Here is a 143,704-nt window from a genome sequence, read left to right on the forward strand (position 1 = left end):
TAGGTCCAAAAAGCTCTGATTGACTGATTAGTGGGCCATATGAGGAGAGTGTAAGGAACCTATCAATCTGCATAGTGTTGCTCCTAGTGCTTTGAGTAAACCTTTCCTATTTCTCTATCAGTACGGGAGCCTTGAGAGAAACCATCAACAACTGAATTTCAAATCCATACAAAACAAATCAACTGAGGAGGATTCCTGAATTTGAATAATAAAAAACAACAAAACCCAAGAAGGAGTTGAGACATATATGTACTGCTTTCAATTTGTCTTCTGAGAAATTCTAAATATGTACACATGAGGCAGCTACTGAGAGAGACACAAAAAGAGGATTTGTTTAACGAAATACACAAGAAATAGGGTTTGGTTTTGAGACCCTTTATCATCTTGGTAGCTCTTTATAGATGTCATATAAGGTCTCTTCGTACTCATACATTTTGTGATTCTAGAACTAATAGCAGGAAATGCTAAGCAGGAGCAGGTCCCCTTGTACCTGTGCTTACCCTATTTCTCTATTCCTATCAACCTAGTGAACTTATATTCCTGCAGACAGCACAAGTTGCAGGTCCCAGGATTCTCAGGTTCCAGGAGCTGCATCTGCTCTGCGTGCTTTTTCCTCCTGTTTTGGAGCATGTTCAATGGGTCCAATTTTCTGGCTTATGTGCTATGATGGGTACATATGCTCCCTCCCTGCTCCTTCTCAGAGCTGATTTAGAAAGGCATCATCTATGTTCTCTGCCTGGATAGGCCGCCTGTAAACAACTTAATCTAAATTTACCCTCCAGTTTATGCCAGGGTTTGCACAGCATGTTTACTTGACACAGGTACTTGACCAAGCTCAGTATCTCATACAAGCCCAGTCAATATGTTAATTTATGGCTCAGTGTGTTGGGTGAACCCAAGCATTCAGTATTATCAGTATCCAATGGATAACTGATACATCAACAAAGAAATATACACTTGGAAGGGACTGTAAAGGTCAACTTGGCCCATCTTGGTTCAAGATAGATGTGAAATATTCTTTCTTATTCCTCTTGTCCATCATCCACATATGGTTTGGCTGGTTTTGTAGCACTGAAACAAAATACTATTCAGGAGTGCTGTTGTGAGATTGAGCAAAAATGCCCGAAGAGAAAAAAGACTACATAGCCATCCAGCTTTAAGAAACAGTATAAAATATCACAGAAGTTAAGTAATATCTTAACTATTTTTATCACTTTATAGCTTGAGTTAACACAGAAAGCATTTAGCACAACATATTAAAGCAAAATCTTTTAGTTCTTAGAATACTCATTTATTTATTAATTAAATTTGTATGCCGCCCATCTCCCCCAATGGGTGATTCTGGGCGGCTCACAATTAAAACAAAACCCACAAACAATTAAAAATAAATACCTCATTAATTAATTAAACTTAATCAATTAAAAAGTCAAGCTATAAAGCAAACCCTATACATAAAAACTATCATCTTTATTACGGTCACAGACCAGAATTACAAATAAAAATACATTGAAATACATTGAAATACATTAAAAATACATTAAATGAAGTGAACCGAACATGATAATATATTTACAGATTGGTGGGATCATCAGTGGGCAGTCAAAATCTGCCTAATTTTGCAGACAGTATAACAAAATTTAGCTACATTCAGGGAAACTAAATCATTCTGATCAGATAGTAACAATTGGACGTAAAAAAGATCAGAATTCCCTGGATATTTTATCAGATGAGGAGTTTTTAAATGGGTTCGTGAGTCCTTATAGAAGATACAGTATAACAGGACATGTGCTATAGTTTCAATAGTCCCTTGTCCACAGGGGCACAATCTCAGCTCATATGGGACTTTTTTGTATCAGCCTCCCCCCCTTTTTTTACATAAAAACTAAAAACATTCAAGGTGACAGTGTGGGGGAGCAAAATCGATATGCACGTCAATAGTTCTGGACACTCAATTGCACATTTCATTTGAGTGGAATTTTTCCAGATGTACCAATGGAGATGGTTAGAGAATCTTTAGAAGTACTCAGACACTTTAACTAAATTTTAGAGTAAACAGTCCACAACTGTTTTAAACTTCACTTTTAAGAAACCACAAACTCTGGTGCTCCCCTGTACATGTGCGTGAGAGATAGAGAGAGCAAGGAGGTGAGTATTGGCTGAGTAGGCTTCCTATTCTTCCCACAGTAATATTTATTTATTTGTGGTTATTGACTGATTGTTTTTATACCCTGCCTCAATCCAACGATTTTGGCGACTTTGATGATAATTCTTCAGTGAAGCTTACAAAGGAGACTTTGAAAGGAATTAAACAGGAATATCTGCAGGAGGGATACTCTTACAGCCACAGCGTCTGTAAGATTTCAGAGGGACGAGTGGAGATCACATCTGTAGCGCGGAGAAGTAACTCGTCTGAACGGATTGACTTCCAGCAAGAAGCATTGACGGATTCTTGCTGACGTGGTAGTTACTGATTTTTGCTGACGTAATGCAGACACGTGTTGTTCACTTCGGACGAATGCCAAGTCTCGTTTGTGTGGCGCAGCATGCCTGAAACCCTAAACTGAGCACCGCACACGGGCCCATCCGTCTAGCAGAGTCCTCCTCCCCCGCTTCCAGCTGCAATCCCTTTCCGCTCCAAGCGCGCACTGGGGCAACTGGGGTGTAGGCCCGCTTTGCTTTTGTCAAGAAGGTACAACAGTAGAAGAATGAAGCCGAGGGATTCGTGCTGGTGCAGGGAAAATTCCAGGGGAGGGGCGGGGAGGGGCGGGGTGGGGTGGAGGTTACGGGTGGTGAGGAAAAGTGGGAGGAGGTGGGACCTTGACACTCCGCTCCAATAGAACGAAGGGCGACCCAGTCTTTATCGCGCGCTGTGAAGCGGTTCTCTCCCTCTTTCGCCTGCAAGAGCTCCGAGAAGCAGCTGCAACCCCACCGCGAAGAAGCCAAGAGGCGAAGCTACGATGGTCCCGGCGGCAGCTGCAGGAGTGCCCACCCTGACTAAAGTTTTGATCAGCGATAGCCTGGACCCTTGCTGCAAGCAGATCCTGGAGGCGGCCGGAATCCAAGTCCTAGAGAAAACTAACCTCAGCAAGGAGCAGTTGCAGACCGAGATCAAGGTGAGACCAAAAGAACCTGAGGATAGCTTCGCTTCTCCCCTCCAGGCACCAAGCGACCCCCTAGATAAGTTTCCGCTGCCGGAAGAGGGAGACAAAACGTTCAGCTGGGCAAGGTAGAGTCACCTCCCCCCGCCCCCAATTTCCAGCCGTTTTCACGAATTCATATCTATAAAGAGTGCCGGGACTAAAGAGTCTTTTCTGCATTTAGCTTAAGAGGAAAAGTTGGGGTTGGGGATCAAAAGTTGGGGTTGGGGATAAGGAGTCTGTCCACTTCGCTATTTTAGTCTTCCCAGACTCAGACCCATCCGTCTAAGGCATTCGTGATCCGATGGTCGAGGCAGAAGGGCGTAGCGATGCGAGAGAGAGATTTGTTCGTGCTCAGAGTTCCTAACGCAACCCCTGTCGTGCTTTGCTTTAATGGTTGTTTTTAGTCCGGGCTGCCTTATTTCGTTTTGTTTGTTTTTTACTTGTTTTAATCTACTGTTATATTTTGTAAGCCGGGCAGAGTCCGCTAGAGCGGGCGGCTGTAATGAATTGAATTAAATAAAGAATACGTGTGTTGCAGGATGGAAAGCGGGTGCACAAAGTGCGACCATTCCGCTGGCGTGGTAGTGGAGGAAATAAGAGATTCCATAGTAGAGTCTGGATTGCTCCAGCAGAGATTGCTGAGTTTGCAAATCAAACGTGCTAGAGGCCCAAGTCCAGACCTTTAACTTTTCTTTAAAAGATACTTTGCTTTGGGGATGACGGGAGAACTGAGGAATGAATCTGGAGAATGGAGGTGACTGGCTGATTGGGGAATGAATCCGACCCGATTTCTTGGAGAAACGTTTGTCCTTCAAACTCAGTGGGGGAGGGAGAGCGCCAGTAGCAACTGGAGCCTGCTGTGATTTACATAGCCCCACCTCATTCCTTTGTCCCAGTCATGTTGGAATATAACTAAGAGAGCTAGTGGGGAACTGGGTCAATTCATCCTTGGCTCTGTTTCTGAGAGATCTGTGGGGAAGCAACTGTTGAAATTAGGCTATTCCCAATGGCTTCCAGAACAGTTTGCAAATTAGAAAGAGGAAGTTGGTGGGATTGTGTTGAAATGCTGTCTGTCCTTGTTTCCAACTCCTCCGGTTTGGGGGAATAAAATTTGCTTGGCTTCATTTTAAGCTTGTGGAACAGGAAGGGAACTTGCCTGCACCTGTCTGACTCCCAAAGAAAGCTAAAAGTAGATAATTCAATTAACATTCTGCATGCTTTGCCTAGTAGCACACAAGAGAATAGAAAGATCTGCAGCCTGATGAGTCCTGTGCAGGATGAAACTGGTCACATGCTGCTTCCTAGTGATCTGTGTAAGTAAAAGCACTGCACAGAATATACACTGTGTAAAATCAGAAAAACATCTCTCCCTCCCCCCCTTCTTCTCAGGGGGTGGTGGTAGAAGTTATGTAAAACCTTGCACATGAGAGCATGGCATAATGTAACATCCATATCTCTCTGGTCTGAGAGTTTAAGAAAAGGAAAGTAGACTGTATATGGCGTTGTACAAATAGACTCCTAAAAAATGGAACTCTTGCTGGCTGCAATCTGTGACTTACTTTGAACTTTGTCCAGAAAAAACAGTGAGTTGGGGGCAGTGCGTGGGCCCAGGGAGCATCCTGGGGATAGAGAAAGGGATGGGAGCAGGACCTGTGCTTCATGTGTGTGACCTCGTTTTTTTTCTTTCAGTGCGACGTATCACCATATATGTTAGGGTTATGTGTTCTTTTTGTGCATAGGTGGAATTTTTGCCTTTCCCCCCTTTGCCTTCTGCAAAATGGACTTTGGAATAGAGAATTGATTTTAAAAGAATGGTTTTGTTCCTGGAGCTCAGTGCCCATAGTACTGCCTTGAACTTAGTTTCTTTGGATAATTACTCTTCTTTTAGCCTCAGACATTTGCCTTCTGCAGATGACTACTTTATGCCTGCCCGCGCTCATGAATAGGCAAGTTTTCTCCATTATATAAACATCTTCAGCATCTAAAATACTGTACCAAATATCCCCACTAGCAAGAAACCTAGGAGGGCTTTACTTATATGCTTCTTTTAGAGTGACATAAGCTATCAGTACCATTTTTAATTAGACCACGTTTTTGGATTTATCCACTTTCTCTGCAACCCAGTTGGTTTATTGACCCTGAAGTAGTGTTCTGGGAAACCTGAATGCTTGCTCATCATCATTCTCCCCATTTTAAAAAGTGCGTTGATCTAAAAGTTTTGGAACTTTCCTTATTTATTTATCTGAACCCAGGTTTAATGAATCTTTAACTCTTTAATGAGAATAAATCAGCAATCCTCTAAAATCATTGGCTGAATAACATTTCCAGTGGTCAGAAGGATTGCATTTCAGTAACCCTTAATGTCAGTAACATGATCAGAATGAATTATGCAAGCAGAATTATATAAAGTGTATGGATAATGAGGAATTCAAATTTTGATTGTCTAGGCAAAAAAGTTCACTCTTTTAAGCGATCCTCAGGCTGTGCCGTTTTTCACAGCTTTTGTGACTTTGTGGCAACCCATTTGTTAACTGATAGATCAGCTAACTTTGCTGGCAGAAACAGGGAACCCACAAGCTTTTCCTTTCCAAAGTCAAAGGCACCTCAGAGCAGATTGCTGCTTACAGCACTGAAAATGCAGAAGTATCACCTTCCCCCCTTACTAAGAGGGATAGGGAACTAAGAGCTAGGGATGGCTTGGAGGGGGTGGGTTAGGCATTTTAGCCCTTCCCAGGGCCTGTGTTTAAAATCATTTCTTTTCTGCAGTATTTCTGTGAGAAAGTAAGAAATACAGGCGTGATATGTGAATGGGTGTGTCCACAAGTTTACATGGAGTCCCGTCTCTGTAACTGATGCAGCTGTCAACCCTCCTTAAAATGTTTCTTGATACCTGTCCAGTTGAGAGAGAGAGGAATGGAGGGCACATTTCTAAGCCTTGATTATAGTTCTCTGGACAGCTTTGTGCTTCCTTCCCATCCAATTGCTGATCGGAGTTTGATTTCTTCAGGACTGTGATGGGCTCATTGTACGCTCGGCAACCAAAGTGACTGCAGAGATCATCAATGCAGCGGAGAAGTTGCAGGTCATTGGGAGAGCCGGCACTGGGGTTGACAATGTAGATGTGGAGGCTGCTACAAGGAAAGGAATCCTGGTCATGAAGTAAGTTGCCAAGAGGTTGCCAGAGAGCAGAGGAATCCCCTGCTTTTACGCATCTTCTACATGGAAGAGAACACAGAGATCGCCAGGCACTGAACTCCAGAGCAGTCCTGTCTGGTCTGACCTTCTGCTCCAGGATTTGCTCATAAAGCAGAGGGTTCATGAGTCAGCAGGCTTCTTTCTGAAAGACATTTGCTGTCACTCAGTGAAAGCAATTTTAGTTGGCTGAGTTTTAGGAGATTCTGCCTTTCCTTCTAAGGATGAGCACATACGGTGCTATGCTTCTGTAGCAACAATGCCCATTTCCTTTTCCCAGCTCTGAGTTTGGAGTTGTGGGAAGTCCTTACTGGAGAAGTTAATGCCCAGCTCAACTTGAGGAATGATTGCTACATCTTCTATAATGCAAGAGTGTGGTGATGGGGAGAGTTGGGGTTATTTTAACCCTGAGCCCCTTCAGCTTTAGTTCGGGTTTCTTTTGATGCTGAGGAGGCAAAACTTTCTGTGATCCAGAGCCAAAGCAGCCAGCCTCCAGACCTTTTCTATCCAGTGAAGCATTGTTTGGTATAGTCTTTTTATTATCTTGAATGCCCAGCACTGAAATGGCAGTCTAAAGTGGAGTTGCAACAGATTCTACCTCCTGTTCTAGCTTTGAACCAGAGGCTTTTCTTGTCATTCTCTTTGGAAGAATTGAATCATTTATCTTGGCATGACTGGCAAGCGGGTATATTGAATACCCTTTTTATTTGCCCTCCAGTGTGATTTGCAATAATTTCTTGCCCTGTTTGTAACTCCTGAACCACCTACCAAATATGGACTGGAAAGGGCTCAGGATGGTCCCTATGTTGAAAAATTGATGAAAATTAAGTTTATATGGCTCCAAATAAATACTTTAAGTAGTAACTTAGGATTCTCCCATATGCTTTTTGTCCATGTAAGCCAGTGACAGTGCCCCCCCCCCGCCATTTTAGACAAAGAATTACTACTACCAACCATCTTCTATTTGATCTTTTAAAAACAGAGGTAAGTGGTAGTTTAGTATTGAGCCATGGAATCTCCTGGTCTTAAGATATGTCCAGATGAGGTTTTTTAACTGCACTTACTAATGATTTTTACAAGGGGTCTAGAAGATGTTGTTCTCCACTTGTATCCTTGCATCATCTTAACATGGTTTTCTTTCTTCTAAAATCTGTTAAGGAGGAAAAGACAGAATAACTGCAATAACTTTTGATTAAGTAGTATCAAGAGTCCTCTTCCTGAAAACACTTTTAGTTCTGAAATCTAAGCTCTGAGAGCTTCAGATCTTTGCTTTTGCATATAGAAGCCATTTGCTGGGATATTTAGTTATTAAGATTACACTTCTCTTGCATAGTAGTTGTTGCTGCAAAAGTCAGGATAAGGGGAAGTCAAATTATTTTTCAAACTACAGGCGGGGGGGGGGGCGGGTGTCCTTTCCCTACCTGTCAGTTGAGCATGCTATTTCCTTGCCTGTGATAAACTCTTCTCTTAAGTTCTTTAGCCACTTGTTTCCTCCCTTATTCCTTCATAGGATGAGAATCATTTCCTTTTTCCACTGCAGTGATGTTAGGATCAGGAAAAGAAAAATTGGATAAATGCAATATTCCTTCTCATCCTAGGGACAACTATTAAACTCAATCTATGCATCTCAGCTTGGAAGAAGGAACTAGCAGATAGAGTCAGAAAACATCCCCCCTTATCCTTGCCAAAGCTAGAACTGCTTGAGTGACAGAAATTCCTGTTGGTCTGGGGAAGAAAATCTTCTCATTTTTTCCCTTTGAAAATACTTCAGGTTGTTTTCAAGGTTAAATGTTGTATTTCTGCTTTTACCTGTAAGTGACTGCTGTGCTCTGTCCAGATCCTCCACTCCTGGCTTGCTGTTTTCATAGTTCATTTAAAATACACTCTGACTACTAGAGATACCTTTGAAACTGATCAAATGGATTTTAATCATTTAATTTAATTCAGAGAGGAAATACCTATGGTCTTAGGACCACATGCAGCCTCCCAAGATGTACTACCAAATTAGAGTTTTTAATGTGACAGAACATTAAACATTAACCATGATTCCAATCTGTCACAGCTGACACAGCTGACACTGCAAACCCTGGATTTTCTTAAGTTCACTCCTACAGCTCTAAACTATGGTTTAACTTTACATTTTAATGTGTAGTCCCTAAGTGGTTATTTGGGCAATGCAAATAGTGAAAAAAGTTGTTTGCAGAAACAGATTGTGGTGCCTCAAAGAAAAGGGAAGGTGTGTGGGGAAGAGCAAACCATGATATTTTGCCTGCATTGAATACTGAGGGACTTATGTGTGGTGTTTAGTTTGGGGGATCAGATGAATTACTGGTGGATACTTTTTGAAATCTGCTTAGAAGAGGCCTGGGATGAAAGGTCCTTCTTTTCTTTACATTCCCATTATTCTAGCTACTCACCAGGCAAAGGATTGAAAGTACAATTTCAGTTCAGGGGCCACTATGTTCTCGAACCCCCTGAAGAACATTTGTGTCTTTTTCACTCAATAGCCTGAGCTGTAGTGTCTATTTGTAATGCCTCAATGGGAAAACAATGTATATAAAACAAGAGTGCATAGAAGCATATTTTGATTGATTTTCCCAGTGAATAAGAACTACTAACTCTTTCTCTTTGCTGTGCCCCATAGCACCCCCACTGGCAACAGCCTCAGTGCAGCAGAGCTGACATGTGGAATGATCATGAGTCTGGCCAGGTAAGTAATATCGTTTCTGGGAAAGAATGGAACATCCCAGCAGGAGCACAGGCTACCTTGAACTTCTGTGTCTTGCAAGAAGTCAGAAAATATCAAACAAATGTAGGGAAAAGAGTTCACATCCCATAAGGTATGTGACAGAATGTGCTTATTATGCAGGTAGTCGTAGTTACTGTGTTAGATTGACTGATTGACTTACTACACTTGTACCTTGTATTTCCAAACATTGGGATATAAATGTGGTAAGTAAAATAAGTCTTAATGCAGAGACTCTGGCTACTTGTGTAGAAGGCATATGATTGGTAATAGCAAAATATATAGTTTTAACATCAAAATTCAGCAACTTAGAACTCACCAAATAAAAACAGTAGTAAGAAATAACAGTGTCAACCTGATTAAAAGCCTAGGGCTTTTTTATCAAGAGGTTGTAACAGAGACTGTTATTTCAGGCAAATTCCACAAGCTGCAGCTTCGATGAAGGATGGAAAATGGGACCGTAAAAAGGTAAGAAGCTGATTCTGTGGGGATGTCATGTATCCTATATCTATATCTATAGGAGGAATTTGTTCACACTGATGCACCTTTCTATTGTAGTTTATGGGAATGGAACTTCAGGGGAAGACCTTGGGCATTCTAGGCCTTGGCAGGATTGGACGAGAGGTAGCCATCCGGATGCAGTCGTTTGGCATGAAGGTAAGAGTGGTTGTCTCTCTTGACTGCCTTGGACCTCCTGCTCTCAAAAAGGCTATTGACACCCAGTGCGCCTCTTTCCTAGTTTTCAGCCATTCAGTCAACTTTTTTTCTTCTCCCTATCCATGTAGACCATAGGCTATGACCCCATAATCACTCCTGAGGAGTCGGCTACCTTTGGTGTTGAACAGTTGCCTTTGGAACAGATCTGGCCATTGTGTGACTTCATCACAGTGCACACCCCGCTCCTGCCTTCCACCACAGGTAGAGTGTCAGATTTGAGGTCTCTTGTCATGTTGGAGGGATCCTTGTGTAGTATTGAGTTATGCGTGCTCATCTTTGCTCCTTCTTATTAGCAAATGGAATAGGTATAAAATTCCACAACTTACACAGCCTGAAAGCTGAGTGAGGAAGCGGTGAGTGTAGGAAGTAAGGAAGGTGATTTTGACCAAGATATGCAGGATCCATTGCCTAGGCAAAAGGGGCTGAAGCATTTTTAAGTCCACAATGAGATAACGTCAGGAAGTGGCTGAGGCAGATGCCTCCAAAATTCACTGAACTATAAGGAGGAGGTGGTACAGCACAATCAGACTTGGATGATTCTATTATTATAGCCAATCTCAATAAAAGTATTTTACAGGGCTGTGGAGTCGGCACCTGAAACCTTTGACTCCAACTCCTTTATTCATGGTACCTCTGACTCTGACTCCTTTAATTATATATTGACACAGGAAATAATAAATATACTAATTATATATTTCCTGTATTGACTGCAAGCACACAACATACAAGGCATTTCATCACTGCCAATGTGAATCAGCAGGAAACTTTTTAGAACCCTAACCGGTTAAAGCTTGAGTCTAAAGGCTGGAGCTAAGACAGTCTGGTTTTTTAAAAAAATTATTATTTATTAAAGAAATTACAAACATTCAGTAACCTTATAGTTTAAACAGAGGGTAAAAACAAAAAAAAATAAAAACAATGAGGTTATATTTTTATCAAAATATGTATTTTGAAATTTGCAGAGAACTTAAAATTAAAATATATCCTGAAAAAAACAGGTTAATCAAATTATCTATGAAATAGGAAATTTTAACATACATTATTTATATTATATACAATTTAAATTTATTAGGAGTCGGAGTCGGTACATTTTTACCTACTCCAACTCCAGTAACTCGAGAATTGCTTCCGACTCCACGACTCTGACTCCACAACCCTGGTATTTCAGCTTCTCTGTGGAGTTGATTTCCTGGTCTGTTCTAACTAGTGGGGCTGAGGAAGGAAGGAAAATTGGTATAATTGGCCATGGGCTGAGAAAGATGTGGGGTAAGATGGCAACTGGGTGAGCAAGAAGAATCCTTTGGGGGATGGGAAGTAGAGAAGTCAGACTATGCACATGAGAAAATCCTAACAGTGCAGATAAGGATTACTACATAGTAAAAGGTGTCAGCTAAGAAAGCTGGAGTTCTGGCTAATTTGTGTGGCGGTAGTTGTGTGTCTCTGTATTAAAATTCTGCAGCTGTAACTTGCAGAAACTATGAGAGAAGCAGATACTTTATTATGGTAACTTACTTGAACAATTCTTTCTGAATTAGTTTATTGCTTTGTTCATGGCCTTGAATTTTCTTACAGGAAAAGATGGTATACAAGCTTTTATAATAAATGGAAAGGCAGTCAGCACACTTAGCACGTGGTATAATTGTGGAGTTGCAAATTTCTAACAAGGGTAAACATGACAAGAAAAACATGACTGGACTGTCATTCAAGTTCTCTGCCTTTGTTGCTGCTTTCTTTCTAGGGCTTCTCAATGACACTACATTTGCTCAATGCCGCCACGGGGTCCAGGTGATCAACTGTGCCCGAGGAGGTATTGTGGATGAAGGTGCCCTTTTGCGGGCTCTCCAGTCTGGCCGATGTGGAGGCGCAGCCTTAGATGTTTTTACAGAGGTGAGGCTTTGTGACATCTTGTTTTGCCTTCAGCAGTTCAGTTCAGCTGGTCAAAGTGGGGAGGGGGAGCGCTGTAGTAGTTCTACAGCAGCTTCTTCTGATAGCCAAGCTGGCTAAGGAACACTGGAAGTTGAAGGCCATATTTCTGGTAGTGTACCCCAGTTGGGGAAGTATGCACTTCAGGATGAAAAATACATAGTTGCCTACTAGTGTTCTGAAGCTAAATACGTGGGGTTTCTGTATAGAAAATGCTGTTCTTTATTGTTTCACAGCAAAACTAGTTGGAGTCTTACAGTCTCTGCATTACTGAGTATAGAATTTTCATCCTAACCCAATTAAATCTGGGGTTGAGACAGTGAAATGCTGCAATTTAATCTTGAGAGATGAGGCAGGCTTTCATAACTAGTCAAACTCTTCTTCCCTTCTAGGAGCCACCCAGGGATAAAATTTTGGTCAACCATCCCAATGTAATCAGCTGTCCCCACCTGGGTGCCAGTACCAGAGAAGCTCAGAGCCGCTGTGGAAGGGAGATTGCCATGCAACTAGTAGACTTGGCCCAGGGCAGGGCACTGGTTGGCACTGTGAGTCCTACATTTAATGTTTAGGAAGTCATGATTTACATAATGTTTTTAAAATTCACATAACTAACCTTAACTTTAAACTTAGTTTCTGCATATTCTAGTGCATTAGTTTTTTCAAAAATTATTAAGTTGAATTTGTAAGTAACATCACAGCATCATGCAACACATTTGAGATGGGCTACAATCACAGCTAACTTGAACACGGCTAAAATACAGAGTTAAGCCTGAAGTTCAGCCAAGCTTCAAAGTATTGTGCTTATACTAACAGCCTAGCTTATAAGTGCTAACTTTCATTGTTTGACTGCCAATATTATGTTTAACAAATGATAATAAAAATAGAACTGGCTGACACAGGGGAAAGGAGGATATTCAACTCTAAAATTGAATGCAGGTGTTGGGGTAAATACAGGGGATAGGTTTTCAAAGAAGGCAGTACTTTAGAGCTTGACATGCATGCAGATAGTCCATCCTTAATAAATGTAATTATTAAGTGACCAGACATTGTAAACAGAATAACTGGGGGAAAGGATTGTGGGCCAGAAATCCTCTAGGCAGTCTCACACGCCTGTTCTTCCCTCCCTTAGGTAAATGGGCAGGCTCTCAGCAGCGCATACGCATGCCATACCAAGCCATGGATTGCGCTGGCTAGAGCTTTAGGAACTCTGCTACATGCACTGAGCCACCAGGTGAATGGAGGAGTGCAGCTTGTCACCCAGGGTGAGATGAGAGATCCAGGCATAGCGCTTGGCCTTCAGATATTGGGTTTTTACCAGAAGCTTTTCACTCCTCTGCCTTTGTTCTCTCATCTTCCTACTTTAAAAAAAACAAACCTATGACCAGAAAAAGCTTTATTTTTCAGCCCACATCATTTCTCTTGTGTGAGATTTCACCTTTTTAAAGAGAATGCTTAGTAACTTTTCACCTTCTCTGAGATACCTTCCTTTGTTTCTTTCTTTATTTTGGCTTCTGTTTTCTCTCAAAGTTGTTTTTTTAAGAAAACATCCGTGTTGTAGAAACTGTTTTCTCATTTTGTGTTTTCGAGCGCAGCACATACAGTATCTTCTGCCAAGGCTGTCTTTGTACTGGAGGCTTGTCATTGTCCATTCCCTGTTTGCATATAAAGCCTCATCTGCCCTTGGTGCTAAAGAAGCATAGGCCTCTAGTAAGTAGTACTTTAATCAACAGAACAGAAAACAGCCCTGAATTTAATTCCCTTGTGAAAAGAGACAGATTAGACACAAACAAGATTATTAAAATAAAATAAAATAATAAAATCCTGTACCTTCCCTGGGATTGCTTATTCCCACTGAAACTAATTCTGGGGATTTTTTCCTGCAACAAATGCATGCATAGGACCCATTTTTATACATATTTATGTATATAGATATAGGTGTGTATGCAGTAGCCAGAAGATTTGTATGTGGTAGCCAGGAGGCCATCCTTCCAAAAGGGTCAGGTGAAGACAACCCTCTCAATCTTGAATTAATGACCACTTAATAAAATTAATTCTGTGTAAAATAAGGCATTAGAATTGTACATTATATGGTCCCCCAGATCGATTCCCTGATACACAGACTACATGCACAATTACTTGGGACTGAAGGAATCTGGGCTCAGGTAGCATAACCCTGTGCATGCTGACTTTGTTGTCATTTCCAGTGAGTCCAATGACTCTTCCTTGCAGGCCAGTGTGCATTGGCTGTTTCTGTGCTGGGGATGGATCTCTTTCTTCCAGGTTACTCCATGTAAGCTGCAGCAGAAACTGGAAAGGAGCTCCTTGGGCTGTTGAGCTCAATCCCCTTTCTGTTTGCAATATAAACATGTGCCATAGACACTTTTGTGTGGTGGGCTACAAAGCCACAGAAAGCTATGCAAGCTTACTTTCCCCTAAGTCCCATTGAGTTCAGTGGCTCTTCCAGTTCTGTCTACTCAGTATGCTGATCACGTTCTCCTCTCATGCCCCACCAAGTGTAGTGGATGAAGGTTTGTAATGGAGACCTGCCATCCATCGAGATTCTCCAGTCAGGGATCCTGATTTTCCAGACTCTACAGTAGAGGAGTTTCTCCATTGTGGCTATTCCATGTCATACATAGAGTGTGGCAAGAGGAGACCAACGGTAATGTCCCTCTTGAAGAAAGAGTAACAGCTCCACCTCCTTTCTGGGCTCCATTTCAGCCACTTTCAAAAGCATTTTGCTCTGTTAGCTTTTGCTCTATTGTTTCCTATAGTGTAGTACTCTCAGCAAATATAAGATGGCAGGTTTCTTTGGCAGTGGTGGGGGGAGCCTTTAGCTTGCTTCCTCGTAAATGACTTTTTTCTTTTCTGTGTCAGAACCAATATGTCTATTAAATATATGGATGTCGGATTGCTCTTAAAGGCATAGGAAGGAGATCCCATAAAAGAAAGGGGGCAAAGGAGTACCTTTAGCAGACTGCTCTGGCCTTTCCCTTCTCCAAAGGAGCGAAGCTGGGGAAAGGAAGCGATCCACGTATTGTGGTCTCTAATAAGAGACAAATGGAAACCTGTAATCCTGCTTAGAGAGACTGATTCTGCTTGAAACCCTGGACCAGGCTCCCCAGTTTACACATCTTCTGACTACAGAATGAGAAAAGGTGGGGTAATATTAGGTCCCTTCTGGTGATTTGATCATGCCTGTAATTTTCACTAGGCTCAACCTTGCAGAAGTCTAGCAACTACTTGACTCCTGCAGTGGCAATGGGACTCCTTCAAGAAACTGCACAGAAGGATGTGAACCTTGTGAATGGGCTGCTTCTGGCTCAAGAGGCTGGGCTGAAGGTACATAACCCCCTCCATCCCCAGATCCAAGGGCCAGTTCATTGGAGGCCTTTGAGACAGCTGCAGGATCACCTAAGGAAATGTTTTGTAATGTTATTTTTCTTAAGAAAGGCTGGTTTTTTTTTCCTGTAGACTTGCCCAGTTATAAAACAGGTTGAAATTCAAGGTATGCATCTCCCCCAGCATGGTTATGCTGCACATATTGACTGCCTACCTGTCTGCCATTATAAGTTTTCCTCTTTCAGAGATGTATAATAACCCTATTGTCCTATTTTCATGGTAGACAAGAACATAGCTTTCTGCAGACTATTGGTATGCCGCGCCTGGAAGAAGAAAATTGGAGGCAAAATTCTTTCGGAGAAAGCAATGCACTAATTTCCCTCTTTCTGATTCCCAGATCACTGCCACTCACACTGACAAAGCATTGGGCAATGATGGACAGCTGCAACTAACTGCAAGCAATACCCCTCACCTGCTAGTTGGCTCTGTGCAAGGCACCGTTCCATGCCTGCTAGAACTCAGCGGGGCAGCCTTCAAGCAGCTGGTTCCCCTCAGTGGCCCTCTGCTGTTCTACAAATCCAAGACCTCCAGTGCCAGTCTGCTACCAACAATTACTGGTAAGGAGAGGTATTTCGCATCCCTTGCTTCACCAGCTGACTTTTTAGTACTAGCATCAGCCTAGTCTTTTCCAAACTGGTGCATTGTGAATATGTTGGGATTACAAGTCCCACCAACCTACTGGCACAGTTGTGAGCCAGAAATGGCGGGAGTTTCAGTTCATCACATCTGGACGTCACCAAAGTGGGGAAGTGTAGCAAGGTGGTTAATACTAGAAAAAAATATTTGCTGTGAACCAAAGCTAGAGAAGTTAGCGCTCTCCTGCCTGCAATGCTTCTTTTTGCTAGAAGTGAATTTTCTGAGGCGACTGAGCTTGAAAGACTAAGTTCTTGCAGCTCTGCTGCTGTTGTTCCTGGCACTGAAATTTCCAGCCCATTTGATGCTTTTGCCTAGAATCAAGTTCCCTCCAGTCTGTGTCCCAAAGACTAAAACCAGGCCAGGATGAATCATGAACATAACCTCCTTTGGTGTATCTACCCTTTTGCCCACCTGCACTCTGCTGCCACCACCTACCTTTGCTGCCCCCCACTGCCTCCAGCTGGCATTTGCCATCTTCTTCCTTACACTGCTGATGAGGTGCACCCAGATAAGGCAGCTGTTGGTCCTAACAACCACAGCCAGGATTACCAGAACTGCTGTTGCTAAGTGGTGCAGTCACATGTTTCATGTAATGACTGCTTTGCTTAGTGACAGAAATTCTGGTCCCAGTTAGGGTTGTTAAGTGAGGACTACCTGTATGGAAAGCAGCTCTGTGCTATATGGAAATAAATGACATGGTTAATGAGGAGGAGGTTGAAAAGCTAGGTCTGGAAGTGGCCAGATATGAGGTTAATTACAATTTGTAATGAACTTATAAGACATGCTACATGACAGGCAGTCATTGTGCAGCAGGATGCTGTTGTTTATAACTTCCCAGGGCATAAGAAAGATAGGGGTGTGAGAACAGCATTGTGGGAGTGTCAGAACATTTGGCTTTGTTTTCAGTTTACTGAGGGGGTGTACTGAAGTATTTTAAAAGTAAAATAGAGACCTGTTTGTGCACCTGTTTTATTTTTTCATTTATTTTTAAAAAATCATTGTGTTTTGGCACCAAAATTTAACAGTGCAGGCTTGGAAGGCTACAAGTCTGCAAAAGCATAGTCAGCTGTCTGGACTGGATATTGTTCTGTTTCAGGTCTGCTGGGGAAGGCCAAAATAGAGCTGCTGTCCTACCACCGTTCCAGCACTGTGAGCGGACAGGAGTGGAATGTCCTAAGTCTCTCTTCTCCTCTACAAAACCTGCAGGAACTGAAGCCACATGTGACAGAGGTTGTCCAGGTGACACTTTAAGTTCTGGTGAAGAACTTGACATGGCCCGCAACTTTCTGTAATGTGAATCTTATATATCTAATTAAAAATAATGCAAAAATGATATAGTGCATCCTTGCCTTACGTATTGAGTGGGCTAAACCTGAAAATGCATTTCAGTATGAGAGGTGAAATAGTCTGTTTCTGCATGTTGTATTGGCCAAGGTGACTTCATGGCAACTTATCATTGATATAAAAATTTCAACCTGGCTCCTACTTATGAAGAAAACAGAATGTGCAGCTCTATCATACAGTACAGATATTCATCATACATTTCTCACTTTTGTTTGCAAATAACATACTTATTTTAGTATTATTTCCACATTGGACTTTTCAGAAGTTAGTTTGAAAGGTGGTACTTCACAAAGCACACCCAGCACATTTCACATTCAGGGAAAAATTACCTGCGTTCTTCAGAGGATCTGTGTCCTGGGTGAGAGACCCAGGTCTCCACCTACAACATCTGAAACAAAATTTTCAGGAAGCCAGCATTCTCAACAGACTTGAAGGTGTTATGTGGAGCTTTCATTTTCTTTTTCTTGAGATAATTCTCTTCTTCTCTTCCTTGCTATTTTATTTGTACACAGAAATGTTCAGTCCTGTGATTTTTTTTAATAGCCATGGACCTAAATACTTACAGGAAATAATATATGTTTATTGAATGCTATCAACCAATGTATTCTTTAAGCAGAGTACAGTATTGTATATCCTATCCTGCTCCCTTAAACAGCAATTTTAAGCCTAACTGGAAATATAGAATTTCCTATCCCAGCCCCACTTCATGTCAGGTTTAGCCCAAGGAACTCCAAGAGACAATGCAGAATCAGTTCAGCTATGTTTATTAGCTACAACCTCTAGCAAGAATCTTCCCAGACTGAAACCCCAGCTCCCAAGCCAGCCAGCCACACCACTGTGAATTCCTCAGGGAGGTGCCAGCCTCATCCTCTTGTAGTTCCCACAGTTTTTCAGTGAACTAATAAAACGCTTATCTCCCCAAGCCTGGCCTTCATAATTCCATTCCATCATGCTTCATAACATGCCACTTCCCCAATCCCTTAAGTCCCCCACAGCCCTGCCTCAACTATCTTGTTGAAATGTTAAGCGCTCCCTAACTCCCACATCTTTAAATCAGGGACTAGTTGCTTAAAATGCACTATTCTTCATAAGTTATCAAAAAATGCTTGAACTTCTTATAAAATATGCCTTTTAGAACTGGGTGATCCTTTTGAGAAGATAATGAACAAAGTAACAAAGTTGTAAAAAGCACCAGACATAATACGTAGTTGTTCTAGAAGTTTTATTTAATATAGCATGTCTTTAAAGTAACAATGGCATTCAATAGAGTTGATTGATTTATGTGCCATCGAGCCATTTTTGACCCCTAGCAACCACATAGATAAATTTTCTCCATGACGATCTGTCCTTAACCTGTTCTTTCAGGTCTCCCAACAGTGCATTCATTGCCATTGTAACTGAGTCCATTCACCTTATTTCTGGTGTTCCTCCTCTTTCCTTCCATCTTTCCCAGCACTAGAGCCTTTTCCAGACAGCTAGGTCTTCGCATAATGTGTCCAAAGTAGGGTAATTTGAACCTGGTCATTTGTACCTCAAGTGAGAACTCTGGGTTGATCAACAGAGTTAGTGTATGTGTGTAGAGAGCTGCTCATAAATATGGTAGTTTGAGGTTGATGCTTTTCTTTACAGCATGCTAGTTTTCCAGTGTTTCACAAATTTAAAAGAATAAAACTATAAAAGTTAAGGCATGGAGCCTGATATCAAATTGGTACACTGAAAAGTTACCTGCATTAAACCCAGGTTGCAGGTAATCAAAGTAATGAAAGCAGTTTTTTTAATTACAGGATATCACTTCAGCATACAAAAGTATATCATGTTACCTCTATTTTCATCCCTAACAAAAATACTCCCTTCAAACCTTTCATAAGCCCAGAGGTATCCACGACAAATTGTAGTGATGCCAAAATGATGCATATGCAATGATATGACCAAGCCAATGCTGTCATTACATACTTATGGCCAACAGTCTGATGCAAATATGTAAGACGCAACAAATGCATCATGATGTCATAATACATGTACCATCATTCCTCCCCATCCCATGGAAAAAAAACTAACAAAGAATATAATTGAAGCAGATATTAAGAGAAATTGCAGGTGACAGTGACAACTCAGCAATCACAAAATATAATAATTGGAAATCTGCCCTTCATATACAGTAACCTAAGGATACAAATACAGGGCTAAATTAGAGTCCTGATAGCAAGCATGAATAAGCAATGAGGTTATACAATGGAAATCCAGCAGCCATCTTCAAAAGCTTGGATTACCCTTCTTTCCTCTTGTTAAGCCATTACTTTGGTTCTGTCCATGAGGATGAGAGATTCTAAATGGAAATAAAAGCAAGGTTTCATCTCTTATTGCAACCCTTTCATGTATCCTGAATGCATATTAGTACTGTAAGTGGGAATGTTGAATTTGGCACAAGTATGACTAAGGTTGGTAACCTCATCAACACCTTTTCTATCTTACTAAAAATATATGAAAGCCTGTATTGACCAAGCCATAGACACCAGAGGTGGTCTGTTAAAGACCATGGCATATAGAAGATACTGACTTGAAATGTAAGTGGAGTACAGTAAAACCTTGGATTGCGAGTAACGTGTTCTACGAGTGTTCCGCAAGATGAGCAAACATTTCTAATAAATTTTAATTTGATAAACGAGCGATGTCTTGCAATACAAGTAGTATGTAACGGCAAACATCACATGATCACAACTGAGCCAATGGTGGTTCTCTCTCTCACTGCAGGATTGTGGGTGATCGCTTTGATATACAAATGCTTTGGATTACAAGCATGTTTCCGGAACAAATTATGCTTGCAAACCAAGGTTTTACTGTAAATAGTAAATAGTGTAAACTAATGAATAAAATGAATCATAAATATGCTGTGTGACAGTATGTAATAAACCTGAATGAAGATGGTCTGATTTTTTGAAGTAAAATACATACAGGGAAGTGAAGGTGTACAGTGCATTCGGAAAGTATTCAGACCCCCTTCACTTTTTCCAATTTTATTATGATGCAGCCTGACACTACAATTGTTCAAATTCATTTTTTCTCTCATTAATCTACACTCAGTACCCCATAATGACAAAGTGAAAACAGAATTTTAGAAATGTCTGTAAATTTAGTAAAAAAAACAAAACTGAAATATCACATGTACTTAAGTATTCAGACCCTTTACTCAGTACTTTGTTGAAGTGCCTTAGGCAGCAATTACAGCCTCGAGTCTTTTTCGGTATAACACGACAAGCTTTGCACACCTGGATTGGGGGATTTTCTGCCATTCTTCTTTGCAAATCCTCTCAAGCTCAATCAGGTTGGATGGGGACCGTCGGTGGACAGCCATTTTCAGGTCTTTCCAAAGATGTTCAATAGGGTTCAAGTCAGGGCTCTGGCTGGGCCATTCTAGGACATTCACAGAGTTGTCCCTAAGCCATTCCTGTGCTGTCTTGGCTGTGTCCTTAGGATCATTGTCACGTTGGAAGGTGAACCTTCGGCCTAGTCTGAGGTCCTGAGTGCTGTGGAACAGGTTTTCATTGAGGATATCTCTGTACTTTGCTCCATTCAGCTTTCCCTCAACCCTGACCAGTCTCCCAGTCCCTGCTGCTGAAAAACATCCCCATAGCATGATGCTGCCACCACCATGCTTCACTGTTGGTATGGTATTGGGCAGGTGATGAGCGGTGCTGGTTTCCTCCAGACATAACATTTAGAATTGAGGCCAAACAGTTCAATCTTGGATTCATCAGACCAGAGAATCTTGTTCCTCACAGTCTGAGCGTCCTTCAGGTGGTTTTTTGCAAACTCCAAGTGGGCTTTCCTGTGTTTTGCAACTGAGGAGAGGCTTCCATCTAGCCACTCTGCCATAAAGCCTAGATCGGTGGAGGGCTGCAGCAATGGTTGTCCTTCTGGAACTTTGTCCCATCTCCACACAGGATCTCTGGAGCTCAGTGAGAATGACCATCGGGTTCTTGGTCACCTCTCTTACTATGGCTCTTCTCCCCCAATTGCTCAGTTTGGCCAGGTGACCAGCTCTTGGAAGACTCCTGGTTGTGCCAAACTCCTTCCATTTGAGAATTATGGAAGCCACTGTGCTCTTGGGAACCTTCAGTGCAGCAGAAATTTTTTTGTAGCCTTATAATCCTGTCTCAGCTCTGCAGGCAGTTCCTTTGACCTTATGGCTTTTGCACTGATACAATATGCATTGTCAGTTGTGAGGCCTTCTATAGAGAGGTGTGTGCCTTTCCAAATCATGTCCAATCAATTTAACTTATCACAGGTGGACTTCAATTAAGGTGTAGAAACAGCTCAGCAACAATCAAGAGAAATGGAAGGCACCTGAGCTAAATTTCAAGTGTTGTTGCAAAGAGTCTGAATACTTATGCCAATGTGATAGTTCAGTTTTTTATTTTTAATAAATTTACAGACATTTCTAAAATTCTGTTTTTACTTTGTCATTATGGGGTACTGAGTGTAGATTAATGAGAAAAAACATGAATTTGAATGATTGTAGTATCAGGCTGCAACATAACAAAATTGAAAAAAGTGAAGAGAGTCTGAATACTTTCCAAATGCACTGTAGGTCTAATTATTAATGAATTGATTAAAATGTGTGCCAGAAAATATAAACTGGTGCCATCTAGGTTGTGGATGGTGCATTTGAAAATTGGAATCTAGGTTGATGATAGTTTTGCTCCAGTGAATGGTAAAAATGAAAGAAGCAAAAATGAATTTGGGAAAAATTGCACCTTTCTGAATGACTCTGATCCAAGGGGTGGGGGGGAACCTATTCTGCTATGTAATGTGAAGAATGGATGTGAGCAAGATGAGAGTACAGAAAAAGCAATTGGGCCATTCAGAGATTTGGGAGTGAATGAAAATGGTGAATGGTGATTATCTGCTTATGAAAAGGTCTGTTTGTTCTGAATATGTGACTGAAACAAGTCTATTCATGCATCTGATTGACAAAGAAATTAATCTGATTATTTATGATTCAAGTTTGAGAAAATTAGCCAAGGATACAATAGTGATGAGAAGTTCTAAATATGGGACAAACAATATTTGGTAGTGTCGAGAGTGGATCTTCAGAAAAAAAATCATTACATTGGAGTAATCTATAAAAGTAATAAAAAGCAAACAGCAAGAAAAGAAGAGTGACAGTAGAATGACTGTACAAAAGTAAAGTATACATTATGTATGATAAAGTATTCAACGAAAGATTAATTTCCCAACAGAGTGAATGAAAAGAGGATGGAAAGAAAGGGTGTGGAGGGTGCTTGGGACAAATGAAATATGTTACAAAATGCCACAAAAGTGAGTAGAGTTATGCTGATGGGAAATACAACCTGCAATCATTCACTCCATTTTCCTTATTAAACATGAGTACTCTGGTTATGGATACATTAATTTTCAGATCTATACTTCATGTTGCATCATACAATCTATTTAACTTGCTGCAGTTCATTTGGGGTCTTAGCCAACATTCATCCAACCAGTACACCTCTTATGTTACCACAAACATTCCTTCATAAATCTTTATCTTATTCCATGTTGAACCATTTGCTAAGCATTTCATTTATTCTTTATTACATCATATTTATTATGTATGCTTTGTTTCTGTCATATTCTCCTTTGCATTCAGCAACCAACCTTCGACTCCATATTCACACAAAACATTCTCCATTTCAAGCCTATTTACTTTATTATACATTTTCTTTAAATCAACATGTGTACAATAAATTTTCTACCGGTATGAATAAGATGGAGGACAGAATGAGAAGCAGAGAAGACTGCAGATCAAGTCTATATTAGGGAGTCATTCTGCTGCTCATGGAGTAGCAGTTGCAATGTGTTGTTTTTCTCACTTAATATTTAATTCCCTCTTCCCCTATAATGGCAGTTTTTGTGTACAACCAAGTTACTGGTAGAAGTGCTTTCAAAGATAATTTAACCATTTCAAGATTTTTATTTACCTTTTGCTTTGATATCAGGCAGTGAGAAAGGGATTTAAATACAGGGCATGTGGGCATTTTATTTTCTGATTTGATACAATTCTTTATTGCACATGCCTGTGAATAACTAATCTTTGTTTATCAGCCTGCATTGCTGCCCAACTGAACAACACACACAGCTTGAAACAACAGTGTCAACCTCCTATTCCTCCTCCAGTTACAAAACTCTAATATTTGTAACATGTGCTTTACTTTAAATGATTCTGCACAGCTAAATGGGTAGACAGGCAGTTACCAAACTTAAAACAAATGCTTAAAAGAATTCTCATTTCCATAAGTATTTTCATTTTCCATATCTGTTGTTCTTTTTGCCCTAAATGACAACTGATCCTTCCATCTGCGTATCTCCTTTCTATGAAGTATTCTTAGACCCAGGGTTTTGACTTACCAGGAAAAACCTTATTAATGACAACTCTATACTCCTAAACTGCCTTTCGTGCATATTTCCTGCGGTTTTTTTCATCCACTTGCTCCAAATACCAAGTTCCTGGGAACAGGTCATCCTTGGATCCATGGGGCGTGTGACCAACTATGGAAAGATGGAGCAAGAGGTGCATGAGTAAGGACAATCAATGTGAAGGGTTAGCATTGATACCTACAATTTTTCTCAAAACAATTCTCACTGGTTCTTCCTTCTACTATGTGCATTTACAATGCATTGAAGAGGTAGGAGAGCATAATCAAAATTATGATTCCCATTCAAACATTCCAGAAGAGATTCCCATGTTTTCAGTTCTGGTGCTCAGGGATGTGTAATCTTTTTATTCTGGGCCTACTTAGCAATAGTAACAGATCAGTGGCTAAGAAGCAAGACCTCCTTAGAGTAGAAATACTTGCGCCTCACAGAAAAGGATGTCATGGCATGGGAAATCAACATGGTCAGGGCAACCCCGAAATCACCATGCAAAGTCAAGCTCTGCATAGAGAAGTATAGAGATGTCCTTGAAAAAGGAATTCAGTGACTATTATGTCAGCATCAGCTTAACCTGGACAGACAGGAGAGAGTGAGGAAAAACCCTCAAGATTGCCCCACCTTGATTTTCTTTAGTATATGAGGGGCAGAAAAAATCTCCCTCAGGCTTTCAAGATTCTGTTGAGTTCCAGTAGTTCTTGTGACTCTTTCCTGGCCTGGTTTACCTTGAAAGGCCAACAGTTTAACATTTTCAGACATACCTTCTGAAAGTAGGGAGGTCAAGAACCATTTTTTGGATGGGATTCAAGAATTTTAATGACTGAAATAGTTCCTTAAGCATCTTCAAGGATTAAGGCACCATTTTGTCCCTTCACCCTCCCCAATTTGAAAAATGGTCCCCAAATTTTGGAAGCCAACCATTTGCGGGGGGGGGGGGCGGGATGGAGGCCATTCAAGTGAAGGTGACAGGTTGGAAGAGTCCACCAGATGGTACTTTTTGTATCACTGCTGTAGAGCAAAGGAATCATTCCAGCTCAAGTGTGTGCCTTCAAACAGTTTTTTCACTGTGTTCACCAATCATGAAGTAGAGAGGTAGAATGTGATATTGTGTGTATTTGCTATGAAAAATATTTTCATTAGAAGTACAGAATGTAAGTGGCTTTGCAAGAGACATCCACAAGCAAAAAACTAGATTCCTAGTCTAGGAAATAGGCTTACCAGAAAAAGCCATTAGATGGCCATCTTTTTTCATGGACATTTTGAGAGAAAGTGGACGGATAGCACTGGTGTACACAAGGCAAATCTAAGACTATATCTTCTTGTGCTCACCCGAATTATGAGTATCCTCCCTGAGTTTCATGATCTCAGTAAACTTTTCAGGGGAAACACATTTCCGGGAGTCTAAGCGAGTCTTTAGATCTGAAAGACTGGATACCAGTTTCTCCAGAGGTGAGCCTGGAACAAAAAGTCAGATACTTTTCAGTGAGAAAACTGGTGCTGTCTTGAGACACAACCACTTCATGCTTCAGTAAGACAGTACTAATTTCCCCACCCTTTAACACAGTGTTTTTCAACCTCAGCAACTTTAAGATGGTTGGATTTCAGCTACCAGAATTCCCCAGCCGGAGCTGAAGTCCACCCATTTTAAAGTTGCTAAGGTTGAGAAATGCTGCTCTAACTGTTCTGGGCACAGTGTGAGTTAACAAGCTTGACTTAAGTGTTAATGTGAGGTAACACATTTGATTTAAGAACTAAAATATACCTAAGGAACCATTCCTGGGACTGAGAAACAGATACAAGTACAATGAAAATGGTGGCTGCCTTGATACTTGCAAATTGGACAGAACTCTGGATCCATTACTTAGAGGAAACCTTTTGCCTGCTTGAGCCCCCCACATTTTTGTTCTCATCTATTTTTAGGCTGGCTCTAACATGCTTTCCTTGAGGCCAAGTGTGGGAGAGAAGTGTCTAAGTTGTGGCAGACAAATCTTCCTTACTTTTACTAAACTGTGAGGAGGTGGCTCTAGGGATTGCTGATGCATATTCATCCCTAAAATTCCATCTCCAGGAAATCATTTGCATGGTCCTACTGCTGAATTCACTCTCTAGTTAAGGGGTGCATATGGGGACTGTTGGGAATTGTAGCTGCAGCAAGTACGAAAGATGACCTTGATGGAGATATGCAAGATGGATTACTAGGGTGCAGAGGGGTAAAAAATATTTTAAGTCTGCGACAAACAGATAGCATTCATAAGTGGCTCAGACAGACACCTCCCTAATTCACTGAAGTATAAAAAGGGGGAGGAAGTACAGCACAATCAGACTTGCAAGATTCTGTTACTGTAGCCAATCTCAATAAAAGTAGTTTTAGTTATCCTGCAGAGTTGATTTCTTGGCCTGGTGTACCTAGTGGGACTGACTGTAGCTCAACTGTCCTCCACTTGAAGGACAATTGTTCTCTCCCCCTCCCCTTTGGCTGCCATGTCAAGCAAGTCTCAGTTCTTATTCTGCTGAGTGCAGGATGTACACCCGTTTCTCTAGCACACATATGCCTGGCTCTTTCTCCTCTATGGCATGGCTCACCATCTGCCTCCAAATCCTCATCCATTCCCAGTGCAGACATTCAGTTCAGTTCTAGACTGTGCTACAAATAAAGAAAGTATTCAGAGTACCACTGTGTTGGATTTCCTAGGTTGTCTCCTACTTGCCTTAAGACAGACCCAAAATTCTCTGGCCTTAGGGCAGATCTATGCTTGAGGTCCTTTAATGTATAAGGCACTATGTATGGTGGTAGTTCAGGATTTCTAGTCACATGACAAACACCATCGTGCAATATGTGTTCTGTTTAGAATATGAGGATGAGGCACACAATCATGACTGAGAGAAAAGTAAGAGGGGCTAAAAAAGACATTGTTGTGGGTACCTATTGCATTGCACTGTAGATTTCAATTGTTGCTGGGTTAGTTTTAGTCTTGTTTTCTGTCTGTGAGTCTTATAAGTTCAAACCATTGTTCCTCTCTCCCTGCTCATTTGATGCAGGTTTTTTTTAAAAAAGAAAACAATCATTTTTATCATGAAACAGAATTCACCCTTTCCCTCCCATCATTCTCTTTAGCATTTTGCACATTCCCTAATCAATTTCACAATCACATTTTATTAGAGAACCAGTCTACTCAATTTTATAATCTCTTAGCTGCTTTCACAAGGCAGACTACAAATTCCCCAGTTTATTTAAATAATATGTATCTTCTGCCCTGAGTAGGGAGGGGGTTGGACTAGATGACCTCTACCATCCCTTTGGCAGTGGCCTGCAATTTGTACTCAATTTGTACACATTTGTACACATTGTACTCAGGGATTGCCCAGAAGTTCTCAGGAAAAATGAGGTTTTGAAAAGAAGAGCATCAGGAAAAAAGTTGGTGCATGCATTTTGTAATCCACCAATGGATACCACTGTTGGGATATAAGACCTATACATTTCCCTCCTTGGGTCAGTTCTCTGACTTCATTCAGTAACCCAACATCCAGAGATGACCCTGATACAGTATTTATTCTTTTGTCATGAAAACAAAACAAAATTTAAAAAGGCAATATGTACATAAAATGTTATCCCTGAAACCCAGTCCTTTGGTGGCTTGTTCAGAAGCCAGTTCGAGCAGGCCAAATGTAGGGGAAGAAAGGAAAAAGATGAAAACTTACCTAGAGCAGAGTTCTGGGACGCTTTCAGGGAGAACATGCTGGCCGCCAACCCTGAGCCATAGGAGAAAACCCCAATTCTGGATCCAGCCAGCTGCTTGGCAGAATACCTGCAAAAATTTAGAGTAACTAATTATCAGGGAAGTTCCGGGGGAAAGACCATATTTCTTTGTCCAGCAGCTTCTCTATCTGCATATTGTGCCCCTATAAAATCATTCCTTTATGAAGATGACAATTATGTATTGTGCTAATTCATTCTGGCATGGATGGGGATTTAAAAATGTCTGGAAATCTTGAGTCCATGGGTGGGGTGGGGTGGGGAGGAATAGGGAGAGGAAAAAATATTGTATAAAATTAAATTAGGTACAATTATTCACCTTCTGATTACATCTAAATGTATTGTACTTCTCTAGCAAGAACAAAATAAAGCATAAATATGCATAGAATTTCGGTGTCAGAAGGATAATAACTAACTCTGCTTCAAGCAAAATTTTAAACTACTCAGTTCTAGACAGACAGCTGTGAACTGCTGAATCTAAACATTTGGCATTGCTGTGATTTTTTTGAAAAAATAGGATAAAATAAATGTTGGATATAAAGTATGTAAAATATAAAATGCATTGTTTGGATAAAAACAGTTTCCTACTGTCACAATATTAGGGACCATCAGTATATTTGGATGCTTCAGCCCTAACACTTATTTAGAAGAATTCATTTCTGCGTCCTAGTTAAGAGAGGTTTTAATAAGCAAGAAAGCCATTTAATAATTTGTTACCCAGCATTTATAAAACTTTAATATAACCAAACTACTCTTCTCTTGATATGGCACGTTGGAGAATGGATGGGAATCCTGTTCTCTGCCTGCCTCCTGTGGTGTGAGATCACCCATGCAACTTACTGGGCCAAGAGAGATGCCAGGCAGCCATACACGGATGGGGTGTACATGTTGCCATTGTGGGCAGAAAGGAAGAGAGAGGGCTGCGTTTTCTGCTTGAACAGTTCCTGGCTGGCCTTTTGGAAAGCTTTGTCCACCTCCTTACTGGAATAGGCTTCCTCCAACTTCACATTGCTGAAAGAGAGCAAGGACATCTAATTTTGCCTCAAAGTGATAGTAAGATTCTTTTGAGTGAGTTGGACCATATACGTAGCTGTATGGTGTTTTTAAAAATTATTTTTTAATGTAAGTTACAACAATGAACCAAACCTTTCATTATATCAGATATAGATAACCTTTGCTTTAACAAGGGGAAAAAATTACCCCAATAAAGAATTATGCCCCACAATTTTTTAATTACTATTTTGCCCCATTAAAGAATGTATTAATGCCAAATTGCCTGATCATATCATATCATTTCATTTCAAAGATCAGTTTTCCTGAAACACTGAAACAAAGTGATTCATTCCTTATCATAGTTAGTTACAAGCTGTGCTTTTATCCATTAGCTTTGTTTTCCATATTTTTCTTCTCTTGTAATGGACAAAAACCAGTCAGATTTTAATGATTTTTCTAATAATATACATGCAGTAGTTAAAATTTTTACAGCAGTATTATTTTTGTTACTAACTTATTTCATTATTATTTCTACAAATGTAGCCTTGGGATTTAATTGGATCCCCTAGTCTATGATTTTCTTAATAATTTTTGTCACATCTCTCCAACATTTTTAAATCTGTAGATGATGAAGTGCCAATAGGGCAGCAGATCTGCGTCCCACATATATTCAATGTGTCACAAGAGGATACTGAGGACTTGTAGACTGACATAGCCTACACATTTTTGGATTACTGTCATCAACATTAGATAATATCTCAATGCTTCAGACAATAACCTCCCACCCAAATAAATCTTTCAAAAATATTGTTTTTAATCTATTAATATTTATTCCTTTTATATTATTTGGCTATAGTTTCTAATTTGTAAAACTGGTTACAAACATAAGAATTTTATTAGAGTTAACTTGATCATATGAAGGAGAAAATAATATTTGATGGAATTTTCCTCAATGTATAGGACATCTGTTAAAATTATTCAAAGAGGAATTCTTTCTGTAGAAATGGCAATTACAACTACATTGTCTACTTTGCCAGTACCCAGATGCATTAGTAATTATTGCTGGTAATTCCAACACTCATACTGGAGAATCAGATGCATTTTTACAATTTTAATTGGTCTCCCCCCTCAAATGAAGTAGCCTGCCCTTTACAGGCTCGACAATCTAAAGATAAACACTGTAATAGGGCAGGCTTCCCACCAGTCCAGCTTATAGATAGACTGGACTTGGTCATACTAAATGGCTCTGGTAGAGGAGACTTAAATGGGGAATGAACCTTCTGGGCCTCCAAAGGAACAAGTGTGGTTGATTATTTTATAGTTCCACATACTTATGCTCATCTAATAACCTATTTCTATGTAGGGAATCACCCAGATAGTGACCATTTCCCATTAATCTGCCATCTGAATCCTAAATAAGTTCCTAGCTGTAGTTCACTGTCCATCCGGGGCCACAACAAAAAGACTCATTCAGAATAAATGGTCTTCCAGAGTGGTAAAAAACTCGTCTGCTCTGTTAAATTCAGAACTCCTTCTTCAACTCTACTCCCAAATTTGTTTAGCAGACTCCTCTGAACAGATATTATCACATTACCAGTCAATTATCCATACTCTCCAGGCCCCACTATCTAGACTTTCATCAGTTAGTTCTAGCCCCCTTCATGTGAGATCCAAACCTTGGTTTGACACAGATTGTTATAGGGCCAAAAAAGGCCCTTCTTACTGCAGTATATACCTTTCGATCTGACAACTTACTAGGTTCCTTTCAATCACTCAGAAAGTATAAACAGTTTTATAAAACACTTATAAAATCTAAGAAGGAACAAGCACTGAGGGGAGATTAATTGCAGCAGCTAAGCTTAAGAACCCTGCTTGGTTCTGGCACCTACTTAACTGCTCTCCCATGCACAGTCGCTTAGGTCCCATCTGCCAAATACCTGCAGATATTTGGGAGAGTTACTTTCAATCCAGAACTATTAAATAATCCAGCAGTGATTCCCCACCAAATAGTAACTTCTCCCAAATGGCCTTCTGTGTCTATAGCTGAGGCTAAGGATTTCATTGTACAATTGAAATCTGGGAAAGTTCCTGGAGATGATTTCATCCCTCCAGAGTTGCTAAAAGAAAATAAAGGTTGGTGCAGGCTGCTCTTTTTACTTATATTAATAGCACAGCACATTTTCCATCTGAGTGAAATGAGGCCATAGTTATCCCTCTCTATAAGAATATAGGTAATAAACTTAACCCTGCCAACTATAGACCAATTAGCTTGCTTAATACAATAAGCAAATTACATGCAAAGTATCTTTATTTAAAACTGTCGGATTGGGTCCAAAGTGAAAATATCCTTGTGGAGGAACAGGTGGGATTTAGAGGGGACCGTTCAGACTTAGACCACTGTCTGGTCTTGCAGCATTTAGCTGAAAAATACACTTCACTTACCCAAAGGCACCCTTTTTGAAGCTTTTGATCTGATTCCAAGGGAGAGGCTATAGCAAAAACTTCAGGAATCCTCAGTGGATAAAAGATTGCTCCTTCTTATCCAGATCCTTTATTCTAACACCTCACTGAAAGTCAGATGTTACCCTTGGGGGTACCTTTTTGGAGCTGTTTCCATCAAAAGTGGGGTAAGGCAAGGGTGTATTCTAGGCCCCTTATTTTTTAATTTGCACATCAATTCAATAATTCAGGCTCTCTCATCTTCTAACCATCACTCTCCAATGTTAGCAGATTGTACAATTCCAGCCTTGCTACATGTAGACAGTGCAGTAATTTTGTCTGTCTCCCAGGTGGGAATGAGACGGGCATTGAGGGCACTGGCTTCCTTTTGCTTAAAAGAACAACTTGTAGTAAATTATCAAAAACTAAAATGCTAGTGTTTAAATGACACAACAGTGGGTTATATAAATGGCAAATTAATGGGACCCCAGTAGAGCAGGTACTACTTATAGATATTTTGGGGTGCAATTCCAGGCTTCCTTATCTTGGAGCGCACATTTCTCTTACTGGGCAAGTGTGGCTTGATGTAGTCCACAGCTGTTTTAAGATTCTTCTATTCAAAGGGAGCACCTTTTATTCCTGCTGCTTGCAAGTTTTTACTTGCTAAGGTCATCTCTTAGCTTCTTTACGGTGTTTCAATCTGCATTTTTACAAAGTTTACTATCCTGGAAGCTGTCCAGTCCAAATTTATAAGAGCAATTTCGCAGTTCCGAGATGCATCAAGAGTGCTGTTTTACGATTAGAGACAGGTTTGGTTTCTGTGGGCACCAGAGCCTGGTTCTATCAATTTCTGGTTGAAATTGACCTTTTTTTCCTGTAGGTCTGGCTCCATTGGTTCTTAGAGACCATTTTAAATCAACCAGGCTAACAAAAGCTAATAACAAATTCCAGTCCTTAGGGCTTGAAAATGCCAGGAGCCATCTTAAACAATGTATCTGGGATATTGACTTTCAAACCAGTTTAAGCCTAGTGTCCAGCCCTACAGTTTATGGAGTCTTCTCCAATGGGCACGTGCCATCATCTTATCTCTCTTCAATTCTAATTCTGAAATTTCATCTGGCTTTCACTTTGGCCAGGTTGGATGCACTACCCTCTGCAGTTCTGTAGGTGGCAGTATAGAAAGATCCCTTTTCAGCAGTGCTTGTGTCCACCTGGAGATGGCTCAGTGGAATCCCTAAGCTCCTTTGTTGCTCTCTCTAATAGGGAATCAAGGAAGATACATATTTATCCCATTTTAAAGAACTACCCTGGTAGAGAGCACAATGTCTATCTGTCACTGCTTCTATCTGACCAGGACCCTCATATATTTTTCCAGGTTGCCCGATTTTGTGCTATCATTTGTTGTATCTGTCCTACCAATGGTTGAAGTTTAGCACAAATTTTGGTGATTGCCACTGATATTTGTACTTACAGTTACTATAATAATGTATTTTATTTAATTTTATTGCATTTTTATTTTTTAAAAAATATAAATAATTATAGGACTATGTATTTTATTGTTGTGCTTTTTGGCCCAAAGGGCATAATAAAGGTAAAAAACAAAAAACTAAAACTAAATTTAAACTAGAAATACTCCCTGAAGCATTGTGGTACCAGTTCAAGATGATGCAGCTAGAAGCAGGTTTTTTACTTTGGTATCTCCTCGCTGAAAAGCTAAGGAATCTCTGCTGCATTAATTTTCTAGTTCTTCAATGAATTGCCAGATTTAATTATTCATTTTATTGTTTAAGTATGTTGACCTAGCACTTTGCATATTTTATTTTTATAAACGCTTGGATTTTCTGTATCTATATAACCTTTGGGAAGAAAAAATTATATCTCAACACGTAAGTATTCCCAAAGAATGCACAACTGCCAACTATGGTGGGGGTTGGGGATTATTTCATTGAATTGCATTTGTCACATCAGTGAACATGGCACTTGACAGAGGAGCCAACCCTTTGCCCAGAGAAACATCCAATCTGAATTGAAATAGTGGAAAGGAGGAGACATATCAAAACAATGCCAGGAAACAGGGAGATGTGACTTAAAGAAAATTAATGAACACCATCACTATGATAGGAAAATATTACTGCCCTTGAAGTAGCCCAGGTTAAAATATAATACCTGAAAAGCACTACTGTAATAAAGTACACTTGAACTCTTCTGCTTGCTGCTGGATTTAAAATAAAAAACATATATGATTCCAAAATTTAAAAAAGTATTCAAGCTCTATGTGGATCTAATGCAAAATCCATCAGTGTCTTCCTTCTAAAGCATGGCCTGGCACAAAGAAAAGGTACCTCCCATTGTGAATTCTTTGCTTGCCTTTTCTTTTGTTTACAGAAGTGGAGAAGGGATCCTGGCAGCCTTCACTGACCTGAAATCCTTGAGCCCTTTGTAGATTCCACTGTCTGTGTCTGGTTTGGGGGATGCAAGGAAGTCGTTCAACAGGATCCGTGCCAAGGACTTCTGCACCAGCTTACAGAAGGGTGTGTGGAAGATCATGAACTGGAAATCTTCAAGGGTACAGAGTTTGTTTATCCCAGCTGCTCAGGTAAAAGAATTTAAAGGTTAAGAATAATAGAAATGACTTAGAAACCACACCCAAAGAGAAGGGTATTTTATAAAACAGATATTGTGTAGAGAATCTCTGACAAGCAGTTAAACACAGCCTCCAGAAGGAGGAGGATCCTCCAGCAGGCCTTCAAATGTCTTCTGTAGACTGTGCTCCTCTCTCTCAGAAGCCCTTACTTCTGCAGCTTGGTAAAACCTCTTCCCCTGCTCCATAACTACCAACCTTTCCTGCAATTATGTGGAATACAGGAAAATTAATTTATTTACTATAAATAAATCCTTTGTCCTTCCTCTGGAGCTACTAGTTGAGGAGGGGTGGTGGGGCCTCCAGCCTTGCTTCTCCAAACTGCCTCCTTCTCACTCCTCCTAGAATATTAAAGTTTTCTAAACTAAGGACAATAACATATTCATTATTATATAAATCCAGTCCACTTCATCAGTATTTTGGGTTTTATTTTTGAAAGTTGAAACTTATAAACATACAAGGTATTTAGAGATTGGGGAAGAGAAAGGAAAAGGGGAGTGATAAGAGGAGATGTAAGAAATGAAAGAAAAAAATGCTTTTGAAAGCAAGCATAAGTAAAGTATAAGTTAGGCCAAAGAGTCTTCGTTCTGGAAAGGTCAGCCTATGGGAGCAAAAACAGCTGAGTCACATAGCAATTCAGAAACTCTATTCTGACAAAGACAGTTGTACTTGAGATCTCTTCCAGTTCTATAATTCTGTAATTCTGTGATAGTCCTCACTTCATAAGACAGGTTTAATTTGTCATTTGTACCAGTATTAAAGTAATGTTTCCTCCCTTATTCCTACACCACCATTTTACACACCATCACGGTATGTAAAATCTGTTAGGCTGTATCACTTGTATTAGCATATAGGGAAGTCAGCTAGGAACAGACACAACAGAGGCCAGATAGGGATTGGCAGTGGGGATAGTGAATTTTCATGTAAGTATTGCTTTCTACCAAGTCAAGGATAAGTGGATTCCCTGTAACTTAGTCATGAGGAAAGGCCCTGGAATGAGGAGAAGTATCTTCCTTACTTCAGGATTCCATTGTTGAGCAGAGCTATGTGTTCAGGATTCTTTCTACTCCCTTTCCATTGCCCCAAAAATAAATCTAAAACAGAAATTAGTTAGTTTTAAGACCATGGTCCTTTTCAATAGGGTTGCACAAACCGAGGACTGTTTCTCCTTTATTCCCTCTCTTATTTAATATTCCCTTTCCACGTCTTAAGTACAACTTCCCATGGGTGGAGCTCTATACCAATCCATACTTGCATGAAAACAGAGATCAAGGTTAAAGAGGATGAGAAAAGACAGGGGAAAGCTTGGGTTTCCAGACACACAGACCTTTCTGCCACTGGCTTTCAATTTTCCTTCGATATGTGGCATAGCACCGATCAAGAGCCCGGAAATAGCACTGAATGGAAAGCTGTCCATCTACCATAGGATACTCTGAAGCCAAGTCTGGCTTATAGAAGTCATAGACATGCTCCATGTGGGTTCCTCGGAGACCTGGGGGGAGGAATAAGATGCCATAGACTTTCTAAAGATTATGAACAGAAGCATGATCATCTTTGCACTATGACAATTGAAGTTGTGGCAGAGATTCAGCTATGTGTTTGTTTATTTATTTTTAGATTTATATGGCCATTCATCTCACCAAGCAACTCTCACTGGGAAACATATGGCTCTTCCAAGAAGATTCTGATTTCTCCTGCTGAGAAAATTGGACAGCCCCTCCTGGGTATTAAATGTAAGCAATGTTTATAACAGTTAGTGCAATAAAGAGCCAATACTGAGAGTTGTATATCAATCTCACTTAACTTTCAGATGCCCCCTTCCTTGAGGCGCTGGTGGGGGGTGTACTGTATCATTTCCCATATGCCTCCCGCTCCAAGGTCCAGATTCCCAGGAAGCCTCATCCATTCCCACAAGCTGACACATACCGAGTATCTAATGCTGTCTCCTCCATATGAATCTGTCTTATACTGAATCAGATCATTCCACCATCTGGGATAAATAATGGGTTCAGTGTGGGTGAATTAAAACAACAAAAATTTGCCTCCATGCAGGCAACCCACCTGACAAGAGAGACGGTTGGTAGTCAGGTGGGTTGCCTGCATGGAGAAATAATATTTTATATCTTCTGAAAAGGGCTGTGTTTCCTCTAAAATTCATAACCTGGGGTACTCTCTGGATCTATTATTGTAATTAATTGATGGCCTATATAGCTTCTATAGTGAAGAGTATCTTTTGTCAGCTTAACTGTAGTCAGAAACCAGTTATGGCCTCTCCTGAATAAGCCAGCTTTGCTCTAGAAACATCTATGATCATCTTTTATAATGAGTTACCCATAGGGATGCTATTAAAGATGGGTAAAAACATGAGTTAATTAAAACAAAAACTGAATTCAATTACTGTAAATGAATATAGCATGTTCTGATTATTAGAACATGTCTCACCAGTTCTGAAAATTGGAACAGTTTCTGAGTACAAAAACTGATATTGCTTCCCTTTAAACCTCTACCTGGGCTTAGAAGTCTACCCTAGTAATACTGGTCAACAACAGTTTTTTCACATGGATTGCAAGGGCTGTTCTAAGCAGACCTTTCCTTGCAGAATTCAAAAACAGAATCAATTTTTTTCTATCAGGCTTAGTTTTCTTGGGACTCCATCTTCATTTTACTCTGTTTAACTAGGGACATTTTAGTACTATATTTTAACTACAGTAGCATATTTGTAACAATCATTGAGCAAAATCTAGCTGTTATTATTTTTCTTTAGTATAAATAACCTCAAGACAAAGGTAGTAGGCATGACAGCTAGCACAGAACAACTCACAGTGCAGGTTGAATCATGTTTGGACATGTCTAGACATGAGCCCAATCTCTCTCTAAATAGCAGTTCCTGTCAGAGCTCACAGTATAAACAGTTTAAGTCCATATTCCCTATATTCAAGTTAAATATTAGATTGACTGTTATAGTGTTATGGTTATCTACATAATGGTATCCTGCCACAAAATGGTGTAAATCATCCTGATACTTTCAGCTATGCATGTGGTGAGCTAACATTTAAAACTCAGAAATGAAACTACACCCCACTTGTCAAAAATGCTATGAACTTTATATTGGTTGCAAAGTGTCTGACTAAGATAAGAACTGGGCCCACACATTTGCTGTGTGACATGTATTAGACTTCTAACAGGATGGCTAAAGGGATCATGCTGTATGGTATTTGCCATTCCTATGGTTTGGAGGGAGCCAAAAGACCATTCATTAGATTGTAATTTCTGCTTAACAAGCACAACAGGGATCACTCTAAAAGTAAACACATTATGAAATATTCTGATTTACCATCGGCAATGAGATCAATCCTACATAGTGAGGAGTTGCCTGTACCAAATCTTCCAGAAGTTTAGAGACAATGAATTTACTGGTGATGATGATGATGATGCATATACAGGGGAGATATGGGAAACATTAATTTTAACCCAACATTTCAACTTATTTGTTCTTCAAATGAGCCACATTTGTTGACACAAGGGGATTTAAATGAATGTGTGGAAACTTGTGCAATTTGAACCTCTCTAAGAAGCAGACTTAGGTTCAAGAGTAAATGGCTGGAATCTTCTCTGCTATATGAAAGTTTGTTTGTTTCCAACAAGAAGATGGATTAATGTTTTGTAAAGATGTTTGTTCAGTTATGGAAATTCTTGGCCATTAATGCAATTTAAACGAGTGGCACTTCTTCACTAACTCCACAAAAGTTAGCTGTCCTTCTTCATAATGGAAATAAATTACTGTCTGCACCATTAGCCAATGGTGCTAACCTGAAACAGTTGTATGAGAACATGAAACTACTTTTGGAAAAGATCCAATATGAAACATATAAATTGAATATTGGTGGAGATCTGAAGGTCATTACAGATCTGCAGCTTGAATACACAAAATGATGGGTGTGTGTGTGTGAGTAGGACAATAGAAACAAGAAAAACATTACATTCAGCAAGAATGGCCAAAACGTACCTCACTTGTTCCAGGAATAAAGAATGTAGTAAACAGTCTGCTTGCCGACTGTGAATTTCTTCCACATTAGAAAATATGTGGCCTTTCACACGCCATCTGAAAACTAACCTCAAACTAACACAATTCTGGATTGCACTGGAAATTCCTTGAGTAGAAAAGGCTGTCCATCTTCTAAATTTACCCCATCCCCACCCCATCCCCACAGTAGATAATCATGTAGTGGGAAAATACCTAAAAAGGACTCTTGGTATGACATGTGGTGAAAGTAGATGGTTCCCCTAATCTTCCACAAATGAGGTCTAAGCCAGCATTAGCTTTGTCCAGAAGTTGTTCATATTCCAGATAATGCAAGCAGAGTTCCCTCTCTGTTGGGGTAGAGGTGGAGGGGTGAGGGAGAGGTAGGGTAAGCGTGGTTTGGTCATAAAACACAAGCAGCTACTCTGAGAATACCCTCTTAAGCATACTAATGTCTCAGACATAAAGGGCCCTTTCTTGCAGATGAAAAGCCTATAATGAATGAAAAGAGCAGCTTCCTGCCTGCAGCCTTCCACATTCTGGAAATAGATACATTTTACCATTACTGATTTGCTTTCTCACCAGCAAGCTTCTTTGAATCTCTGGTTCAGCAGACCTCAATGTATTCACTGATGCTTAGTTTATCTGACCGCTGCATAATTAGCAAGGCCTGTGAAGTCTGACAGAATTGCATCTTCGTTCTAGTCATCTTTTTTACTTGCAGCAAAATAAATTCATAACTTTGGACCTGTCCTATCCCACAGGTGTCTGCCCTGCAGTGTGCCTGTCAGGGCAGTGAGACTATGAATGTGGCTGCCATAATGCTAACATGTTGCAACAGGACTCATGTTGATGGAGGATCATCTTCATTATTACCTCCCCCTTTAAAGGAATTGTTTCCATCCATCCATCCATCCATCCATCCATCCATCCATCCATCCATCCATCCATGTCCATCCATCATGTTTTTGTGCAATGAATATCCCCCCCCCAACTGATTTTTAGCTGAAATCCATAATCTAAATACTGTAAATATTTTTACTGACCTCTCTCTAAAGTCAGAGGAGCATTCGGCCCAACCAGCATAGCTACAGCTCCAGCTCCACCTGTTGGTCGTGCATTCCCAGTGGCATACACAGCAATATCACCACAAACCACCAAGGCATGGCGTCCTGACATGACAAGAGCATCACCAAAGTGTCAACACTGATGAAGAGAAAAACAGACAAAGCTCTTCCTGATTTTCTTCATAAAATGGGTCAAAGTTATTTTGTAGCTTCAACTCCTGGTCCAAGGAGATATTGAGTTAGTTACAGGCCAGATGAACTACATGTGGCTGAACTCAGTTTCCATTTGGTGAAAATTAAGATGTAGCGAATGGATACACGGTAGAGATGTTTTAAAGAAAGGACCTAGATCAAAAATGCATGTAACAAATATTTTAGGGTTTTTTTCCCCCTCAGACTTTCTTTCTTCAGCTGGAAGATTTGGCAGTGGAATCTGCAGCCTACTTTGGGAAACCTGGGTGGGAAAGAAAAACCTTTCAACCATTCCCTGTTGGTGAGAAAACAGCCATGGTGGAAATCACAGCAGCAACATCAGTCATAAGACTCATATTGGTCGTAACAAGGTGGAGAGAAAAAAAAATCCCACACAGTTCTTTCAAGGCAGATATAGCTTCCATTTTGTGCTTTAAAAAAGGGGGCAAAAAACAAAACAGCTCAGAATTATAGTGGCACACAATGCCACACTGTGAAGTTGTGGCTCCTTTAGCAAAAACTAGCTATTACCTAATAGCTTTGCTGCCCTCTTTAGACTTCAGCTGCTTTCCAATGGTCCCCTCACAGGACTCTGGGCCAAGTGGAAATGCCTTTGCCTAAGCAATGACAAGATACCAATTTAAAGTGGCTGGGGAGCTAGAGTTACTCTCTGAACTCTACCACAGAACTATTTTTCCCAAGTTGGTGCCAGGAGTTGAAATGGAGAGGTCCTGATTTTCCAAAGGCCACAGAATTAGCCCCTCACAGAGATTAAAGTCCAGGTGGTCAGTCAGACTCTAAGCAGGATGAACTCTAGAACCAAAGGGCAGATCTTATTACAACATGATTCAAAGGTTAATGGAAAACTACTAATATGCATTTTTGAAATCTGGAAATTGCATTGCAATCTATATGGTATTTGAAATAAGAAAGGGGCTTCTGGGCTGATCTCTCCAGATAAGAGTAATGGTACTGCAACTGAGTCAGGCAGGGTCTAAATTATCCATGCATTTCTCTTCCTTTTTTTTAAGGTGGTGGTCAACTGTCTTAAAATCCAATCCATAACGTGTTTACTCAGAAGTCAGACTTGGCAAACTCTATGGGATTTCCTTTTTTGGCCTGTAGACTTACAGCTAAATTAGAGGCAATTCAGGACATATATAGTAGCATCAGGGCAAGGAGAAATGTTAATTGGAGAAAAGCTATCTGGAAGAATACCTTTCTCTCATGTTCTGTGGTACTGACCTAACTGGGGTCAGTATTACAGTTGTTTTTATTGTTTTCTTTACAGGCTTTTCGTCCCATGTGGATGTAAATATAAAAGGGGTTTTGAATAAATCTCAAGCATAAAGACAGCTTGTATCCTAATGCAGCCATCTTAACAGGGGATGAGGGGAATCCCATTTTGTAGTTGTGACCTTTCTATATGGCTCCAAGAATTAACACTTTGGCTACTAGAATGCTTTGTTCTGCTGGAAACAATGTCCTTTATTCTCACATTCCTTGTCTGGTGCCAGAGCTGAAGATTTTGTAGGGCTTTGGTGCAGCATTTGAAGATCACCACTAGTTGTGAGATGTCATCAAGCTGCAGTCTAGATAATGGCCTTTACATACATACATCCCCAAGCTTAGCCAACTCATTGGCCAACTAAAAACTGTTGCTTGGCAGGTACTGCAGTATTACATATGGGAGATGCATTTCACCAACCTCCCAACCTAAATCACCCAGTGGCTGATGTCCAACAACAATAATTTCCCTCAGTGCAGTGATGGATGGGTGGCAGTTCTGTAAGGTAAAACATTCTTCCCAATGAGATGAAATCCTAATTTCAATACTGCTTTCAGCATATTGTTTTCCTGAGGAAAAGCTGCTGCCTAATCAGCTGTCTGTTTTCAATCTAGCTATGTGTTTACCTATACATTTATATCCCATCTTTTGTACAGGGGCTCAGGGCAGCATACACAGTGTTCCTTCCGCCTATTTTTCCCTACAACAACAAACCTGTGAGGTAGGTTTGGCTGAAAGAGAGTGACTGGCCTAAAGTGATATTTTAAGTCTGAGGGTCAGCTAGAACCAGGATCTCCTCACATGGGTGGTCCAGTTAATGGACAGCATTAGTTAAGTAATTAATTAGTTACTTAGTGGACAACATTAGGACTGCTGCCTAATTTACTGATATAATGGCAAAAGGTAGTAACACCAGGAATACCATCTCATACTGTAATCTCATATTTGGGCTCTGCTTCTTTGGGGAAGAGGTTGAGAGGGGGACTTTACGTACTCTCTGCTTTGTTACATCAGTCTTGCTCTTGTGACCCAGTTGATGGTCATCAAATGGTCCAGCATTTGATATATTGGAGGGAATATCTGATGGCTCCCCTGCCTCTTCCTCTTCTTTCTCTACAATGAAAGTGCTATGGCTAACTCTTCCCAACCCCAGGGTCATTTGCTGTCCCTGTCAGTCCCTGATCATTATGTTAATAACAGTGTATGTCAACATATATTAACAAACTACTTGTGCAAAAAAAAAAAAAGCATTGTCTCTGGGTAAAATCAAATCAGTTACTCACAGGCAGCCAATAATTAGGGTCACGTAGAAGATAATTTTATCAGAAAACTGAGGTATGGTATGGTAATATAGCAATATTAGTAATAAATCATATACTTTTTTTTAAAGCATGGCTTAGAGCCAAAATATGTGTCAGGTGAGAAGATACTGCCCATACAGTTAAATGAAAATTAGGATATAAATTTTTATATAAATTAGTACTAATGCAATCTGAGGAAGAACTGAAAAGGTACAGAAAAATAAGGCTGAATGGATTAGTGAATAATGGAAAGAGGAGGACTGACAAAGGAGATAATTCAGAGTAAGAAAAGAACTGGGAAAAAACCTGAATTGTGGAAACTGCATTAAATGGAAAAGGAAAATCAGAAAACTGGAATAAGAAGATTAGAAACATTAAAGCAAAATAGCATTTGTAGCAAGAAAAGTTCAGTCTCCAGCACTACTTTGTTACTGAAACTCCAACACCATGCAATAATGATTTATATGCTGAGAAAATCCTGAGAGCATTCCACTTTCTACCTGCTGCTGAAAGTGTGTATGTTGTGACTCTATTATGCTTTATATATAGTGTTAGTAGCCAACAGCTCAGTAGAATCAAAGGATTAGCTTCCTTTAACCAACTAAGCAATTTGAATGGTTGTTCTTTTTCAGAATGTGCATTTCAGGCACATAGGTTATACAATTGTTTCTCAACCTCAGTAACTTTAAGATAGGTGGACTCCATTTCCTAGAATTCTGGGAGTTAAAAGTCCACCCATCTTAAAGTTGCTGAGGCTGAGAAATGCTGGGCTGAGAGAACTGGACCCAGTCTGCCAACACTTACCATCCCAGGAGCTGGATTCCACCCAATCAGCGGAGTTGAATAGAGAAGCTGTTCCTCCATAGCAAGCATTGGTTGTGTCAATGCCCTCAATGTCTGTGTTCCCTGAATCCTGAAACAGCTGCATCAGAACAGTCTTGACAGCCTTGGATTTGTCAATAATGGTTTCTGTTCCAACTTCCAGACGGCCAATAGAATCCCAGGAGAGATTGTTTCGCTCTACCAGATGCTGTACCACAGTCAGGCACAAGGAATTGATGTCTTCATGTGCAGCACAGAAACCCATCTGCTTCTGGCCTAGGCCTATGGTGTATTTCCCTGATTCTACCTCATCATATTTCTCTAGCTCGGTCTGCTCTACATATTGGAATGGGAAATATACCTCCAGAGCAAGGATACCCACATCCTTAGGCCATGGGGAGATGGTCTGGGATGGTTGTACAGAATCTGTGGAGAAACTGCAAGACAAGTAGAGAGGAAAGCTTTCTCACAATTCACATTTACATACATTCTGGCTTCCAAACTATTAGGAGGACTGAACCCCAATCCCTTACAAAACAGATATGCTTCAGACTGGGGCAGGCAAGGACTCTGCTTGCCTCGTGAATATCCCACATCAAGTAAATAACAAGAACAGCTGTATTTATACTCAGAGATTAAAGAAAAGGAATATTCACATTCTCCAGTTTGGTAGGTAAGTTTACTATAATTTAATCCCACTTTGTAAACAACTGCTGCTCCACACTGTTAAAGCATTATAAACTGAGACATGACTTAGTGCAATGCTCATTTTCTCACCCCAAATATCCTTGTGAAGCAATTAACACTTATGGAAAAGTGAGGTACCTTGCCATTAACAATGACACAAAGGGGCTCATTCATGCAGTGACAGCCTCCAGATAAGTCTACTGCTGTATACAGGGCTGCTTTTGAAATAGACTTGGAAATTCCTGTTACTAGAAAGGGCCCATTCAATAATAGATATATCCCAGGCATCACCAATTCTGTGAGATCTAGTTTGGCTTTGATTTTTATAAACAAACAAATAAAACAAGATCCTACTTATGTTAGGGAGGATCTGCTTCTACACTTGAGTTCCATTCTGCTTAAAATTCCTGTCATTGAAGGCCTTAGATAAGTCTTTGCCCCAAAAATATTCTCTGCAGTATCCTGATATTCAGGTACTGCCTTTTGAGACGGACTCTTGGAACAGCCTACTTTTATTTTCTACAGCTAATATTTTTCTTTCTTTTAAAGAAAGGCTTTGAGAACTGCTGAGAACTAGTTCTGTATCTGAACATGATAATTTACTTTCATGTTGTTTTAGCTGGTGTTCCTGTTTTGTTATATTGTCACTTGTATGAAGAGCAAAATAGAAATATTTATTTTAAATATGGATAAACAAATAGATATATGATTTGAATAGTTTCCAAGTTTCTCTTTGCCATTTAGCATGTTGGGTAAACTGTGGAATTAAGACTTTTACTGTGTTTACTTCTACAGCATCTTAAAAACAGATGAATTCCAATAGTCTAGATGACCAATGCCTCCTTGCTGTCTTATCATTTCACATCCTAACCCTAACATATTGTTATCAAGAGGTTAATGTTTAATACAAAGACCTTTGATTACATTCACACAAGATCAACACTGCTGGACAGCACTAGGGGTCAGGTCCAAAGGGTAAGTATGTGCATGCATTATGTTATTGCCCCTTAAAGACCCCACACAATGAATATTCTAAAAATTCAGTCTCCCTGTTTTTTTTCCCCTCTTCCTATTGGTTATAGAGATGCTACTTTTAATTTGGATTGCTTTTAGTGTATTTTATGAATAAAAATTAGCTCTTTTTTAAAAGAAAGGTGGGATATTAAAATAAATAAAAGTGTTTTCTTATATATAGAGGTAGTTTATCAGGATCACAAAGCTACAAGTTCGGGATTGGAAAACTTTTAAGTGTGGCTGGAATTTTGATTCCCATTTTTGGATCTTGGACTGAGAGTTGACTTTTGGGCTTAATATTTCATTGTGCATTAATGAAAAATATGTCAGACCAGTGGAACTGTCTTCTTGAGATCTGGAATATGGAAAGTGCAACACAGTGAAATTATGTTAAGTAGGAAAAAAATCTGTGTAAAAGTGTACATTTAACAAGCTGGAATAGAAACTGTTCTTGCCATGAAAAGTAGTAAATAGATAACTGTAGTCTTTCTCACAATATTTTTTTTTATAAACTGTAAGACCCCTGAGCTAAGTGTGGCTTTTTATGCCATCAATGTTCAGTTTTGGAGCAAACTGCTTCTGCTGTACCAGATAATTAAAGGGTTTGCTATTCAAACTCTACATAATCTGGAAAAAAGTTTCTCTCACATTTGCATTCTTATGGATCAGACTCTCTGGGTTCCTTTAAATGATTTATTCCATTCTCCTTACAGGGTTCAGGTATGAACATTCACAAATGATATTTCCCAAAGTGAAGAATTTGTAAGAAATAACCAAGGTTATATTGGGATTAAAGGGATGATAGAAAATGAAAGCTGGAAAGAATTGTGCATGATTTTCACAGAGAAAAGGGTTTTAAAAGGCATTGTTTTTCACTTACAGATTTGGGTGACTCTAGAAAATAAAAAAAAAATAAACCTGACTTTTATTAATCTATTATTCTAATATTCATTACAATTAAAGCAGAATTTTCTTATCAAATTTTCCAGGTAGATCATCATTGGAAATGTTTGTGAAAAAGTAAAACTCAGAGCCTGAAGATGTCAACATTTTTAGTGCTATTCTTTCTTTTACTTACCTGTTCTGCTTCACCACTGCTGGAAAAGAAAGGGGCCGAAATGGTTTCTGCAGTGTTCGTTTCACCTGCAAGCAGCACAGCTGCTTAGTGTGGCTGAAAAGCCGGAACATGTTCCTAGTTGGTTAAATAGTCCAACTACGCTTTGGACTAGCTGCCTCCCCAGCTGCGCTGGCTTTTTAAAAGTCACCCCAAGCCTACTGAAGAGCTTGGGTAAGTCCCTCCCTGCTCTTATCATGAGAGCCAATAGTATACCTCAGTACAGGTAACAGTACACAAGCTGATCTAACTAGGCTTTTGCAATTTTTTGTAGCATCAACCTTCAGTCCTGGAGGTTCCTAAGATCCTGGCCACCTTTAATCAAGGTGCCTTCCCACTTCATCCTGACTAGAATTACTCTAAAAATTCCCCATCTTCATGAAGGGCAGTTTTCTTTGGACCCTCTCCTGTTCCATAACTGAGCTCTAACTAGCTGCAAGGTATTAACTTTGTATTTTCAGTATATTTTCTCTGTGAAGCAAAGAGCACCTAGAGGTAGGATTTAGTCTGGAAAAATGGTCACTTCCTCATTCCCACCTACCACCCAAAGGTGCTTTGAACTGAAAAACAAACAAAAAACTTCCCACAAGTTTAGTATTTAAGAGTTAGTATAGCTTTGAATTTCATATATGCATATGTGTACAAATTATAACACTCTTCCTTTTATTTAATGGTGCTAAGTATTTTATTTTTGAAAGTACATGCCATCCTTCAAAATAAAATCTTCCTAGAACAGTTTACAATACATCCAAATTAACTTAATCCCTAGCATTTCCAAGACGAGCATCTCCCAAGAGGAAATGCTTATCATAATATTGTATTTTCTGTTTGTTCTACTACTTTACCTCCCAAAGGGAGATTTGTAAACGACCACCAACTGCAGCAAAAAAAATTATTATTTATGCATACCTTGAAGGAGGCATAAATAATAATCCATAACAGTAATACTGCCATCAGTCTCTCCGCTATGTATTTAGCAAATACCGTCATTACTAAATAAGCAAGCTGCATATTTCTCAATCTCCTGCCTACACCTTTAGTTGCCAATCATTTATTTTGATCAACTGACAGAACAAAGTCCTGGGCACCAAAGTAACATCTAAGGCAGCCACAAAGTGGACTGAAACACTGCCATGTATGCATGCAAATGCATCAAATTATTTCTGTTATTTCTATGAGCAAACATTCATTGTCATTTAAACAGCTTGTATCTCCAGGGAAAGGAAACGCTGATTCAGTACAGCTGTCAGTCAGTGTAGAGAAGCATCTAAAGTCAAACAACAGTTCATTTTATTATTGTAAGTGTATGACATACACTTACAAAACAGCAGTGCAGGAGGGAACAACCGGGGTGAGGAACTGCCTCTCAGAATGTAATGTGCCAGCAGATACTACTTTAAATTCAGGTGAAAGGCTGCAGAGGAAATGCAGGGGAGAGGTCAGAGCAGCAGATAAAATACTGCTGAAGCTGCTGGAGAGACAAGATGGCTCAAGGCATTGGAAATAGGGCTGCACATTACTGAAAAATACAAGTGAGCAGTTCTTTCCACAGATGATGGTGAGCAAAGAGTGTAGGCAATAGTTCAAAATATACCACAAATTGATTAGTTTTGTTATACTATCTCTTACAAGCATGGTTTTTTTTTTTTTTTGCAATCCTTCGGTTTTGAACTCGTTGCTCCTTTGTTCTATCTAACGCTCATAATCATCTCAGTTCTCCAAATGCCTGTCCTAATGTAGCCAAACGTAAACCTCCCCTGGTCACATAAAACATCAGAGGAAAGGACTGAGGGAAAACTTTTTCATGGAATACGAAAACTGTTTAAGAACTTCTCGCATAGATCAAAAATGGAAAACTAATTGTTAGTGGGCTACGTGGGGGACAGATAGCAGTGGCAATAATTCTGGAAGTTGTATCCTAAAACAGCTGAAAGACACTAGTTGTGGGAAACATTAGGGAAATCACACCAGTTATATAACTAATCCATCCTATGGTAAGCATGTATAGGACTCTCCTGCTGTTGTTCCTCAGCAAATGCTATTCAAATTAATGCAGCCCCTGTATTAAGGGTAGCATAAAGCCATTGATAGTCTTATTCTCTTCTGAATATGCAGTCACTGCATTTCTTGAAGAATACATTAACTGAACAGGATTATGATCAGTGTATGTATAGTCAATCCAAAGTAATTTTCTAATTAATGTTTCAAAAAAACAGCTGCTTAGCATGTTTAAGAGGTTAGATGGGCTCAAAATGCCATTTGCACCTTTGCTCTGTATTCTTTAATAGTTTGTTTCTGGGATTTATTCTCAAAAATATCTGCACAGGATTTCAGGATTTAGGGTTGGCTGCCTATTGGATGAAAGATGGCATGCATGTTTAATGCCTAGCTGAGTAGCAGTGTCTACCCAACTTTGGCTGACCTTGGAAAAACTAAGCAGGCTCAGACCTGGTTAGCACTTGCACGAGAGACCATCAGAAAGTCCCAGAGCTATAGGCTTGACTGAAGAGAGAGAGAGAGATTTTAATTCATTCATGGAAGAAGGCAATGGCAAATCACTTCTGTACTACTGCTAAAAATGGTTACCCTAGGAGTCAAACTAAGGGATTTTTTAATCTTAATTTTAAAAATTAAATTCTGCCCAACCAAACAGAAATCAACATATTGATGAAATAACAAAGCAACGCATAATAATAAACAGTAAAATGAGAAATACTGAAACAATACGTTCTGTACTGCCTGATATTGAAATTATAAAAACAAATTAATTTGGACAGATTCATTATATTCTTTAATAGTTAGAACATTACGTAGCATTCTAGGCACTAGTTTTCTTGGAATGAGCTATGTTTGACATTTTGGAACATCAGAATCATTTTTCTAGCCATTTTTAAAGTATCTATGTATTTTTTACAGGACACCCAGTCTTCTGCAGCCTGCTGGCACTTGGCTGCCGTGGTACTCGTTGACCAGATCCTTCTCGATTGCTATGATCTGACACAGCTTGGTTCCCAGCTGCTGTAGAAATGGTTCTGGCTCTCCCTGGAGGAAAAGAAAGGCTAAGTTCAGAGAATTATTATGACCAATCTATCAACTGTTAGGGTTGCTGAAATATTAAAAAAAAATCTGAAATGTATCTAGAAATATACATTTAATAAGTTCTCTGCATGGTCACTAGCTACAAGCTCACAATATTTAAGACTAAAAATATACTAAACCAGATCTAATAGTAGCTGAATTATCCAAATCAATACTTATCAGGTCTGTCTTCCTAAGACCCACTGCTGAAAACAAGGAATATTTAATAGCATAACCAAGCTTACTGACCTGTACCTCACATTATCAATATTCCCTGCAACTGAAGAGCAGCATGAAGATGAACAGAACTTCTTTCAGCCTTTTCCAAACTCTGTTCTTTTCTTATAAGTCTGCAGAATCACAGGGTCAGAAGAGACCATAGAAATCACTACCGTAGTCCAGTCCCCTGCTCAGTGCAGGCTCCACTAAGTATCTCTGACAGAGATGATGATCCACCCTCTCTTTGAAGACCTCTGGTGAATTTCTCCCTACTCACAAAATTTGCTTTTCATTCTTGAAATAAAAATGAATTATGTATTTCAGCAATTAGTGTAATATCACATGACTGCTCCAGAGCCAAACTGTTTTGCTGACAGCAGCATGTAATACAATTATATGATAGAGGTTGTTTTTTAATGTAGGGAAAATTACTTTGTAAAATAATTCTGCTACTCAAATTCCAAAATCCTCTAGTTGATGTAAAGACTTTAACCTTTAATCCATGTAAATTAGCAATATAACCAGAACATCTTTAGTCAAAGATTAAAATGTGCATTTCAATTATTAGTAGGTGCATGTTTTGGTCCCCTTTTGATAAATGTGCCAATTTTTCCTTATGGGTCCAACTTCAATAAATGTTTTTCCATACAAATTGCAAAAACTAATACTTTGTTAAGATAAAATGTTATTCTAATAATAGTTTGGATCTTTCACAATGCTGCAATAGTTCATGGTTTAGATCCCTGATTTCCAAATTAAGAATTAGGAGCAAAAGAAAAAAGATGGTGTTTCTTTCTATCAAGTGATGTTCAAAGCCCTTGGCTTTTATAATATTTAATGAATATGTACTCAAAGCACTCTAACAAAAATGTTATTCTTAAATGGCATCACAGAGCTTGCCATTTATAAATGGCATGCAAAAATATTTTAATTATTCCATTAATTAATTTTAAGCCAGTTTAGTATTGTTCAACGCATCTTTGAAAGTGTCTGTCCTCTAGATGTATGCCTTATGTGGCCATGGTATCTCATGTCAGCATTGGGCACAATAGATAGATCAGTGTGTCTCAACCTTGGTGACTTTAAGAAGTGTGGACTTCAATTCTCAGAATTCCTGAGCCAGCATGATGGCTGAGGAATTCTGGGAATTGAAATCCACTCTTCTTAAAGTTGCCAAGGTTGTAGACTCTCACCAGGAAATGGGAGGAAAGTAGCAGAAAATAGCAGTTTCACAAGCCAATTCTGGATTCCAGCTTTGAAGGTAAGGATATGGGCAGAAATAATACATCTTTTCACACTATTTCCCTAATGAAAGTTAGAACTTTCTGGGTCACTTCTGTCACTTATGACAGGATAATTTCCATTTTCACCAAGAGTTGTAATAGTCTTGGACTTGCTGTTTTTTTCTCCTATTTGAACCCCTTATGTTAAATTTGTTAAAATCCAGTTCTACAAATCTAAATCTCACAGCAAGGATTGATTCTTTCCAAGTATCAACATTTTGAAGAAAATCTTTATACATTTCAGACTTCCTCCAGATATCTCACACTTTTTATATGATCCACCAAATCAGAGAAACTAGTCATTCACTGGATTCAGAACTCTTACCAGCATTCTCTCCTGTACATATACAAAATTGTCAGATACTTTACCAAAATGAATGAAGTGAAAGCTGAAGGAAACTTTTCACCATTCTCAGATGCAAACATAGATTTCCTCAGAAACAATAACCATAGGGCAAGTATTTAAATCAATATGCTCCATGAAGTTTTGGAAAGGTTCGTTCATACTGGTCTGATTCCTCAAAGAACATTTTCTGTCCCAGGTATTTTTCATTTGTAGAAGTTGCTGCATTGTCTTCTGCATGCAGAAGAAACTAGCAGCTCCCACAATTTGCTAACTGTAGTAGTTGGTAGAACAATGGCAGAATGAGATAGGGTACAGAAAGTTTCTCAGAAAAGAACAAGCTAATATTTTGGGAATAAAAAGTCAATACCACATATTTATATTTAAAATAGGATACTCCACAAAATGTATGTTGTAAAATGTGCCCCAACTGATCAAGAACATTCCATTCAGGTGTCACAAAGCCTGCAAGTCAGAATTCTGAAAGCCAAGGATCAAGACAATATCTTGATGCAAAAACCTTATGAAAGCTCAACATGTTGATGGAAGAAAAGGAGACATAGTACAAATATCTCAGAAAAATAACTTAGCCACAAAAACATTATGGTATCTTGCAACCTAATGTACTAGGTGAAACAGATTCTTCAACAAAAAGCTTAATACAGTATGTATTTTAACATTTTCAAATGATTGGAGGGATTACAGTGCCAGATAGACAAAAACATTCTGTATTTGATCTAAATGAGGCAATAGAATCAGCATGATCCAGATTAGCAATGCTAAATCTGCATGGCATTTCCTACTTGGTGCTACAGTTATGTGTGGTTGTAAAACTCCTTTCAGAAAACACAGGGAACTTTTAGTCATAATTCCCAAGGTTGCAGTCCTGCAAAGATGGTATATTTAGAGACATGTACTAGTTGTACATGTACTAGTTGTACATGTACATCCAAAATGTTTTGAGCTAAAAGAACCCCCATTTTGGAGTTGAAACCCTCAACAGCTGTTCCCACCTTCCAGAAGCATTCCAAGACTGCTCCAACCTCACCAGAACTATTCTGAGTTTGTAAATTCAAAATAACCTGCTTTTAAAAAAGCTGTTTCAAATTTGAAACGTTTTGCATATGCAATAATATACACTGATAAAAATATACTGGGTTCCCCAACCTTTTTATGCAACCATAATGTCCAGTGTTGAAAAATTACTAGAATTGGAATGAATATTATTTGCACAGAGTTCAGAATGTGTAAGTTAAAATAATGAGTACATTTACTTGGAAGCAAGTTCTGCTGAAATCAAGAGTTCTTAGTCCAAGTAAGAACTCTTCAAATCTGAAGGCAAGAGAATCACTTTCCTTTCTCAAGACTGCCCTAAAACCCAGTAGATAACTAACACACACAACCTGCAAAAGGAGAGAACAGGCAGCAAGAAAACTGGAAAGAGCCAGGGGGACCTTGAGAGAGAGGCGAGCAAGCTGCAGCAGGACTGTAGACCACAGCCTTAGGGACTCTTATTCGTGGAGGCCGAAGGACAGAGGAAAATGAGAGTGGTGCAGGGATTTTACTGGCCTTGGCAGACACAATTGGGGGCTCTAATTCAAAGAGAGACACAGAAACAAATTAGAAACACCGCATGGCTATAGACACAAACACAAACTTGTGAATCTATATTTACATACTTTAAAAGCTATTACGTCATGACCACTATTGCTTTTTGGTGGTTGTTTGTTTTACATACATGCAGTTCATACAGTGGAAAACTGTAGATCCAGATACAAGAATAAGATGTTCTAATCAACCTGAACTATTTAGGAGAAAATGGGACCAAGATAGCTAGCTGCTCTACCAAGCTTATTTGTTGCATTTTTGAAATAATTTTGGAATGCCACAAATAAGGCACTGCATGATATTAATTTTTGTAAAACATATCTGCAATATATGTATTTCAAAGTCATCCTTAATGGTATATTATACAATAAGAGCATAATCAGTAAAGTGAATGGTAGTTCTCCTACTCTATATGTAATGACGCTAGAATTTAGCTTATAGTTCAGGGCAAAGGAAATGCTCTGACTCCATTGCTGCAATCTTAGCACAGTCTGATACAGTAAAGACTGGGCAATAATCAGAGAGAATGCTTTTGCCAGAAGAACGTCAAAATCCATTCCCACTTAATATAGCCCCAGAACACTTAGCGCTAAATTTTTTAAAAAAATGCAATTACAGGTATAATGCACCCTAAGTATTATAGGAGTTTAAGTTTCTCTACACTTTGTAAACTAATCATACTACTTTGCTTTGATTAAATGCAGTATTGTAAAATAATACCCCCCTCCCCCGCAAAAAATATTTTAATAATTATAACATGAAGGTAAGGACAGCCTTATCCCCAGTTAAAGCTAATGCCTTCAAACTAGCTTTTTCTCTTCATAGACAAATTCACAGTATATGCTATACCAAAAGAAATATAAATGAATTAATTAAATTCCAAAAAGCTTTGGAGCACATAAAGCCTGAATGAAAGTGTTAGTTTTGTGTAACAACAGTTTTAGCCAATTATTTTATTTTACTGGTTATACGCTCTGGTCAGTAGAAAAGATTCTTAAAACTACCTCTTCCATGAACAACCTGAAAACTACTCTTATATATTTGAATACCCAGTTGAAGAGAAGAAAGCAACAGGAAGTGCACTTGAAAAATTATATTTAAGTCCCTCTATGAAGGATGGCAAGCTAAGATGTGGCAGTATACGTCAATGTCAAAAATAATCTCACATTTGTGAACCAAGTCTGATACAGAATTTAATTCAATTTAGAAACCATTTATGATTACAATTCTACATAAAGATTTATACCACCTCTGAAGTTTGGGTTTCTCTAAACACAAGGCTTTACTATAATAGTTTTTGTTTGATATGTTAAATAAGGATAGAATTCTTAGATTACACAAAAACCTTTATTAATTATTTATTCTGACATGGTTCATATTATACTGGCTATTGTTTTTAATTATTGAATATTGACGAGTTTATTTACCATATTTCTACCTTGCCACAATCCATAAACTCTTGGTGGCTTGCATTTTAATATTCTTCTGAAGTCTACAGTACTAAACTAATGTACTTCAAAAATTTTCCTCTATCTTACATTGCTTTTAAATCTTTTTTTCTTTTTGTTTTTCTTTTGTATTTTTCTTCATGATTCTGTTCTTCTTAAATACTTACCTACCTACCTAAATAAATAAATAGGAAATGCACTTGTTCAGTTCTAGATGTAACCCAAAAGGTATTGTGCCATCATTCTGGGAACTGAAGTTCAAAATCTTAAAGTTGCCAAGGTTGAGAAACACTGGAGTATAGTATCAGATAACTGCAATGTTATCCTGAGTTGAAAGTTGAATTTAACTTGAGGCTAGACATATTTTAAGTAGAAAGATCAGATTAAAGTATAAAGTTTACAAAACAGTGACAATTTATATATCTGCTCAGAGTCACTGGTCTGAGATGGGCAGCTATATAAATGGAGTAAATAAATAAATAAATAAATTTTAATTGTGACCATACACAAAGCAATATTGGTTATCAAAACATTCTGGCATTGTAAGCTAATTGTTATATTACATGATTAAAAATCCAAGTAAAGTTATAGGTGGCAGAACTAAACTTCCATCTATAATATAATAAGCTTTCTTACAAAATGTTTTATTCAAAAACAAACAGCTTCAGGACAGTGGCAGGGAGCCCTAGCAGGTTTAAAGGTTCCCCATAGTGGTTGGTTTGTTCTAGAATACCTGTACAGACTTTATATATCAAACATTGGGTCAATGTTATAGTTCATGAAATGCCTAATATAAAATTTTGAATGGAACACATTTGATTGCATCATAAATTATCTATAGTCAGGGGTGAACAGGAAGATAGGTAAATTTGCAAATGACAATCATTCTGAGTGATGTGTACACACTAGAAAGGCAAGATATAAATTTTATATCATCAATCAATATAAAAATAATATTTAATTAATGATTATTAAACACTAGATGAAATACAAGGAGCATCAGAACACCTCTCTAAACTAAATTTATGGGCAACAATAGCAATTGCAATTCAGACCTTATCAGTAAATAGGGAAAATTAATATATAATCTACAGTATTTCATTGCCACAACTGAAATATGTACCACCATATATCCTGGTAACTTTGGATATTTGATTTTTTTTTTAAGTATTTCTATGTAACACACATAACTGATTTATGAAATTTGTTACCATAAGATGTGACAATGCCCACTGGCTTAAATATTTTTCAAATATAATTTTAAAAATCCATAGATGCATTAGCACCTGTTGCTAATTACGGATAGGATTCCAGTTTTCCAGGATTTTCCAAGATTGAATGAAATCTTCTAATGTATTGCCCTCTATCGTATGACAGATATTGAACTACAAGTCTGTAAGTCTCGGACCACAGTTTAGACTGGACAATCAGTTAAGGAAGTACTTACTTATTTTCCTACTCAAGTCTTCAGACACACTTTTGAGGGTCAATATATGAACTATCTTGATTGGGAATTTTTTCAAAAGGTAGTGCCAAACCTCTTTCTATCATACCCAGAAAACTGAATGGATGTGTTTTGTAAGTCACCAGTAAAAACTAAACTGGAAGGTGATTTTCTTTTTATCTTATATATGTGTGTGATGGAGCTGTTTGGGGTGGGGATAAGGGTAGAATGAAGAAGCAGCAAGAAAAGGGTTAAGTGCTTCTCTTACACTTGCTTCTCAAACTCTTCACTCCCCTAAAAACTTTTTTCCTCAGTAAAAATGTTTGCTTTCTTATATGTACTGATGTGCCTTTAATTTAATTCAGAGGTTTCTTACAGCAAGAAGCAACCTAATAGAAGCAGCAGCAATATACTCCACTATCAGAAAGGACACTCTGACTTTGTATATTAGGCTAAGCCATGGTTTGCTTAACCAAGGTTTGTTGAAACACAGCCATTTTTGATGTATGAATCTAGCCTGAGGTTCTATTAGAACACAGTCTAGCTTTTTAGACTTTACTGTGCTTTTTCAACTTGGAAAAAAATGAGGACTGGGTTGAGGGGTGGGGAGGGTTATATAGGAATGGGAAGTAACTGGGCAGTATTACATATGGTCAGAATTCAATTTTAATACAGCAAGTTTCATAGATGTGATGTCAGAGATTTCACAAGTATTAAGAAAAAAAACCTCTCAAAATAAATTCAACAGTGTTTATGTGAGACCTATTAGGAATGATGACACTCAGGGAGATAATCTCTTGCAGCTTATAGCAATAAATGCCAGAAAAATTAAAACACAAAGTCTAATAAAAGAGAATATCTGTAGCTCAGGGTTGAACTGTGGAATTTTTGGTGCTCTCTGAGCCTGGTTGTTTGCTTGCAGACATTTCATTACCCAACTAGTGCTTGCACTGATGTTGTTACCAAGTTGGGTAATGAAACAACTGCAAGCAAACAATCAAGCTCAGAGAGCACCAAGAATTCCAAACAAGGACTAACACAAATGCTCAGAGATGTAACCGAGAAGAGCCACTAAAAGAGAACACAGCATATAGCCTGTTGTTTCATCTACCCCCATTCTTGTAAGCTTGTTCCCTGTTGACCAAATTGGACTTCTACGCTCTTCATACTTTCTGCTGTTCAGTTTTAATGCCTGAACAGTTGACCCTAGTACTGTATAGTTTCTACTGTAGTGTCATGTTTTTGCTGTTTAAAACCTCATGTCAGCAGCATACTCCCATTTGATCAAGTCACCTTACTGCTCTTCTTGCGAATTGACACTAAGCCAGAAACTACAGAAGCATTGGATGATATATGTAGTGCCAAGGAGAATCATTGTTACAAATGCTGTGAAGGAGCCTAGGTTACCAATAAAGGTAACCCTGATATTAATTACTTATTCAAATGTGCTCTTTTCTACCAACACTCATGATAATTAGCAGCTACCATTCTAAAATGAAATAGGCCCAATGTTTGTTGCTGAACACAGAGAGAACTGCAGAGGAACAGTAACAAGAGGATTATGCTGGTCTATGACCATAATAAAGATTTGATTTGAATGACAAGAGGAATAAATATTTGTTTGTTGCAATGATTTAAGTTGTTGTCCTGACTCTCACACACAAAGAACAATCTATAATGCAACAGAAGTCTGTGGCTGCATATTAATGAAATAACCATTATTTAAATTAGACAATTTTACCTCCAGAGAGCTTGGTTAATTTTTAGAGTGAAAGCAACATAAGACTGTAAAATTGCACTACTACTGTTATATTTGATTGAAAACATGCCAGGTCAATGGTAGCTTAGTAATATATACTTTGTTATATAGGAGAATGTATTTCTGGCAACTGCAGATTTGGCTTAGAAAGAATTAGGTCCAAACTCTGGCAGAGTTGAGACAATCAGCAAATATAATACTGAGATGGATAGTTCAATGATCTGATACAACATATGGCAGTTCTATATGCTCCTAGTAAGTTACTTAGAGAAAGAACACTATCTAGAGCTTATAAATGCAAACTCAGAATGCAGTAAACTGAGATCCAGAATTAACTTTTTAAAAAAGCATAAAGTTTGATGTATGATTTTTCAAGAAATGAACGCAAATTATACTGTTGGTAGATACTAGAAGAGACTGAAGAATGAAACAAAACAAAAACAAAAACAAAAGATTTTGTAATTTTAATTCCAACCACATGGACAAAATGGCTTGTTTTAAAAATATAGATATCAACAGCCCAATACTTAGTATTGCTCGAATGCTGTCTCAGGTCAATAATATCAGGACATTAAACATTACTATGACTCTACTGTGACTGCAGAATACTTGCCAAATGGAAAATTATCAAACTATTGTACAGGTAATCTTCCAATCTTCCAAAGATCCAAAGTACTCTTGTCACTGTTGCTGGTTTCCTACCTTAGACAGCCCTGACTCCAAGGCATCTTAATGCATGCCTCTCAACAAATAGGGGCACCACTGACCTCGTGCTGTATCAGGAGTAGCCTCAGTACTAACTAATCTCTGCCCAGCACACATGGAACGCAACATCTGGAAGACAGCCAAAGGTGCCACATTCATGCGTAGAAGGTCCAGCAGGATCCTAAGGAGGGAAAATAGAGTTTACCAATGTAATACTGGCATTTCCATTATTTGCAAACAGGATTTCTTGATTATTTAGAATACATTGTTTCCGGCTTGTTAAGTAAAAATGCCTAAAAGAACTGATGGAGTACTCTAGGATTTGAATATAAATATAATTGGGAACCCCACCCCAAGAATATAGAAATGAAAGTGTTCTTTCCAGCTCAAGTTTTATTTCATGCAATAATGTATTGGGGGATTTTCCCAGGTAGCCAACTCCTCTGAATCCAGTTTAAACTGTATCTGAGATTGACTTATGCAATGTTTTGATTATTTCCATTCCTGTTGGTACATCAGAATACCTTAAGAATGAGTACAGTTTATAGGTTTCAGTTCTTGCAGAGAACCACCAGTCAAGCAGCAACTACCCGCTCTAGAGAACCACCGATTGGTGTTTGCTTGCCAGGAACTGAATGCTTTGTCTCCTACTCAGGGCTACTGAACACACATACATATCCCTTTTTCACAAAAATAAAGGAAAACAAGCTTCCACCATTTTCTTTCTTTCTTTCTTTCTTTCTTTCTTTCTTTCTTTCTTTCTTTCTTTCTTTCTTTCTTTCTTTCTATCTATCTATCTATCTATCTATCTATCTATCTATCTATCTGGCATATACTCTACAGCAATGGTGGTTTCTGTGCTCAACATAGTGGCAAATCTCCATAGCCTTTCAGACTTGTAACACTTGCATGCTGGCAAGTATTTGGGCTCCTTTATGTAATTTATGGCAGCTAAAGCTATGATAGGATCTAGCGTAGTACACCAAAATTCTCTCCAGTGAAAACACAGACCACCTCTTCAGTCACAAGGAGTCCTTGTGAAGTATCATTCACTTCTTTAAAACAGCATTTCTCTAGCTTTGATATAACATCATGGGGGTAGGGATATATATATTGAATTCTTACACAACTGCAAGCCCATGATTACAATATAACCTGATCAATGGGGGCTTGTTTTGCCCCATTACTGGGACTATACCTCTAAGTTTTTAAACTGTTTTGAAAATATGTGTTGCATATACAAGTTTGCGGGGAAAAGTAAAAGACAGATCTATGATTTCACATTTTTAATAAAAAATCCACCTGAAACCACCATTAAATCATACTCACCTGCACAGAATGAGCCAAAACAATCACAGATTGAGAAAATGTGGGTGCTGTTATGGTGCAAAAATGGATCTAAGACAAGGATCTTCATGAATCATCTCAATTTTTTGATATGATTTATCTGAAACCACCATAGAACTACACATCCCATGTGACTGTGGAATGAGCCATACCAAACAAATCTGATTATTCCTGGTGGTTCTGTGGCATATCAAATGGAAGTTTCTAGTGAATGCCATGTAAATATCAAGGGAAACCATTCGAATACATGTTTTGGATCCATGATTTTTCACAATGACGCCACAAAATCACCAAATCCATGATTGCTAAAGCTCAGGTGTGATTTCTAACCTAATTATTATATATAGATTCAATGTAAAAATCACAGTATTCTAGGAAAATCCAATTGACTGTAACCTTCAGTTCACTGATAATATTATCATATTACTAGCCGAACACCATACAAGTTTATCGGTTTTTATTATCCCGACTGTATATTCAATTGTAGTCTGAGAAATAGGAACCTCAAGGCATTATATTATGCAGGCTAGAGTTATAATTGCAGGTAGGACCGAAATGGTCAGAGTGAACGGATGACACAACACCTCTTCAGGCGGGTCCAAAATTTTCTATAGAGAAAAAAGCAATTACAGTCTAGTTGGGCGGTAAGGTCTCCCACCACTATCTTCCATCCATTTCTTGTGGAAGGGAGGGAAAGGGAATGAAATATCATCCCTGCTAGTCCCTAACAAAGCGAAGGCCGCACTTTTCCAAGATCCCAAAGCCACAGCCCCCGCAGCCCACGATCACTCACTTAAACACTTCCGGGTCAATGCCGCTCCCCGCAGCCTGCGCAAGTTCAAATAGTTCCGCCTCTTCCGCCGTAAGAAGCTTCCGCCGAGCTCGCGATCCTACGGCTGCGCCTCCCTTCAGTAGGCCTGCCGCGTCCATCACCGGAGCCGATATTCCAGAGGCGCCTTCGGCTCCACGTTCACTTCCGCGCGCAAGGCATCTCGGGATGGCTTTTGTTGGATGAGGAACGCGGGGACTTGTTTCCCGGAAAGCCCGTAGACCTAAACCGTAGAGTTCTCATTCCGTGGTCTGAAGTTGGACTTTTCTCCTTCGGCATCTCTTTTTCACTCTTAAGTAGAACGCGACCGACGGTAGCAAACGAAAAATGTAGCAACATGGAGCGCTCCACTTTCAGATCACGTCCCTTTCATCTCCTTTTGTATTTTCTCTCTACGGCCCATTCACCTGCCGTGGTGTCTGAGCAGGCTTCGTCCACTTGGGCTCTTCCTAATGGTACCTTTTTGGCCTTTTTTCCTCCGTAGCGAAATTCTCCCGACCTGCTTCATATATCCGTCATGGCGCTGCTAAAATGGCATTTCAAGAACTAAGTTGGCAGTTGGTTTGCTTGGGAAGTCGAAAAACACTTAAAGCAAAGGCAGTAGCAAACACTTCTGTTCTGTACTGTGGCCAAAAGTGCGGTGTGGTTGCGTCTGATAATGAGCAGGAGTCGAGGCTGATGCCAGGGCTTCATTACCTTACTCTACCTTTTATTTAAAGTAAAATGAAATGCTTATTTAAAGTAAATAAAGAAGTTAAAATAAAGGTAAGGAGATACTTGATTTAACTACTAACTAGGCCCAGCCTTGCTTAGCTTCTAAGTTGACAAGTTCCTAGGCTGAGATTTACAGTACTTCCCCTTGAATACCAAAGTCTGTGGCTTTAATATAGCTGTTGAAGTGGGAGACCTGGCGGCGGTGGCAGTGGCTGCTGCTGCTGCTGCATCAAAAGCACATTTGGCTAGACAGAAGCTCAATGAGTTCAGTGGTATTTTGCTTCTAGTTAAAACTGCATCTGTGTTCTCATTGACATTGTATGCTTGGTTGGTCTTTTTTATCCAGTTTATCAGTGCTGATCCAAGACCTTTTGCAGCCTAAGTCAAAGCACTAAATGTTGCTTTTCTCCCTGTTATGTATTGAAACAGATGGGATCAGTAATGGAATTCATTTAAATACTGCAAGTGGGATAGGAAGAAAGCCTGAGGGAAGCAAGCTCTTCTACTCTGTCTTTTTGGAGGGCACATGTAGAATACATAGGGATTTCACAGATAAAAATTTGGAAGTGCCCATGCATCTTCCAATTGTTTCATTGCAAAATTAGTGCACCAGTACTACTTTTTTTTCCAAATATAAATAAACCTTATTTGGCTGCTGCAGCAGCCAGCACTTTTGTACATAATATTGTTCTCTCTAGCCCTGAATTATTGGTTTAAATTTGACTTTATGCGAAGATGATGATGATAACGCAGTAATATCAGATCTAGAAATTGTTGTAATGGTCAGGTTTTGGTTGTGGTAAATAGGGCAGTGTATGCTTCAAAAACAATATTTAAGTGTTTTGAAACATGCATGAGCTCAAGTGCAACCTCTTTAAAGAGTGACATCTTTTTCCAGGCTTTTTTGCAAGTTACCAAAAGATGCAACTGTTTCAAAACTAAGACTCTAAATATAGTAGTTGTGAGGATAGAGATTATAATCCCAATTCAGACACTCATTAAATATTCCATTAATATCTTGCTAGTTTACAGATTACAAATCTTACAACTGTGAAGATTTGATTATTAATGAAGATTTTACATAGTATTATTACATAGGAGTCCCCTATTGGGGAGATGGGCGGGGGAGAAATCCAATAAATAAATAAAATAAATAAAAACATCCCTTCTAACCCCATGTAAACATCAGTTTTGTCTAAAATTACAAGTTTATATAGCTGAATAGGGACTAAATGATATTTGGGGCCTTCTCAACTAAGAATGAAATGCAGTCCACCATATCAAGTAGAATGTATCTATCATAGTCCAAAATGTAAAATCTGCTAATAATTAACAATGAAATGATCAATTTTGTGCAATGCCTCTAACTCAGAGAAAGTGTTCGCCAACAACATATATCAGCAATTTGTGGTCTCCCCTAAATCTCCCATAAGATTTATTTTAATGAATTGAAAATCTTCCTCCCTCTAAATCACAAGGGTTGTGATTAGGACCTTTTGCTCTTAGCTGTAATTTCTTGTTTAATATTTTATCTTTGTTTCAGATTGTTTCCATGTGCAGTTTGGCAGAAGAGAGGCAACCAAATAATTTTATATTGGGGAAAAATGGTGACCAGGGCAAGCAGGTGGCTTTGAAGTCTGTCCTCGCTTGGCTTTCTTTTTAGTATCTTCTTCTCAGTTCTTTACCAAGGTTACTGGAAGATAAATAATGCCATCTGTAAGATTTTCAAACACCAGTGCTGCTGGATATTCCTGCAACAGAGAAGAACTGTAATCTTTTAAATCATTATTCATTAAGAAGGACTGGAGGTATAATGCTTGAATGCTACAGTTGCCCCACTCAGGTGTGCACTGCCCTGCGGAGACAGGTATGCTGGTTTCATAAAAGTCATTTTTTAAAATGTAAGGAGTGTCATGGGTATTTTTATCTGCAAAATACTAAATTAAAAATAGATTGTGGAAACTGGAATAGATGCTAGAGTCTGTAGTGGTCTCTCATGTTGCAAGAGAGAATTGGCGCTATGCTGTGCTCTACATGGATGTGTGCTTGTGTTCTAAAAAGGCAGCTGTAAATTCAACTCACAGATTTCATGTTTTTTGTGAATTCTGTCCTATTGAGACTATAGTTGTAGCTGTTCCATCTTAGTGGCATGCTTATTCAGCAAGTATAAATGTTTACCCTCTCTCAAAGTTAAAGCACTTTAAAAGGAGCTGCAAGTGAGGCAGCTTAAAATATAGGAAGGAGTAAAGTGGTGACTGAAGATACGGTGTTCACTAGGAAAATTTATAAAGATCTTGAGATTATTCCTAATTCAAGACAGTTTTTCAGGAACCCAGAAAAGACAAAGTTACTCAGTATTTGAGCCAGATGAAGAGAAGAAGAGTGAAATTGGGTTATGCAAGCAGGCACCGTTCCTGCATTCTGTGCTGGATTAAACAGTGGACCTTAAAGAGAACTTACAAGAGCCCAGGTCTTTAAAAGACACAACTGGCTTAGTCTCTGAGCTACCCCTAGCCAAAGCTATGCCCTCTACAAAGGGTTTGTATCAGGAACTGTGACAGAGAGACAAGATTGAGTTGATACTGATGATGAAAACTTAACAATATGCAAAGATTGGATTGGATTCTCACTGAAGAATTTCTTTCAGAAAGTAATGGACTATTAGCAACATTTGTAAAGAATTTTGTTATTCATGATAGAGACACTGAAAGGAAAGGATCTGTTAATAACATATCTTGTTCTAAAGGGACTGCTCAGCCTTGCTAAAGATGCTAATGAAGCAGGTCAAAAGTTGCATGCAAAAATCAGGAGAAAAGCAAAAATACAAGAAAGGGGAATAAAAAAGCCCAGTATTGTCAGAAAAAGAGCCTGTTCAAATTACTGCCCAGAAGAACAGTTATAGAGGCTAAGAAGTTAAAATTTAAAGGTTTTAAGAAAAATAAGAAAATGAAATTAAACAAAAGTGTGAATCTGCAGCAAATAAATAAGGAAGAACATACATCAGAGCATAAAGTTGTTAAATTAAAAACCCCAGGTGTAATTGCACTCCTAGTAAATATATCCTTCCAGTAAATTCCCTGTACCATTCTATAGATGTCCAATTCCTCCTGGGGAAATTGCTGGAAGGAGTAAATACAGTTTAACCAGATGCACTAATCATTGTGTTGGAGGACTTTAATGCCAGAATAGGACCATCTTGCTCAAAATTGTTGGAGCCCTGGGGTCTCCAGGAGGAAATTTTTAAAAGTAATATTGGTTCTCCGGTTATAAGAAAGCAAATAGTGTAGGGTATAGTTTACTGGTGATAAAACCCCCAAACAATAGAACATCAACATTGGAAGGAGCATAGATACAGTACTTATGGTACAGGGATATGAAAGAGGACATATCCCTGTACCATATTAACTTAAAACTAGTATAAAATGTTTTATAGATGGTATACAACTCCATTAATAATTGTCAAGATAGACAAATTCACTTTTAAAGAATATATTAAGACAAAGTTTGATACATGTATGCAACCTTGTGAGAAAAATAAGTCCAACAATCTCACTGCTAGCCTCTCCTTTAAATGGAGAGAGAACTATATCATGTTGGAGATAAATATAGTAAGAAATGTGCAATTACATATGCAGATATGATCCATTCAGATCCCATTAATAGACCAAAAATATATCAAAAGCTACTTGATGAAGGCTGGAACATACCATGGTTGATGTACCTACAAATTGCTGGAAGAGTAAAAACTGACGTCAAAAATGAGGGAGGGCTTCTAAGAAAAATGACAGAATTTGAAATGCTCATACAGAACTAAGACCATGTACTAGGATGTACATATAAGCTGTTACTCAGATATGGCAGAGACAGGGCAAATAAAAAATTACATGATAAAATGGATATAAAACCTTAAAGAAATAGTCACAACACAACAAGGGGAAGAATTATGGAACAAATGTATAAAATTTACTCTGCATCTTAACTTAAAAGAAAGCTAGTATTAAATGTTTTATAGATGGTATACAACTCCATTAATAATTGTCAAGATAGACAAATCATATAGTAATAAATGCTGGAAATGCCATGAGGCAAAAGAAGCATTTTACCATATGTAACTGACATGTTAAAAACTTCAAAGTACTGGAAAGAAATGTACAGCACCTTTCAGAACATTTTAGAAATCAAATTTGAAATGAAACCATAATTCTTACGAGACATAATCCAAAACATATTAACAAAAAATCACAATTTACTAAGATACTTGGATAAACTTAGCAAAACATTAGAAAAGAGATGATGATACAAGGCTGGAAACTTTGGAGAATATGCAGTAATGGCAAAATTAACAGCATATATTCACAACAGAAGCCAGTTTGGTGTAGTGGTTAAGGCACAAGGCTAGAAGCCAGGAGGCCATGGGCTGTATTGAATCTCCTCATTTAATCTTTGCACAGCCCTACACATTATCAGTCAATGGAGAGAGGCTGACTGAGGTAGTTAACATACAGTGGAGGGCTTCAAATCCAGCTCCTAAGTCCGTTGTGCTGCAGGTATAGCAGCTACTCTCAGGAGGCACTTACTGGCATGTATATAGAGAATAATTTCATGTGCAAAATAATAATTTTGCATTTAAAGGAAATAATGACAAGGAGTTCGTTAATCATATTTACAGCTTTACTGTTCAGCTGGTTTTGTGGCTCTAGGTCTGGTATCAAATTAAAACATATTTAAAAACATTTGCCATGGAATTACATTCAGTTTCTCCAGATTTAACATACTGCATTTGTCACTTTGATTACATAATTTTAGCTAGCTTTTTTGGGGGGGAGTTTCAGTTTGTTTAAACCTCTCCAGTGAAGGAGAATCCACCATCTCTCAAGGTAGCCTGTTTACTATTACACAGCTCTTACTATTTGGATTTTTTTCCTGATGTCCAGTCAAAATCTTTCTTGTAATTTAAACCCACTGTTTCGTGTCCTGTCATCTGGATCAACTGAACAATTCTGTCCATGTTTAATATGACAGCTTTCAGGACAGCTATCATGTTTCCTCATTGTTCTTTTTTTCCAGGTCAAACTTACCCAGTGTTCCCAACTGTACCATTCTCATTATTTCAGCCCCTTATCATTTTCTGTTGCTGTCTTCTGGGCACACTCCAGTTTGTCATTGTCCCTCCTAAAATGTGATACCCAGAACTAGATGCAGTATTCTAGGTACAATCTGACCAGTGCAGACAGAGGAAAAATTACTTCTCTTGACTTTAACACTGTATTTCTGTTGATGTAGCCAAAATTTGCTTGCTTGCTTTTTTCTTTTTTGCAACTGTGTCACATGCCATGCTTGGTTTATATTCAACTTGTGATTCATCAAAGCACATAGATCCATTCTGTATCTCCCTGTTGAAATTAATCTTGATGGTTTCTCCCATTGTCTCAGCTTGTCAAGATCCTGAATCTTGATAAAATGCCTCCCTATCTTTGTGTTATCTGCAAGATTGATAATCATATGTGCTGATAGATGATGTGAAGAAGTGGATAAGGAAGAGTGATTTTTAGGCCAGGAATGTATTACACTGATCTCTGTCTGGTTAAATCTGTATAATATGCAGAAAACAGACACTATCTCAGCCTCTGTAAATTATTTTATATATTTAGTCTTTCCCAGTTTTGCTTCCTTAGTCCTTGGCATACCACCAACACAGATTTGAGAGTTGGAGAGGAGGGGGCAAAAGGCTTATATTGGGACTCCCACTTAAGGTTTTCTGTTGTAGCACCAATCCAGAGTAGTGTATTCTTGCGTTGATCAACTGTTGAACTACCTGGGCTCACTCGCTGCCCATTATTCTTTCTGATGAAGTTGGTCTCAGATTTGGTTTTAGAACCCTCCAAGTTGATTTATAATCCACAGGGCATGGTAATAATATTCTGAACAATTTTAAGATTATTTAAATCAGCATACTCCTGAATTTGGCACCAAAAATCGGCAGAGGCAACTTTTTCCACAACTTTCCCTTTTCATAAGTTAAAGGCTTTGTTTGGCAGCAAGACAGCCAGGAGAAAACTCATAGACGTGCCAGTAACAGTCATTGACATAAGGAGGGAAGAAGAAGCCAGAATAAAGCAGAAGGAGAAAATGAGGGAAAGAGAGTTGGGAGGTTGGAATTAAATAGGTTATTTCTTATATGTTTATATATACTATTCTGTACTTTAGCCATCCCCCTGTTTGTCTAGGCCAGTGTTTCTCAACTTCAGCCGCTTTAAGTTGTGTGGACTTCAACTCCCAGAATTCCCTGCCAGCATTCTGGCAGTTGGTCCATGCATCTTAAAGTGGTTGAGGTTGAGAAACATTGGTTAAGCTAAATTTAGTATATGATTAACTTAAAAGATCTAAATTAAAGATTTAAACATATCTAAATGGCCTGCCAAATATTTTCTGATGGAAAGAAACACAGATAGGGTTGGGGTCAACGCAGGGGATACTTCCACCTCAATTCAAGAAGAGACTGGAGTCACATATTGTATTAAATAATGGTTGTTTAACCATTGGTTGAATTTATGTAATGTGCTGAGCTACATATAAACAAACCGTAGTTATGTATAATTCTAACCATCTACTCAGAACTAAGACCTGTTCTTAACTGTTTACAATTAAGTGTTTATATAAATAAACACATATGGTGGTTTGCCTGATTTAGACCGCACTTAGTAAATTATGTGAACCCAACCCAACCAATTATTGCTTAGTCAGCAAGCCATGGTTAAAGGAACCATAGATTAGGACAGGGGAGTGCAGCCCCTGCCCTGAATTCAACCTCTAATTTCATTTTATGACCCCCAGGGTCCTCTAAGAGAACTGCTAAAATTTGGGAGCAAAATCATAATTTTTGGAGGCATTATTTTATTTCTTTTTTAAAAAATAAAGTAAGCACAAAAACAGGTTTGTTCTCTAATAGCTTCAGGGTGCCTATTTTTTATTAAAGATTTTTTTAAAAGGAAGATAATTAATACAAACTAAAAAATTAATACAAACTAAAAGTACTGTAAGAAAAAGAAAAGAAAAATCAAAGAGAAAGCTAAATGTGCAAGAAAGGGGAAAAAAAGTAAAAGAAAAATAGAAAAGAAAAAAAAAGATACAAAGAAATACCTATTTTGAACAAGAAGAAAACTAAGTGCTATAGCTTAACCCTGTCCCTTCTGAGGGTATTATTGCACCCTTGCAGCCATTTGAACTCCTCTGCTCCTAATAAATAATAAAAATTAAGAGTGGGCTTACCTGGGGGGAAATCCTGCTTGTTCCTGGCTTAGTGCTAGATTTGCCCTCTGGGGGAGATGGACAGCATATAAATTAATTAAATAAATAGTACAATGTGTGAACCCAGTCATAATTGTAGCAGTAGCCAGTAATATTCATAAATACATATTTAAGCCACAAGGGGGCATATTTGGATTTTTTTTTCTCTCTAGAAGTAAGGGAAGAAATTTGGACCAGTGATATGTAATTTCCTATTAGAGGTTGGCTCAGTTATGTATAGATTTGCTATTTAAAAGATGCTGCCTGCTTTCAGCCTTTGAACATAGAGCAAGTTTTTTTTTTAAAATCCATGTATCCAAATGGGGGCTAACAATATCTTTATTATGCACCTTTCTTTAAAAAAAAAAAGGCCATATTTTGGCTGCAAAAAACCAGACAAGTACTTAATGGCAGAAAGATGCAGAAAATTCCAACTCTTTGTTGCCATCTAATTTATAGACACTATACCTGGGCTGCAAAATCCAGATAATAACAGGTAGATCACAAAGCATTCTGTATATTGTTGTTATCTAGTAGGCATCTAGATGTTAGCAATCTAGCTAAATTAAACCTGGATTCTGAACTACTTCATTTAAAATTGTAAATACACTATGCATCTAAATAATTGTTCTTATTGCCACCATTTACCTACAGGATTTACCAACCTTATGCAGCTGAGTTTTAACAGAATGTGTGTCCTTGCCTGCCTGCTGTTTGACTGTAGTCACCAAAATAGGTTGCAATCATTTATTATTATAAAGCATGGCTTATGATTTGTCAGTGAGATGTGAACCCAACCAATTGTGTTTTATTCATGCAACCATGGTTAAATAAGCTATGGTTTAGCACAATATGTGAACCAATTCTCTTTCTGTGTGGGTACATCAAAGTATGGCTATGACTATGAATAATATAGTCATAATATATGTAATATGAATATTCTTTGTATTAATTTGTATATGTATAGTATGTAGTATATATTGTCTATACTACATATTATTTATTCATACACTCTAATCAGTGGTTTAATTAGCCATGGTTTATGAAATAAGCCACAATTGGCTTGATTCATATAATACTTGAAGAAAAAACACATTAGGATAGCATGGTGTACTATATGAAAGGCTTACTGTGCTTAGACAAAGGTGGGATATCTATCCCAATGCTTCTGTTGCACTTGTGCATGCTTGTAAAAATGCTTGGGTATACATTGGCATAACTGTATGCTTTGGGAAATGGATTATGGTTAAGTAGACAAATGTTAGGTAGATTATAGTATATGTAGACAAATATGGATTAGATGGAATTAGGAGTTCAATCTTATGCATGTTTATTCAAGGGTAAGTCCCACTAACATTAATGTGATTACTTATTGAATTTACCCAATGTACTAAATTAGAAATAGTGGTTTGTTGGTTGGTTTTAGATTAATGTATTGTGTAAGTACAGTGAACTGTGGTTTATCGAATAACAGTGCTTAAACAATCTGTGGCTTAGCATGATATATGAATCAGGTCATAATTTAGAAAGGTTTATTTTAGAATCCACTATCTGTAGTCATCAGGATAAATGTTTGTACTGTCTGAAACTCATAATCTTTTTGTTTCCAGGCTGTTGAACAAGAAACCTCCAAATCCTATTTTTACTTAATGGGGAATTTTCTTCCTTCAAGTGAAGGAAGTTCCTAGATAGTTCTGATAACTTCGTTGTTCATAGTAAGTATCATGAGGGTCTGTTGAAATACCTTCATTAAAAATGAGTTGGAATATATTGAATATCAGCTACCATAATCACCCACAGAAAGAAAGAAAGGACAAAGGGAAATTTCAGATTAGTCACAAGAAGTCCCCTATCTCTGTCTACATATCATGCTTAAAACACTCCTAATGGTATTTAATAGCTGCCTTCACAGCTTCTTGGCTTCAGTAGTGATTATTTTTCTTGGGCAGAAGGTGATTTCCTTCTGTGCATTTCTATTAGAAGGCAGTTGTATGGAGGAACAACTGGAGATGGAGGACAGAATAATGAGAAAGCTACCTGCAGAGAGTGAGAATGGGAAGCAAACTAAACAAGTCTCATTGTATGTTGGGACCACGATTATACATTGGATACTCTTACTTGTCTGCTTGATCCTTTTTGGTTTGTCCCATTTTCGGGTAAGTCTGCACAAAAACCTCACAGTGCTATGGCTCAGGATGAATTCATGTGGGATTTAAGGCTATTTCTGGCTGAAGTCATGTTGGTTTTATTTTGTTGGGCTTTTAAGGTGTGATGCCCTGCTGGTAAATTAGCATACTTTTCAAATTGCTGAACTGCTCTTCAATCATTCTGTCTTTTTGAAGGCAGCTAAGCTTGCTTCTAAAATGGCTAGAAATTGTCCCTTTATCCATGTATACATGCCATGAAATAACAGGCATACAAAAAACTGGATTGCTATGTGGTTTGGTTATATGAAATATCTTCAAACAGCTATTGAAATCTTGCCTGGCATATAAGCTCTGAGACAAAACAACCCTATGATGTTCCTTCTGTTATTACTAGAATCTTCAACAATGAACAATACTTATTTTATTTATGTGCTTCTTGATGTGCTTTTAAGAAAGAAATATTACAGCCCTTTCACACCTTGGCTTTTCTAAGATAGTTTTTATTACACATAAGAGATATGTTTTTATTACACATAAGAGATATATAAGAACATTTAATTTTACTTTTGTAAAGTAAAAGAATCACCTGTCACCACTGAATTCAATCTTAGTTTCTCCTATTTACTGACAAATATAATATCTTGTCAAAGGTCACTGGTAAATGTCAAAAACAACCTTCAAGGTCCAGTGATGTTTCGATTTAGTGATAATCTCAAATTTTGTAATCTTGAGACATCTAACAAGCATCATAATTAAGGCTGTGAGATTGATCTCGCTGACTTTGTTCCAGTAACATGCCAGTGCAACATGTCAGCTTGGCATTAACTTTGTTTTGGGTTTTTTTGTGCTTAATTTGTTGTGTGAATGCAACCAAACCATCCAGTGGGTTTCATGACTAAGTAACTGCAGTGCTTGGTCCAAAGGATCACATGCTGGTTTGTCAGGTCTCATAGGAAACAATGATTTTTGTATAAACTTTCAAATAAAAGGATATAGAATATTTTTAAAAAATGATAATTTCATTCTTATTTCTAGCATTTATTTAAAATGATATGATTCATTGAGGCGTATTGAAACATCTCCAGAACAAGGAGAAATACTTCTGCAATGTACCTTTAAATAACAAGAATTACTTTCAATAAAAAAGTTCAATGTCAGCCTCATTTCAAAGGTTAGTATTAAATATCTATTTGGCTGGAAAGTGACAAAGTTAATCCTCATATTTTTACTTTGACAAAACCCAGCAAGCAAGGTTCATTTGGGATCTAGCTTTCCTATATTGGAGAAGAGCCAATGTGTGCAGCACATCCCATAGCTGGAAGTCTACAAGGGAGAAAAGAGAAAGGAGTTGGTTGGGAGGGAGGATGTAAGGATAAATGTCTTATCATCTGCTGATCATAGAAAACTTTAAAATGCAGAAACACAAGGGATATATTGGCTTTATAAGAGAATATTTGTCACAAGGTACTGTTAATCTTTATAATAGCAGTCAATATTAGATGTACAATTCTATAACAGTGGAAATAAATGAAAATACATTAGATATAGTGTACAGTCAAATCATTCCTAGTTCTTTCTCACATCCTATGTTCTTCTATAATGTCATCCATCCCAGTGGTAGTTATTATAGATACAGTAGCATTGTATAACAAACATGGTTTCAAAATTACATCTACAGACAGGAGAATACACAGAAAAATATTCTGACACAACCTAAGACAAACTACATCTGCTCATTTCAGTTTTTCTGTGGTAAAGCCCACCCACCTCTAACTGATGTATGGTGAGATATGAGAAAGAAAATGACATGTTCCAAAGATATTTCTATATCTATACAGGTCCAGGCATGCATTGTTTTTCATTTTTTAAGAGGAAGCTAGCTGATTATTTCATGCTTAGTTTTGAGATGGCTCAAGAAATTGGACAACTTGGTTTAATTCATTAGACATTATGATACTAAGATGGAGTTTTTGACTATTAAAGGAGAACCAAAAGATGGGCTATGCAGTTCACTCCTATGAGCAATACAGTTACCTTTTTTAATCTGGTAACATTTAATATTATGCTTGGCTCTGCCCAAACTAAACAAAAGTTATTTTAATAATTTAATTTATTTTTTAAAATTAAGCTTGAAAAATGTGTCACTGAAATTCATTTAAAATAATTGTTCTTAATTATCCACAATCCTAGATGTTTTTCTTAAGTCATAAGATTAGGCCAGCAAAATTTTCTCACCCCAGATGACATTACATGATTTTTCACAATACTGTAGCCTAGGAAGCCTCCTCAAATTTTTAGAAATCTTATAAGATCACTAAACATTTTGGTGATATTTTGATAATCTCATCTCAGGAATTCTGAAATGTGGTGGTGGTATTTTTGCTTTTTAAAAAACAATTATTTTATTTTAATTCAATGTTGCATGGTCACAAGCATCATTTAGGGTACAACATTTGCCCTGGCATTTCATGGCTGTCACATTGCTAAACTCTTAGTTATTTCTTTGTTTTGGATTCAAATAATTTTTTAATTATTAGTTTCTTTAAATCATAATGTTTGTAACTCTTTGCCGGAATCTGGAGTTAATTCTAGATTCATTTAGTCTTTTCACTGCTCACTGAATGCTTAACAATGCAAGTTTATCTAACAGAGCATTTGCTTAAATAACTTAATTGAAAGTGGGGTATTAATTTTGTGGTGTTAGCATGTATAACATTAAGAAATATTATTACATTTTAAAATTACCATACACAGTCATAGAATTGGAAGGAATCATTTAGGCCATCGAGTCTAATCCCCGGCTCATTGCAGAATTCAAATTGAAGTGGTCTGGCTTTTGCTTTAACACATTCAATCCATCACCTCACTGGTTTCACTATTGAACTGACCCTTTTTATAGGATTTTTTTTTTAAAACATTCAGTTAGAATCTGCTGTCCTATAGCTGAAATCTGTGTCCTGCACTGTGAAACGAGAGAATAGGTCCTGACCTTTTATAAGATATCCTTTCAGGTATTTAAAGAATGCTTAAGCATTTTTTGTCAAAGTTAAGAGTACTGTATACAGCTAATTCAGTCTCCTTTCATAAGCCTTAGTTTTTAGCCCCCTGATGATCTTTGTTCTTTTCTGAGCCTGTTCCAATTTCTCTGAGCACTGGACACTATGCTCAAAATGGGGTTTGTTCAGTGCAGAATAAAGTGGAATGATTTCTTCCTGTGATTTGGAAATTATACTTCTGTTGCATTTACTGTTTTCACAGTGATGTCACACTGCTGGTTCATACTCATTTTGCAATCAATGAGTTTGTCATTTTTACAAGTGTCATTACAGTAGCAAGTTAGTACCCCCCCCCATCCTATACTTGTGCATTTAATTTTTCTTTTATGAGTAACTTTGCATTTATTAATACGTTAATATACTCCATGGACCAAGTTTCCTGTTGGAGGATTAGGTTTGAACTCAGAAATTTGGGCCCCAAAAGCTGAGTCATCCTTTTTTGGCCTTCCATCCGGTTATGTTTCCCAAGACCAAGGAAAGACTGTTTTGACCAATTCCTAGTCAATCCAACTGGTGTTGGTGGAGATGGGATGCCGTATATGGAACAGGAGTGACCACAACACAAGGCGGAGGGTGAGATAAGGGTGAAGTGACTATATCTTTGGAAAGTGGGAAGAGCCAAATAATCTCCACTAAGGGAGAGGAGAAGTTGGGGTGTCCTTTTGGAGGGTGGGTTAGGATAAGAGCTGATACAGACACACACAGCCAATACTTAAATAGATGAAAGATTTTATTCTGAAGATACTTATGCTAATAAAGTAATGTGAGTTAAGTGTAGAAGTGGCAATATAATTCACAAAACCTAGTATGTACAGAATAGTATGTATAAACATATAAGAAATAATCAATAATTTCCAACCTCTCAACTTTCTTTCCCTCATTTTCCCCTTGTGCTTTATTTTGGCTCCTTCTTCCCTCCTTATCTCAGTGACTGATACTGGTACATCTGTGAGTTTTCTCCTGGTTGTCTTGCTGCCAAACAAAGCCTTTAATTTATGAAATTCCACTGTTCAGATTCAGTATCTGAATCTCCTTAGACAAAATATAGACCATCCTCCTGCTCTCTCCACATTTTCACAAGCCTCTCCAGGATTTTCCTCTGGGTCTTCCTCCTTGTCTCAAGGCCAGGATCTGTACTTCACTCCATGTTTACCAGACAGCATCCTTTCCAACAGCATGTCCTGAAGCATCTGCAATACAAATTCCCCTTTTTATCTGCTCTTTCTGCCTCTTTTTATATCCTATACCCAGGACATATATATGCCACTGTACAGGTGCCTTCTAGCATTTTCCCCTTTCTGCCTACGTGCTATTGGTCTTGTGCTGAGTCATGATCTTGGCACAGACCCAACCTCTCTCCTTCAGCCAGGCTCTTCAACCTGCCACATGTCCAATGTTTTCTGACTGAAGAGGGTAAAAAACTCCAGTTCTGATTGTAGAAAAAAAAGTGCAGTCCAGTAGAAAGAACATTGAGAGAGTAAGTAAGATGCTTTATATTTCTGATATTTGTCTAGGCCATCAGCATGGGCTCACCAGTTGGCTCCTCTGATTGGATGGCATAAACAGGCATAACTGGTACTAAATCCATTGACTGTAATTGGCAGTGAAGGTGTTAGATCAAGGACTAGTGAACAGAGAGTCCTTAAGAAGCCCACTTCCAACATTAGTGCTGTTAGTTAAAACTGTTAACTAACTGTTAAAATTGAAATTTCCTATTTTGGCAACAAGAAGAAAACCCTCTTTTTTTCTTACAAGGAAGACATTGTGGTAAACATCTTTTTGAGGCTACCCTTCGGAGGGTGAGATACCCAACCTTGTGGGGGGGGGCAGGAAGGCCCCCTCCCTGATAGTGAGCTTATACAATTCTTTATACTCCCTCATGTCCTTGGTTTTAATAGAGATAGCTGACAGTTGGCCAAACAAAGCTATCACAGTCTGAACTGTTAAGAGGCAGTATTTTGTCCAAGTCTGCCTCAGACTCATCTGACTGCATGTTATTCAGATCATAAGCTAATACATTATTTGAAGTGTGAGGACAAGGGCTGTCCACCAGTGACAGAAAGTCCCTGGGGCCACTTCATTCATGTCAGCCCCACTAGGCAGACCAGACCAAGAAATCAACTCCACAGGAAGATTAAAACTACTTTTATTGGATTGGCTTTCATAACCAAATCTTGCAAGTTTGATTGTGCTGTACATCCTCCCTTTACTTATAGTTCGGTGAATTAGGGAGGCATCAGCCTGAGTCACTTCTGAATGTTATCTGGCCATTGTGGACTTAAAATGTTTTACCCCTTGTCACCTTGACGATGGAGCTTGCATTGAAGCTATCTCCATCAAGATCATCTTCTTTATTCTCTACAACTCCTAAGAACCATCACCTCCTCAGGGTTCTCCCCTGGATGCTGATTAGAGGTTGTAGAAGTAATTGGAGTCAGAGACTTCAGGGATTCAAGAAAATGCTTCTTGGCTATTTGATTGCTATTGTAATCAGGATCAGGTGGTTACTTTGTATCTTGAATATTGGAAAGGCTTGTTCATTTTTTGTCTGTTGGTTCAACATGTCAGGTTGAAGATGAAACAAAGGTGACATCATGAGGATATGCCATTTTAAAAGAATTAGCAAAGCATCTTGCTACCATCTTGCCACCATTAGCAAGATACAAGGATGAGCGCCTTGTCTGCTAGCTTGGGTTCAGTGGAAACTGAGGTACTTCTGAAAAGTATGGAAAAGAGGAAGAAGAGAAGAGGGAGCGGGTTGCTTAGTGAAGAGCAAAAGTAAGGTTTGCTCATGGATGGCAGGAATCCTTCCCCTCCAAATCTAGGAACTCGTGAGCTCCTTTTTTATCCCTTCATTGGGGTATTTTAAAAATTTAAAGTAAATAAAAGATTGTTTTTCTTTCTCCTTCCTGGGCTCAGGGGGAAAAAACTAAAGGAGATTCTTTAATATAACCCATTTGCATTATTAACATAAACAAAGCCCTCTAGTGAAGTGAACTATGGAATTACAGATTATTCCAATGCATCAATATTTAGTCTTTTTTCAAATTCCACCTGGGGGGGGGGAAGAAAAGTATAGAACATATATACAATGAAGCTAACTCATAAGTTAGGGTTACACCTTTGGGTGTAAACAGGAAGGCTAAAATCAGCATGGATATTACTTGGCGGTCACAACTGGTTAGTGTCTGCAATTTTGGAACTGTTAACGTAGTAAGATAGAAGTATTTAAAGAATAGAACCCACCAAAGGTGCTTGTAGAAGGTCATGTGAGACCCCTCTCGCTTAGGCTGCTCAGAATCCTGCTGGATTTCTCTACTGGGTCCAAGTAAATAACAATAAGCTAAAATAATGGAGAGGCTTCTTTTTTGTTTGCCTTTGCCAAGCTAAAATGGAGCTTCTCCTTTTAACAGCAAGCTATGTTTAACAAAATATATGATAGCTTCCTACCACATTTATTCTAAATAAGATTGTTTTACATCTTCACCAGTTTAAGAGAGATTGTTCTCTATAGAAAGTAGAAATTTATCACAAGTTCAGCTGACTAATCTTACTTGCTTCAATACATTTTTACTACATTTATATATCTGAAATCAGGGAAGACTCCTGGGCCTGACAGATTTTAGTGGTTCAGTACGAAAAAGTATACTGGTAATTTATCTCCTATTTTATAGAGGTATATAGTGAAGCTTTTTCAAATAAATCCCTGCCTTATTGTTTTAATAAGCCAAACATCATAGTTACTCCTAAATGGAACAGGGATTCTACTCAGTGTTCTAGTTAGTAACCTATTTCGTTGATGAATGTGGAGTCTAAGATTGTAACAGTCACTTTAGCTCATACAGGATTGCAGCTTGTTTTTCTGACTATTGTGCCCCAAGATCAAACTGGATTTCTACAGGGCCACTGACTTTCTTTTTTTTTTCCAAATAATTTTATTAAGAATTACAAATAGAAAGAATAAGAACTAATATAAACTACAAAAAATGTAGAAATACAAAAGAAAAATACAAAAAAGAGAGAAAAAATGTAGAAAAGGAAAAGAAAAAGAAAAAAAGAAGTAACTTCCCCCTTCATCCCACCCCAAAATACCATCTCTTAATACAGCATTCACCCCATAACCTATCTCTTAACTTAAAAAACACAATCCAAAAGCCTTGTCATTCATTCTTTGTCAGCAAAAGTCTAATAAGGGAAAACAGATATAACTAATTTTCTATTTTAACCTTGATCGAATAAGCCAATCCTGTATTCCTTCCCTGAATTTTTAACAATCTTAATTTTTAAACCCCTTCAAATATAACCCCAGAGCTTGTTTTCTGTTCATCTTTTTTTTGACTCAAGAATCTTTTAAAACTTTAACAGACCTCTTTTGTACATCCAGTAAGTAAAATTTGTCCTTTTTTAAATCACTTCTCATATAGTCCTTCAAGACTTTAACAGGCCTCTTTTGTAGATCCAGTAGGAAAAAGTTATCCAAATCGCTTTTGTGGTTTAATAATTGTACATCTCCTTTAGGCAGTGAAATATTCATCAGTTTAACTTGTGTATCCAGTACATCTTTCTCCATATCCTCCTCATTGCTTGATTCACTTAAGTCCACATTCAAATTAATTTTAAACTTACTCGTTGTACCTTGTTCTTCCACTGACACACAATCATATCAAGTAATCTTGAAGACCAATATTCAAAAACATCCATTAAGATTTTATGCTGCATTCTTTATTTCTTTTATTTTTTATATATATTTTTTATTTTTTACAACAAACACATACAAACAATAACATAAAAAACATTAAAAAAAACCATCTTCCATTTTAAACCGTGTGTCAGCCAGTTACCAATCATTTGTGCCATCCTTTCATAGTCTTCACTCATCATTTATATAAAATCTCATGTCATCTATCTAACATATATTTATATATTTGTCAATTATCAATTATTATTCATTTGTTACTAGTCTATAACATCAGCTTTCATAATAAGATTTATATCATTTTTATCCATTGATTATATATATATATATATATAGTAATTTATATCAGTTTGTCAAGTTTCTATTATATAATTTGCTGATCTATTACATTACTATATCTTTTCATCCAACCATTGATAAAACAGATCCCATATCATATAGAATTGTTTATCTTCTTGCTCTCTAATTTCAAATGTTAATTTACTCATCTCTGCACATTCCATAATTTTCTTAATAACTTCCTCCTACATAGGTACTTTTTCATTTTTCCAGTTTTTAGCAAATACAATTCTAGCCGCTGTCAAAACATTTACAATCAAATATTTCAGTTCTTTACTATATGTTTCAGGTATAATTCCTAATAGAAATGTCTCTGGTTTAAAGTCTATATGTTGTTTTGTCATTTTTTCCAACCATGTGTGGATTTTAATCCAATATCTTTTAGCTTCTGGACATGTCCACCACATATGGTAATATGTACCGGGCTTCTGATGACACTTCCAACATTTATCATTTCTTTATTTCTTTATTAACGAAATGAATTTATTATCCTCGGGCTCCCTCTAGTGTCAAATCTTCAAGGTCCCATTATCATGTTTCCCCTTAAAAGAGCCCAAACAATCACCATTTCCCACAGGAAGAATTCTTCTAATTAATTCATAATTCCAAGTCCATCTGAACCCTTAATCCATTGTTAACTTTCCAAAATCCATATTCTAAGCACCCTTTTTCTGTTTAATTCAAAAAATAATATTTTCCAGAGCTCTTAAAATCATATTTAAAAACATCTTCCTCCAAGAAGGCAACTCATCTGATGAATACAGTAAAACCTTGCCGATCTGAAGGGTCTTAACATTTCTAGTACAATTAAAAAAATAAGAAATGAGGCTTGATGGAGCTTTATGTCCTTAAAAGGCTGTGTTACGAGTATGAGCTTGATGGTGTCCCTCAACTCCCAGCCACTCAGTTCATAAGCACACCACAAAACAACAGTTCCTGTGGTCTACTCATGAGGAGCAGCTGTCCAGAGTCACATAGGTTATTTCAACAATCTCTCCTTCCTCAGGAGAGATTTCGCCAGTCTGGATCCAGCAACCAATTGTAATTTTCATCATAAATTTTCCTCTACCAGCAGGACGTCAGCTTGCCATGGCTCTCACCAGAAGTCCCTCCCAGCCACTGAGTTTCTGATCATATTAGATTTTAATCAGTGTTCTTACTCTGCCTTAAACTAGACACCTGAAATAATAATTCTCAGTCCTCTATATAGTTTATGTACACACACATGAAGTAATCTAGAGTGCTAATGTGAAGGGCTGCTAAAATGCTGATGATACAAATTCTATTATCCTTGATAAGTTAATTCTTCCCAAGAAAGCTGCCAATACGTGAGGACCTTGCCTGGGTTACATAATGTGCTGGAGAACAATGAGCAAACTAAACTGATACCCAAGATGCTTCCAGCCAGTAAAAAGCCTGATTAGGATTCAGTCTGGTAGGTTTGAAAGGGGTCATGTTCCCCAATTGCTTGATCATGCTCTTTGATCTTTGCTGTCTCTGGATCTTCAGGGGGCAACAGTAGCCCCTTGAGGGATGGCTGCTGCTGCAGTTGTTGTGTGATACTTTCATTTGATGGTCCTATAGTTTACTGCTTTTATCAGCATAAGGTTTTTATCTAATGGAAGGCTGTCAGACAGTCTGAGGTCTATAGCTCCCACTATAGAGTCCAACCAGATCATCATGGAGAGTACCATACTCAGTGTTCTCTTAGACCACATAAGTGGGGTGAGGAAATCATCCACTGGTTCATTCTCTTATTGCACTCATAAACTCTATTTCACCTTGAGACAAAATATCTTTCAAATCGCATGTCTTAAAAAAACCTCCCTGTCCCAAGCACAAGGTCCCCTGCTTTCTGTCTGATAAACAGGACTAACATCAGAGATTCTGACTGTAAGTTCTCTACTCAGTTTAATTCTGTCTATAGAAACTTACTGGAGCTGATTTTCTTTGCTTGGAATCAGAGTTTCATGGTACGTTTAAGTCACTGGGACCAATTTGCTCCTTTTAGTGCAGGAATCCAAAGACAGAGCTTCCCCTTAAAAACATCCAGTGAAGAGGAGCCCCATCTCTCCCTGGATGATGGGCTCCACTGTAATTTAAATATGTAGTTCTGTGTCCTGCATTGTGGAATGATAGAGAACAGATACTGCCTTCCGCTATGTGAGCTCCTTTCAAGTATTTAAAGAGTGTTATCAAAGCCCCTCCTCATGTCTTTTCTGAAAGCTAAACAAGCTCCTTCAATCTCTCTTTACAGAACAGTCCTCTGATCAATCTATTTCCCTTCTTTGCCCCGCCCCCATTTCTCTGAATCCTTCAAGTAAATTATTCAAAGTGGAAAAAGAAAGACACTTTTTTTTATTAAGGCACATAACTGTTTTTATGCAGTTGCCAATGATGCTATGTTGTAATAGCAGCTGCCTTTTAAATTGCCCCTTTGGGAATAGACCTCTAAATACATTTTCTGGACTTTGGGTATGATCAAAGAAGTATTGTACAAATTTAATAAAATAGACATAGTTCTTTTTGCAGTTAATCCCGTTTTCAGTAGCCGAATGGACTGCTGATATTCTCTACATAGCATATAATGAATCTATGACATTCATTGCCACAAAGCAGGTTTGTGATTTAGTTTAGATGGTTTTAAAACACAATTGGGTAAATCATGAAGGATAGATCTATTGAGGGCTACAGTATTTCTTTTGAAGACATCTGAGTTGGAGAAAGCATGCCTCCAAATACCAGCTTCAGGGATTGAATTGGAGTTTTATTGATTAGTCAGTTGACCTTATTGACAAGCTTCAGGGAAACAATGGTGAGAAAGGGGAATGTCTCCACCTTCTGCTTGTGAGTATCCCAAAGGCATATGGTTGGCTACTGAGAGAAAATGCTGGATTAAGATGAGCCCTGTCCTAATCCAGCAGAGCTATTTTTAAGTTCATATATGATTTGCAGAAAATAGCTGCAGCCAGTTATTGTAATCAAGATTTGGTAAGATTCCTTATGCAACAGGCTGCTTGTTCTAGTTTTTATGCGGCATCTGACCTGTATTTTCACCTTGAGTTTGTACATATTTTTCATATTACACTGTTTTGTTTTGTTCCTTTATGTTTTAGAGCCCAGGTTCCCAGACCCAGTGGATCTACATCAAGCCTAGCAGTGAGTTAGCATTATTTGTTTCTTGTTTCTCTTTTCAAATGTGTGTTCGTTTGTGCCAGAGCTTCAGATAGATTGCCTTTCAACTCCTCCAGCTGACTTTTTGATACCACATGCCATGATGCCTCTCTAATCCAATTTGGTCAGAAACAGTTTGCTTAAAGATTCAGCCTGAATTGGGTAAAGGAAAATTCACTTCCTCTTTAGTACTGAGTTAACAGCCCTTCTTTCTCTTCTTCTTTCCATCTTCTTTCTTATGAAGCCAGACAAGAGGTGATGCTTGAGGTTTGCCAGTAAGAGCAAAAAGCTGTTGCATCTGACACACTAAAGCTTGTCTATTCTATTTCAGCTTCTCCTGGAGAAAGTGATAGGAGATAGAAGTTGGACTATAACAGCCAGTTTAGCCTAATCTAGGTTCTCCCTCTCTCCTAATTTATAACAAAAATTCTGATACTTAGGTGAAGCTGCAGCATGGAACCAGGAACAAGAACTGGCACCCTGGGCCTGTGCTTGTATTTCAGACAAGACTGAGGATAGCACATTCTGCTTGTCCCAGTGTGAAGATAGCTCACTACAGTAACTTTTTTGTGGACAGGAACATAAATATCACCTACTGCGAAGGAAGCCTCTGCCCATAGTTTCTTGCAAGGCTAACACTCTGTCCTGATCCTCTTGGCCACCTAAGGCTTCTACAGAACTTTTGGGTCCCAGTTCTTCTGCCACTGAAAAGATTCTTTTCTTGCCAGAGAAAAGAGAAGTAGGAAGTGAATCTTCTGCTGGCAGCAAAGAGTCCATTCATCTCTGCTTCTCTCTCCCTTGTCTTCTGCTCTCTCTATGTGGCAGGAGCAGCAGGACCCACTTTTGCCCATGAAAGGTTCATTCCACCACAGGAGTGGAATCTGAAGAGGTGCTTCCCCTGTGGTACAGTTGACCCTCCCTCCAAGATTCAATTGCTACGGTGCCTAACAGCAGGGGGTTTTATGCACATGTCCAGCAGTCAATTGGTAGACCACCCAGGTCACCTCGATGCTTGTCAGTATTGTATCAGTGGACTGCTGTGATATATTCCTGGCACTTATTAAAAAGGTATACCATAGGACACATTCAAAACACCCCCAAGGGCTTCAGCGCACCCATGGCAAAGCTGAGGGGAGGGTTGGTGGATATACTGTGTGTATTAAAGTGGCAAAGCTGTGGAGGAGCAGGGGACGCTTTAAACATGTGTCCAGCATTTGTACTGTTGCACCACTGACCATATGGGTGGACATATTCCCCCATCTCAGGTCTTCAGCTGTAATGCCAAAGTCATGGTGGAGGGTCATTTTAAGATGGGGAAAGCAACTCTGCTGCCTGCACTCCTGGCCTGAGGTGGGGTAGGCTTGCAGGGAGCAGAGCCACTTTGCTGGTGCAGAATATCCTGGGAAAAGCAGCTTGCCCACCTGCACTCTTCTTCCACCCACCCCACTTTGTCTGACACTCCTGGCAACAGCACCAAGGGAGAGAAGGGAGTTCTCTTGCTCTGGGTGGCAGGAGAAGCAGAGGGGAGAAAAACAGCAGAGAATGACTACTTTGGGTCCAGTCCTCCAATCCCACGGGACTGGAGAACTGACAACAGACCTGGCCTGTAGCTCCTCATTGCCAGTAATGGGTTCCCCACCTTGCCTCTCCCCTCCCCTGGGACCTCAGTGCAGTATGAATCCCTCTTCTGCTTCTTTGCCAAAGCAGAATAGAGGTCTGAAGTGTAGCCAGCACATCTTTGAATTGGCATACTGGAATGCTGGCTTCGACACTGGACAGCAGCACTTTTGTGCTGCTCTTGCTTCATCATGCTTCCCAACTCTCGAGTGCATGCAAGTTCTTGCTGAGTGTATGCTTCAACCTAGTTAGATTTAGCTAGCTTCACATCCATGTAAAAAAAAACAAAACCCAACAACTGCATGGCTTGATTTGTTCTGCTTATATAAGCAGCATGGTCTTTCCTGCCTACCAGTCTCTGAGGTCAAAAAATTGTTTGAATCCCATTTTTTAACTCTCTGTTAGGCAAATAGAGGAAAAACTGGTTGGCTCATATAGTTCTCTTCCAGTCATCAGTGTTTGGAGCCCAGAAGTGAAGATGATTAAAGTTTGGCTTCAAACTGATTTGCACATACATGACTTAAACTACTCATATGTATAAGCAGCATGAGAAGGATAATGTTGGCTTTTGCTAAATAACACCTGCCTTTTTATTCAGATAATTGGACCAATTATTTGCGCTAATAGGAAATGTTTGATTATTTATTTATTTATTTATTTATTTATTAAATTTCTCCCTCGCCCATCTCCCCCCAGTGGGGGACTCTGGGTGACTCACACAAAACATTAAAACCATAAATATATATAAATATATAAAACATCAAAATTTAAAAACATTACTAAAAAGAGAGATATTCTACTTCATATCAAACTTCCGCTCACTTTCCTTGTTCTTTCCATTCTTTTACAGATTTTCCTATTGTCCTTTATCTCCTCTCCTCTTCCCTCTAAATTGTATATCTTTTCATTTATTCCAGTTTTAGCAAAAGAATCTTATGGCTCTGAAGTTGACTCATCCTTGACTTTTTCTGAAATTTCTTGCAGATCTCTCCATCACATACCGGAAACCGATCAGCCTTAAGAAGAAAGATGGGCCAATGGAAGTCAATCTTGTGAATCACTCAATCCCAATCCATTGTGATGGTCTTTATCTGTTCTTCTTGAAGGGGACAATCACAAGAAACAAGGGTCCATTGAGTCTTCTGGTTTACCAACAGCCTAGCCTGCACTTTCTGAAGATCAACTGCAGTGACCAGAAGACTGAAGTACAAGAAATCTTTGTGCGTGAGTTTCGTTCTAAAGATGAGGTGTATTTGGTATACAATGGGCCTAATGAAGACATTGGAACCTCTAAACATGACCTAACATTAAATCTCATAATGTTAACTCCTCATTCATATTGTTATCCTGCAAAATAATAAAAAGCTCACTAGGGACTTGGCCAGTTTTGTATTAATTATATTCAAAATTGGTTTTCATTTGATGCATTTCAGAAGCATGGTTCCCTGGGCTAATAAATGTGATGTTAGCTAATAACAAACAGAAACATGTGCACCGGTCTCTTTTTCTGTTTGCTGTTTACTTGGTGGTCTACAAATGAGCTGGGATTGAGTGACTATATGTATTGTGGGAGAAAGAGTGAAAGAGCCAGGGTGGGAGTGACGGGAGGTGATGAGAATAGAATGGCTTTCTCCTCCAAACAGCTCCTCTTTGTTTACGGACAAGGCTGAAAGGAAAGGAAAGAGTATTTTCAGACGTGATGGTAGAAATACAAAAAGTGTATGATGGGAAGTAATAGAGCCAACTGGTAGCCAAAATATTTGAATATTTCTATTTTGTTTATATCCTATCTTTCTTTAGGTTTCATTTCAAATTGACTAGTAGCTTTGCTAACTAACCATAAATACCAAGTGAAATTTCTGTGAATCATCCTGCTAGTGAAGGTATCTGCAGTACTCTAGTGCAGCCTGTACTGCTTAATTTGAACTATGGCGGGCAAAGGTCTTCTGCTTTGGTAGCATTAGTTAAGAGGTTGTGAGCCACTGAGAAAACCTTCGCATTGCACAAGTAATTTGTTTAGTAACTGGAGCATTCTGCATGGGCTGCAATCTCCAGTTTATCTTCAATGTTGGACAATTTCATACAGCACATTATAGTGGTTAGGAAAGCTACCATCCTGAGCTACCATCGGATTCCTACCATTGCAATCATTCGGGCATCTGGTGACAATGCTGAATTGGGTACTCTCAAGCTATGAATCTCCTTCTTTAGTGGCGTATGTAAGAGAAGGTTGTCTTCCCCCTGAGGGATTCAGAAAGTGCCCCTCAACAGCATCTCTATTTTGTCTAGGGTAGCCAGATGTCTAGAGTGATGCTAGACCAGATTTTGTACAGTTTGCCCCCTGTCTGTCTCCACCCTCTGGTGGACTCACTTTTTTCTGCATTTTTTAGCTGCTCTCCTTCTGTCTCCTATCCTGATGTCTCATGGCATATGACTAGCAGCTAGGACTAGCACATCTAACTGCAAAAAGCCAGATAACCAAGAGATGGTAGCAGAATGTTTGAGGCTTCTGCCATCTAGTAGTCATTGGGAATTTTGCAACTCAGATATGGTAGTTGTAGTTAAACAAAAAACACAATCATCTGTGCATGTGTGTGTAGTATGTGTATATGGCTGGGAGAGGGGAGGAAACAAATAGAAATAGTTCGTGTATATATAAAATGTGTGTCAGAGGAAGGGACAGAAAAGAAACAGAGCAAGTTTTGCATGTCATAGAAAAGCGTGCTGCCTACTTAGATTGAATGTAAAGGGAGAAGTATACTGAAGCATTTTGCATAGAGACCCAAGGACAAATGTTATTATAAATGTCACTGGTTGGGTAGCTATTCTAAAATGCCCCATTAAAGACTTCACTTATTCAGAAGAACAAACAATGAATAGAAATATAATGTGAATATCTGCTTTGTCAACTGGAAACTTTCAGGAAATGTTTAGTGATTAATGGTTGCCCCAAATGGAATGGACCATCCCCTGCCAGGGAGCCCTTTCCGATACACGGGAAGTGGGAAGTGGTTTATTCTTCTCAAGAGCCGTAGCCTTTTCCTGCTGTTGTTCAGTTCTCATTGCCATTACATAGCTAGACAATTAGTTTTGTATAGTGGAACATTGTCTAAAATATGGCAAAGTAACATGTCTAGAGAATCTTCAAAGTTTATATTTTGGGATATCAACAAACAGTGGGAAGAATTAGGATGCTTCCAAATTTTTACTGTGTCTTCTCACTGCCTCATTCATATTTTCACCTTTTACCTGTAATCCTGTGCTTTCCAACAGCTTTTCCTGTCTTTCCTTTCTATAGAAAATCTGTTAATGGCTGCCTAATGCCTTTTGATTGATGGCCCTAGGAATCCTCTATATGGAAGCAGAATTGGATTTCATGCAGTTCTCTCACGTACAAATAGAATGTTCTGCACATCCCATCCAAGACTCACCTAAGACTGCTCCCTATTCAGTGGAATTATTTTAGTATTACAAACATACTTAAAAAGAATGTAAAAAACCTCTTTGGACTCATGTGTAGAGGGAGGGGCGCTAATTTAGATGAGAAAAGGCAAATGTCTATCTATTAAAATATCTTGATTTCTGCTTTTAAAAAGGAGAGTCATGGTGACATATCATGAGAAACATCAGACATGCTATAGCAGAAAGAATTGGTTTATCTAGGAAAAGGATAGTTGCTGTACCAACCAAACTTGCGCAACAGTCTTCTTGCCCAGACAATGATTACTTAGCCATTTAACAACAAAGCTGTGAACCTAGTCCTTCAAGGAGAAAGCAACAGTTTCCATAATAAGATACAGTATATACTTAATCCGACTGAACAATCTACCATGTTCTTCTCAAATCCTGCTAAATTTATGCCTGCATAATTACTTCATTGGGTCATATTTTGTGGAAGCATTATGCATAATTTCATCTGGGGCATCCCCCTCAAATGATTGGGGACCTTTGCCTGGACATGTCTCACCATAGCCCATGCAAGTAGTATGTGCAGAGACTCTGACTTGTAAACCCATGATAATCTCAACAAGGCTTTTGCAATTTATATATCATATGAAACAAAATCTTATTTTTTAATTTACCAGCTTTTTGAAAGACAAGTAAAAATTGGGAAGATCTTATCCCTCAACTTAAGGTGAGGGATTTTTGATACTACAATAATATATTAACAAGCCTTTTTTTTTATTATAACAGAATCTGGCTTGATAAAGTTTTTTTTTCCTGTCCTACTTGTCCTGCCATTTGGTGGTATTATGTGAGAATCCTCAATGATCCCTGAGTTTTATTTAGAAGCTTCCCACCAATACTGTTAGAAGAGGAGCATGTATTGAACTGTTTGTTAGCATTCAGATCCAACAAACTGAATTTAATAATAGTAGTGTTCACTTTTTAATTTTTTTAAAATTGTAGCTTTTATATATTTTGTTAGCTGTCTGGAGTCCTCATCTGAGTGAAAAAATGAGTCATATATTTAATAAACCAATTAGTGGAATACAGAACCTGTGGTAAATCAGTCATCTCCACAATCTGCTTCACCCCATTCTTTCTCTCATAATTTTATCAAATTTGCTAAACTGGTATAATTCTGTAAAGATCATATCACAAATATATTGTCATTTTTTTAAAAAGAATGGGGGAGAGATTTTCTTCCTTTATTGGTGCTATGTATCCAGAGCAATACGTTGCTTTTTTCCCCCTTTCTTTTACTTTTTATTAAATTGCTAATTTTATCCACACTCATACAGGAAAGATTTGTAAAGCCAAGCATTAATATTACTCTAATATTCCTTCCACTCATTAATATATTCAACCAGCAGAGGGCAACTGTAATTCCCTCCAATGACATAAACTGTAAAATCAGACCTTTTTCAAAAGGCTTGAACAAAACTGAAGAATATGGGTTAACTTCTCAGCTATGGCAATATGCCAGATGTTCCGAAATAACTCGTCCACAGTCAGGGTTTTGTTTTTCCAATGTTTAGTCTAGCCACAGACAACAAAAACACTATCAAGAAGTTTAGAGTATCTGCATTGATCCTTAGGGATATATTCAACAGTAGACAAAAATTAATTTTTTGATTTATGATTTTATCAATCTTGGAAAAAATAGCAGCATGACCACTATGGATGAAAATATATACCCCTTTCTGCATAGCTTTCCAGCAGAGAGAACAGCTTGCTTTCTTCATGATACTAATTTACATGTACCATCTGTGAAACAATTTTAAAAATGTTTCTTTAATTTGGGCAAAGGTTGATGCTACTGGATTCCATTTCCATATTTTATTCCAGTCTTGATCATTGGCTTCCTTTTGGAAATAATTTTTCCAAGACATTTAGAGACCAATCAAAGGCTTAGATATCTGTTCCATAATAATATGCAATTAATCTGGAAGATTCAGTACTAGTGATTCAAAATTAGTCAAGAGATCTATTTGCTTGGGCCTTTATTACTGGATTAAAGAAAAAGGATCTGCACAACAATACAGCTAGGAACAATCTTAAGGAAGTTAACCTGTCAATTATCAAATCCAAATTAGTGAGTTTACCTAAGTACTGAAAAATTGGTTGACATTTTCCTTTTATAGGTCACTAAAGAAGATTCAGAATAATAAAATCTGAAAGTTTTGATGTAATAGCTAAGGTTTATCTTGAGAAAATCCCAAAGAAACTGAAGGCTATCATCAGATCTAATTACACCAATAGATATAGCAACTGCAGAACTGATCAAGATAAATCAGAGGCTTCATTCTTACTAAGCAGCTGAGGTATCTGGTCTTTATCATGTGTTCGTATGATTAAATGCTACTCAGCAAATCAAGATTTTTCCAGATAGAAATCTAGCATGCCAAATACCAACATGTCTTTGACATGTTAGATTTTCTGTGTGCAAGGATTGTTGTTGTTGTACTCTTCTTTTTACAATATCAGGAGTCATTCACAATATAGTGTCATTTAATCAGGTGATACCTCTCCGCAGATAATGCTTAGCAGGTTTTATTGCCTCAGCATGAGCCAGTTTATTTACACATTTTATTCAGTTCTGCCAAGAAATAATCTTATCAGCAGGTATTTTCTTTTTCAAATGAAAATAAAAACAAACCCATTCATATTTGTCTGAAGTTAGATATATATAACAAACTGATACATGTTTCTTATTCCTGAATATTTCATTCAATTTTTATCAGCGATTTCCTCTGGCTATGAAAGTATATCCAGACTGATGTAGTGGTTAAGGCAGCAGGCTAGAAACCGGAAGACTGTGAGTTCTAGTCCTGCCTTAGGCACGAAGCCAGCTGGGTGACCTTGGGCCAGTCACCCTCTCTCAGCCCTGGGAAGGAGGCAAGGGCAAACCACTTCCAAAAATGCTGCCAAGAAAACTACTAGGATGTGTCCAGGCAGTCACCAGGAGTCAAGACTGACTTAAAGGCACAAAAAAAAAAAAGAGGGAAGGAAGGAAGGAAGGAAGGAAGGAAGGAAGGAAGGAAGGAAGGAAGGAAGGAAGGAAGGAAGGAAGGAAGGAAGGAAGGAAGGAAGGAAGGGGTAAACTAAAGAAAATAATCCACTTCATGTTCTCAGTATTTCAGTGTTATTACTGTACTCAAAATAGTAGGAGGTATACAGTGGTACCTCGGTTCACGAACGCTTCTGTTCACGAACAATTCAGTTTACGAACATCTCCGGTCGCAAAATTTTGCCTCCATTTGCGAACTCCGCATCGGGTGACGAACAGGATCCGCGGCCATTTTCCCTGCTGACACGTGGTTGTGGCTTCCTGTAGGCGAGATCGTGGTGGCAAACAGACATCCTGTGAAGCTTTTTGGTGTGCTTGTTAGCATGGCTCCAAAAAAGGTGCAGAGCAAGCTTGGTCAGAATAAGGTTTTGAAGAAAATAACCATTGAATTGAAGAAGGAAATTGTAGAAAAGCACGATCGTGGTATTCGTGTGACTGATCTGGGCTTGGAGTACAAGATGGCGAAGTCGACAATCTCAACTATTTTGAAGAATAAAGATGCCATCAAAGGAGCTGATGTGGCAAAAGGAGTAACGACGTTAACCAAGCAGAGGACACAAGTGCTGGAAGAGGTGGAAAAACTTTTGTTAGTGTGGCTGAATGAGAAACAGCTGGCAGGTGATAGCATTAGTGAAGTATGATCTGTGAAAAAGCCAGGAAATTGCACAGTGATTTACTGCGAAAAAAACCCTCTACAAGTGCAGCAAGTGAAGAATTTAAAGCCAGCAGAGGCTGGTTTGAAAAATTCCGCAAGAGAAGTGGCATCCACAGTGTGACAAGACATGGTGAGGCTTCCAGTTCTGACAAGGCTGCTGCAGAAGCCTACAAGAAAGAATTTGAGGAATTCATGAAGGCGGAAGGATACGTCGCTCAGCAAGTGTTCAACTGCGATGAAACAGGGCTCTTCTGGAAGAAGATGCCAAAGAGAACCTATATCACGCAGGAGGAAAAGGCACTGCCAGGGCACAAGCCCATGAAGGACAGATTGACCCTTTTGCTGTGTGCGAACGCAAGTGGTGAGCTGAAGATTAAGCCACTACTGGTGTTCCATTCCCAGACCCCTTGTGCATTCAAGGAACACAATGTGAACAAGGCCAGACTGCCTGTCATGTGGAGGGCCAATGCGAGAGCTTGGGTCACAAGGCAATTGTTCATGAAATGGCTGCACGAGGTGTTCGCACCCACCGTTAAAAAATATCTTTCTGGCAAGAAAGGTGCCTTCTTCTGATGGACAATGCCCCGGCACACCCTCCAGCCTTGGTGGATGATATGGATGCTGAGTATGACTTTATAAAGGTCAAGTTCCTCCCCCTCAACACGACACCTCTTCTGCAGCCCATGGACCAGCAAGTGATCTGCAACTTTAAGAAGCTGTACACAAAGGCGCTCTTCACCAGGTGTTTCAATGTCACTGAAGAAACATCCTTGACTCTGAAAGAATTCTGGAAGAAACATTTCAATGTCCTCCACTGCATCAGCCTCATTGACAAAGCCTGGGAAGATGTCACCTACTGGACCTTAAACTCAGCCTGGAGGAAACTGTGGCCAGAATGTGTCGCTGAACGTGACTTTGAAGGGTCTGATGCAGAGGTAGTGGAGGAGATTGTGTCCATGTGCAAGAGTATGGGTCTGGTTGTCGATGGTGCAGACATAGAGGAGCTTGTTGAGGACCATAAGGAGGAGCTGACCACGGAAGAACTTGCTGAACTCCAGAGTGAGCAGCAGAAAGCGCTTGGTGAGGAGCATTCCACTGAGGAAGAGGAAGACAGGGAGGAGGTTAGCAGTGATGTGATTAAATCCATTATGGAAAAATGGAATGAGTGCCAGGATTTCTTTGAGAAGCACCACCCCAACATAACTGTAACGAACAGAGTGCTGAATCTGATGAATGATAACATGGTCTCTAATTTCCGGAGGGTTATGCAGCGCAGGAAAAAACAACTGACTTTAGACAGATTTTTCCCCAGAACTGAGCGTGCAGCTAAGAGACAAAGAAGAGAGGAAACCCCTGAAGGAGATCTCCCCGATGTCCTTTTGGAGGGGGACTCTCCCTCCAAACAATAACTGCCTCCCCACCCACCTTCCTGTCCTCCACGCCAGAAGTCGCCTCAAGCAAGGTCAGCGTCCTCTCTCTTCATACTGTGCTGTACTGTACTTTGTTTCATGTTTTTGTGGTTTAAAAATAAAATACATATGGGTCAGAATGGATTAACCGTATTTACATTGAACCTTATGGGAAAATTTGACTTGGGTCGCGACCAATTTGGGTTGCGACCAGAGTCGCGGAACAAATTAAGTTCGTGAACCGAGGTACCACTGTACTTCCAAATATTGTTCATGATTTTAGTAAAGGTGTTCCTTTCTATCTGCAGTCACACCATATAGCATTTCACTGATTGAAATACTGTATGGCAACTCCCATATTTTAAAAGAGGTTAAAGTGCCATTATTTTCAGATAAACACAGGCCTTTTGTAAGACATTACTATAATATGGGCCAATCTGCAACATTTCCAAAGTTCTAGAGGTCTTTAAAATATTGTTCAAGTGAATGATGCAATTAATCTATTGAAGGAAACTCTCAGTTCTTGATATAGAAACAGTAGTTAACTGCTTTGATGAATTGCAGAAACAGCAGATTCAGCCTCCATTCTCCTGTCTCCCACTTGATCCAGTGGACCAGCCAGACCTTGGATAAACCACATGTATTTATGTTTAAACTGTGACCTTTCCTGGTCACAGGTTGCCTGGTCTCAGTAGTTCTGTTTCCTCTCTGTCATCAAGTGTATTCCCCGATAGGCCTGTACTCCTACTAACTCAGAAGTAAGGAAATGTATGTTTTCACAGTAAAAGAATCCAGTGTGATTTAGTCTCCCTAATTTGTGCCTAACACAGCTACATAACATGTTTGGAAACAAACTTATTTGGTGTTGTTTCTCTTATAATTTGGAATTGGGTTGGCAAATACTGGTGTGCAATATAAAGTCTACAATGTTTGCAGGATGTCATGCCGCTAACTTCATCTCAATCAGTAGTAGAATTTACTTCAGAGAAGAATGCATGTTTAGGATGTTGGCAGCCTCCATCTTCTAGCCCATCCGGTGCCCTCCATGCAGCAGGGCAGCCCCACAAATGTGCAAGCAGCAATTTTACTACTTTCAAAATACTGTAGAACGGACGCTTTTGCGAGGCGGGGAAGAGACTTCAAACCAAATCAGTCCTTATTGCGGAACTGTTTCACTCTGCTAACCAGTTTCTTCACCAAGCGGTAAGTACGTAGCCCTTAAATCTGGGCTGCGGCGGCATTCGGAAGAGACCACAGCGCGTGATAGCCTCGAGCGCCAACCTTCCGCCGCTTCAACGCGCTTTTGCTGCTGCCGCCGCCAGTCCCGAAGAAAAAGCGGGAACGCGGAGAGGCGACCAGCGCCTCCCCTTTTCCAGCCCCAGTGAGTGACACGCCGGCTGGAGTTTCACGAAGGCGGACTTGCGGGCAGGCGATGACGTCGCCAGGCCGCGTTTTCAGGAAGTGTCTCGGCGTGGCCGGGATGAAAGTGTTTCTGCTCAGGCGGAAGCTCTTTCAATAGAAATAGAAAGTGAGCCTCCCTCTGTTTGGCGTGGCTGCGAAACGGTAGCAGCAGGAAGGAAAATTGGTGACTAACCCAAGCTCGCATTGTTTTCAACTCCCCTTCTTGTTTCACTTGATCTGCAGTCCACATTTCATAACAAGCGGGCTCACCAAGCGGTTTCTCTCTGTGAAACGCACACACTCGCTCGCCCCCGCCACCATTTTTATCCGCTGCCCGCTGAGAATCGGGATTCCCCGAAAAAGAACGTCCTTGAACTGTCCTAATGCCAGGGTGCTCTCCGCGCGTGCAACCTGAACGAAGAGTTCTGCATTCTCTATACTATATACTGTGACTCGCGAAGGGTGGCGGGACAATTATCGGGATCAATGGGAAGTTGCAAGGGGGAAATATCTGGAAAACGCCTAAGGAAATGCATGTCGGCATGGTTAAAGCAGCCATATGTGCCAGACCAATTGTATGCAGGGTGACACAGAAGATGAGAGTAGATAGTGCTAACAATTGTCATTTTCCAGAGCACAGCACTGCTTAATTATAGTTTACGTTGCATTTGGAAAGCTCTCACCACTTTAAACATAATAAAATGGATACAAAGAACGAACTGTGTGTCAGAAATGGAGAAAAGAGAGCTAGTTTGGGGTAGTGGTGAAGGTGCTGGCCTAGAAACCAGAAGACGGTGAATTCTAGTCCTCTCTTAGGGACAAAAGCTGGCTGGTGACCTTGAGCCAGTCCCTGTCAGCCCACCCCACCCCACCCCACAGGGTTGTTGTGGTGGAGAAAATAGGAGGTAGGAGTATTACGTATATTCAGCAGCTTGAGTTGACCAAATATATATATTAAAAAAGGCGGGATAAAATAATAATAATAATAATAATAATAATAATAATAATAGTAACAACAACAAATACGACCTGACAATTTAAACCCTAGAACCCAATACACTAACATGGAGATGTTATCGAACGCATAATAACAACAGAAAGGTATATTTCATAGATGAAATGTTTTAAGGGCTCAAGCAGAAAATTATCCAGGAAAGTCTACACTATTATGAGGGTTTAATCATCTCAAATACTTAGAAATCACTGCAGTTTTCGGGTTGCTTTCTTTTAAACTCTGATTTCTTAAAGCATCCGTCTTTTTCTTTTTTCTTTTTTTGCTTTTCAATAAAATGGATTAAATTAATAAAATAACACATTCAACTCACAGATTTTTTTAATGGCAGCAGCATTTTTGCTTTGAAGCAGAATGCAATGAAATCTGAAGCAAAAATGGCTCCCATGATACAGAATGTCTGGAGCAAATTTCAAAGAGATAAGTTAAGGGATTTTTGTTCTGCAAAGGAAAAGCATGGTGTCCCCTTTTCTGAATGAGGTAAATTGATTGCTGGGGATTGAGGATAGGAGGAGGATTAGGAGATCAATTCAATGGTTAATCTCTCTGAGGGCATCTCTCTTCCTCCCCAGGAATCTCTAACTGGAGTGATTGGTGGTGATCTGATTGTAAGGATTACTCTGAGTTGTGGATAGACCCAAGAGTCACTAAATTCAAAACTTTCCCTTCCTTTTCACCATGGCATTCTAGGTAAGCAAGGAAGTGGTTTTTTGCTTCTCCTTTTTTCGGGTCCAGCTTTTGTAGCTAGACAGCAGCATATCAGGGCTGAAGCTTCATGGAGGGTTTTGGTTCATCACCAGGTGCACATGGAGATAGATGGGAGCTGCTTTCAAGGTCGGTAAAAGATTTGTGGCTGTTTTAATAGCTCAAAGCTTTGGTCCTGTTCCCAAGCATTGCAAAGTATCTCTTTCAAAGGAAAGAACGCAACTCTGTAGAGGCAGCATTTCTCAACCTTGGCAGCTTTCAGACGTGTGGACTCCAACTCCCAGAATTCCCAGAATTCCCCAGCCAGAGTTGAATCCATGCTTTGCTTAACCATGGTTCACTGAACAAGCCCGAAATGCTAAGTCATAAGTTATGGTTATGTTGTGTGAACTAGACATTTATTATACTGTATGTGATTTGAATTTGTGTTCCCTGAAAAAAAACCCCAGAAAGATATGAAATATATAGTCTATTTATTATTATTTTATAATCATTATAATTACCATGATGCTTACAATAATAAAGTGAATTCATCATGATATTGGAGATAACAATTCAGAATGAAAAAGTACTAAATTCTAAATCAGTAATTCAGTGCTCTGCAGAAATAAAATCTACTTGAGTTCAGTACTTTTGTAACTAAACTATTGACATGTTTTATTGGTGGTAACAATATGCACATACTGATTCTAGAAATATATTATTTTTGAATATGGAAAAAAGAAAGTTTAATGAAGCCGTATTTGGAAATGAGTTAAAATTAGATTCATCTAGTAAATCTTCCAAAATTCAGAACAACCAGTGATTTAACACTATACTATATATCTGAAATGGAATGAATGAATGAATCAATCAATCAATAAATTTTAAAGACTTGCATGAAATGACAAAATATATATGTTAGAAGATTTTTTAAAATGTATTTATTTATTTATTGAAAACATTTATATAGCTACCCATCTTGCACCAAACTCACAACCAAAAAATAAAACAACATCTATTTACAATAAAAATATTAAAACCACTTGCAGGAAAACAGGAATAGAGGCATTATTTTCTTTCCTTTTTTTCCTTTTCTTTTTCTCAATCCTCCTTTCCCACTCATTCCTGTATAATTTAAAGGAACACCTTACTGGATTAGCATGAGAGCATCGGATCAATTTTGAAACTGATTAAAATTGAAATGGAATTTATCTCCACCTAACTCACCTTAGCACACTTGTTAATGAAATTGTTTACAATGGCCATCTATATAAACTGACTGATGAGTTTGGTAAGCCATTTGCTTACCAATGTTTTGAAGCATTTTCTTTGTGTAACAGAAAGCATGAACAGCATTGATAGCTTTAAATTCTTGATCATGGGCAACACATCTGAATTGTCCATTAAATAGTCAAGCTTACAGAAGTGTTCTTCTGCAACCCTATTTAGTGGCATTTTCTTAGAATACCAACAATTGCATTTAATATTTAGAAAAAAATGTTTTGTCTGTAAAATTAGTCTGTTAACAGAGAGCTCACAAAAGGTATTCTGAGTAGATTAACTGTGAATAAATTTGCATATAAAACCTTTTAATATGAAAGGAGAGGGAATTCATAAGCTCCAATGGAAAGAACCAAAGTTAGTAAAACTGAATTGACCCTATTGGTTAAAAAAAAGTAACAAAATCCAAATAATTATTGCACCATTTTTTTTCTGGGATATCCCAGCAAAGCTGTATTCTGGAGTTTAATTGGATAGATATCAATGATGTATTCAGAAATTTCTGAAACGGATGTAGCGCTATTAACCATTACCTAATTGTCTCCCATCTTGCCCTGCAACAACCTTAACTTGGTGCGTTTCAGAGGCCTTGGGACCTCAAGTTCCAGAATTCTCAGCCAGCATGGTATAAACCATACATCATCTGGGAATTCTGGATTGTAATGCCAGTGCATGTATGGTGCATGAGATTGGGGAAGGAATGCAACATCCCGTTTATATGTGCCATGTGTATATCTGGAAGCTGCCTTTGACAGAGTATAGAGAGAGAATAAGAAAAAAATTACAGTAGTGGTGACTAACATAGGTAAACATTTACTTCTCATCTGACAAATTCTTTTAAATATCTTTACAAAGGTAAAATTGACCAGTGTGGTACAATGGTGTTGAACTAGGAATGGAAAGACCCAGGTTCTAGTCTGTCCTCAGCCACAACAGCTCACTAAGAGACTTTGGACCAGTCCCTTTCTATGAGCCCAACCTACCTCACTGGGTTGTTTTGTGGGAAAAAAAGGGAGGTAATGTATCCTCCCCCTTCATGGATCACTGCCTTGTCGTGGCGAAGGGGCTTGTGTAACTCAGTGAAGCCATGAGCTATACCGTGCAGGGCCACCCAAGACGGACAGGTCATGACAGAGAGTTCTGACAAAATGTGGTCCACTGGAGAAGGAAATGGCAACCCACTCCAGTATCCTTGCCAAGAAAACCCCATGGACAATGTTAAAAGGCTAAAAGATATGACGCCGGAAGATGAGCCCCTCAGGTCAGAAGGTGTCCAATATGCTACTGGAGAAGAGCGGAGGGCAATTCCAAGTAGCTCCAGAAAGAGTGAAGCGGCTGGGCCAAAGCCGAAAGGACGTTCAGCTGTGGATGTATCTGGAAGCGAAAAGAAGGTCCAATGCTGTAAAGAACAATATTGTATAGGTACCTGGAACGTAAGATCTATGAACCAAGGCAAGCTGGATGTGGTCAAACATGAGATGACAAGATTGAACATCGACATCTTGGGAATCAGCGAATTGAAATGGGAATGGGTGAATTTAATTCAGGTGACCACTGTATCTGCTACTGTGGGCAAGAAACCCTTAGAAGAAATGGAGTTGCACTCATAGTCAACAAGAGAGTGGGAAAGGCAGTAATGGGGTACAACCTCAAAAACGACAGAATGATCTCAGTGCGAATCCAAGGCAAACCATTCAACATCACAGTAATCCAAGTCTATGCCCCAACCACTGATGCCGAAGAAGCTGAAGTTGACCACTTCTATGAAGACCTACAACACCTTCTAGAACTAGCACCAAAAAAAGATGTCCTTTTCATCATAGGGGATTGGAATGCTAAAGTAGGAAGTCAAGGAGTAATCGGAATAACAGGCAAGTTTGGCCTTGGAGTACAAAATGAAGCAGGGCAAAGGCTAATAGAGTTCTGTCAAGAGAACAAGCTAGTCATAGCAAACACTCTTTTCCAACAACACAAGAGACGACTCTACACATGGACATCACCAGATGGTCAATACCGAAACCAGACTGATTATATACTTTGCAGCCAAAGATGGAGAAGCTCTATACAGACAGCAAAAACAAGAGCAGGAGCTGACTGTGGCTCAGATCATGAGCTTCTTACTGCAAAATTTAGGCTTAAATTGAAGAATGTAGGGAAAACCACTAGACCACTCAGGTATGACTTAGATCATATTCCTTGTGAGTACACAGTGAAGGTGATGAATAGATTTAGAGGATTAGATTTGGTAGACAGAGTGCCTGAAGAACTATGGATGGAGGTTCGTAACATTGTACAGGAGGCAGCAACTAAAACCTTCCCAAAGAAAAAGAAATGCAAGAAAGCAAAATGGCTGTCTGATGAGGCTTTACAAATAGCTGTGGAAAGAAGGAATGCGAAAAGCAAGGATGAAAGGGAAAGATATAATGGACCTAACAGAAACAGAAGAGATTAAGAAGAGTTCCGTGGGGAGGGGTTAAAAAAAAGTCATGAGGGCAGCCACAACCATGAGATAGGAGTTCTGCCCTTTTTACATGTATCATAATGTGATACATATAAAAGGGGGGGGCGGAGCTCCAATCTCATGGTTGTGGCTGTCCTCGTGATTTTTTTTAGCCCCCTCCCCATGACACCCCTGCTGTGGACTCACACTATAATATAGTACAGTAGGTTGAAGTCGGACCAGCAGAGCAGCAGAGCAGCAGACCAGCCAATTATTTGGTTAGTATCATTTTGTATACATTACATCAGATTTTCTGAGCCTTAAGATTTCAGCCTAGGCCAGTGGCATTGCTTAGAAAAACACCAAATCCCCTAGACATAAACTTCTGTATATGTGGCCAGATTTTCTGAAGAAAGAAGGAAGCAATACAGAAGGATTTCAACAACTGACGTAATTTAAGAAGAAACCCTATAATATAGAAACAGTGTTCAAACTCTGTAACATTTTTGGGTTTTTTTTTCCACCCTGGATTTCTGCTGAGGGAGCAATAACAAGACACGAGTTGCCACACAAATTCCATCCATTATGTACTTACATACAAGGTTGTGAAACTAGTGTGAAAGTGTGGAGCTTGCACTGTGATATCATGTCTCATCAGTTTGGTGTCATCATGGTTAGGTAGGGAGTCCTAAGCTTCTTGCCCTCTTTTACAGAACATCTCAATCTGTCATTTGTTTTTAATAACCATCTGATTTGTTATCATGTTTTTCCCTAATTGTGTGAGAACTAATTCTCACAGTCCCTTTATTTATTTCACTGTCCTTTCTCTTTTATCACAATCTTTTTATCTGTAACGGGTAAAAGTCTGAAGATACTATTACTAAGATTCTGAGGAGAACAAGGCTGAATTTTGTAGTTGTTGTTATCAGACCTCCCAAAATATGGCTTTTTTTACCGCAATGGCCAAGAACTTGAAAGCTATAGCCAGTAACTGTAAAGGAGATTCCCTCACTTAAGTATGGTGAATGCTGTGTATTAACTTGTTAAATATTAACCTGATTGCCTCTATCTTGTTCTGCATAAATATTGTGTAATGGCCTACGGCAAAAAGCATAATAAACTGCCTGGGTGGCATAAAAAACATTGTTGAAAGCATTTGCTCTAGAAAGAAATGGTACTTACTTCATTCTGGCAATGTGAATTATGTGTAACTGTAATCAGATTATAGCTGAAATTGCATGTGATGTGACTGGTTAAGTTGAACAATGATGAGAAATACACATACATTTCAAAAAGTATTTTTTCTTTCTAGCATCTGTTCATGGGCTTCAAAGATTGCACTGTATTTGCTACAGCATTTCAACGAGAGCATATTCACCTATTTTTTAAAAAATGTGGCAAACCCCACATTCCCCTCCCCCCCTATCATTTTAACACTCTTGTATTCTTATTTCAATGCTTTTCAGGCTGAATAGCTCCCATTTTTCATGGGGAAAGAGTGAAGGGAGACCAGCCCACAATTATCTTTGTAACAAGAGAATCCTTGCTGATATTTCCCTACCATATCCCAAAACAGAAGTGGAATATCCTTCTCAGGGCCAGACTACATTTTCTCCCTGTGCCTGGCCTGGATGCCACAGATGGCATGGCTGGTAGCATTGTGAAACCACAAGACTGTGTGGGGTTGGAATTCCTATATTGCTAAAAGGCAAATATTTTCACATGTTCTACAATCAGATAATTATTTTTACATTGACTTGATTGCTGATGAACTCTATACGTACATGGAACGCAGAAGTATAACAATATTAGCATTTCAGTGTCTGAGGTAAGAGGTTTCTGGGTTCAGATGAAAAATTTATTTTCTGATGTCTCTAGAATGGAAGTGAGATACTTATACTGTCTTTCCACGAAACCACAAAGACCTGGATTTTTAAGAAAGCATTTGGAGACTAAATCCACAAAAAGATAATCTAACATTCATATGCGTTTCCATTATTTTATTATGGTTGGTTGCACAGTCAGCCAGATGTTTAGACTGGATTTGGCATTTTTATCCACCTATCGAGTCCTTCCCAAGAGCCTGGGATAGGCAGATGTTGTTTGATGTTTTGATGGTGTTAAAGTATCGTCACAGGACATAAGCTGTTCCAAGTAAAGCTGCCTTTTGCAATTGACTGATGGTGATTTTGTCAATGCCGATGGTCTTCAAATAGTGCTCCAGATGTTTTTGGATTGCACCTAAGGCGCCTATAACTATTGGTACTATCTTTGCTTTCTTTTGCCATAGTTGTTCTACTTCTATTTGCAAGTCTTTATATTTTGTGATTTTCTCCAGTTCTTTCTCTTCTATACTGCTGTCTCTAGGTATTGCAATGTCCACTATCCAGACTTTTTTGTCTGTCTTATCAACAATTGTGAAGTCTGGGGTGTTGTGTGGCAGGTGCTTGTCTGTTTGAGTTCTAAAGTCCCAGAGCACTTTAGCTGCCTCATTTTCTATTACTTTGTCTTTCCTGCTCTTAGCCGTTGCCAGGTCTTGTTGTTATCTGCTTTGCCTGCTAGGTTTTTTGTGTACTGGCCATGTAATACTTTGCCTTGCCATGTGTCTTTTCTATTCTTCATTTGGTCTTTCTTGTAGGCCAGTTTGGTCTCTTCAGTATTCAGTAAGCCTTCATGGTGTACTAGCTTCAGTGCATCTTCTTCACTGTCCTTCAGATACTCTTTTTCTTCAACTGTCTGGTGTACTTGCAACATTCCACACCCACCTATGCTCCTTGGTAAGTACAGTCTGTCAACATTGCTGCATGGGTGAAGGGTGAATTCATTGTCATTATTTTTCTGGTCTTCCTATCCAGGGCTTCTAGTTCTGCTTGAGTCCACTTCACTATTTCAGCTGTGTATCTAATAACTGGAATTGCCCAGGTGTTCATTGCCTTGATGGTATTTCCTCCACTGATTTTGGACTTTAAGATCTTCTTCATTCTCATGATTTATTCATTCCTAACCTTCTTCTTAAATTCAGTGTGCTTAATGTTGTCAGCCTGAAGGGTGCTCAGGTATTTATACTGACCTTCTTCATCCAGACTCTTGATGTTATTTCCATAGGGCATCTTGATTCCTTCAGCTTTCACTATTTTTCCCTTGTTGATGATAAGGGTGGCATGCTTGTCCAGTCCAAACTCCACTACAATATCTTGGCTGTATATTCGGACAGTGTTGAGCAGTGATTCTATTTCAGATGGTTTTTTTCCATACAGCTTCAGATTGTCCATGTAAAGGAGGTGGGATAGCCTGGCAGATGTTTTTGATGTTTGATAGCCATGGCCTGACTTGTTCAGTATTGTTGACAGAGGAATCAATGCAATGACAAACAGCAGTAAGTCTCCTTGAAAGATTCCTCTCTTGATATTAACCTCTCTCAGTCTATCACCGTTGACCAGCAACTGTGTCTTCCACTGTGCCATTGTTCTTTGCACAAAGCTTCTAGTGTTTCTACTGACTCCTGTTATTTCTAGGCACTTGATTATCCAATCATGTGGCAGGGAGTCAAATGCCTTCTTGCCATCAATCCAAGCTACATTCAAGTTGGTCTTCCTTCTCTTGCAGTTTTCCAAAATCATCTTGTCAATTAGGAGATGATCTTTTGTTCCTCTGCTGTTTCAGCAGTTTCCATTCTGCTCAGAAGGAAAGAGCTTGTTTTCAACTAGATGCTGTTGGACTGCATCAGTTACCACACCAGTTAGCAATTTGAAAGTTGTTGGTAAATAGGTAATTGGCCTGTAGTTGCCTGGTGCTGCCCCTTTTGCTGTATCTTTCATTATCAGGTAGGTTTTTCCAGATGTTAACTAATCTTCAATTTCACCTCCTTGTAGCATATTGTTAAACTGCTTGGCAATGAGTGGGTGCAGATCAGTCAGATGTTTCAACCAAAAACCATGCAATTCATCTTCACCTGGTGTTGACCAATTCTTGATCGTCCTTGCCCCTTTCTCCACCATTTCTGCTGTTATTACAGGTTCTTTCATTTCAGCTTCTTTTTTATTCTTATCCACCTCCTTTATCCAAGATTCATTCTTGTTGTATTTCTTCAGGTTGTCCCATAGCTGCGCCCAGAACTGCACTGTTTCTTCTTTGTCAGATGTTGACTGGTTCATTGCAGTCTCTCCATTGATGGATTGGTACAAATGTTTCTGATTCGACTGAAATTGGAGATTCTACCTATAGTGTACAATTCGAGTTTTGTATCTGCTGATCTTGTTGGCTATTTTCTGCTTTATTATTTCCAGTGCTTCTTTGATCTTCCTTGTTTTGAAGTGATATTTCTTGATTGGGTATTCTTTGATCTTCTTGTTCTTCAGCTTCTTTTCTTTCATCCATTCTAGCTTGCTTGCATCTGATCTTAGTATGCTAATCTTATTTTCCAACCCGATCTTCCATTTTGGTGGTGCACTGTTTGGCTTTTTTTCTTGTTTGTTGATTTTGCATCCAAGGTATTCAGTTATAACTGCAGCCGTGCTGTACATTAGTTGGTTTGTTTCTTGTAGTGAGCTGGTGCTTATATTTGATATTATAGTATCGGCATCTTTTAATACTTGTGCTAGCTGTTTCTTTGTAACAATCTTCAATGGAGGCAACCTTATTCTGTTGTTTTTGTGTTGCTCTAGATGCTCAGTTATTCTTTGTTTCGATTCCTCTTACTTTTTAGTTAGAGGGCTTTGTTCTTTCTGAGGAGAAGGCAGAGGAGAGGCTGCCTGGTTTGGGAATGAAAATGATTTGATGCTGGCTTCTTCTACTGCTGACTCCCCCTGGTTTGCTTTTACAGGCTGAGCTACTTCTGGCAAGGCTTCAATTTCTTTGCCCTGGGTAGACCTTTGCAGTTCTTCCAATTTACTTCTGCAAATACTTTATTTTGTATTATAAATAGACATTGATCTGCTAGCCTCTGTTCTGTTATTTCTGATTCTGGATGTTCTTTTTAAAACTGGTGCATTCTTTTCAGATATCCTGTCAGGTCTACGATGTTCCAGCCCCAATATAGAAAAATCTCTTGAAATCCAAAGCAGATTCAAAAAAGACTTTATTTATTGGATGGTACATGCAGCTCTAAGCCAAGCATTGCTAAAACTAAAGCCTGCATAGTTTTCCCCTCTACTTTTACCCCCCTTCAGTCTAGGCGCCACTTTTGGTTCTCACAGAGGTGTGACCTTGTGCATTCCTAATCCCGATAACACATCTTCTTCCCGGCCTTCAATCTTCCTCAGGTTCTGTCCACTTTCACTCCCCCCCCACCAGTGAGAATGGCAGAATCAAAGCAAGCTAAGAAAACATTCCCTAAAATCAAAGTATACCATAGCATTTACTGTACTAATAAAGCAGTCCTCTAGTTGATATATATCTTGATTGCTGCAGATTCTGACATGCTGCCCCTCTAAAAAGGATGGCTTCCTTGTGATGGTTTAGGAAACCTAGGGAAATAAAGCATGTTATATACATATATACAGTTTTGGTTCTTAATACCCATTTGATTACATTATACAGTTATTTAGGCTTATTAGGATATTTGGCATGGAACTCCTTAATTAGGTCTGGTGCTTTTACATGTTTCTTTGCTACCCATTCAGCAAATGATTTAGGGAAATGTTTCCATTGTACTAAATATTGAATATCTCCTTTATATTTCCTGACATCTAAAATGTCTTTTATCTCAAAATGCTGTTCATCTTCTATCATGATTGGCTCTGGAGTTTTCAGAGACGGCCTCCACTTACCAGATTCTTTATATGGTTTTAACAAATCACTGTGGAACACCGGGTTAATTTTATTGAAGTTCTTTGGTAGTTTAAGGCATACTGACACTGGATTAATCACCTTATCAATTTCAAAAGGCCCAAGATATTTATAACTTAGTTTTTTGGATGGTTGTGATGATTTCAGGTTCTTAGTTGACAGCCAAACTTTATCTCCCACTTTCCATTTTTCTTCCGGCGCCCTTTTCTTGTCTGCTTGTTTTTTGTAGCTTTCTTTTGCTTTTGCTAATGCCTTCTCTGTAATGGGGGATAACTCTCTTAATTTATCTGCCCATTCATCAACTGAGTCCACTCCTGTTTTATCATGAGGCAACTCCGGAATTGGTACAAAGTCCTGTCCTGTGACAATTTTAAAAGGTGAATAACCTGTGCTATCATGGACAGCATTATTATATGTGACCTCTGCATATGGTAATAAATCAACCCAATTGTCTTGTTGGTAATTAACAAAACACCTTAGGTACTGTTCCAACCCAGCGTTCCTCCTCTCAGAAGCCCCGTCCGTCTGAGGATGAAAACTGGAACTCAGAGCTTGTTTTGACCCCAACAATTTTAAAAGTGCCCTCCAGAATTTGGAGGTAAACTGGACCCCCCTGTCGCTGATCACCCTTTCAGGACATCCATGAAATTTGTATATATGTTGGATAAACAATGCTGCCAATTCTGGGGCTGATGGAATTGCCTTGCAAGGTATAAAATGTGTCTGTTTGGAAACAGATCTGTTACTGTCCACATCACTGTTTTCTTTTTACTCTCTGGGAGATCCACAATAAAATCCATTGCAATCTCTTTCCAGGGCCTGGTTGGGTTTGCTACAGGCTTCAGTAGCCCTCATGGCTTGCCCCCCTGCCTTTTTGCCATAGCACACATGGGGCAGGTATTAACATAGTCTGCCACATCTTTCCTAATAGATGGCCACCAAAATTGCCTTCAAATAAGATGGAGGGTTTTCACAAATCCAAAGTGCCCAGCTGTTTTATTATCATGGCTCCTTTCCAACACCTCCTTGCGAGCCTCCAGCGGCACATATAGTCTATCTCTTTTCCACCATGCTCCCTCTTGCTCTTCCAACAGGGGTTTATTCTGTAAGAACCATTCATCCTTGGTTAGGAAAGAGTTAATTTCTTTTAACAGCCCCTGGGCTGGTTTTCAGCTTTCCTGCTTTGGTTACAGCAGCCAATACTTCCTGATTGGTTGGAATGACTGCTGACACTACTTTCTCCCTTTGACTGTTGTGTTGGGGTAAGCACAAAAGTGCATCTGCCAAGACGTTTTTCCCCCCTGGAATGTACTTTAATGTGAACTTAAAGTGGCTAAAGAATTGCGCCCATCTCACTTGTTTGGGAGACAGTTTTCTGGGAGATCGTAAGGCCTCCAAGTTTTTGTGATCTGTCCATACTTCAAAAGGAAGGTCTGCCCCCTCTAGCAAATTCCTCTAGTTCATCAAAGCCCACTTCACTGCAAACACCTCCTTTTCCCACACTAACCATCTTCTTTCTGTTTCATTAAACTTTTTAGAAAGGTAAGCACATGGTCGCAATAACCCCGCATCGTCCTTCTGTAACAACACAGCTCCAGTGGCTACAACTGATGCATCTGCCTGAATTACAAAGGGCTTTGTGGGGTCTGGGTGCTTCAGGATGGGTTCAGCCATGAACAGGGTTTTGCCTTTGGTTTTTAACAAGTCTGTTAGAGGTAGGGCCACCTGAGCAAAATTAGGAATAAACTGCCAGTAGAAATTTGCAAAGCCCAGAAAACTCTGCAACTGGGGCCTTGTCTTTGGGGCCTCCCATGCCACTATGTCACGAACTTTGCTGGGATCCATTTCCACCCCTCTCTACAGCCTGTTCCCACGCCTGTTGTTGCACGGGACTCAGCCTCAGCGGTGGAGGAGGGGATAGGGTGTCCCTACCAAGTACTAACCAGGCCTGACCCTGTGTAGCTTCCGAGATCAGACGAGATCGGGCGTTTTCAGGGTAGTATGGCCATAGACCATACTTCTTGTTGGACTTGATTTGTAATAGCAGATTGTTATTTCTTTGTTTTCGTCTTTGTATATTTGCAATAGGTAAACAACTTTTCTTCTAGTAGTCCTTCAGCTGCTGGCCTTGGTTGCTCGGCTAATAGTCCTGAGTCCTGTAGCCCAGTTGTCACAAGATGTCCAGGAACTAGAACACCTAGCATGGTCCTTGTTGACCCAGGCCATGATAGATCTGGTATGGGTTTCTGTAAATTATGTCTCACCGTATTGTTTAGGGGAGAGGCACTCTTCATCTGGCTCCTCTGATGAGACCTGTCCAGTATGGTTGAACCTCTAGCATAGCTTTCATCCTCAGAGCGTGCAAGCCCCACAAGCATGTCAGGGTAGTGCCTCAGTTTCCTAGTGGGGGAAAAATTAACTATTATTAATTAATAATAATAAATTATTATTGTTGTTATTATTGTTATTATTATTTAATGAAAATATGAGATATCCCTCCCCAGTAGGTGGACCTGTCTGCATGACAGCAGAAGTATTGCTAAAGGGCCAGTAGGAGAGCAATCTCACCAGTGATGCCTATTTCAAAGGGTAAAAAAGATTTGGTGAAGGATTGATGAAGAAATATGAGATTACAAAGAGCACAGCTTTGACATTGTCAAATTGGCCAGAAAATGGAGCAGACTAAAGAAACTACTTCAAGTCTACATGGGAAATGAAATGTGCCCCCTGCTATCAGAGATGGTGTGCCCAAAAACTCATCATTGCAGAAGGACCAACCTGGGAGTTGATGGCGATAGACAATATCGACTGATTGGCAGGAGGCACATTTCATTTCCCAAATGATCTTGAATGACAGTTAGTGGTTCCCTAAAAAGAAGTCTAAAAGTGCTCTTAGCGTGACAAGATGTTTAACAGCACAACTGGGTATCCATTGACTTAGCAGTAAATTCCGCTGATTTCAGTTGGTCTTATTTTCTAGGACTAATGGAATTTGGATTCCAGCTGAAAGAACTGAGAGAACATGGAAACTGAACATATCCCATGGAAAGTAAAAATAGAAGGCAGTGAAGAACCAACTGCAACTTCTGCTTTAAATTTGCTTCTGTTTTTCCTCTTAGCTCAGGGGACGATAGGGGAAGACTAAAGTTTGAGAAAAAGGGAAGAGAAGACAAGAAATTAAAAGTAAGGGATTCTGAAAAAAATATTAGCATTCTGAAGGCTGCTACAGGATGGGGCACTGGGTTGGTTGGTATAGAGAGCAGGGCAAGCCAAGAGACAGCGTGACCAATAAGAGAAGCAAGACCAAGTAATCAGTGACTTGAAAAGCAGAGATGCATGGATTGTGGAAATGCAGCGTTTGCCTATTGTGTTAAACAAGCATCAGCATCAAAAACACTTAGCCAGGGGTGCTGTGCCAAGTAACCCAGCAAATCACAGTTAGCCCACTTCTCCTTCATGGAGGCTGGCCAGGTGACAATCCTCAGAGCGTGTGAGCTGGATAGTGGAGCTGATGGGAGGAGGAGCCAAGAAAGCAATAACGGAACAAACCTACACAGTGCAATTGATCTAGGTTGCTGGCCCCACAGTTGCATCTTCTGTTGTCATGGAGACATTATGAGCAACTAGTCCTTGGAGTAGGGTAACCAAATTCCACATTTTACTTTGGATTAAACAAATGGTTACTAATATTAGGTCGTTTTTGAATCCTTGATGGGACTGTTTGAAAAGCTGCTCTCAGTTCCTCTCAAGTATTCAGTTATTTGAACTGGTTCACCAAAAAAAAAAAAAAAAAGGAAACAGAAACCAATCTTTACGTATTAAGTAAAAAGGAAGAAGTCCTCAGCAATGCAGTGCATTTCATTTTGGAGTATGCTGATTACAGATTGACTGGCTGATATTCTGGAGTATAATCTTATGAACCTTCGTAATATGAACAGTTGATGTATAAAGTTCTCCAGGCACTCAGGATAGTTTCATTTTATAGCAGATGCTGGGCAGCAAGCCAAATGAAAGTGCTGTTTCCGTTTTCATTGGCTTGGTGCCCTCTTTTATTATCCAGTCGTAATGAAATGCAAACCCCACCCACTTGTAAAAGGCAAGCATATAAATACCTTTTCTATGACCAGGCTTCTAACTTCTGAAGAAGTTCTGAAGGAGTCCTTTGACATTATCCTGGTCTGAGCTCCTGGAATATGGAAGCATTGCCTTTCACAGAGGCGGCCAACTTTTCCAACAATTCCAAGAAAGCAAGACATAATTGGGTCATCCTGTGCCTTGTAACATGTTTGGTCTCTTCTGTAGTGATTTTGCTTCTATTTTTAATAGGATGCATTCTTCTCCATCAGAAGCAGGTAAGCATTTCTATTTATTATAAGTATTTTTTATTCCAATTCTTCAGTGAAAGGGCTCCTAGAATGAATTATATGACGTCAGTCAGAAAGCAAAGTCCCTGGCCTTAGGTTTATGAACTAATACATGTGACACAAATCTCAGGGACAAAGATTTAGGGTTACAGGGTTTTTTTCCTAACTGCTACCTAAGCCAGAAAGAGCAGAGCCTTGTTTTCCTTCTGTTGCAACAAATGAAATTTCTTCTGGGTTAACATTTTGAATTATTTATAGAAATCGCTATTTATGATAGTTTGATGCTTCAGTGGTAATGTTTTAAAGGAAAATGCAGTTACTATAATGTTGTTCAATTGTTTCTGACTTGATGGATATCATTTTGGCAACATTGTCAGTAATTACTTCCTTGAGTACTTGTGAGCGCCTGCTTGTGTCTTCACTGACAGCATCTAACCACCTTCTCTTCTGTCAGCCTCTTTTTCTATTGCCTTTGATTTCTCCAGGTCTGAAGTTCTTCTCCAGTGGCTATTTCCTTCACATTATGTGTCAAAATATTTCAGGTTTAGCTTCATTAATAGTGCTTCCAGTGAGCAATCTGGTTGTACATCATCCAGTATTGAATGATTTGTTCTATGAGCAGCCCAAGATATTCTCAACCATTTTCTCTAGCAACACCACTCAAAGTCACTATTTTTTTTTCTTTCAGCCTTTCTGATGGTCCAGCTTTCACATCCATATGTTACAATTTGGAAAACCATGACCTTCACTGTTTGTATCTTTATTGTCACCATGATGTCTCTGCACTTTAATGTTCTGTCTAGATTTGTCCCAAAGAGCAGATATTTCTCAGTTTGATAGCTACCATGAATTTTTGGTCTTAAGAAGATAAAGTTTGTTGATGGTTTAACTTCTTTTTCTATTTGTCATTCTCTGTTGACATAATCTTAGGGTGGTTTATTTTTTAGTACGAATGAGCAGACTGCCTTTTGCACTTTCTTCACTATGAGATTCCTTAAATCTTTCTTGCTTCTAATCATCAAAGTGGTATCTTCAACAAACCTAAGGTTGTTGAGGTTCTTTGCAACAACTTTAATTCCAATTTCTATTTCTTCTAGTCCAGCATTTCACATTATATATCCTGCATACATTAAGTAAATCAGGTGACAATATACATGGAATTTTTGGAAGTGACCTTGGAGGTCTTCTAGTCCAACCCCTGCCCTGAGAAGGAATTTTCAGACCATCCCCAACAAATGGCTGCCCAAACTTTGCTTGAAAACCTCCAGCAATGGACCACCCATGACTACAGGAGGTAGACCCATCAACTGCTTAATAGCTCTCACAGTCAGGACATTCCTCACTATTTCAAACTTCAACCCACTGGTGCTTTTCCTACCCCTGTGCACTATGGAGAATAAATCCACATCCTCTTCCCCATGACCCTCTTCCCCTTCAACTATTGGAAGACTGCTATCATGTGTCCCCTTAGCCTTCTGTTCTTTAGGCTAAACATACTCAGTTATTTTAACTGATCTTCATGGGATTTAGCCTCCAAGACCCTCACTGTCCTTGTTGCTCTTCTATACACTCTTTCCAATTCTTCAGCATCTTTCTTGTATTGTGGTGACCAAAACTGGGCACAGTATTTCAGCTGTGGTCTGACCAGTGCAGCACAGAGTAGACTTATCATTTCCATTGATCTTGACACCATACCTCTGTTCGTGCAGTCAAAGAATGCATTGTCTCTTTTCACAGCTGCAGCATACTGCAGGCTCACACTTAATTTGTGGTCTACCAGGACACCCAGATCTTTCTCACAGGTACTACTTCTGTTGTAGGTATAGCTTATCTTGTACCTGTGTATCTGGTTGTTCCTACCTAAGTGCAAACCCTTTCATTTCCCATCATCGAACTGCATATTGTTGCATAAGGCCCAATATTCAAGTCTATCAAGATCCTTTTGAATCCTGAATCTATCTTCTAAGCAATCCCATCCCCAGCTTTGTGTCATCTGCAAATTTGCTGAGCATCTCTTCTATCTCCTCATCAAAGTCATTTATGAAAATATTGAAGAACACTAGGCTCAGGACAAACCCTGGGGTACTGGATGCCTCCCTCCACGTTGGCATGGTAATATTAAAGACCACACATTGGGTATAGTTGTTCAAACAACTGTGAATCCATCTGCTAGTGAGACCATCCATCCCACCTTATTTCATTTTGTCAAGAAGAGGTTATGGTTAACTTTATCAAATGTCTTACTGATGTCTAAATGTACTACATCCATATAATTTCCTTGGCCTATTAATTAGTCACTTTGTCAAAAAAAAGCAATAAGATTTGTCTGGCATGACCTATTTTTAACAAACCCATGCTGGCTACTAGTCATCATCTTGTTCTAAGTGCTTGGAACCTCATTGCTTGATGATCTTCTCTAGGATCTTCCTAGATACAATTGTCAAGCTGGCCAGTCTGTGGTTTCCTGGGTCTACTTTTTTTCACCTTTTTAAAGAGGGGAACAGTGTTAGTCTTCTTCCATCTTCTTGCACTTCTCCATTTTTCCAAGAATTCTTAAAAGTTATAGTTCTGAGATCAGTTTCCTTAGTACCTGGGATACATAATCCATAATCCATCCAATCCCGGAGACTTAATTTCATTCAAAAGAGCTAGGTATTCACCATATTCCTAGATACCTCAGGCATCTGATTTGCGAAGAGTTCACCTATACTTTCTGTTTAATTGATTGGCCTATAGTACCCATCCATTTTTGTTTCTTCTTCCCTTGATTTTGATATACCCCTTTCCCCAAATCATCCAATTTTGAATGATTTAGTTGCTCTATATCCTATTCTAACCATTGGTTCTTCATAACCTTCTAGTTCTTCAATAGGCAGATGAGGTACCTCAGTACACCCATTTTTTAAAAGGGCTATCCACAGTTTGTTGTAGTCTGCATAGTCAAAAGCCATTGTATAATCAATTCAGAAAAGAATCTTTTTAGAATCTTCTTGCCTTTTCTATTTTCCTTTGGATGTTAATGTGATCTGGGGTGCCCTTGCCTCTTCTAAAAGCTGTTGTACATCTGACAGTTCTCATTCCAAGCATTGAAGTCTGGATTGCAAAATGTTGAGCATTATCTTTTTTTAATAATAATTTTTATTAAATTTTAAAAATACAAAGATGAAAAATTAATACAAACTAAGAAAACTTTATTTATTTATCAAATTTGTCACCACCCATCTCATTGAAACGACTCTGGGTGGTTTACAAAACAGTTAAAATCAATTAAAATTACAAAATTACAGTCTACTATTAATAAATAGAGAATAAATAGATCCAAGAATAATTGGCAGTCACTCAGGGAGCATCATCAAGGCGCCCGCCACCCCCAGGATTGGGTAAGATTGTTATCACCCTACACAAGCTGGCAGAGCCAGGTCTTTAATCCTTTCCAGAAGGCCAGGAGGGTAGGGGCCTGCCGCATCTCTGGGGGAAAATGTTCCAAAGGGTGGGGGCAACGGCAAAGAAGGCTCTCCTTCTGGGCCCCACCAGCCGAGATTCTCCCACTGACGGGGTCAACAACATTCCCTCTCTGCCTGACCGAGTGGGATGGGTTGATGTAACAGGGGTAAGACGGTCCCTCAGGTAACCTGGACCCATGCCATGTAGGGCTTTAAAGGTAATAACCAACACTTTGAATTGGATCTGAAAGCAGACTGGGACCCAGTGCAACTCATGCAGTAAAGGTGTTATATGTGCCGTTCTTGGGACACTCAGAAATGTTCACCTAGCTGCATTTTGAACCAGCTGTAGCTTTCAGATACTCTTCAAAGGTAATCCCATGTAGAGTGCATTGCAATAGTCTAGCTGAGAGATGACCAGGGTGTGAGTAACTGACCATAGAGGGCATAACTCATACCACACGAAGGTGGGCAAAGGCCCTTCTGGCTATGACTGCCACTTGCTCCTCGAGCAGGAGTCGTGAGTCCAGAAGGACCCCCAGATTATGCACCGGGTCTGTCTGGGCAGTGCAACTCCGTCCAAAACCAAAGATGGTAAATCCTTGGATACAGAGGGGCCTCCAATCCATAACCACTCAGTCTTACCAGGGTTTACCTGAAACCTGTTGCACCCCATCCAGACCTCCACAGCCTCCAGGCACCATGAGTCACGGCATCACTCACCTCACCTGGGATGGAGATGTATAATTGGGTATCATCTGCATAATGATGATACCTCTTCCCATGGTGGCAGGTGATCTCACCCAGTGGTTTCATGTAGATGTTAAAAAGGAGTGGAGAGAGTACTGAACCCTGGGGCACCCCACAAAGGAGGGGCCACGAGCTGGACCTCTCACCCCCAATCAACACTGATTGGGATCAACACTGATTGGGATCGACCTTGGAGGAAGGAAGAGAACCAGCGCAAACTGTGCTGCCCACTCCCAACTCCCCAAGTCGACCCAAAAGGATACCATAGTTGATGGTATCGAAAGTTGCTGAGAGGTCAAGAAGAGCAAGGATGGATGCACTACCCCCATCCTGCTCCCACCAGAGATCATCCATGAGTGCGACCAATGCCATTTCTTTTTTTTTTTTATATATATATTTTTTATTTTTTACAACAAACACATACAAACAATAACATAAAAAACATTAAAAAAAACCATCTTCCATTTTAAACCGTGTGTCAGCCAGTTACCAATCATTTGTGCCATCCTTTCATAGTCTTCACTCATCATTTATATAAAATCTCATGTCATCTATCTAACATATATTTATATATTTATCAATTATCAATTATTATTCATTTGTTACTAGTCTATAACATCAGCTTTCATAATAAGATTTATATCATTTTTATCCATTGATTATATATATATATATATATAGTAATTTATATCAGTTTGCAAAGTTTCTATTATATAATTTGCTGATCTATTACATTACTATATCTTTTCATCCAACCATTGATAAAACAGATCCCATATCATATAGAATTGTTTATCTTCTTGCTCTCTAATTTCAAATGTTAATTTACTCATCTCTGCACATTCCATAATTTTCTTAATAACTTCCTCCTGCATAGGTACTTTTTCATTTTTCCAGTTTTTAGCAAATACAATTCTAGCCGCTGTCAAAACATTTACAATCAAATATTTCAGTTCTTTACTATATGTTTCAGGTATAATTCCTAATAGAAATGTCTCTGGTTTAAAGTCTATATGTTGTTTTGTCATTTTTTCCAACCATGTGTGGATTTTAATCCAATATCTTTTAGCTTCTGGACATGTCCACCACATATGGTAATATGTACCGGGCTTCTGATGACACTTCCAACATTTATCAGACTTGTTCTTATACATTCTCGCAATCCTTGCTGGAGGTAAATGCCACCTATAAAACATCTTATACAAGTTTTCTTTATATGCAGTTGACATTGTCATTTTATAGTTTTGAGACCATAGTTTTTGCCACTTCTCTAAATCAATTCCATATCCAAAATTTTTCCCCCATGCAATCATTGTATCTTTAACCTGTTCTTCCTCCATCTTAAATTCTAGTAAATGTCCATAAAGTTTTTTAATCACCTTTTCATCAGTGCCCATCAAAATTTTATCTAAAACAGTCAGCTCATCATAGATACCTTCTGTTTTAAAATCTTTATCAAATCTAGATTGTATTTGCAAATATGAAAACCAGTTCATTTTTATACCTTGTTCTTCTAACGCTTGCATAGATTTAAGTTCACCCTTTTCATTCAATATCTCAGTATATCTAACTGTTTGTTCCTTTTTATATGTTATTGGATAAGAAAAAGCTTCAATAGTGGATATCCATCGTGGAACTTTTAAATAATATTGTCTTCTTATCTTCTCCCAGTTTAAAAACAATGCCTCTCGAATATAGTGCCTTCTAAAGTAGCCCTGTGTTTTCGTTCCCTTATACCATAAGAAAGCATGCCAGCCCAACAACAGGTCATGTCCCTCTAAAGTCAATAGTCTATTATTTCTTAAAGTTATCCAGTCCTTTACCCACATCAGATTTGTCGCCTGATAGTATAATTCCCAGTTAGGCAAGGCAAACCCACCTCTTACTCTTGCATCTTGTAGTAATTTAAGCTTTATTCTTGCTTTGTTGCCCTGCCAGATATATTTCAATACAATTTTATTTAAATCATCAAAAAACTCTTTCCCTAAACGAATTGGAATTGTCTGGAATAAATATAATATCCTAGGCAATATATTCATCTTAATAGTGGATATTCTCCCAGTCATTGATAATTGTAAATTCTCCCATTTTATCAGATCTATTACAATCTGTCGTTTAAGTTTAAGATAATTATCCTCCTTCAATGTACTACATCTTGGTGTAATGTATATCCCTAGGTATTTAACCCTGTTTGTAACCTGTATTTCCAAGACTTCTTCCAATTCTTTCTTTTGCCTTGCTAGCATATTCTTTGTTAATATCTTTGTTTTGTCTTTATTTATTTTTAGTCCTGCTACTTTTCCATATTCTTCTATCTTTTCAACTAATTTAGGTGCTGTTTCCAGTGGGTCCTCTAGTATAAATACTAGGTCATCTGCAAAAGCTTGCAATTTGTACTCTTCCTTTTAATCTTCATTCCTTTTATTTCTTTCTCTTCTCTTATATTCCTGTTCAACACTTCTAGTGTTAAGACAAACAACAAGGGCGATAGTGGACAACCTTGTCTCGTCCCTTTTGTTATGTCTATCTGTTCTGTTAAATCTCCATTTATCATGATTTTTGCAGTCTGTTTATGATATATTGTTTCAATGGCTTGGGTAAATTTTCTACCAAAGCCCATTTGTTCCAGTTGCAGTAGCATAAATCGCCAATTCACGTTGTCAAAGGCTTTTTGTGCGTCTAAAAATATCAGGGCCATTTGCTTTTCAGGGTGTGCCTCATAGTATTCCAGTGTGTCCAGAATTACTCTCATGTTGTCTTTAATTTGTCTCTTTGGCAAAAATCCGTTTTGATCGGCATGGATAAAATTATTTAAATATCTTTTTAGTCTTTCTGCCAATATTGAAGCAAAAATTTTATAATCTGAATTTAGTAGAGATATAGGTCTATAATTTTTAACCTGTTGTGGGTCAGTGTCCTCCTTTGGTATAAGTGTAATATATGCTTCAGTCCATGTTTGGGGTATCCTCTTCTTTGTCATAACTTCATTCATAACTTCCAATAGTTGAAGGCTCAATATGTCCTGGAAGGTTTTGTAAAATTCCACTGGCAGCCCATCTGGACCCGGGGCTTTCCCGACATTCTGCTTTTTTAGAGCTTCTGTTAGTTCCATCATAGTTATATTCCCCTCTAACATTATTTCAATGTCTTTAGGTATCTGAGGTAATTTCGCTTTCTGTAAATGTTGTCTTACTTCTTCTTCTTGTACATTCTCTTGATAGTACAATTTTCCATAGTAATCTTGTATAATTTTTTCTTGTCCTCATTACCAAAGCAGATCTGTCCTTCTTCATTTATCAATTGATTAATCCTTTTTGATTCTCTCTCTTTTCTCAGTTTATAAGCTAACCATCTACCTGGTTTATTTGCATCTTCAAAATAATTCTGTTTAGCACTTCTAATTTTTTGTGCCAGCTCCTCCTTTTCCATTAATCCCATTTTATGTTTAATTAAATCCATTTTAGCTTTAATATCTTTTTTGCGGGGATTTCTGTAACTCTTCTTCCAATTTTTTATGGTCATCCTCCAATAGTTTAAAAGTCTTTTTCTGCGTTATGTTTCTTTTCCTTGTATAATCTATTATTAAACCTCTTGTATAAGCCTTCATTGTATCCCAAAGATTCTGTAATGATGTATCCTCTTTTTTATTTACATTAAAAAAGAAGGTAAGTTCTTTCTCTATTTTTTGTTTGAAATCTTTTTCTTTTAGTATCCTGTTATTTAAAGTCCATCTAGATCTCTTCCGTTGTCCTTTCCAGATAACTACCATTGGGTTGTGGTCGGCCCAAATACTTGTTTGTATTTCAATTTCTCGAATGTTAGCAAATAAATCCGCTGACATCCATATCATGTCAATTCTAGACCAAGATGCATGTCTGTCTGAATAAAAAGTATATTGTTTGTTTGCTGGGTTTCTTTCTCTCCAAGCATCTTTCAAGTCTATTTCTTCTGTCATTCGAAGGAAGGATTTTGGCAATGTCTTCCTAGTTCTCTTTGTCAATTTCTGTGTTTTATAGTCTAATTGATCATTCATTATTCCATTAAAATCTCCCATCATACAAATATTAACATAATCCAATTCAGCTATTTTCATATGTAATTTCCTATAAAATTTTTCTTGATTGTCATTAGGCGCATAAATTGCAATTAAAAGAGTTTTAACATTATTATCTATTATTTCAACCATCAAAATCCTTCCATCATCATCCGCATAGATTTGTTCTGCTGGCATTGTATCTCTAATATATAGGACCACACCTCTTTTTACATTGTGGCAAGGAAGTGAATAATTTACCCAGTTTTTTTTGCTGCAACAAATATTCGTGTTGTTTTTTGATATGTACTTCTTGCAGACAAATTATATCAAACTTTAACTTCTCTAATTTATGAAATACTTTCCTTCTTTTAATAGCCAAATTAAGTCCATTTATATTGATCGTAATCAATTTTCTTTCCTCCATGTTAGGCTTTATACGAGGGTTTAATTGCTCTAGTAGATCTTACTTCTCGTTGTTCTCTAGGAGCACCATCTCCCCCACTTTCTTCTTTTTCTTTTCCAGTTGCTGCTGCACCTTCTTCTTGAAACTCAATTAACGACTCTTCCTTTTGTGTGTCTTCTTCTTTTCCTTTAAAAAATTCTGAATAGAATAGCTCTGCTTTTTGGACTGTATCAACTCTTTGTCTTTGCTCCTGCCAAGTGAACTGAAGACCTTCTGGAATCAGCCATCTGTAATTTACTCCTCTTCTAAGTAGCTCTTTAGTCAGGAATGAGTATTGCCTTCTTATATCTCTTACTTTTCTTGGCACCTGCTTCAGGACTACAATTTCTTTATCTTTGTACTTTAGTGTTTTCTCTCTTGCCACCTGGAGTATCTGTGCCTTAATAGTTTTTTTAGTAAATCTTATGTGTACTTCTCTTGGTAGTTTATTTCTCATTGCATATCTCGTATATACACGAAAGATTTCATCCATCCCATCCGACATCTTCTCTGTGGTTATCTCCAATGCTTCTGCCAGTATTTCTGTCATTATTTCCGCAAGGTTTTCACCTTTTCCTTCCTCTATGTTTTGAAATCTCAAATAGTATTCTGATTTATCAATTTCCCATCCTAGCAAGTCACTCCTGGCTTTTTCGACTTCACTCAGTCGAGTATCAATATCTCCAATTTTCTTATCTCTTTGTGTGTCTTCATCTTCAATTTTCTTAAATCTCTCCTCATATTTTGTCATCATCTGTTGTATACTTTCATCTGTCTTTTCAATTCTATGCTCAATATTCTCCGTCCTCTTTCCAATCTTCTGAATTTCTTGCATAATTGCCTGTAATGTCACTTCCTTCTCTTTTTCATATTGTATCATTGTCTGAATTGAACGTTGTCTCCCAGGAGGTGAAGAGGAAGCTACTGACGTTGATGGGATTGGGGCTGTTATTTTCTTGCTCATCTTGATGCTTAAAGCTGCAGAAAAAAGAAAAAAGGGAGAGAACAAGGCAAGAACCACAGATACTATTCCACAAAGTGGAAATGAAAAACAATAAAAAGGAGATAAAAATAAACCTGGAAATAAAAGGGAATGGAAAAGGAAAAACCTTCAGGCACTTGTCCACCTTAATCCAATAGTATACAGTTAAAAAAAATTAAAGGAAGGGGAAAAGAAAGCTAAATTTCTTTTCCTTTAAAAATAAAAAAAAAAAGAAAAAGAAAAAAAAAAACCAAGGCTCTAGCAAGAAGTACGCTACTGCCACTAAATGTCCAAGGCTCTTGTGACTAAATCAGGCTTTCCACCTTAAACATTTTCAGAATCCACTCTCCGCTATCTTGTTTATAAATATTCAGGTGGCACCTATATAAACAGTTTATGATGCACTTCGCTATCTTTTTAAGAGTCCTTGAGTATGAGTAAAACAAGTCACAGTAGAAAAAACAATATATATATATATATCCAAGCCTCTAGGTGGCAGTGCTACTTTCTTTCATTAGCTTTCACTTCGCTTTTCCTCTTTCCCAGCCAGAGAGAAAGGAGAGGAAAAAAAAAAGGGAAAAGAAGAGAAAAAGAAATATGCTTCTTAAAACACTAAAAAAAAATCTTAGTCCTAATGCTTGAAATCAGAAATTATTGAGTATCAAACAGAAAAGCCAGTCCAGTTGAGTTTAAAAATGGAATAAACCACACTGTGCCAGATTCAAGTCCATAAAAAGGGAAAGTTAAATAACTAAAAAGAATTTTCCCAAAGGCTTAATCTCGCCGCTTAGTCCCACTTTTCTTCACTTTTAAAAATTCACTTTGGATTACTTAGGGTGTTCTCTAAGCAAAATTGAATAACAAAGGTCCATCTCACCCGGTTGGCACACTTTCTTCTTCCGTTTGGAGCTGTCCCGGCTTTTGCAGTCTCAATGGCTGCCACTCCGTCGCTGGTTTCAGGGCTTCTCCCGGATCAACCAGAGATTTTGCGATATCCCTGGGATCAACAGGACGTGCCCTATCTAGTCGCCGTCTCTACGGGACGGCTTAGGTCCTTCGGGACCGTCCAGCATCGGAGATATCAGCTGCGATCTTGGGAGCTCCAGATCGCACACCGTACCGCCGCGACGCCAGCTCCGCCTCCCCGACCAATGCCATTTCTGTCCCATATCTGGGCCTGAAACCTGACTGAAAAGGGTCCATATAATCTGTTTCCTCCAGGTTCTTCTGGAGCTGCAACGCCACCACCTTCTCAACCACCTTCCCTAAAAAGGGGAGGTGGGAGACCGGATGAAAATTGTCCAGTATGGTGGGATCCAGTGATGGCTTCTTGAGGAGGGGTTACACCAGTGCCTCTTTAAAGGCAGCTGAAAACACCCCATCCCTCAAGGATGAATTCACTATCACCTGGACCCACCCACATGTCACCTCCTGGGAAGCTTTAACTAGCTAGGAGGGACATGGATCTAGTTGACAGGTGGTGGCATTGACTGTCTGGAGGACCCTGTCCACTTCCTTGGGTTCAACAAGATCAAACTGTTCTCAGATAACAGGGTAAGAATGGGCATCTCTATAGACCATGGCTCATGCTTGGCATCCAACTGGAACTGGATCCGAGTGATTTTATCCTCCAGATACCTAGAATACTCCTCTGTGCAGCCCTGTAAATGGGCTACTGGGCCCCCCTTTCCCAAAAGGGATTGGGTGATCTTAAACAGGGCCGCCAGGTGGCATTCTGCAGATGCAATAAGAGTGGAGAAATATTGTCGTTTCACCACTCTTACTGCCACAAGGTAGGCCTTAATAGTGGCTCTAGCTTGTGTTTGGTCGGGTTTGGTGCTTGTTTTCCTCCAGCGGTGCTCTAGACATCTTTTAACCCTTTGCAAAACCCTCAACTCCTTCATAAACCACAGGGAATGTCGTGTTTGATGGGTCAAGAGAGGCTGCATGGGTGAGATCTTGTCAAAGGCCTTGGCCGCTTTCCCATTCCAGGTAGCAGCCAAAGCCTCCACTGGACCATGCAGCAGATTCTCAGGTATAACACCCAGCTCCCTTTGGAACCCAATTGGGCCCATCAGTCACCAAGGGGCGGACTGATTGAATGGGTCCTGCCTCTCTGTGGAGAGGGGTAGCCTAGGAGAATCTCAAGGCCACCAGGATATGATCTGACCATGACAAGGTGAACAGATGTAATTCCTCCTTCAGATCACATTGCCACTGCTCTGACAAGAAAACTAAGTCCAGTGTGAGACCACTGTCCTGAGTTGGGTCACGGATAATCTGGGACAGGCCCATGGCTGCCGTGGTAGCCATGAACTCCTGAGCTGCCTCTGAGGCATGCCCCAGGGATGGCAGATTGAAAATATAAAAAGTAAAAAAAAAAAAAAAAAGTACAGAGGGGAAAAAAAGGGGGGGGGAGGAAAGGAAAAAAAATACAAGAAAAAAGAGAAAAAAAAGATATATAAAGAAACAAGTTCAGCAATTTATCACCTTCTCTAACATTTCAACCAAAGATCTCTTCTTCCCATATCTCATCTCTTATCTATAAACAAATTATAAACCCTTGTCATTCAGTCTTAATCAGCAAAAGTCCATTAAGAGTTACCAGAAATAACGTATATATTTTAACCTTAGTCAAATAAATCAGTTTCATATTCCTTTCCTTTACTTTTAACACAGGACCTTATAATTTTGTCTAAAAATATAATAACAAAGAATTATGTTGCCAAATACCTTTGAATTCTTCCAAACTTAAAATACTTAATTTTGTATTAGTGGGTCTCTTCCCCTTTAATTATAATATTTAGTTCTTTCTGGTTACCTCTAGTGTCCAGCCTTCAAAGTCTCCTCTTATCATGTTTTTCTCTAATCCACAACATTTTCCTGTGGGAGGGTTTCTTACACCTAGATTCAAAATCCTCACATATTTTTAATAGGATTTAAACAACCCACAGGAAAGATTCTAATAATTAGTTTCAAATCTTATTTCTAATCCATCTGGCCCCTTAGTCCATTTAAAACTTTCCAGAATTAACGTTCTAATCACCCTTTTGCTCTTTGTTTCAGAATGTAAAAAGCAATTAAATTCTTAAACTTAATGTGAAACTTCTTTTGCTGAGGATTGAAGGAGAATCATGAGGTGTGATGAAATTTGTTTTTCTGAAGGTTCTTAGTATCCAAAAAGTAGTTAACAAGCAATTTCCTAAAGTGATTAAGAGAGGAAGTTGGAGAACCCAGTGTCTGTTTGAAGGCTCCTAACCACAGCTTGAGCAAAGCTGACTTTTCCTTGGCTCCCAGAGCTCTAAACATTAAATATCTCAACTAATCATCTCAACATGGGAGCCAACATGGGAGGCACTGTTGAAGTCTGGATTGCAAAATGTTGAGCATTATCTCAACATAATCTCAACTTGGGAGCCGCCCAGACTTTGGTATAAGATGGGTGGCTATACAAACAAACAAACAAACAAACAAACATATAAATAAAACTAACACGATAAGTGCAATCAGTGGTTTGAATATTTCTTAGCAGTGGCTCTTTTTGGTACTGGAATATAGTTTGATTTTTTTCCCTTGTCCTTTGACCCCTTCCATATCTGCTTACAAACCACATGTAGTACTTTAACTGCCTCATTTTGCAAGGTTTTAAACATCTCATCTGATATTTCATCAACAGCTGCAACTTTGTTGACAGTCATATTTGTAGAGTGCATGTAACTACACTTTCCAAAATGTTTGGCTCTATTTCAGTGATCCAACCTCTACTTTTGGATCTTTTTTTAAAACAGTTCTTCCTTTCAGCCACACTATCTCTCCTTGGTATCTTCTTTCTGCAATGGATGTTTGCCTTCCTCTATTAACATGCCTATCTTTGAATGTTTCCCTTCATTTCTATAATTTTCTTAAATAAATCTCTTGTTTCTCCCATTTGATAGTTATCTTCAGTATTTTGCTTATTTAAATATAATTCCTTGTATGTTCTTGCTCTAACCTAGAACTCAGCTTTTAGTAAAATCTACAATATGTAAACTTGGTCCAATGAAATGTCAAGGGAGAGCCAGGGTGTTGTAACAATTCCCTTCCCAGGCTAGGACCTGGGAGGCCCACATTCAGTCCCAGCTCAGCCATGAAGTCACTGAGGAAGCTTGAGTCAGTCATGCTCTCAGTTTAACCTACTTGACAGGATTGTTTAGAGAATAAAGTGGAAGAGAAGAAGTTTTGGACAATGGCACACAAATGGAATAGATAAGTATTTGAGCACTACTTTATATGCTGTATGAAATGGTTTACCTTTGGATATAAAAGCTGAAACAAGGCTTGCACTTGAAGCATTATCTGCAAGAGATGTTGGTCAAATTGATCTGTTACACTGATCATTGGCAAAATTCCATGTAGTTTATTGTATTCTATCATAGTGGCAGAAGCAGATCGGCTACAAGTAGGTAGCAACACTTGATTAGGCCTGGCTAGGACTTGGGTGGGAAAATTCAATTGAATTCCAAGGCTGGAAGTGAGAATGGGAAGTTGAAGAGAACTTTCCTGGAGAAAGCTAATGGCAAACCACATCCATATTGTCACTAAGAAAATACATGGCTGTGTCCATGAAGTCACTAGAAGTAGAATTTGATTCAGAAACTTTATTTTCTGTAGATTCAGTCAGTCCCAGTTTCTTCTTTAAGTGTCTTAATTTTAGGAATACTTCAACTTCATTTTGTGCTTGATTTTTTCTACCTGCTGCAATTGAGAGACTCTTGCCAGATTACAATCATTCATAAAAACATCCAAAAACAATACAAATTACACAATTGTGAATAGCCATTAAAAATTAAAACCATAAATAAAAATAGTAGAAACAACAAATCAGATAACAAGAAAAAAGATGGCTTTATTCAAGGATCAAAAGTCCACAATAATTTTGTTCTCTGATATAATTTCAGGGGGCAAAGAGTGCCATAATACTGACATTCTCCTTACCACACAGAAGTGGGAACAAATTGCTAAAAGACTCTCCCAGGAACTCCATATTAAGAGTTGAAACTGAATGAAGTTTGGAGGTCATTGGTGGCAGTTAATTTCATCTGGCCAGAGAGTAATCTGACCATGGCAAAGGGCTGATTGAAATGCCTTCCATCTCCAAACATTTGCTCCAAAATAAAAGCAAGATTAACTTGTGCCTGCCTACATGTATTGGGCCCAAGATCATGTGGGACAAGGCCATGGTTGCCATGGAGTCCATGAATTTTTGAGCTCTATTTAAATCAACCCTTAAGGCATGGAGTTTGAAGTCAACTCAGCACCAGCAACCAAGGGATCTCCAATACCAGCCTCAGGACCAGAACAAAGGGCTTGGGGAGAAATTCATATGTAGCAGAGCAGTTTGTACACTTAACATCATTTGCATCATACAATCTCTGGAGCAGGGTTCCTGGTCGCAGAAAAGGTCTCTTTAAAGAATGCCACCCCTCCTCCCTGTCCCTGACATTGAGGCTGGTGAAGAACTTGGAACTCAAGAAGGCAGATCTCAGAAAGGGCCACATCAGTGACTGCATTCTGTCAGGTTAAGTGTAATGATACACCTCAATCCCCACCTGAAGTGATGACTGAGGACCAGGGTATTCTGTGGATAAGTCACACAGCAGACAACACATTTCAGGATAGAAGCTGACTGTGGGACCTGATGGATGTTGGTTTCTACTGGCTTCAATGTTAATGCCCACACAGAGAAAAAATCATGAGACAAACTTCATTAGAGAACAAAATTTTACTTCTTTTTGTAGTAAGAAGTTAAGAAAAAGACTTATAGCTTCTCCAAGGAAATAAAATATGGAAATAATGCACAAGATATCAATTAGCTAGCTTTGATATCACATACCAACTTATAAATTCTGAACCTTAAGTTTCAGTATAATCCCACACCAATATATGCATACTCTTAACAACTTTAGAGTGCCACTGGTGGGGCAGAGGTTGAGGAAGATGTTACATTCTTTCTGTGGTCCCTTTTCTTGGTTGGGTGGTGGTTTTCGTGTGTGAAGCCATGGCCTATTTCTTTATTCCATTTATTTACTTATTCCATTTAGAGGCTGCCTGACTCCAGATGATTCTGGGTGGCTCACATTAAACATTAAGAGCAACTTTAAAAAAGAACAGATCATAAGCTCCCAGAAGACGGGTTCTAAATAACAATGAAACAATCTATGGGGACTCAACCACCACTTGGCCTCAAGGCCTGGGAGAATAACCAAGTTTTCAGTGACTTTCTGAACATCGTCAGGGTGAGAGTATCAGGGATTTCTGCGGAGATGCTGTTCCAGAGGGCAGGCACTGCTCAAGAGCATTCACTGTAAGAGCGGTTCCCATTATGTCTGCATGCAGAGATAACTGTGAAACATCTTGGGGATGTTTGTCACAATATACAATAGAGGATCTGCTCAAAGTGTTTTCTGCTTTTGAACTCTTGGCTTGAGCCTCCTTTTACCTGAGCAGTATCTGTGTTTTGTATCTAAGTTTTAACAGTTTGCTATCAGAATCTGCACAGGAGTTGTGAATAATTTGCAAAGAGAGCCTGCCTCCAGCCTGCCTTCCCCTGGAAAGCTTGCATGCGAGATTGGCTAGCACAACACCAAAATGGCTGATGAACTGCCTTTTTGAACATGATCTACTGACATACCAGACTGATTTTGATAATGCCTGCCAGGTTTTAAGGGTTATCCTTGATCAAGTGTAGGATGAAGGTCTTATTTTACACACACCTGACATTAACTATCAGCTAGCCAGGCAACTAGCCAACCTACCAACAGATGCAGGAATGACTGGGTCAGAAGCAGGGACTGCCAACAGACTGACAATGTCCCTTCCCCTGGAGTGGCAAGCCCACACCCTCCTGCCTTTACACAGAAATTTCTTATGAAAGTGTACTATATGCAGACTTTTTAACTAAGAGACAAAATATTGGAGAAAAATCCTCTCCATTCAAGGATCTATGATGGTTTAGGGAGCCCACTCCAGACAGCTCCAAACCACTGACTCTGGGACTATTGTTTGTTTGTTTGTTTGTTTGTTTGTTTTGCAATCCCTGAAGTCCCTCAAGCAATCAAATTTCAGTGGCAAACTTCTGGATGTCTTTTCAAATGTTTTCAAATACTTTCTAATAACTTCAAAAAGCCAGGTGGGAACAACCTATAAATTATAGCCTTCTCACTATAGTCCTTGGCACTAAAAAAAAAAAAAAAAAAGTAGAAAAACAGAAAAAATGCCATCCCTTCCCAGTGAAAGTGTCAGAATCCTTGCAATCAGTTAGCTGACTTGCTAGCTTGCTTGCTTTGTTTCTGCCATTGTAGACGGGGGGGACCAGGTTGAGAAGGGGCCGTTAGAAGCAGATGGGCTGTTATCGCATTCTCAGAAATGCTCAAGGTTGTTCCAACGGGTGAAGGAGAAGAAGACTGGGAAAGCTGGCGGGGGGGGGGGCTCACTAAGAAAGGGGTAAAAATAACTTTTGGCGCATGTGGCCTTAGTCTTAGCAATGCTTTGGACCTGTACACTATTCCTCAATAAATGAACTTTCCTTTGAACCCTTATCAGTTTCACAGAGAGTTTCTTGAATTGGAAGTTGAGAGTGGCAGATCATCACAGAAAGTTTATCCTGTGCCACTTGCTGGGTTATCTAGCCCACTGTCTTCTGGAACTAACTACCTTAATTATGTGTCCTTATTTCCCACCCCATCATTCTGATCCATACCACAGTATCAAACTAAGATATCCAAAGCCTCCCAAAGATCCATACGACCTGTAGCAGTGCAAACATTTCTGCCCAATTTCTGGCATATGCTGAACTAACCAAGGCTATTTTTGTTGCAATACCTAAAACTACAATAAACCTAATATAAACTCTTAAATATAATCTGTTTTACATAAAACCAGATTCCAATAAAGTCCTTAAATTATCAAAAAGTTCAAGGGTAGTTTTAGATGGGAATGACTGAATGCTTTTTGGGCCAGAATTTCAAAAGATAGGAGCCACCACTGAGAATCCCCATTGTTACTGATCTTGGTGGTGGGCAGCAAGCTGATATACCAAAACTGATCTGAAAAACTGGCCCATAAAAGTCAGAAATTGGCTGCCATTGGCAATCAGTGCAGCTGGTACAAGTCAACAAAGAATGAGAGATTAGATAAATAAACCCTTGTAGCCTATGCATGCACTGGTATGACAAGGTCCATAACTGATGTACCGACCAGAGTTAATCAGAAGTAATCCTTGCTGATGTCCCCACCTGTGCTGCCATAGTTGCAAAATTCTATAGTAGGCATTCAGCACGTAGAATACCAGGGGAATCCTTCTGTTGAGAACTTTCTTTTCCCCACCTGAAATATTTCCTTCTTGTCTAGATGTTAGTCAGGATACTTGGTCATCACTGAACTGACCAAGCACATACTGGGAAAGCATGAGAGCCATGGTGGTTAAGGTGCCAGACTAGGAGTGGGGAGACCCAGGTTCTAGTCTTCCCTTAGGCATAGAAGCCAGCTGGTGACACTGGGCAAGTCACTCCCTCTCACCCTAAATCAGCATCAGGCTCTGCGACAAGCCAGCTTAAAAAGCAAATCTCTTGTCATATCATGCATTGATAAGCTTTACTGTAAAAACTAGGTGAATACTGTGCAAAACAAGCAAACTTTTCAATTAAGAGGACAAACACTAGGAAGAACAACCACCACAGCAGGCTGATGGCACATAAACAGTATTGCTACCAAACCTCTGGATAATTTTCCCAAGAGTTTTTGTGTAATGACATGGAGGCAAAATGGAATCTTGAATGTGTACAGGGAGAGCCCAATTTCCTAACGCCACCTTCTGAAATCTACCAGCCACATAGGACTGGAGCCAGTGTAACATCATGCTTTCCTAGATCCAACTCAGTCAGATGTTTCAGAAAAATATTGTTGATGTTATCAAAAGTTCACAATTTGAACCAACAGGCTTAAAGGGAGAGCCAGTTTTGTGTAGCGGTTAAGGCACCAGGCTAGAAACTGGGAGATCGTGAGTTCTAGTCTTACTTTAGGCACAAAACCAGCTGGATGTCCTTGGGCTAGTCCCTCTCTCTCAGCCCTAGGAAGGAGGCAAGGGCAAACCACTTCCAAAATCTTGCCAAGAAAACCACAGGGACTATCCAGGCAGTCGCCAGGAGTCAAGACTGACTCAAAGGCACAAAACAAAAAACCAACTAGGATTATGGTCCCCTGTCTGTTTCTTAGTATGCCTTTGAATTGTGGTGCTGGAGAAGACTCTTAGGAGTCCCCTGGACTGCTAGAAGGTCAAACCAGTCAATCTTAAAGGAAATCAAGTCTGACTGCTCATTGGAAGGATTGATACTGAAGCTCAAGCTCAGATACTTTGGCCACCTAATGTGAAGAGACGACTCTTTGGAAAAGATCCTGATGCTGGGAAAGATGGAAGGCAAAAGGAGAAGAGGACGGCACAGGATGAGATGGTTAGATAGCATCGCTGAAGCAATGAGCATCAAACTCAGGGAGGCAGTGAAGGACAGGAAGGCCTGGCGTGATATGGTTCATGGGGTCATGAAGAGTCGGACATGACTTAACGACTGAACAACTATTTCTTAGTATCTTGCAAAACCACTTGGATTTGAAAAATCACCATCCATTCAGAAATGGAATTTCCCTAAATATCATTCCATACACGGAAAACGTGTCTGCAGATGTAAATGTAAAATACAGACCAGACTTCCACATGTTGGAGAAAGAATTTTAACCCTCTCTTCCCTGCTTGCCATGGCCCTCAAAAATTGCCACCATGTTGCATTTCAAGGTTGAAAAAAAATTATTAGTGACAATAGAATATCTTTTTCTAAGCCTAATTGGAAGGGGGGAGGGGAGTTTGTTATTGAAGGGGAAAAGGAAGGGGGAAGAGAGAAGGATGAATGGAGGAGGAAAAGAAAAGTTAATTGATCTCTTAAAATCAACTGGGCACATATTCTGATAGATCATAACCGGGCTTGTAGACATGCACAGGGGATAGCTCTTCTTGATGTTTCTCCATTCCCTGACCTTCCACTGTGATGTGTGTGAGATGGTAAGTAAGAGGTTTCTTAGGATTCTTTAGTTGTGTGTGCCTATATATGGGTTTGCAGGTGGGAGGAAAAAAATCTCAAGAGCTCATTATCGATAACCCCAGAAATTGCACATCAGAGAAAGTAAGAAAATCACACTCCAAGTCCTTTGTTTCAGCTTTCCCTTTCTCTTAGCAAATTCCCTTTCCTTTTCCCTTCTACATTGCTCCATCCGTTACCCTTCAGTTCCTATGTCAAAATCTGTCCTTCCTTCTCTCATTCTTCAGCCCTCCCATTATTGCGGGACTCTGGAGATAGGCCCATTTCCATCCTTGGAATGCCCAACTCACTTTGGCAGTTTTGTATGCTTGGTATGCTTGAAAAAAGGAGATAGCAATCCAAATAATAATCACAGGGTGTTCCCTGTCCTAAGCAAGCTTCTCTGCTTAATTATAACAGGGATGGAGAAAGGGCTGTAACTGGAGATGTTCTGATTAGCCCAATTCAGTCTTGGAGTGAGCACAAGGACACTCACTTTTATGAACTGTAATTCATACATATTTTTTAAAAAATGAACATCCTTTTGGTTAGCATATAATATCTACAGTTAAGCATGAAGGAGCCATTTCAGTTATAGGTTTTCAAAGTGATAAAACACCATTTTAGCATTATATCAACTCTATAAGGAAGGTTAGGGTTTTAAAGCTGACCTTTGCCCATGCAAATCCAATGCCTGAATAGGTACAATACAATGAAATATCCCATTTTTCTTTCCTCTACAGACATTCAAGACATGCTGGTTTCATGGCTCTTGTGAGTACCTATATCAGCTTATCAGTTTATTCCTGAAACATTTTGTCTATTTCTCCTAGACATTTCTACGCCCCACTTCACAAAATAAAGCCCAGAGTAGTTGAAATAACTGAAAAGTAAACAGTTTGTTCTCTAACCATGCCTACTGTTACTAGTTCAATATGGACAAAATAGGAGCATTAAACTCATATCTTCAGAGTTTGAGAGATTCTTCTTGGCTCATAGATCTCATACTATAATCTAAATTTCTACACTACCAAGATATACATCTGTTGTTAAGTTTCTGTCCTGTTTCTTGAGAGACAAAAAAGAAGCAGGAAAATATTAATTGCAAACAGATCATAAACTACCTAGACTTCATATGGAATTAAACTCTGCAAAGTTTGACATTCTCTGATCTTGAGCTGTTCTTCTGGAGAGTTGATTTCCTTATTTTTTTAATCAGAGTCCTCTCAGCAGTGCTTGACATTCATTGATGTTTTATTTGCTGGAGCATGCACTCTTTAGGGAAAACCTAGAAATAATATTCAGAATCCCCTGTGTTACTTATAGCAAGAAATAGAACATGGAATTATGTCTATGGATGTTATAGCTTCTGTCAATGGCTAAATCAGAGCAATAAAAGTCAGTGCTTCACCAAGTTTGACACAAGCTTTCACTTACAGAAGCGATATCTAGACTTAACAGCATGCCTGAAAGTTACCTCTTCTGTATTTGAAGATCAAAAAAGGGAATCCACAACCAGTAGGCCATTTCCAGTCATTACTTAATTGTAGCTGATTGGCAACCATATTGTCAGGAGCATTTGTGTGCTAAAAATACAAGTGGCACTTTTAGAAACTTGTTTGTGTGTGCCTTTGAGTCAGTCTTGACTCCTGGCAACTGCTTAGACAAGTCCTTGCAATTTTCTTGGCAAGATTTTTGCAAATGGTTTTCCACTGCCTTCTTCCTAGGCTGAAAGAGAATGACTGACCCAAAGTCACCCAGCTGGTTTTAGGAAAACCCTAATCCTCATAAGAAACACTTTTGAAAGTATTGATTGTACCAGTTATTAATCAGCACAACCCACCTTTTCAGAGCTCTCCTGCACCCCCTGCCCCAATTAGTCTTTTAAAATTAAGTTTTGTTGTAATTCCAAATATTTCTTATTCTTACTGTACTCTTACATTGCATGCCAAATTATTTCCAGTTCAAACCAGGTTAATTGATGACTAACAAGTAATGGACCCCATACTTATGAGCCAGGAAATGGAGAATGGAATAGATCTTCTCTTCTATCTCCATCTCCCATTCTACCACAAAGTACCCCAAACCTGCAGAATGAAAGAAAACCCAGGCACTTAGCAGGAGAGGCTGCTTCCCACTTTGCCTCAAGTACTTAAGTCAGAGCTACCATATCTTGTCTGGTCAAGTACTAGATGGCCACAAAAAGTTCATAGCTTTATATCTCTTTGTGGCCAGTCAGTGCTTGTTCACCATTTTGCAGCCCAGATCCAGCAGCCCTAAGGAATAGAAAAGATCAATAATTTAAAGCAGCAGGTGGCTATAAGCATTAGATGGCAGCAGAGATCTATAAAAATCTAACTCTTTGTTTGCATCTAATGGTCCTCCAGAGTTTTGCAGTTTAAATATGTGCCACTACTAGTAAAAGTACAACAAATAGTAAACAGGTTGTTTCCCACACTGCAGTGTATGGAAGATTTCTGCTGCTTGCACTATGGCTGCTAGCCAGTTGGCCAAGATGTGCTTCTGAAAACTGGGACATTTTTCTGATTTTAGGGTAGGCACCTGGCACCTGGGATACCCCTCCAAAACTGGGACATTCTGGTCACTCTAGAGTGGTGTGTGTGTGTGTTTAAAAATGAAATTATTCTATTATACATTTTAGGATCCTGCAGAAGCCTGTTCTTTTTTTTTTTTTCCTATGTTTTACTCAGAAGAGAATTAAAATAGTTAATAACATTAATATACAGTATGACAGTGCAGAAGAAAATATGATGTACATATGTAAAATTCATACATAAAAGGAAATGAGTTTAAATTCTTTCCAGCCCAAAGATATGACAACACATTATCTTTTTTTCCTGTCAACTTTCTCTTTATTATACATGCAGGTAGTCCTCGATTAACAATGGTAATTGGGACTAGAATTTCCATTGCTAAGTGATGCAGTCATGAAGTGTGATGTCACATGACCGTGCCACTTAGTAACAGCAATTTGGATAGTCCCCAGTTACCATCGTTAAGCGAGGACCTCATGTGATTGCGATTTCCAACTTCCTGCTGCCTTCCCCATTGTCTTTGCTTGTGGGAAGCCAGCAGGGAAGGTCGCAAATCATGATCATGGGACGCTGCAACAGTCAGAAATCCAGGCTGGTTGCTGAGCACCCAGATCGCAATCACATGACCATGGGGGTGCTGTACTGCCTGGAACTTTGAGGACTGGTCATAACTACCACTCATTCAACACCATCATAAGTTTGAACAGTCATTGAACGAGTTGTTAAATGAGGACCACCTGTAGTCTTATAATCTTTTGTTATGCTTGTTACTCACACATCTTTTTGTGAGTGTTTGTGTGAACCAGGACATCTTTTTTTAAAATTGTTTTATTACATTATAGAATACAAATAATAGCCACGTACTGTTCTGATTAATAGTTATTCATTCCACTGAAAGTACTTACCAGTGCCTACCTCACACATATTATAATCCCACAAGAGAGTCTGACCACCAAAATTCACATTAAACAATTTCCTTCCTTCCTTCCTTCCTTCCTTCCTTCCTTCCTTCCTTCCTTCCTTCCTTCCTTCCTTCCTTCCTTCCTTCCTTCCTTCCTTCCTCCCTCCCTCCCTCCCTCCCTCCCTCCCTCCCTTTTCCATCTCTGTATAATTCTTCAGTAAAATTTGAACCTTACCTAAAGCCAATAACTCTATCAGGAGGGGTCTCCATCTTCCTTGCTTCTGATTTTTTTGGGTCCATATATCATCTCTTGAGAGCCAGTTTGGTGTAGTGGTTAAGGCACTAGGCTAGAAACATGGAGACCATGAGTTCTAGTCCCGCCTTAAGCAAGAAACCAGCTGGGTGACCTTGGGCCAGTCACCCTCTCTCAGCCCTGGGAAGGAGGCAAGGGGCAAACCACTTCTGAAAAACTTTGCCAAGAAAATTGCAGGGACTAGTCCAAACAGCCGCCAGGAGTCAAAAACTGACTTGAAGGCACCAAAAATAAGGTCATCTTTCAGGCTTTCAGACTTGTCTAGAAAGACTCTTTCCCCCTAGGAAGGTGAAAGACATAAGCAAAGGCTAGGTAAGGCGTGCTAGTGATTATCATCGGAAAGGAGCAAGCAAAGGGAGGAGGAAGCAGAGAAAGCTGAATATCAATGGCTTGAAAAGATATTCACTGGCTCATTTCTGAGGTCCATGTTTTCTTTGAAATCTCAGTTCTGCTGCTGACACACAGAAGTGAAATCTTGGCTAAACATGTTTTTATATGCCTTAATGATAAGATGTCAGTGAAAAACACATTTTCTTCCACTAATTCTGAATGTTCACAGTAGGGATAGGAAATGCTAACTTTCTTTATCTTCTGTTGGGCCACCTTATCTTCCATACACCTATGTAAGGAAAACCTACATCTAATTCTGAACAGGGAGTTCACTAGAAGACTTTCACGTGTTAGAAAAAGACAAACAGGCACATAGAGATAAACAACATCTACACACTATTCAAAAGAGACAACAGAAAGGAAAACAAAAGACCAGAACATTTCCTCACCAACAATCATCACCCAGATAAGCAGAGATTAACACCAAGATTATCACCAGACAATCAAGCAGTAAACAATACCTAATCAAGGAACTACCAGAGGGAAAAAATAAAACAAAACCCACACCCCCACCAGCACTGGCAGGACATGCCACAATATATAAACAGAGAGCAAACCCCATCCCATTCTAGCACTGAAGATGTTATCTAGCCAGGTAACGAAAAGTTTGCAAGAAAACAAGCTCAGAGAACCCCAAGGACTCCACACCTCATCATTATGCCTGTCATCCCATCAATCAAGTATTGGGTTGCTCTGTAAATAGACAGAATATCGGACAATTCCTCCCAAGCTTCTGCCTGAATTCTCAGTAAATTGTCCCAGGTGTACATGTTGAGTAGTTAGTTCTACTTATTTATATCTATATGCACATAAGGAAGCTTCTGATGGTATGCAGAAGTACAAAACTTAGGAACTTCTCCAAAAGTAAATGGGGAAAGATGAGTATGCTCAGTAGCCACAAAATGTTGAGCGTCAGTTGGCAAGAAAAATGAAAGGGAGGTGAGGTGCAGAGTGAGGTATCCTGGTGGCGGGCATGGTTGAACAGAACCCTGAAATAAAGCACCTCTGTCAGGAATTGATGGTACACTGAAATATTTTGCTGCATATAAATAAATATTTTTTGATTTTCCTTTTGATTTTCCCAACCCCAATTTTACTTATGTGTGAAAGCACCAGTCACTTCTTCAGAAACCCAGACATCTATCAGCTGGAAATGGGAATACAACTGTAATGATTCAACAGTGCAAGTGGATGCTGGTAACTATGGACTAGAAATCTTGGAAACTGGCATGTACTTTGTCTACATTTATGTGGCCCGTACAGAGGATGACTCTTCTGAGGATTCATTCACTGTTCACCTAAAGGCAAATTCCAGCCAAGTCCCCCTCAGCCTTCTCAAAGGGGTTGATGCTCCCCGTGCTTCTATATTTATGGGGAGGCCTTATTTCCTGAAAAATGGGATAAAGTTGCACTTGGACATTAATGCAGGACTGACACATATTGACTGTATTCTTACATATTGGGGACTCTTTAAAATCTGAGGTGAACATGAGATCATACCAGCTTCTTCTACTTAACCCAAAGGGTTTGTATGAGAAATTGCTGCTGATAGAGATGCTGGATTTCTCAGCAACCCATGCTAGTGTTTCCTGTATTGGCTTCCTGTTAACCTTTGCATCTGGTTCTGCATAATGCCAGTACTGTAGACTGATTAATCTGATCCTTTTGCACAAGGGAAACACACTGCAGAACGGTGACTTATGTAACACCACCCAAAGAGAAAGTAAACTTTAACACGTTATTCAAGTTTATTGTTGTTAGAGGCTTGGACACTAAATGTATAGAGCTGTTAGAGTAAGATGCAATCTTGGCTATATCTATTTTTAGTACTTAATGCTGCTTTAAAACATTCTCATATATAACTACAGTAAATCTGTACAATTATGATTGCAAGATAAATATTGTAATTCTTTGTGTCACTGTGAATGTTCCAGTACTTTTTCAAAATTCCATCTTTTTTAACTATTTCATTTTCTAAAACTAAATGCCAGGAATACTTCAAGTTTGAAAATCCAAATAACAGGAAAAAATATATAAGAAAATGAAATATTGATGTTTAATTGCACTTGACAAATGTAGCTAAAAGTAATAAAAGATTTACAACTTCTTAGACATTTATTATATTTTTATCTTCCTTCCTAGTGAAGTTTCTTAATTTCACCAGCATACCATATTTATTCAGTTTATTTTTTTAGTAGAAGATCAAGAGGGCAATTTTTAAAATAATATTTAGAATCCAATCTAAATATTATAAAATACTGCGATTTATCAATCACAGTGCTAAAATGGAGGAATGTTGAAATGACACATCACTAGACTATTTCCATTTTCAGTGCTTTTAGTTAATCTAATTTTTCCAGGAACAAGAACATTGAAAAAGGTTTTGTTGCTTGGACAACAAAAAATATTAATCCCCTTGCCTTGTCTCTATTTGCTCCACATTTATCATCCATCCAGTTGCACTTTCTCTGATTCTGGGACTAACTGAGTTGAAGAGAAAACCAACCTGTCTTAAACTGTTGTTCATTTATTGTAACTCTCTAGCACTTGCTATTCTATTTAACTGTATAATGTTTACATACATACTGACACCTTTGTATAAACTGTAAAACTCCAGTGAGAAGCTTTGAAGCCATCCCCTCCAACAAAGCTGGTGCCCCTTTCCTTTGCCACTCTGCAGATTCAAGTCTAGGGTCACCCTTATAGAACAAGTGTGGGAGTCCTCTGGCCCACATATGTATTCTTGTTCTCTGCATCATTCACCGTACTTCCTGGATGTGGGCTTATCAACATCTGCAGCCATTTCTGCTGCAGAATGATTAAAAAACAAACAAACAATGGTTGTTTTGGATTGCCCAAACTGGAAAGGTTGTTCTTGCACAAAAACCTGGAAGCTATGAACTTTGGAAGTATGATTCTTTCAGAATACATTTGTTGTTCAAATTTGTTCAAATTCTGTCCATTATCAATTATCAGCCATTTTCATCTAAGCAAAAATATGTTAATTTTAGAGCAGGATTTGACTCATCTAAATGGGAAATTAATTAAGGTAATGACTGAATAAATTGAACTGATCTTGGTTTTCTGGAATGGATGCAAATTTGGAGAGGAATTAATTGGCTTTCTTGAATGTAATTTCTAGCAATTATATTTACATTTGAAGAAATACAAATTGACAGTTGTTTATATTATATGAATTGGTGTTCTATAGCCTTGGGTCTTTCAACATCCACCAATGCCTTTAACATAATGATTCTAATCTGAGTCCTGTAACTAATTTTCTGAGATTAAAATATTCTTGTCCTCAGAAATGACATACTATTTCACAGAATAGATTTCAAACTCTAATGGATTTTTTTTACCACAACCCAGATACAACAAGCAATCCTCTCTGCACTAGAAGGGAGAAAGTTTGGTTTTCACAATGACTGAAAGTCCCATTTCAGAACAAGCTATTTCAGAACAAGTTATTAAAATGAACCATCTCTGAAATTAGAAAGACTGATATAAATGGCACCAGCCGTTCTTTAAATGTATCTGTAATGGATACCTCTAGCAAGGCAAGCTTTTAGATATCTCCATTAGAACAGAATGCATGCACAAGTGACCTGCAACTTCCTTCTCTCTCTAGAAAGGAAACATAGCAGGACCAGTTAGCAAAATCTCTGAGCAAACACAACTTCCCTCTCCTTGAAATTAAATAGAAGAGACGTTTGCTAGAGGCTTTTGTTTTGTGAGTTTTCCCAGCAGCAGCAGCAGCAGCAGCAGCAGCAGCAGCAGCAGCAGCTAGCTGTAGGCAGAAAAATTGCTGCAAGGAACATATTCCCCTGGTACTTGGATTGGCCCCTACCCTCTGGTCTTTAGGAAGATGGTACCCAACTATACATCTCTGCCCCTGGCGAAGTAAGTGATGCTGTAGACGCCTTCCTGGTGTCTGGAGGCTGTTAGGGTCTGGATGGGGAACAACAGGCTTCAACTGAACCCTGGCAAGACTGAGTAGCTTTGGGTTTGTGGTCCTGCCAGTTCTGGGACTATACCATCTTTGGTGCTGGATGAGGTGGCACTGCCCCAGACAGACCCAGTGTGCAATTTGGGGGTTCTCCTAGACTCGCAACCCCTGCTTAAAGAGCAGGTGGCAGTCGTGGCTTGGAGGGCCTTCGCACAACTCCGTGTTGTGTGCCAATTACGCCCTTTTCTGGATCAGGAGGCTCTGCTCACAGTCATTCATGCCCTAGCTGTCAGGTTCGGTCAGCACGAGGTTTCAGGGAAGCACGGGGCTGCAGGGAAGCTCGCAACCAGACCACGCGGAATCCACCGGCGGTAGCTAGCGGGGAAAAGAGGAACCGAAAGCGCCGCTTATTAACGAGCCACCTGCGGCCAGCTAAACAGGAAAACCGCAGCGGAAGCTTTTAATTACGAACTGATAACGGCGCGAGCAAGCAAGGAACGGGGCCGCAGGGCAGCGAAACAAGATCGCAACGCAGCACAGAACCTGCGGTCTGCACGTAGCAGGGAGGGGCCAACCCAGCCGGAGGGGGACTGGCAATCAAGGACAATGGACTCTGACCGACCCTGCCATCATGAACGATCAGGGGGGACATTGGGGGCCTAATAGCCCACAGCCGCAACGCGATCACGAGGCGGGAAAAAGCGCGGGAAGGGGGAATATAACAAGTGATGCAATTGTACCAAGCCAGTCCTGGCTTTGCTTGTGACTACTACGTTACGCATGAGTAAACCTTCTTTGTGAACCACACGTGTCACGAGAGTTTCTCTGTCGAACGGGGCAAATCTCACATAAAGCCAGGACTCACCGTCAGCGCTACCCGGTACCACCGAGGAGCGTTTTCTTTCTCAATACAGGCATGACCAGCGACGAGGAATCCGTGGGTCAGCTGGAGCGCGAGGGATCCAGGCTCGCGGAAGGGCGGTCGGAGCCGCCCGGGAGCGACGGGGCAGCGGCCAGGGCCGGGCGCACTCCATCCGAGCGGTGGTCGATGGGCGTGAATCAAGGACCAGGCGATTCGGGCGTTACGATGACCCGGGGTTCGGGGTTCCGGAACCGTGAGTGGAGCGAGAAATTCGCCCGACTAGAGGAGAGAGTCGAGCGACGCCTAGACGCCGTGGAGGCGATGCTCCAGACCCTACTACAGAGAGTGGGGCCACCGGCGGTGAACGAGGAGGCGAGCGACAGGGGGCGGTCCGACACCCCCGCCGGCACCACCCACGGCGCCCCGGTCGGAGGACCAACGGGCGGCAGACGCCCTGAGACTTCGAGGTATCACTGGGAAGTTCTCAGGGGACCCCGAACAGCTGCCGCACTTTCTGACGCACGTCAGGGGGTTCATGCAGAGGGGTGGTCACCTATTCGCTAGAGACGAGGACAGGGTATCCTACGTGGCCGAGCTGCTAGATGGCCAAGCCGCCAGCTGGGTGATCGGGCTGTACGATGCCAACGCGGCGGAACTACGGAGTTTCCCGGACTTCATGCAGGCGCTCCGGGACAGATTCGAGGACACATTGAGCGCCAAGCGGGCGGAGGACGACATCCTACAATTCAGGCAGCGGGGCAAATCGGTATCGGAATATGCCCTGGAGTTCCGGAGGTTGGCCGAGAAGCTCGCGGACTGGCCGGAGTCCCTGAAGGTGAAGTATTTTAAGAGGGGACTCAACCCAGAGATCCTGGAACGGGCACTGGGGCGGGACGACCCGGCCACAGTGAAGGATTGGATCTGGCTGGCCGGAACGGCGGAATCGGCGTGGCGGCAGATCCAACAGAGCACAAGACGACGGGACCAGACGAGGGACCGGCCGAGGGAGAGGACCCCGAGGAGAGACGGAGCGGTCGACGGCAGTCCACCGGGAGGCGAGAGGCGACCAGAGCCCCGAATCTGTGCTTCCGATGCGGAGGCAGAGGCCACCGAGCGGCGCAGTGCCCGACGGAGCGGGAAGGCGCCCCACCACGGCCCGAAGTCAAAACCCCGCGTGCAAACGGGAAAAGGACCGGTGACCGACCGCGGAAGGGGGCAGTGGCGGCGGTGACCGAGAAAGGACGCGGGGGTGGTCGACCCCGGAGACAGCATCCTCCGGAGAGGACTCGGAGCCGGCGGGAAACGAGGCGCGCTCGCACTGAACGGCGTCCCAGTGCGAGCAGGAAGTCGAGGCGCGCGGACCCAATTGGAGACGAGGACTGCCCACCGTTCCGGGTGAGGATACACGTCCGGGGGGTGAGATCCGGAGGGGAGGCGCAGCTACGGGCGCTACTGGACTCGGGCTGCACCCACTGCTTGATGCACCCAGCGGTGGTCTCGGGGCTCGGGCTACAGCTGAGGCGCCTCCGGGAGCCCATTTCATTCAGCCAGTTAGATGGCACGCTGGCGGGGGGGGGCCAGCTCAGTATTACACCGAGCCGGTCCAGATGACGATCGGGAGTCACCGGGAAGAACTGAGGTTCGTGGTGGTCCCGGTGGCCGACTACGCGGCGGTACTCGGCTTGGCGTGGCTGCGGCGGCGGAACCCACGAGTCGACTGGACGGCGGAGGCAGTGCGGTTCGGGGTCGACAGACCGGCGAGGGGCGAGAGCAGAGGGGACCGAGCCGTGGAGACGGAGGCAGCCGCAACCACCGGCGGACAAGCGGAGGGTCCGGGACACCGGGAGACGGGGCGAGAGCAGATGGGGCCCGAGACCCGGGCGGCAACAGCAACAGCAGCAGCAGCAGCGCCGGGACCCCGGAGACCCGCCACGATCCCGAGGCGAGGGGAGGCAGCGGCGACTGGCGAGGCAACCGGAAAGCGAGGGGCCGGACCCGGGAACCCCCGACGGGCGGCGGAATCCCGAGGCAGTATCGAGACCTGGCGGCAGCGTTCGGGGAGAAGGAGTCTGACCAGCTCCCACCACACCGGCCCAGTGATTGCGCCATCGAGCTAGAGCCAGGAGCGACCCTGCCTAAGCCAAAAATGTACTCCCTGTCGAGGAGGGAGATGGGAGCCCTGCGCGAGTTCATAGACAAGAACCTAGCACGGGGATTCATCCAACCCGCGAAGTCACCATTAGCGGCCCCGGTGTTATTCCGGGAGAAGAAGGACGGCTCGCTCCGTATGTGCGTAGACTACCGGGGGCTGAACGCAATCAGCACGGAGTACAAATACCCCCTCCCCTGATGAAGGACTTGATGTCGCATCTGTCGAAGGGGAGGGTGTTCACAAAACTGGACTTGCGCGAAGCCTACTTCAGAGTTAGGATCCGCGCAAAAGATGAGTGGAAGACGGCGTTCAACACCCCGCTCGGAAGCTACCAGTTTTCCGTGATGCCGTTCGGATTAAAAGGGGCCCCGGGGGTATTTATGCAGCTAATTAATGAGGTGCTGCACGACCTACTCTACCGGGGCGTCCTGGTCTACCTGGACGACATCCTCATCTACACCGAGACCCTAGCGGAGCACGTGAGCCTGGTGCGCACGGTGCTCCAGAGACTGCTGAAGGCACAGCTGTACGCAAAGCTCTCGAAATGCGAGTTCCATCGAGAGCAACTAGACTACCTCGGCTACCGAATATCCAGCCGGGGAATTGAGATGGACCCGGCGAAAGTAAGGGATGTCCTGGGCTGGGAAGCGCCGCGAACCCGGAGGCAACTCCAAAGCTTCCTAGGGTTTGCGAACTTCTATCGTCAGTTCATCCCGAACTTCGCCCAAATCGCCCTTCCCCTAACCGACCTGCTAAAAACCAAGGGCACTGGGAAACCCCCAAGCCCAGCATGGCACTCGCGTGGACTGCAGAATGCCAGGGGGCGTTTGAGGAACTAAAACAGCGGTTCACCGCGGAGCCGATCCTGCGCCATCCCGACCCAGACCGGCGGTTTATAATCCAAGTGGATGCATCAGACGTGGCAACGGGAGCAGTCCTGCTCCAACCCAGCCCGGAGGGGCCATCCACCCGTGCGCCTACGCCTCCCGCAAATTCACCGAGACGGAGAGGAGGTGGATGGTGTGGGAGAAAGAGGCGTACGCGGTCAAGTGGGCGCTGGCCACGTGGAGGCATCTACTGGAGGGGGCAACTGAACCGTTCGAGGTGTGGACGGACCATAAGAACCTCGAGGCCCTGAAGACCCCGCGTAAGCTATCCCCCAAACAGGCACGGTGGTCCCAATACTTCGGGAGGTTCAGGTTCACACTGAAACACATCCCCGGGAAGCGCAACTTCTTAGCGGATGGACTGTCTCGCATGCCCCAGCACGCCAGCCTACGGGAGGAGATCGTGGACTCCGTCATCCCCGCCAGCAGGCTGGCTGCAAAGGCGGTGACCCGAAGCCAGACCAAGGGGGAGCGACGGGACGCGGCGTCTGAAGTAAGGCAAGGGTTCGCGGAGGCAGCGGAGCGGGACGGTTGGCTCAAGCAGAACCGAGAGGCGCTAACCGGCCAAGAGGGGTTGTGGTGGCACGAAGGAAAGCTGTACGTGCCCGAGGGTTGCCGAAGGGAGGTCATGGAGAGAGCCCACGACAGCCGGAGCGCGGGGCATTACGGCTTCGTAAAGACACTCCACTTAATCCGGCGGCAGTTTTGGTGGCCCACGCTCCGGAAGGACGTGGAGGCATACTCGGGGGGTTGCCCGGTGTGCGCAACAGCGAAAGGAGCCAAAGGCAAACCTAGAGGCCTACTCCAGCCGGTAGCGGAACCCGACGGCCCTTGGCAAGAGGTCGCCATGGACTTCATAGTGGAGCTCCCGGAGAGTAAGGGGAAGACCGCCATTTGGGTGGTCACGGACTTATTCTCCAAACAAGCGCACTTTGTAGCGTGCCGGCGAGTCCCCACGGCCGAGGGGTTGGCGAAACTGTTCGTGCAACATGTCTACCGACTCCACGGCGCACCTCGACGTATCGTCAGCGATCGGGGCGGCAACTTCATCGTGCGGTTCTGGCGGGAGTTCCTGAAGCGGGTGGGGACGAAACAAGCCCTATCCTCCGCGGCGCACCCGCAGACGGACGGAGCCACGGAACGCCTGAACGGGGGGCTCGAACAGTACCTGCGCTGCTACGTGGGGCACCAACAGGACGATTGGGCGGAGCTACTACCATTCGCGGAGGTGGCATACAACAACGCCGTCCACAAGAGCACCGGGTTCTCTCCGTTCAAAGTAGCCACCGGGAGAGAATTCGTCCCCATGCCGGAGCTGCCTCAGCCGGAATCCCAGATCAACTCCCTGGACGCCTGGTTCGCCCAAATCGACGAGACCCGGCGAGCGGCGCACGCGGCATTGCAAAGAGCCAAAGCCGACTACAAGAAGCACGCGGACCGCAAGAGGCTCCCCGAGGAAAAGTGGAAAGTGGGGGACCAGGTGTATCTGTCAACCAAAAACCTAAAGACGCACCAGGCATCGAAAAAACTCAGCCCGAGGTTTGTGGGGCCGTTCCCCATTTCGGAGATCATCAATCCGGTGACCGTCAGGCTGACGCTCCCGAAAAGCCTCGGGAAGATCCACCCGGTGTTCCATTGCAGCCTGCTAAAGTTGCACCAGCCGGGGAACGCCTGGCACAAGGCGGAGGGAGTACCACCACCCATCATGGTCGGGGGAGCAGCATTTCGAAATCAACCGGATACTGGACGCCCGGAGGCACAAGGGGCAGACCCAGCTCCTAGTGCAATGGAAACATTTCCCCAAGTCCCACAGCGAATGGGTGAGTAAAACCCACATAAGGGCGCCGGACCTAGTGCGGGACTTTTACAGTAAATATCCCGGGAAGCCGAAATAGGACCGAGGGGGGGAGTTGTCGTCAGGGGGGCGGCATGTCAGGTTCGGTCAGCACGAGGTTTCAGGGAAGCACGGGGCTGCAGGGAAGCTCGCAACCAGACCACGCGGAATCCACCGGCGGTAGCTAGCGGGGAAAAGAGGAACCGAAAGCGCCGCTTATTAACGAGCCACCTGCGGCCAGCTAAACAGGAAAACCGCAGCGGAAGCTTTTAATTACGAACTGATAACGGCGCGAGCAAGCAAGGAACGGGGCCGCAGGGCAGCGAAACAAGATCGCAACGCAGCACAGAACCTGCGGTCTGCACGTAGCAGGGAGGGGCCAACCCAGCCGGAGGGGGACTGGCAATCAAGGACAATGGACTCTGACCGACCCTGCCATCATGAACGATCAGGGGGGACATTGGGGGGCCTAATAGCCCACAGCCGCAACGCGATCACGAGGCGGGAAAAAGCGCGGGAAGGGGGGAATATAACAAGTGATGCAATTGTACCAAGCCAGTCCTGGCTTTGCTTGTGACTACTACGTTACGCATGAGTAAACCTTCTTTGTGAACCACACGTGTCACGAGAGTTTCTCTGTCGAACGGGGCAAATCTCACACTAGCCACCTCCAGATTGGACTACTGTAATGTGCTGTACATGGGGCTGCCCTTGAAGAGTATCCAGAGGCTTCAACTGGTGCAGAATGTGTGCTCCAAGAAGAGCAAATATTACACCTTTGCTTCGTGAGTTGCATTGGCTGCCTGTTTGCTTCCAGGCCCAATTCAAGGAGCCTGGTAAATTGATATCTTAGATATCCATGAAATGCTTCAACTGGTGCAGAATGCGGCAGCACAGACAGTTATGTGTGCAACAGCACGGGCAGAAGAGCACACATTACGCCTCTGCTTTGCAAGTTGCATTGGCTGCCAGTTTGCTTCCAGGTCCAATTCAAGGTGCTGGTTTTGACCTTTAAAGACCTTCATGGCATGGGGCCAGGATATTTGAGGGACTGCCTGTCCCTGATCACATCAGCCTGTCCCATTAGATCTGGCAGGGAAGGTATGCTACACGTTCCATCAGCCAGGGACTTGCATTTGGTGGTCCCAGGAGGCGGGCCTTCTCTGCCGTGGCTCCCTCCTTGTGGAACATTCCCCCCACTGCAGTGAGGCTCGCCCCTTCCCTGCTGTTGTTTAGGAAGTCTCTCAAGACCTGGTTGTGTCATCGGGCCTGGGGGTCTTTGGGAACCAGAGACATTCTTAGATGGCTTCACTGTAATTGATATTCTGCTCTCTCCATGGGGTTTGTATATTTTAAAATCTTTTTTTAAAAAAATCTTTTTTTAAAATTTATGATAATGTTTTTATTCTAATAACTTTTTGTCTTTTTATAATGCCTGTTTTTATTCACCTGTTATTTTAATTGTTGTACTCCACCCAGAGTTGCTTTGTGAGATGGGTAGCTATACAAATAAAATTAAATAAACAAACAAACAAATAAATGAGTTTTATATATTCTGTTCATATATTATTTATTTCCTACTTAGATTTACAGCCTGCCTTTATCTTCAGGAGCAACCAGGGCTATAATTTGATAAAAAAAACTGAGTCTGGGCCAGAACTGTAACCTGAGAAAACGTCTCAGGCAAGACGCTCCCTAGTTCTCACAAAGATAAAGGGAGGGAGGGGGGGAGTGCATTCAGACTTGCAAGATTCTGTTTCAATAACCTTCTAGTAAAAGTAGCATTAGCATGCAAAAAAATTTGGACCCAAATACACACATTGATACAGAGAATTTTAAAGATTAATATTCAGTTGAACCCAGAACTTTTCCTTTTAGGATTGATGGATACACAGTTAGAGAAGAGTCATGGAAGATTATTTCACTGTATGATTACTGTGGAAAGATTATTATATGTACAGAGATGGAAAGATTCGGCATTACTCACCATGGAGGAATGGTCAATGAAATTGACAGAACTTGCTGAGATGGCTAAACTGATTTCTTTGATTAGAGAAACCTCTTATAGTCTATTTGCATAAAAAAGAAAATAATTTGTGGCTTATGGTTTTGATGATTATAAGAATAGATTATAGAAAGAAGGGAATTATGATGTAATCTTACAGAGGAAGATTTGAACAGCCAAGAGGAAGATCGGAAGCCACTTCTTTATATATTTTTTCATGTTTTCTGTTCTTTTATTTTCTTTTTTCTATCTCCTTTTTTCTTTGTCTCTTCTTTTCCTTTCCTTTCTTTTTTGCTTTTTCACATTTACTATTTTCTTCTTTGAATGTATTTCTTATTTATATATGTAAAATATTTTAATAAAAATTATTTTTAAAAAACTAGCATTAGCATGCATGACTTTGGTTTCCTAGTCTAGTCTACCTTGAAGGGCTGACACTTCTGGATTTGTTCTGGGGACTGGAGAGGAAACACAGTGGTGGAGTGATTTTCCTCCTTTCTCTTTGATTGGGGAGAGATCAAGCCTGAGGCCTCTCGTTTGCAGAATTCTTCAAAGCTTGACACTCTCACCATTCCTTTTTAGCATCTACATG

The 143,704-nt window shown here is 39.9% G+C and overlaps 4 protein-coding genes and 1 long non-coding RNA gene across 13 annotated transcripts; 3 read left to right on the forward strand and 2 right to left on the reverse strand.

Annotated features, from left to right (window-relative positions):
- Positions 1-2,867: 2,867 nt before the first annotated feature.
- On the forward strand, positions 2,868-17,089 carry PHGDH (phosphoglycerate dehydrogenase). Its single transcript, XM_007428890.3, has 12 exons — positions 2,868-3,113; positions 6,148-6,299; positions 8,977-9,042; positions 9,492-9,546; positions 9,637-9,735; positions 9,864-9,996; positions 11,534-11,682; positions 12,111-12,263; positions 12,848-12,980; positions 14,933-15,060; positions 15,458-15,677; positions 16,853-17,089. The coding sequence occupies exons 1-12, from the start codon at positions 2,958-2,960 to the stop codon at positions 17,005-17,007; spliced, it is 1,599 nt and encodes a 532-aa protein (XP_007428952.2). The 5' UTR covers positions 2,868-2,957; the 3' UTR covers positions 17,008-17,089.
- Positions 17,090-18,308: 1,219 nt separating this feature from the next.
- Positions 18,309-45,149, reverse strand: HMGCS2 (3-hydroxy-3-methylglutaryl-CoA synthase 2). Its single transcript, XM_007428898.4, has 10 exons — positions 44,827-45,149; positions 42,030-42,484; positions 38,424-38,549; positions 34,684-34,848; positions 33,135-33,303; positions 28,124-28,294; positions 27,229-27,335; positions 24,859-24,984; positions 23,506-23,646; positions 18,309-19,426 (listed from the first exon to the last, which is right to left on the reverse strand). Exons 1-9 carry the CDS (start codon positions 44,934-44,936, stop codon positions 23,540-23,542), a joined length of 1,536 nt encoding a protein of 511 aa, XP_007428960.1. The 5' UTR covers positions 44,937-45,149; the 3' UTR covers positions 18,309-19,426; positions 23,506-23,539.
- Positions 45,150-47,630: 2,481 nt separating this feature from the next.
- LOC103049240 (mitotic-spindle organizing protein 2A-like) lies at positions 47,631-59,026 on the reverse strand. Of its 2 annotated transcripts, none has more exons than XM_007428887.4 (4): positions 58,890-59,026; positions 56,812-56,930; positions 51,240-51,377; positions 47,631-47,904 (listed from the first exon to the last, which is right to left on the reverse strand). In XM_007428887.4, exons 1-4 carry the CDS (start codon positions 59,024-59,026, stop codon positions 47,762-47,764), a joined length of 537 nt encoding a protein of 178 aa, XP_007428949.1. In that variant the 3' UTR covers positions 47,631-47,761. The 2 variants fall into 2 exon arrangements, with proteins under 2 accessions (XP_007428949.1, XP_088009612.1); XM_088153486.1 differs by having other exon boundaries at positions 51,189-51,377.
- A 43-nt stretch (positions 59,027-59,069) lies between these two features.
- Positions 59,070-83,331, forward strand: LOC103049646 (tumor necrosis factor ligand superfamily member 4). Of its 8 annotated transcripts, none has more exons than XR_015798369.1 (6): positions 59,114-59,690; positions 61,183-61,506; positions 67,581-67,662; positions 68,537-68,641; positions 80,281-80,323; positions 82,940-83,036. XR_015798369.1 is itself a non-coding variant. In XM_015888190.3 (4 exons), the coding sequence occupies exons 2-4, from the start codon at positions 61,453-61,455 to the stop codon at positions 83,311-83,313; spliced, it is 471 nt and encodes a 156-aa protein (XP_015743676.1). In that variant the 5' UTR covers positions 59,070-59,690; positions 61,183-61,452; the 3' UTR covers positions 83,314-83,331. The 8 variants fall into 8 exon arrangements, 5 of the variants coding, with proteins under 5 accessions (XP_015743676.1, XP_088009608.1, XP_088009609.1 ...); XR_015798368.1 differs by lacking the exon at positions 67,581-67,662 and adding an exon at positions 70,109-70,244 and having other exon boundaries at positions 82,940-83,031; XR_015798366.1 differs by lacking the exon at positions 67,581-67,662.
- Positions 83,332-107,204: 23,873 nt separating this feature from the next.
- LOC148214117 (uncharacterized) lies at positions 107,205-133,708 on the forward strand. Its single transcript, XR_015798523.1, has 3 exons — positions 107,205-107,493; positions 128,008-128,038; positions 132,534-133,708. It is a non-coding gene; the product is annotated as an uncharacterized LOC148214117 (long non-coding RNA).
- Positions 133,709-143,704: the final 9,996 nt, after the last annotated feature.

Source organism: Python bivittatus, unplaced genomic scaffold, assembly GCF_059951505.1.
Source record: "Python bivittatus isolate LINGU-HERP-01145 unplaced genomic scaffold, Pbiv_v1 ctg000700_np1212, whole genome shotgun sequence".
Classification (NCBI taxonomy): domain Eukaryota; kingdom Metazoa; phylum Chordata; class Lepidosauria; order Squamata; family Pythonidae; genus Python; species Python bivittatus.

Excerpts from the sequence above, each read along its gene's own strand:
- PHGDH (XM_007428890.3), top strand. The coding sequence starts at position 2,958 with ATGGTCCCGGCGGCAGCTGCAGGAGTGCCCACCCTGACTAAAGTTTTG. Across the intron at positions 9,043-9,491 it reads ATGATCATGAGTCTGGCCAG|GCAAATTCCACAAGCTGCAG; the intron begins GTAAGTAATATC and ends CTGTTATTTCAG. Across the intron at positions 9,997-11,533 it reads GCTCCTGCCTTCCACCACAG|GGCTTCTCAATGACACTACA; the intron begins GTAGAGTGTCAG and ends CTTTCTTTCTAG.
- HMGCS2 (XM_007428898.4), bottom strand. The coding sequence starts at position 44,936 with ATGTTCCGGCTTTTCAGCCACACTAAGCAGCTGTGCTGCTTGCAGGTG. Across the intron at positions 42,485-44,826 it reads GCAGTGGTGAAGCAGAACAG|TTTCTCCACAGATTCTGTAC; the intron begins GTAAGTAAAAGA and ends CTTGTCTTGCAG. Across the intron at positions 38,550-42,029 it reads GGAATCCAGCTCCTGGGATG|GACGCCATGCCTTGGTGGTT; the intron begins GTAAGTGTTGGC and ends TTGTCATGTCAG.
- LOC103049240 (XM_088153486.1), bottom strand. The coding sequence starts at position 59,026 with ATGGACGCGGCAGGCCTACTGAAGGGAGGCGCAGCCGTAGGATCGCGA. Across the intron at positions 56,931-58,889 it reads ATTGACCCGGAAGTGTTTAA|GATCCTGCTGGACCTTCTAC; the intron begins GTGAGTGATCGT and ends TTCCCTCCTTAG. Across the intron at positions 51,378-56,811 it reads TACTCCTGATACAGCACGAG|AGCCCCCAATTGTGTCTGCC; the intron begins GTCAGTGGTGCC and ends TCTTTGAATTAG.
- LOC103049646 (XM_015888190.3), top strand. The coding sequence starts at position 61,453 with ATGCTTGAATGCTACAGTTGCCCCACTCAGGTGTGCACTGCCCTGCGG. Across the intron at positions 61,507-80,280 it reads GCACTGCCCTGCGGAGACAG|AGCCCAGGTTCCCAGACCCA; the intron begins GTATGCTGGTTT and ends TTTATGTTTTAG. Across the intron at positions 80,324-82,939 it reads GATCTACATCAAGCCTAGCA|ATCTCTCCATCACATACCGG; the intron begins GTGAGTTAGCAT and ends AATTTCTTGCAG.